At 38.7% G+C, this 144179-nt stretch overlaps 1 protein-coding gene across 1 annotated transcript; it reads right to left on the reverse strand.

The window, feature by feature from the left end:
* Positions 1-3501: 3501 nt before the first annotated feature.
* LOC105074969 (NACHT and WD repeat domain-containing protein 2) lies at positions 3502-92710 on the reverse strand. The gene is made up of 3 exons (XM_010962698.3): positions 91974-92710; positions 27557-27645; positions 3502-8554 (listed from the first exon to the last, which is right to left on the reverse strand). Exons 1-3 carry the CDS (start codon positions 92122-92124, stop codon positions 8399-8401), a joined length of 396 nt encoding a protein of 131 aa, XP_010961000.2. The 5' UTR covers positions 92125-92710; the 3' UTR covers positions 3502-8398.
* Between the last annotated feature and the right edge of the window lie 51469 nt (positions 92711-144179).

Here is a 144179-nt window from a genome sequence, read left to right on the forward strand (position 1 = left end):
GTTCCTAGGATCTCTGGCTGCAAGGCCCTGGAGCTGGTACTGGCCTGCTGGTGAGTGGGATGGGTCCTGCTGTGGCTGGCCGTAAGGCTGCTGTGATTCTGGGGCTGATGGGCATGGCTAGGTTCCAGGGTTTCCCGGGGCTGGTGCCTGCCCAGTGGTGTGAGGCCAGGTCTGCATCCTGGGCCCTCTGGTGAACAGGTCTGTGTCCCAGTGTGGCTGTGGGCTCAGGCATTTTAAAGCAGGTGGGTAGGCTGTGTCCCTGCCCAGCTAGTTGTTTGGCCTGAGGCATCCCAGTTCTGGTGCCTACAGGCTGGTGGGTGGGACTGGGTCCTGAGGGTAATAAGCTAGAGGAAGGATTACAAAATGCACTTGCCAGCACCAGTGAACATGTGGTAGGATAAGTTCCTAAAAATGGCTGCTGCCAGTGTCTGTGTCCCCAGAGTGAGCTTCAGTCACCTTCTGTCACTCCAGGAGGCTCTCTAAGATCAGCACGTGGGTCTAACCCAGGTTTTTTTTTTCAAATTAGTGCTTCTGCCCAGGGTCCTGGAGCACATGAGATTCTGTGTGCACCCTTTAAGAATGGAGTCTCTATTTCCCACAGCTCTCTGGGTCTCCCAAAAGTAAGCCCTACTGTCCTTCAAAAACAAGTGTTCTAGGAGCCCGTCTTCCTGGGGCAGGACCCCTGGGCATGGGAGCCCAATGTGGGGCTCAGACCCGTTGCTTCTTGGGGAGAACTTCTGCAGTGGTAATTAACCTGTTTGTGGGTTGCCCACTCAGGTGTATGGGTCCTGACTATACTGTGCCTACACTCCTCCTACTCATCTCATTGTGGTTCCTTCTTTAGTTGTAGAAGTTCTTTTCTCCTAGATTCTGGTCTTTCTCATCAATAGTTGCTCTGTAAAGAGGTGTAATCTTGATGCGTCCATGAGAGAAGGTGAGGGTCTTCCTGCTCCGCCATCATCTCCACCTATTATGCTTCATTCTTCTTTTCCAGGCTCTTTTTAAAGGAATTATTTTTAGTATTCTATTGTGTCTCTGCCATGAGATTTTTATGTCTTTTTGTAATCCTCTTTAGTGGTTTTCCTATATGTAGGGATGTTACAGTATTCACTCTTGACCTTTTACAGCTTAAACTTTGGACATTTATCACTTCCCAAATAATGTAAGACTACCTTTAAAAGAGGGAACTGCATTTTCCCTTTTGCCCTTTTTATCTTATGTTATAACCTCTACACAGCATTATTACTGTAGCTTAACATAGTCAATATTCTTTCATCTTACCCTTTATAGTGCTCTTAATTCCTTCTTAGGGATTTGAGCTTTTATATGGTCATTTTCACTACGGCAGAAAAAGGCCTTTTAGTTTTTCTTTAAATGTGAGTTAGCTGATGACTAAGTCTTTACTTTTGTCTGAAAATATCATGATTTTGTCTTTACTTTTGCAGGATATTTTTACTACATTTGGCAATGTAGCTTGGTTGTCTTTTTCATTTTAGCTCTTTAAAGATGATATTCCATTGTCCTTTGATTTCCAAAGCTTCTTTATTAAAAATCAGCTAAAAGTCTGTTTTCTGAAGGTAATGATTTTTTTCCTTTCGATTGATTTTTAGTTTTAATTTTGGTTTTCAGCAGTTTATTATAATGTTATCAGGTGTAATATTCTTGCTTATGGTTTACTGAGCTTTTTGAACCCATGTGGGTTGATGCTTTTAAACAGTTTTGGAAAATTCTCACTTGTTATCTCTCTCCCATCCTCTTTTTCTGGGACCCCAGTTACACTTATGTGAGACTGTGCCTCACAGGTCTCTTCTGCTTTATTCTGTTTTTCCTGTTTTGTTTTTTTGTTTTTTTTCAATTTGTGCTTCAATTTGGATATTTTCTATTGATTTCTCTTTGAGTTCACTAATCTAGTCTTACACTGTGTTCAGTCTACTGTTAAGCTCATCAAATAAGTTTTTAATTTTAGATATTGTTCTAAAATATCCATTTCTTTTTTATAGATTTCATTTCTTTGAAATTATCCATCTTATCCCTTTTAACTATCTTTTCCTTTATTTTCATTAACATATTTATAACAGTTATTTAATAGTTTTTGACTGCCAATTCCATCATCTTGGCCATCTGGGAGGCTGACTTCTATTATCTAAATTTTCCTCATTTAGTAATCATTTTCTTGATTCTTCACATGTCTTGTAATTTTCATTGTATTCTTGGCATTTTATGTAACTTTTATTTAGGGGTTCATGTTTCTGTGTTAGACTGATACAGAGTGAGAGGATAGTCATGTCAATCTATTCAGTATTGAAACTGGGTACAACTAGGTTATAATTTTAATCAGTTTTATTTTAATTAAAATGTTTCAATGGCAAGACAATTACTGTTATGTTCTAGTGGACTCTGTCTCCTAGACACAAAGAGGTTGTAGAAGCTTTTCCCTCCCAGCTTTGTATCATTCCATCTTGTCCAGTGTCTCATGATGACAATTGCTGATGCTTTTGAGACTTTATCTATAAAGCCAGCTCAGCAAGAACAACTCTCCTCTTTGGAATTTAACTTTAAACATTTTTGTTTCCAGATCTCTACTAGCTCTTTAAAAATAGGATGTTTATAATTTTTTTTAAGTTATTGCAGTCCTACTCAGAAGTCCTTTGGATTACAGTTTTAAGTGAAATTTTTTCTTACCAATTAAGTTATAAAGAGGTTAACTACTCTCCAGTTCACTTTTTCTCCATAATTCTTCTTACCACACAAAAAATACAGTGGGTTATACCATAAAAATAGCTTATGTATCAATAAAAATTTATTGTAGAAACAGCAGCAATTAACTAAATGGCTCTCTCTTGGCTTCTATCCATGAGATGACTAGCTTTTTTTTTTTTTTTTTCCTTCTCAAGAGTATTTTTAAATGTTTGCCTATTCTAACTTTTTTGGTGATAATCAAGTAATTTATTATTGGAACCCATCTTAGAACTATGATGTCTAGCTGATTTCAACTGGACAAGCTTAATTTTACATATAAGGAATGTTTTCTTTTGATTGTGCAAGAAAAATACATCTAGAAAATATGAGGCATTAGATTGTCCTTTTTTTTTAAAAAAATTAAAGTCTAGATTGCTTAATTTAGATGATTTTTCAGTTCAAATCAATGACTATTTTTCCATTTTAGTACATTTTGATTAGTAAATCTGTATATATAAATTTGATCATTAAATCACACAAAACCTGTACATTTTATTAAAGTAGAAATTAAGATTAAGCACTTGTTTTTTCTTTTCATGTATTTTATTTACTATGCCTAAAATATTTAGTATACCTAAAATGGTAAATCAAAGGTGAAATGTAGATAAAATGTAGATAGAATTTAGTTTCCAAAAACTAAATTGTTATAAAAACACTAACATTTTCTTCAAACTCAATGATTTAAGAACTCTCATTGTATGAATTTCTTAAATAAAGTTATTTAAAGAAAGAAACTAAACTTGAACTATCAAGTGGGCATAATTCACTTTGAAGGAACTTTGGTGACACAGTTAGGTGACGATGAACTGGTCAGTATGCTGTAGATTTAATTCACTACTATCAGTGATGTACAAATATGGAATGATTTGATTTTTACCAATAACATCTGTGGACTTGACTTTGTCTTTTCTGGCTAGTTGAAAAACTTAAACTTGCTGAATAATAGATTTCTCAATCCAATTCCTTATGTTTTCATATTGCTGGTTTAAAATCTAGCCCAACCCAAAATGTATCTCTGAGCTTCCTTCTTTCCACTTTGTATATGCTGGTTTTAAGAGTGGCTGCCAGGAGTGGTTGCCTTCCCTGTGGTAGGCAAGAGTATGGCCTGCTCCTTCTCTGTCCCGAGTCATCTGTGCCACTGCTGGCAGTGTGTGTGTGTATGTTGTGGGGTGGGTGGGAAGGCTGCTTCAGCATCAGATTAAACACTCAGGTAAGAATGATGGCAGGAGTCTCACTCCTTTGGCCTTGGCTGCTCCTCTATCCAATGCCGTGCAATCTGGTAGCCCCAGAGAGGATGGCTACACGGGCTTTGGCTTCCTGAGACTCTTGTTAATTGCTTTGTCAATTCCCAGAAGAGTGGCGCAGATCGGATTCCCTTTGTCCTGATTCTAAGAGATGGGGAACACCCTCTGAATGTGAAGTCATGGAACCTCCTCTTACCTGTCTCCATCATAACTGGTCCTCTTTCTATTGGGCGCCTGGACCTGGCTCTCCTAGGGTAACCTGCCAATCCCTTTCCCTCAGCAAATCTCCACATGTGGATTGAGGGAATGTAGTGAGATACTGTCTTCACCCCCCAGAGCACCCTTACATTGGGGGGCAGCATCCCTAAAGCTATCTCAGCTTTTCAAACTCCAGGTCTTCAAGTCAGTAGAGTACTTGTCTTTATCAACTTCTTCCAGGAGGCAGACCTTTGCTCAAGGTCTGAGTCAAAGCCCAAACTCCACAAGCAATTCTTTTGGAGTACTCCAAATTTGGAGGGATGAGAAGAAACCCCCCTGCCTCCATAAACAAGCACTCGAAGAGGGACGGGATGGGATAGGTAGCATGGACGCAGACTCTGCTCTCTCCCACAGGCAATATTCCTCACCTCCTTCATAAGGATTTTTATGGACTAAGTGGGTGGGACAGGTTGGTGGGAAAAGATGCTGCTAAACTTTTCCACACTTTGTGAGGGCTGAGGCAATTCTCTGCACTTAAAAGGAGAAACATATGGCAACTTTGGACTCAACTGTGAGCTGTCTTCCTGTTAACTGCAGTCCTGTTCAAAATCCCTCCTTGGGAGTAGGTAAAGTTCTTACTAAGTAAATTTCAGCAAATTAATATATACTCTGTACATTTTACATTGTTAAGAATGAACTTAAAACTCTTTAATATTTGACTGTCTGAATCAAGTCTTAACACTTTCTACATTTAGACTCTCATCAACATTTTCAAAGGGAAATTTCCAACATCACATACATGCCCAGTATGAATAAAAACAAACATTTTATTCTCATTTGAAAATAACTGAAATCACAATTTAATAATAACTAATGGTTGTGTGGCCCTGTATAGCTCACAAAGAATTCTCACATACACCGTCACATTTGGTTTCCATAACAAAACTTTGGTATTTATTCAACATTTACTTGTACTTTACTGTTATTTCCCCCTCCCCATCTTATGCATGTGAGAATTAAAGCATGGTGAGCTCAGTGACTTGCCCTGTCAGAACTAGGGCTCTAACTCTGGCTATGAAATAAAAATTCTGGGTTTTCCCCACTGTCTGTGCCTTCCTCTATGTACACGTCTACAAATGCTCTTCTTTCTCAGTAGAGGTGCTGTCTTCTCAGTGTGCTGTCTCCCAAGTTAATCCTCAGAGTGGAACTGGACACCTGTCCAGGCCCCTTACTCTACCCCTCTGTCCAACCAGTGACCAAAAGCATGTGTACAAACAACAATCTGGGATCAGCAGGCAGATCCTGCATGTCTCTAGGACGTGGGGCCATATCCCAAAGGACAACTTTTAGGAAATGAAGTTGAAAAGAACCAAGTACACACAACATTTAAGTCCAAGTTCCCTTTGGGCTTTAATTCCCTGGGTGCTGAAAATGAAAGCTTTGTTTGGTCCTGAATTTATTGGTAACTGACATAAGGGCTAATGTCTGAAGGCTTTGAAGATATACAAACTTTTTTTTTCCATCAGCAATGGCAAATGTTCTTGCCAAAGACTTCAGCACTAGGGGAAGTAATATGCCATGCTTTGCAGCACACGGGGGTCATCATGACTTCTAGAAATATCACAAGGGAGCAGTGGGCAAGGAAACTTGAGCTCCAAAGCGACACATATGCGCCCACTGTTACCATAGTTACAACAGGAAAGGCCATAAGAGATGTACTTTTTCCCATAAGCAGTGAAATAAGCCTTGCATGATTTAGGATCACCAGGGTGAATAATCCTGGCTCTATCCACAGGGATTTAGCGTGGTTGCCTTGAGTGTCAACGTGTAACAGGAAGCAGAAGGAGGGATAAATGATTTGTTTACGCTCTGAAGTTGCTACTGATGTTCTAACAGTTAACCTTTACTTTCAGAACCTGCATGAACTTGCAAAGTCTTTAAATTATTCATTCCTGTACCAGCATATTATAGGAATTAATGGCCATGACTAAGTTTAGCTAGTTTGGGTATGACACTCTACAGGGTGATAGAAGGGGGAGAATGTCTCTCTCATTCCTGAATTTCTGAAGATGGATTAGTTAAAGCTGTGGAGATCATAGTAATAGAGATGCCCCAGGGCACACACATAGCTCTTTATGCCTCTAAACATGATGGAACCCAGTCTATCTTGTCTTCCAATGTTTGAATCTCTTCTAAAGCACCCCTGCCAGAGTGGTTTTATTTTCTAGTTTTATGACAACGTTTTTGGTGACGCACTCATTACAATTTAGACAGCTTGGGGAGAGAATAATAATGATTACAACAAATAACAAGACTTTTTGTGGGTCATTATATGTGAGACACTATAAAAGTGTTCTGTAATTTCATTTCATCCCCAGAAAGATCCCAGGAGGTGGGTAACTATTATCATCATCTCTGTTTTACAGATAAGGAAGCCAAGGCTTAGAACAGTAAAGACATTGCTCTAACATCCCACAGTTATGAAATGTTAGTCAGACCCCGGGATATGTGACCCAAAACCAGAGAGAAAGCTGCATCTTCGAACTGCTTCACCTGGAGCTAAAGTCTGTCTCCTTGTAATTTCCATCCACTGGTCTAGTTCTATCCTCTGAAGACTCATGGAAAAAAAGTCTTAATTCCTCTTCCACCACTAGCTCTTTGGATACCTACATGGCTTTCAGGACTTTATGCATTCTGTTCAGACCACAGGACACTGTTCTTAGATGTCCTGTCGTCAACCCCCTTAAAACGATGCACTCTTCTTGTTTGGGCATTGTATTAGCTTTCCATTGGGTCTCTTCATTGCTGTATCCTCTGTCCTACACCCAGCAGCCAGATCTCTTCAGTCCTCTGCTCAGCACACTCTGGCTTCTCATGTCAAGGTCAAATCAATAGCCAACTGCAAGATGACAAAGCCCCATGATACGGCCTCTGCTCCCACACTCACCTCTCCTCTCACCCACCTGCTTCCAGGTCCCACTTCCTCTCTGTGGAAAGCTCACAGCTGCAATATTCACTCAGCTCTTTCCTGTCTCCCCTCTACAGCCGCCTTATCAGTGAGGCCTTCTCCCATCAGTGCTATTCCCTCTCCTCTGTATCATTTATCACCATCCGACTTACTATTTTACATTTTTCTTTGACTTTTGCCTCCTCTGTCCTCTTAGCCTCACATAAGGATGACACAGTTTCTCTCTGTAATTTCATTTACCTTAGATTCTAAGGTCATAACACACTGGCCCACAACATGACCATGTCACATAGGTCAACCTCCCGCACCCCCAGCACCAAGAGCAGTCCTGGGCCCAGGACAGCATTATCCTAGTAGGTACTGGGTGAATAAATGAATAATTTGGCTACATACTAAAAACATTATAGAGCATTCATATACTTTAAATCCTATGTGGAGTTGACTATATAGATGGACATGCAAATTAATATTAAAAACTCTTTTACTGAAACACTGAACCTAGCTTTTAATCATATGATATATTTTCTTTACTAGTAATTTTAATACTCATCTGTCAGCCTCAGAACATCCTATGTCAAAAGGGGCAAACTTCCCTATCAATGGCTAGTTGCTGTCTGGATTCAAGATAAGGTTCTTTCTTCAGCTAAATTAAGGCAGTGATTTTGTACCATCACCTGCCATAGAGTGACCTACTTCTCTTACTACCACTGTGTTTACACAGAGGAGTGGATGTTCTTTAGAAAATAATGATAAACTAATAATAATGTTCCACTTGAGCATCTCTGGCCGAAAAATCACTGCAAAAACAATTTTTTTCCCCTACCGTGTAACAATTCCTATTGGCTGATCTGACATTGTATATTTGGTTTAACAATGTTTCAGCCACTGTGTTTTTTTAAAATGCCAGAAATTCTAATGTTGAGAAACAGAGCTACTATGATGGAACACTACATTGTAAAAGAGAAGGAAAAATAGAATAATTACTGTAGGGCTGACCCCGTAATCCGTACTGCTGATCACAAGGTGCCGTGGAAACTGTCGTCAACCCCAAGTCATCTCTCTGATTACCATTTCAAATTATTCACTGTTAATTCTCAGTGTTTCTTATGGAAAGCGGAGGGTTTTGTTCTCACACACTGAGGGCAAGGAAACAGTTCGAAAATTTTAAGTAGATATAAAAAGCAAGAATTTTTTCCCCATTTAAAAAGCCCCCTAAGAATCACGAATCAGCAAGAATTCTCATATTCCTCTACAATTTAATAGAAAGCATTAGTGTTTTTATACCCACAACAAAACATGGACCTGCAGAAGTTTTCAAACAGTCCTCAAGCAGCTTCATGCGGGTCTTCTGGAGCTCGGGGCTGTCCCATTCATCTTCATCAATTCCCCAGTACAGATCTATAACCTGGGGACCAAAGGATGAGGCAGTGTTAATTCACCTGGTGGCAAATTCAATTTACCTGTAGGCTTTACTCGTATTCACAATATTAAGTTAACGTGACTTTAACCTTTCTCTTTGCAGTATGTTTCCCCTTAGAGAGGGAAAATGATATTTTAAGATCAGTTTAAAAAGGTATTCTTTTTAATCCCAGGATGGTTTGGGTATGAACGTTATAATCAGAAACAAAAGAAGAAATTATACTGTTGACATGGGCCCAGGGAAAACAAAATATTAAATGTCAGAGGCTTTGCAATGCAGGTGTTCATTACATTGAAACAGTAGCAGGGTTTCAGAAGTTTCAAAGCAGCTGGGATATGATCACTACGTTATCTGAGACAAGTAACAGTGTCTAATGTTACTGTGTGTCTCAATATGAGAAGGGAAAAACGCAATGGGCATTCACATGTACCCTGAGTTACACAGTGACATTTCTTTAAAAAAAATTAAAAAGAGAAACCTGTTATCCCACGGGGACATTTTGCTTATATCTTATCTGTAAGCAGCTTGGCTTTCATCAATACGTAGCTGAAAAACACGTATGGAAAACCATGAAAGGTATGCTTTCCTGAGAAGTGAGGATAATGGGATCCTCTGTCTCCTCACTTCAAAGGCGACGAGCGAAGATTGAGAGAGTCTGTAAAAACTTTTACAAGTACACTCTGAAAAATTTGCTATGGAGAGCAGTTTCATTCCCTTTACTCAACTGCTATCTGCATAAGGTAAATGTTCCTAATTGTAGCTTTGAAGATGTCTTCTTTTCCTTTCCTGTTTCTCACAAGCAGAAAAAAGAACCACCTCCAAACCCCCTTGCTGGCTGTTTGTATGGGTCCTCCACTGCCTGTGCCCTAAGTACTCTGTGTATTTGGCCAATGCCCCGCACAAGAGTGTCTGGACAAGATTTTTGTCTATCTGCATTTTTAGATGGCTGATAGAAATATAACAGCTTCTTTAAAAAAACCATTCCCATGACTCAGTCCATGAATTTCATAACATATGAAACTATCAGGACTGATTTTGAGGTTCGTCCCTTTAGTCTAACTTACAAAGTTTAATCACAATATTAAAAGAGAGGGACATCAGATTATAATTTCACTTTCAAATATGAGAGCCCTTAGCTGGAGTTATTTAAAACTAAATATAAATTAATTAAAATTAAAATTTTAGTTGAAGTGCTCAACAGTGCTCACTGGTTACTGCCTCCCATATTGGAAAGTACAGAAATAGAATACTTCACAATCACAGAAAGTTTAATTGGACAGAACTGTGAATTACTGAGCCTCATATACTGAAATAACTAGAAAAAGACATTTTTGGCCATCTGCCAATAAATTGTCATAATAACAACTGCAATGTGAATGGCAACCCTTAGTTGTGCCATGCACAAACAACCATACACAGAACTTGGTCCCCCTCCTTTTGGCTGACACTATAATATCTGAAGAAAGGTATAGAATGAATGAAAAACAAATGGTAAATATGATAGTTAATATCACAAAAGCTATAAATATATACCTGCTATTCCTCTCACATCTTAAGTGACAAAGTTATATAAAGTAATAATTATGTCTTTGGATTTGTAATTAGATGTTGCATATTTAACAATAGCACAAAAAGGGAGAAAAAGTAATAGAGCTATATGGGAGTATTCTTTCTGTAGCTCACTGGAATTAACAGAATCTACTTATGATGTATACTAACTTAAGATGTAGATGCCTTAAAATAACTACAAAGAAACTAACTCAAAAATATAGTGAAAAAAATCATTATACAAATTAAAATGTTATGACAGAAAATATTTACTTAATATAAAGCAAGAAAGTACAAGAGGAATAGAGAAACATAAAGGACATGAGACAGAGGGAAAAAAAGTAAAATGGCAGATGTAAATCCACTACGTCAATAGTACCATTTAGTGTGAATGGTTTAAATAATCCAAAGGCAGAGATTATCAGACTGGATAAAAACAAGATTCAACTATGTGCTTCTACAGGAGACACATTTTAAAAGGATGGAAAAAGATTTATTATGCAAACAGCAACCATAAGAAAACGCATGTGGCTATACTACCAGACAAAAGAAATTTTAAAACAATATAATTAGAGATGAAGAAGGATATTTTATCATGATAAAAAGGTCAATCTATCAAGAAGATGTAACAATTATAAATGTATATGCTATGAACAATAAAGCCTTAAAATACATGAAGCACAAACTGACAAGAAATTGATAATTCAACTATAATAGTTGGAGACTGAAATATCTCATTCAATAGTGGGAACAACTAGGAAGAAGATGAACAAAAACCTAGAAAACTGTAGTGATACTATAAGCCAACTAGCTCTAACATGTCTATAGGACAATCTACCCAACAACATTCTTCTCAACACATCACAACTTATGGGATGTAGGTAAATAGTTTTTAGAGGGAATTTAGAGCTGTAAAAGCCTATATTAAAAATGAAGAAAGAGTTCAGTAATTTGAGGCAACAGGGAAAGGAGAACAATTCAGAGCAAGCAGAAGGAAGGAAATACTATACTACAATGGAAATTAATGAAACAGAGTATCAATGAAACCAAAAGTTGGTTCTTTGAAGAGATCAACAAAATGAAAAAAAGAAAAAAAGAGTCAATTTCCTAGAATCAAAGGTGAATGAGAGGCCATTATTACTGAATTTACAGAAATAAAAGGATTATTAGAGAATACTATGGCCAACTGTATGCTAATGAGTTAGATTACTTAGATGAAATAAAAAAATTCCTAGAGAGATAAGTTAAATAAATTGACACAAGACAAAATAGAAAATGTGAAGACATTTTTAATAAGTTGAGAGACTAAATCGTAACACAGAAAGAAAAGCCTAGGGCCAGATGGATGCACTGGTGAATTCTACCAAATATTTAAAAAAGAATTAATACCAATTATCTAGTCTTCAAAAATTATAAGAGAATACCTCCCAAATTTATGAGACCAGTGTGATCCTGGTACCAAAGCCAGACAAAAGTATCAAGAAAAATACAAAGTATTATCTCTTATGAAAATAAACATTCTCAACAAAAATACCAAAACCCCTAACACAGCAGCATATTAAAAGGATTATACAACACAGCTGAGAAGGATGAATCCCAGGAAGGCAGTATTGGTTTAGCATCAGAAAATCCAGTAATGGAGGACACTATGTATTAATAAAGGGCAGAAGCCTCATGGGCAATCTCAACAGACATGGAAATAAACATCTGACAAAATCCAACACCCCTTCATGATAAAAAAAAAAAAAAAAACAAAACAAAACACTGAACAAACCAGGAATAGAAATTAACTTTCTCAACTTGAATGAAAGTCATGGATGAAAAAACTACATCTAACACCATACTTAAGACAAAGCTTTCCTCCTAAGATTAGGAGCAAGAGAAAGATATCCACCTTCATCATCTTTATTCAACACCATACTGGAGATTCCAGCCAGGGCAACTTGGCAAGAAAAAGAAATAAAATGCATTGATATAGGAAAGGAAGAAGTAGATCTACCTTTATTCATAGATGACATAATCTTGAATATTGAATACCCTAAAGAAACCACTAAACTGTTGGAACCAATGAGTAGTGCAAGGTTTTAGGATACAAGATCAATATATAAAACCCAATTGTTCTATGTGCTAGCGGTGAGCAACCTAAGATTGTAAAAGTCCATTTTAAAAAGCATCAGAAAGAATAAAAAGCTTAGGGATAAATTTAACAAAGGAAATGCAAAATTTATACTCTGAAAATTACTAAATATCATTGAAAGACATCCCATATAAATGGATTAGGAGACTAAATATTGTTAAGATAGCAATACTCCCCAAATTAATCTACAGATTCAATGCAATCAGTATAAAACTCCCAGCTGGCTTATTTACAGAAAGCTGCTCCTAAAATTCATACGGAAATTCAAGAGATCCAGAATAGCCAAAACAATCTTGTAAAAGGAGAACAAAGTTGGAGGACTCACACTTCCAGGTTTCAAACCTATTATAAAGCTGCAATAATTAAGACAGTGTGATACTGGCATTAAGTATACTCAATGGAATATAACTGAAAACCCTTAAATAAGTTCTCATATTTATGGTCAACTGATTTCAAGAAGGGTGCCAAAATAATTCAATGAAGAATGAACAAATAGTATTGAGGCAACTGGACATCTACATGCAAAAGAACAAAGTTTAATCCTTTACCACATGTCATATATAAAAAGTAGAAATAGATCAAGACATAAATTAAGAGTTAAAACTATAGTTTTATAGAAAACATCTTTGTGACTTTGAATTTGACAATGGTTTCTTAGATATTACAGGAAAGAAAAAGTAACCCCCCCAAAAAAAGATAAATTGGACTTCTTCAAATTAAAAAAGTTTATGCTTCAAAAGACACTGTCAAGTAAGGGAAGAGAGCACCCTCAGAATGGAAGAAAATATTTGCAAATCATATTTGACAATATATTTGTATCTAGGATACATAAGAAACTCCCACAACAAAATAAGACAACCCAATTAAAAATGGACAAAAGAAGTGAGTAACCATTTCTTCACAGAATATATACAGATTGCCAATAGACACATGAAAAGATAGTATCATTAGTCATCAGGGGATTGCAAATCAAAACTACAATGAAATTAACACTTCACACCCACTAGGATGGCTATAATCAAAAAGACCACAAGAAGTGTTCATAAGGATGTGGAGAAACTGGAAACTTCATACACTGCTGGAGAGAATATAAAATAGTATGGCAGTTACTCCATGATCCAGCAATTCTCCTAGGTATACACCCAAGAGAGATGAAAACCTATGTCTAGACAAAAACTTGTACATGAATGTTCATAACAGCATTCATTATTCATAATAGCCCAAAAGTGGAAAGAATACAAGTGTTCATCAAGTGATCAATGGATACATAAAATGTGGTATACAGCCACCCAATGGAGTAGTTTCTGGCAATAAAAAGTAATGAAGTACTGATACATAATATAACATGGCTAAGCCTTGAAAACAGTATCCTAGGTGAAAGAAGCTGGTTACAAAAGACCACCGGCTGTATGATTCCATGTATATGAAATGTCTACATTAGGCAAATCTACAGAGTCAAAAAGTAGATGAATGGTTGGCTAGGGCTGGGAGAGAGCAGAATAGGACAATTAGGGAGTGACAGCCAAAGGGGACAGAATTTCTTTTTTGGGTGATGGAAATGTTCTAAAATTGACTTTGTAATGCTTATACAACTGTGAATACACTAAAAACCACTGAACTGTACACTTTAAATGGGCAAATTTTATGATATGTGAACTGAATTATAACTCAATGACACTTTGCACATCTAGCTTGTACTGTGATTTTCTACAGGTCTTACATCTCCTACTCACAGAATTGAGTGCAAGAACAGAATATGTTTAAGTCAAGCACCTAGTATACTAAGAGCTAAGCACTAAGATCTAACTAAACATATGTGGACCGAATGACCAGGGTAAAAGTCAAAACAAGGCTTTCATTTATATTTTTAAACAGAAGCCTAAGCGTCACATGATCTATTTGCCACCTATGGGAGTCTTTTATAATAGTCCATGCATCTGTCATTTCCTTAAAGTTTGGCCACCACTTGCCTTCATCCAGGCCTTTATAACCCATGTCGCCTTGCTTTAGTAGCTTTGTTTAAATATTCTCTTACTTCCAGCTTTTCTCCCTTATATTGTTCCTTCTCAAATGTCTTTATGAGCGGAAAATGATGAAAAATAAAATCAAGCAACTGTGAAGATAAAGATGAAATAAATAGATGAAACATCTCGCTTATGCAACACAAAACGCCATTACGGGCAAACAGATGCCTCTGTCCACATGATCAATAACTGGCAAGAAGCAGTTGGAACCCAAAGTGCTCAACGAGACAAGATTTATTACGTACTTTAAAAAATTAAGCTTAAGCTTTTGGCCTAATGTCCAGGCACTGCAGACACTGGAATCTAATTTACTATTTATTGGAATACTACCTTGTTGACAGCACATCTTCTGTGCCTTTACTTATTTCATCATTAAGTATAAAAGCTCAGGAAAGTAATTTGATTTGATCTTTTTTCGCTTAAAACCATCCAACTTGTTTAAAAATATTCTTAGGGAAGCAAATTTATCATGCTTATTAAAAGGTGCTGAATTGGTCTGAAAACAAAAAGCCAGCAATTAAATGCCCTAACAAATTTTGCCGCTTGAAATTAGACATAATCATTGAAATACCAAGATTCCTGAACAATCAGTAAAGCAACCTGTAAGAAACAAATAATAACCTTACCCTTTACCAAAACAAAACAAAAAGGTCAAATTTCAGTTCATAATGGCCTTTCCTTTCTTCAGAGTCTTTGAATTTAAATATTTTCCAAAACATTTTCCTTCTCAATTTTCCTATGCCACGTGACACTAACTGAATGCAAAACAAAAATGTAACTGCAGAGACAATATGTCTGATTTTGCTTTCAAACAAACACACTATTGAAACGAAGGCTGTTCAAGTTATTAGGATGGGAGGCTACGCACTCATTCCAATGATTCTGCTGTTGCTCCGGACACTTCCTCTGTAGGAATTACCTCATTTTGTGTTGAAAAAACTCTCATCACTTTATAGTTGGGAGTTTGTTTTTATTAAAATGACATTTCTTTAACCTCCCTGGCCTTTATGTTTGTAAGATATGGCTTTGAAAAGACCTTTAACTCTTTGAAAAAAATCACAATCTATTCTTACATCTGACACCACTGAAAATATTCAGAAGAACACAAAGCAGGCCCAGAAAGCTCTGAACAGGACATTATTGTGCTATGGACATAACTTTCAAGGTCAACACAGAAGTGAAGACAGCACTCATTCAACTGTATTTTAGTAGTTGCGTCCTGTTACCAGAATGCTCATCTCAGGAGAAAGTAAGCAGGGAGGAGTCTTAAACCTCAGCCTAGGTCAGATATTGTCTACCAGTAGTAAGTTAATACTTATAGATCTGTCAATTCTTGCTCTAGTTAGAATGACTGTCCCCAGATGCATGGGGTGCAAGGAAAAAAAAAAAACTCCTTTTGAGGTCCACACCATGCACGGCAACACTTTTACTAGAACAACGGCAAACACTGACGACTTTAGGTCACCAGCAATTTTTCTCTTGGTCCTGACAAATCTGACTAGGCTGTATGGCAGCATGACTAAGATAGACATTTCTGGGAAAATCAGGTCCTAAATCGAGCCCAGGCAGAACTGGCTGGTCCTAGTGTCACACACGATCACCAGAAAGAAAGAGGATCCAACGGTATGAGGTAGGATGAGGCTTCATCCAAAGCCTCAAAAAGACGACTAACAGCTCAGACCTGAAGCCTCTGTGTCCTGGATATTCAGCTGCTGGACAGCCCTAACAGTCACAGTGTGATGGTAAGGAAGAACTAAGCCCTTCACAAAGGCAGGCCTCTGACTATCAAGGCTGAATGAACTTGGGGACGGAGAGAAGGTACCAGGAGTTGTTAGAGGCAGAGAAGCTGCAAGCCAGGAGCCACTGAGCATCTGTGTTGAGTCTGTGCTGGAGTCTGAGCTCGCCGCATAAAGGAACCGGACCCAGGTGCAACTGGATACCAACTTCCTTCGGGGCAGGACACCTGGCCACAAACAAACAGTGCGCCTGAGTGAAAAACCCCAAGCTGGCTCTGTTCCTGTCGGTGGGATTTCAGCAACCACCATATGGGAGGGAGCCTGAGTGTACGTGTGCCTGTATCCCTCGGGGGCTTCCCTAATTAGCCCCTTGCTTCCGTACTTGCTCCTTCTAATCCGTTCACTACACTGCAGGCAGCGGGGTCTTTTTAAGATGCAAATCTGATCGCCATAGCTAAGATTTCCTTTCATTCTTCCAGACACTATACAGAGTAACTTATTTACTCCTTAAACTTAGGACTAGACAGAAATATTATCCCTGTTTTATAGATGAGAAAGTTGAGGCTTAGAGAAGCAACTTGCTTGGAATCACACAGGTAGTAGCAAGTAGTAGAGGCTGTTCACATTATTTCACAGCGCTTCTCGTCACCTTGATGACAGTGCCTAGAAGCTATGACCTAATTTGTGAGATCCTCCACCACCTAGTCCCCGCCCAGCTCTCCAAACTCATCTGATGCCATGTTCTCCCTCATGGGTCAGGTTCTGGCTGTACACATACTCCTCAAATACGTGCGTGTGTAACGTGTGTATGTGTGAGTCTGTATATTTACATGCATACATTACACTTATACTTACATTCCTATACCTATCTCTATCAGTTTTTGTGAATGTATGAAAATAGGCTTTTTGGTACAGTAGTTCAGAGCACAGGCACTGGGACAAACTGCTTTAGTTCAAATTCTGACTCTGCCATTTATTAGCTGTGGGATCTCTTGCAATTATTTACTTCTATATTTCTGAGTGTCCTTATTGAATGAAATGTGGAAGATAGAATTTACCTCCTTGGCTCACAGCAACGACTAAGCACGTTCATGTACACATTGTGCTGAGAGTAAGTGCCTGGCAGGCAGTGAGTACTACATAATGTTAAAGTTCCTTCCCCAAATTTGCTTATAAATGTTCCTTCTGACTGAAATATTCTTTTTAACCTGGCCATCTCCATCGACCCATTCTTCAGCGTTCAGCACAGACACCAGGTCCTCAGCGGCCCTTTCTGACGCCTCTAGGTTTAATGACGCATCCTCACCCCCGCATTATGCACGTCCAGAGCTCCCTGAATTTCCTCCGCAGCAAGCATCACCCTGGCCCCTGTGGATGACTACATTCTCTGTGAGACTAGACTCCATGAGGGCAGGGACTGTTTTCAACACTATGGCATCCACTGCACCCTCAACTCAGCCTGACGCAGAGCAGAGGCTCAATAAATGTCTGTGAATAAATGAATGATGCCCATGGGAGCAAGCACCTTAATCTACCCTGGCGATTTGGGTAGACATCGGTGAGGAAGCAAGACAGAAGCCTGGACCTGAAGGATACATGCATAGGAGACTGTTCTTCAGAGAGGGTAAGAGGCCCTTCTAGACAGAACAGCACTGCAAAGACGCAAGGGACCCGGCCTGCCCACACCGAGCCGATCAGGACCCGGCCTGCCCACACCAAGCCGATCCACTCACAGCATCATCATTTTGGGAGCTGGAAGGAAACAAGATCAGGTTGAAGAACCACTTTGCTTTACAAATAAGAGAACTTAGCTTAAGTTACTTTTTCAGTGGTTTATAACTAAATATTGACAAAGTGGGCCTCTTAAACAAGAGTTCTTTAACTGTGCAGGGACTTGTTAATAAGGTCTCCTCTCCTTCCCATCAGAGACAGAAAATGAGGATGGAAAGAGCTACCCTGTGTTCGGAACTGGAGAAAGGCTTCATGGTGACTGGACTCCACTGGGACACTTAGAGGTGACCTGCAAATGGGGATCTCTCATTCTGTTTATTGAGGGACTAATCTTTTTGGTGATTTCTAGAGTTCGGGTAATCAAACAGCCACAATTTAGCAGAATAAATTGTGCTAAATATTCAGCAAACTCTGGAGTTTCCCACAATGCGACTGCTTTATATAAGATGGCCTATATGCACAAAGGAAAGGAGGACCAGTAATGCTATCTTGGGAAGTCAGGCCCGAGGATCCTTGAAGAGACATTCCACACTGCAGAAATGTTGAGCCAATATTTACAATTCAACAGGAGCAAGGAAGGTCAATGATGATAATAGTCCTTTCCTTCCCTTTTATCTTCTCTATTAATCTTCCTTCCCCCTTTTTATAAACTGGCCCATGGAAGGGAGAAGGATGAGGTAACAGGCTTCTAAGACTTTTACAGAATATCAACTTGGTAAGCCCTGTCCAGGCTTTGATGGACAGAACTGAAATGCGAAGTGAGCCAGACAAATTGAAGCGCTGGCCTGAGCAGAACGATGTGTGATTCAATGAGGGGAGATGCACTTCCCTCTAGAAAGCAGCATACATTTGATTAACAGAAAATGGAGAAGGAGTGATTAGTTGACAATGTGGAGAAAGGACCAAGGGCATCACAACATGGCCTGTCAATTAGAAAGCCAAGGACGGATTTTGGCAACTCAGGAGGCAAAATGCATTCCGAGATTCCTGAGCAGGCAGGCAGTTGGGAGAAAAAAATGTGTACAGAGAAGGAGATTGTGCTCGACAGGACAGAGGGCCGGGGAGGGGAAGCAAGTGAACACAACTGATGGTGAGCCTTCACCGTGAGGCTAAGTAATCATCTTGTTCAGTAAACATTAGTAAGATCAAGCTAATAAAAGACTCGCATAATTTCACTTGGCCTACAACTTTGATGTGCTTAGAAAACGTAGCTTCTTTTATCTTGTCCAAAGCTAGTTTGGGTCTCCAGCCTAAGCCTCTGTCCTCTGGTTATCAGGATAAAGTGAGCTTTCAGTTCTAGTCGGCTGAAATCTTAGTTTGAACTGATGTTTTCGAGGACTTTTTGAAGTGCTTATTCTCTCTTGAATCAAGATGCTGACTCTCTCAAAAGCCTACAGCTCCCCCCTTCCCTTGCTCCTTTTCCTGAGGTAATGTCTGGGTGCCTCCTATCCTGAAGGGGAAAAGTGGATTTCTAGGGCACAGTCCCCGGGTGACACCCGCTGGTTGGGGGCATCATGGCTTGGGCTTGGGGCAGTTGTAACCCATGGACTGGCCTTTCCCTCTCAGCTTGGTCAGAGCCTGGTGTTGCTCTGCAGACAACCCAGGCCACCGTCCCCTGCTGTGGATAAGTTCCAAACCCTGGGCCCATGCTCCATCCAGTTTTCTCACCCCAGGTCTTTTGTGTGGTCACCTCTCCCTGTGGTGGAGACTAACAGTGGCTCTTAACTCAGCATATGGGACACATAGTAACTGAGGGCAGCTTGGGAATTTAAACCTCCTGGTCTCTTGCTGTCCTGGTCATGATGTAGCTGTGCCCAGGTCTATTGGCGGGGGCGGGGGGGGGTGACTGTTGTAAGGTGATCTCTCTTTCCAGAGTCCTAAGTAGAGAGCAGAGGCAAGCTGCCCTCAGTGTTACCGATCCACCTACCTCCCCTTTCTGAAGCAGAGCTCAGAGAAAGGGGATGGCGAGGCAAGTCTAGCAAACTCTGCGCCTCCCTGGTCTCCTTCCACCATTCTCCTAGAGACCACATCGGGTGGGTCGGTCCTGCTCTCATTAACCAGCTGGGACCTCTTCTCTATATGTTAGATCTCCAGGGGCAGAGTCCTAAGTACTGGTTGACATACTAAAGAAGGGATTAAAGGAATTTAGAGAAATCTTCTCTCAGGCTAATAGTGTGAACTCCAAGGATTTTGTCTTGCTACATAATCCTTTCTTGGATGCAAGAGATATTTCTTCACTGTTCTTCCAATTCCCCTTCCATCTGCACCAGACACTAAGGACCCCTCAGACAGACAGATGCCTTGATCCAAAGTCTTTTACTGTATTGAAAGGCAAAAGAAAAATGCACATGAATAATTGAGTGCCTTCCATGTGCCAGGCATGTTGTGTTATCTCACTGAATTCTCCTAACAATCCTGGAAGATGAACACTATCCTATTCATTTCACAGAGGGATCAACTAGGTGTGAAAGAGATCAAGCAATCTGCCCAAAGTCACAGGACTGGTAATTTGCAGACCGAGAATTTGAATCCCAGTCTTTCTAACAGAAAAATGTATGCTGTTTCCAGTATACCCCACACATGACATAATGTGCTGCATTTTATTGAATCTAGTATCACCAGTAGTAGGCTGCTCCAATGTTGCACATTCCACTGAAAGAGAAATGCACTGCCAGCCAGTTGCACTGGGATGCACCTATTTGTTTGTAAGATGAATCCTGATTTCTGAGAAGTAAAAATGTCGGAAAACGTGCATCTCAGAATGAATGAAATCTGGTAAATACTTAAAGAAGATTATTCGAGCAGCTATGTACAGTCTGAACCAGAACACAAAAACACCCAAGGTAAGGACAGATTCAAAAATACTGCCACAGTCACTCAGCTATTAAGAAATGGGAGCCTGAGTAAGGACAGAGACTTGTGAAGTGGAAAGACAAAGTGAATTTCTAAAGAAACACTGTGGCAGGTGAATCAGCGGGAACAGGGCAGTTTGGGTCCAGCTTGTAAAGGGTGACGAATGAACTATGCACCAAGATTTTAAAGTCTGGAGCCTGGGAAATAGTAGCAATTGAGTAACTGGGAAAAGCAAAAAGGATGGGTTCCATTTTAGATTATTTTAACACTCAAAAAACCAGAATTATCTTCATGTAACTATGGAGGGCAAAGAGCTGGAGATGATGATATGAGGATCCTCACACACGGGCACCAGCTTGAGTCAATCACTGGCACTCAGCTCTCATCCCAGTTAGAATGACCTCACTCTGATGCCACCTCCATCTAGAACATCACAGTCCAGCCCAGGAGCCACTGGACACATATGGCTGTCAAGTTCCTGAAACGTAGCCAGTCTGAATGGGGATATGTTGTGAGTGTAAAATACGTACTGGACTTTGAAGACTTAATATAAAAAGAAGATGTAAAATAACTCATTAATAATTTTTGTATTGATTACATGTTGAAATCACATTTTGGATATAAATGGCTTAAATAAAATAGATTCTTAAAGGATTTCTGTTTCTTTTTACTTTTTAAAATGTAGTTAGAAAATTTAATTGCAATTATGGCTTGCATCTATGACTTACATTATACTTCTTTTGCACAGTACTGGTCTAGACTCTCAGCTTCTGGGTCTTACTCATTTAATGAACAAATTCATTTTAATCAACCAATATTTATTATGTATATAATGTGAACCAGGTGCTCTAAAAAAGACTAGTGATATATAGATTATAAATAATATGATTTCTGACCTCTATAAGCTCCTAGTTCCTGGGGAAAGGACATTTTAAAAGTAACTAAACAGAGACAGACTCATAGACATAGAAAACAAACTTATGGTTACCATGGGGGAAAGGGGGTGGGAAGGAATAAATTGGGAATTCAAGATGTGTAGATACTAACTACTATATATAAAATAGATAAACAACAATTTTCCACTGTACAGCACAGGGAACTACATTCAATATCTTGTAATAACCTATAATGGAAAAGAATCAAAAAAGGAATAAATATATATACACGTATATACACACATATATGCATATATATATACAGATATATGTATACATAAAACCAAATAACTATGCTGTACACCTGAAACAATATTGCAAATCAACTATATGCCAATAAAAAACAAGTAATTAAAACAATGTGACAAGTGCAATTAAATGATTAGGAATAAAGCACCACAGAATCTTAAAGAAGGAAGTTCACTATTTCTTAAAGAATAAGTAGAAAATTTTCTAGTCATCAGCACGGGGGACAATTTAAGGGCACCCGACACAGAGGGCCCAGTGGGTGTGAGGACTCAGGGAAGAGGAAGAACCTGCTGGGGACTGAATGTAGATGAGAAAGGCTAAAACAGGCCACCTGCTGGGGAGGGGACAGATAAGACCTCAGGGGTAGACAGGAGTGGAAAGTAGAACCCTGAAAGCCATGCTAAGAAGTGCAGAATTCTGGTAGATAAGAGTCAGATCTGCATTTCAGAAACACCCCTGCAGCAGTGTGGCAGATGCACTAGGTGGTCAAGGTAGGTAGAGGGGTTGATGTTGGGGAGAAGAAGGAAGAGATGAAGGTAAACAGACCAGCAGAGTATCTATTGCAATAGTCAAGATGACAATAATATAGACCTGAACAGACAGGACAGACTGGAGAAATATTTGGGGAGGTGGAATCCACAGGTCTTTGGGATTTACTGGATGTTAAAGGTGAAGGAAAAGGAACAGTAGCTAAGTGTCCAGATGAGTCAAGTACCCCCTGCAGAGGTCCTTGTCCTAATCAGGTTTACTCCTGCCCAGGGTACCAGTGGGAATGGGGTGGGGCAGATTTATAGGAGTTCAGGGCATGGCAGGGGGATATCTGGGAATCAGAAAAGACTTCTTAGAAAGCTAGGCCTTTAGCTGGATTTGGAAGGGCAGGCAGTAGAGGAGAAAGGACATTTCTGAAAAGAGGGGAGAACTGAAATAGATCAGCGAATGAGATTTTGCAGTTAGGAATAAGCAGATGGCAAGACGCGCTCTACAGACAGGCCGAGGATGGCCTGACTGGCACGGAGTATTTATGTTGGGAAAAAATGGCAGATGAAGTAGGAGAGGCAGCAGGGATCACATTAAAGAGGGACCCCTGTAGGCAGCAGGGAGATATTAAAAGATTTTAAGCAAAGGAATTGACAACATGACATTTAAGTAAGGTTACCCTGGTGATGTATAGAAAAACTCAAGTCAGATGATGGTGTCAGCAGTCCTGCTTAACACACTTTATGAAACCCCACTAAATGTCAAACACTCTTCCAGGTCCTGGGGACTTAAAAATAAGTGAGAGCTAGTCTCTCCCTCAAGGACTTGCAACCTGTTGTGCGTAAACAGAGAACAAGGTCAGTTAAGATGCTCTTTGTTTATCGAATTTTTTGAAGCAGTGAGGGTTGGATCAGGGTCTCTGCAGGGCGGATGGAGAGGAAAAGCAAGGACGGATGGCACCTGTGCATGTAATTACAGGCCCTTTCTTTATTGGGTCCTGCACCACCTGCTTTTGCCCAAATCTGTCTTTATTTTTCCCAGTTTATTCCCCTGTTCTTCCTTTCTATCCTCTTCTCTGTAGCCAAGGGCACCTACTGAACACTGGCAAATCAAATAACATTATTTCAACACCTTGTCCTTCTCTGAGCGTGTTTCTTGCTCTGAGTAGGCTTGACCTTCTTTCTATTCAGTGTTTCCACCTCTGAGCAATCAACCACGTGTATTACACACAGAACTAGCTGAAATTCACGTAATCAGAGAGGCTGGTGCCTTTTCATTAAATGTTAGTTTAAATGAAAAAAATAGAGGAAATGCTAGAAAACAGTTTGTCAAACAGGCAAGCAGATAAAAGTCTATGGCCCTGCTTAAAATGTAACTCCAGTCTGTCAATTTAGTTTAATAAAGATTTACCTAAGTGGCCTACCATGTGCCAGGTACTTGACTAATCATTGGGAAAGCGGAATAAGACAGAATCCCAGTCCTGAGAACTGCTAGACCTTACGGACGGGCGAAGAAACAGTTACCTAACCAGCTGTCTCCTTATCTCCACACTCACTCTAGTCCTCACCAACATCATTTTGTACTTGCACTGTCTTCTTGCTTCTGCCATCCCTCCTCTCCCCCAATTCCAGTCCCCTCACAAAGCTTGAGTGAATCTCTTAAACATTAATCATGTCACTCTTTCCCTCTTTACTCAGTACGATTCTAAATCCTTAATCTTAGTTCATAAGGTCCAGTGTGATCTGACTTTGATGTCATCTTCTATAATTATTTCCCTTACTCCCTCAACCCCACTCCCACTTGGCTTGTTTTTCCTAGAATATTCTAAACACGCTCCCCCCAGACCCTACTCCTGGTTGTCAGTGCCTGGAACTCTCCTCCCAAAACTTCTGCATGGCTTGCTCCATCCCTTTCTGCAGGTCTCTGCTCAGAGGCTGTCTAACTGCTGGGTCCATCTCTGACTACCTGGCATTTCCCTCCCTCCCTTAATTCTGCTTTACTTTTCTTAAAAGCATTTACTCAATGAAATGCATCTCTCACACTGGAATTGATCATTTATTATCTGCCTCTCTCAACAATATTGGCAACTCCATAAGAAGAGGGTCTGATTGGTTTGCGCCTGTATTCCCAGCACTTGGAATGCTGACTGGCATGTGGTCGATGGTCAACAAACACTTTTTGAATGAACTGGATGAATGACTGGGAGTTAGACACAGGATGCAGCAAAGAGGAGGTTACATGGCATAACCTGGGAGGGACAGGGGAATCAGAGAAGGTTTCTTTAAGCAAGTAATGTTTGGGCTGACACTTCATTCATTTGTACGCTCACTCAATCATTCAACATATACATATGGAGTTTTACTACATGCCAGGCACTATTCTAGGACCAAGAATGTAGCTGTCATGAAGGCAGATGAGTCCCTGGTCTTGCAGAACTTACAATCTAGTGAAAGAAAGACAAGAAGCAAGCCAATAATCAGTAAACAAGAAAAATCTCCAACACTGACATACGCTATGCAAATAACTAAAACAGGATGATGTAAATGAGCACATCTAGGGAGTAACTTGAGTTTGGGTCCTTAGGGAAGCATCTCTAGGAAGTGACATTTCAGACTTGAAGGACAATAAGAAAGCACCCATGTGATAGGAGAGGGTGAGCATTCCTACAGAAAGAGAACAGCAAGGGCAAGGTCCTTAAATGGGAATGAGCTTGATGTGTTCAAGGAACCAAACAGAGGACACACAGGTGCAAAGTGGGTGAGAAGAGGGGTATGACTTTAGATCAGGTAGCAAGAGTCTCAAGAGTGAGTAGGACCTAGGAAGTGGAGAGCCAGATTGAAAAGCACTGTAGGTGACGAGAACAGCAAAGGCAAGAAAGCACGACATAGACTGGTATATCTGAGTAACTCCAGGAAGTGCATTTGTCCTGGGTCCAATGTATAAGGATGGAATACAGAATACTGTATGGGTAAGTTGGTTTGTCATGAAGCTTCTGGTACATTTTGCTAAGGTTGAGGAAAAAGAACCATCTCTCTAGAAAACATAAACTCAGGGAGGTCTATAATCAACCTACCAAAAAAGACTATACTAAAAATATATTCTTTGATTCAGATACTATATACTTGAGCTTAGAAGGTGGGAAGCAAATGCAACCTAGCATATTTTATTCTCAACAAAACCTCAGGTGTGTAAGCTGTCACCACGCCCGTTTTAGACACTGAACTAAAGGACCGGTGGTGGGTTAAGTCACTCATAGTCAAGAGCTGGGGCTCAGTTCCATGTCATAATTTGTCCAATGTTGTTTCCACTGCTGTCCAGCATCTCAGTGACTGATTCAATATATTTGCCAGGAATGATCTTTGCCATCAATTTAGTCTGTGGACCTGGCCTTCTAAGGTTTTCCTTTGGCTTTATCTGTCTTCTCCTGTGTCTACTTATAATTTGGGAAATACATTTTTCTCCTCAACTAATCCCAATCAATACCATGTTTTATGGAGGCTGTTCCAAAGTTCAACCTTCTTCTACTGACAAAAAGGATGCAAACCCAAACTCAAAGATGGATTAATATGCTTGGACACATTTCTTTATAGTAACTGTGTCCCCAGGGAATGTCTAAGTCCTTGGCATACCAGAATTTTTATAACAGTTGAGACCTTGTTATCAGCAGAACCCGATTCCTCAGAGAAAGTAGTGCTGAGCTCACAACAAGGAATTTAGGTTTACCATTTTTCAAGTAAATGGTGACTATTCAATATGTGTGTCATAATGGCTGGCTGCTGCCTGACACTATGCATTGGGGTTGAAGTCATTCTGAGACTATTATTCTATGTGTCACATTAGAAGGCATTATGAAGTATACCATGATAAACTATATACAGTTGACCCCTGAATAACAAACATGGCTTTGAACTGTGTGGGTCCACTTATGTGCAGATTTTTTTTCAATAAATGCTATAGTATTATATGATCCAGCAATCCCACTTCTGGGTATATATTCAAAGGAATTCATTTAAAATCTCTGAGCCTCTTGTACCCATCTATAAAGCTGAGCTGTTAATAGAATTAAAGGATATGGAATTTAGCTTTTACACAATAAAATTTTTAAAAAATCAATGTAAATAGGCAATGTAGCTAACATTGTCATCCAAGTAGAGTGTTTTATACCTTATACTGTTTGATTTTCCTAACAACCAATATAAAATATATAGAAAGTGCAAATCATGTCCATCAATTTGGATCTTGTTATTATGTTGGTAGCCATGTGGTATATTATAATTAAGCTACAGTTCAGTATTCAGAGATCTAGTTTTGAGCCTGGCTTTGCCATCCACCAACTGGGTGAACCTGGACATGCCCTAAAATCTCTTGATCCACTTTTTCAAATTAGAAATCTGTGGATTTTCAACAGTGTGGAGGGTCAGCACTCCTAGCCCCTGCTTTGTTCAAGGGTCAGCTGTATTCAGGAGGAAACAAAGGGTGAAATGTTCCTCCGTTAACAACGGCACATTTTGCGCACCTACACCACGAACCTCTAGTCCATATTCCTTACTTCACAATGTAAACACGTAGTTGAGTAAGCACTGGAGAGTTCAGATGTCCATTGTAAATGAGGTTGAAAAATTCTGACTAAATAATGCTATCTGTTGCAGGAACCATTTACTTTACAATTTTTTGGATCTCCAAGATACGTTCAATATCTCCTAGTACTTTTCTATTAGGTGGCCAATCACTGGTGTCTACAAATGCCCAGATGTTTATGAATTTTAGCAATGACACGCACAGGTACCATCTCTTGAAAGGCTGAATAATTTTTTTTTTAGTAAATGGCAAATCCCCAAAATGCTCAGGAAAAAGGATCTTCTACAATGTGAATAAAAACTAAAAGGTAGAACAGAAGGCAAGGACTGGCCAGGCTGCTAAAAAGAAATACTTGTGAGAAATTTGGTCCCAATTTTTAGATGCAAAACATTTCTAGAGATCCTAGCTTAAAGGCAGGTGCTCCGAAACCTTCAATTTTTTGAGAATAGTTAAGAGCATCAAAACAACCAAATAAGCATGTTCGAAGAAAAAGACGAGCCAATACCAGGTAGGGGCCAACAAGCAGAGCATAAAAGTGCAGAACATCAAAAATGACTAAATACTTTAATTTCCATTTTACAGTGTTTCTTTTCACCTATGCTTAAAAAATTAAATTGGGGGGGCACTTAAAATTTGTCTTTTATAACAGCCAAGCTGTGACAAGAAACAAACATTATTAAGCTGATATAATTAAAAAATGAAATTAATTGCATAATTACCTGAAATTCTAATCCATAGTTTTCTCTGCAGAATTCTCTCAGTTTAGGATACACATTTTCTCTTAGTGCCTGTCTTTCTGCTCCCGTGTCTGTGGGGTAGAAAAGCAAACAAATAGAAAGCGAGTTACGTCCACATATGTATGTATTTCTGGAAAAAAAGAAAGCTTACAATGAAACATTAACGTAATCAAGTCGGGGTCCTGTATTGTGAAATGATGGGATACTGCCTGCTGGAGGAGACTTGCTCTTCACAGAGAAAGCAGAGCTGAGATCTACCAGGCATGCACAAGAATCCCACAGAATGGATGGGAGCCCCCTGGGGAAGTTCTGTGGATGCTGGCAGAGCAGAGAATTCACTGGTGATTCTTTATGCCTATGTAAGGCCCTCACATGGAGCTCTTAAATAGCCACAACCACACTGTCTTTGGAAGAGGTAGAAGGAAAACTTGTAGGGTTATCAGATGTTTTAACCCCATTAAGTGTAAACATTTCAAAACACACAGAGACAGACTCACTGATTAATCTAGTTACCGATTTCTAAAAAAACCCACCTATCATTCTCTACCATCATCATTTCCTAAAGTATTTACAACTACTGATTTTTGCAAGATTCCACACAGCATCCATGCAATGAGCACAATAGTTAGGCAAGACACATTGTGGGAGCTGACATCCCAAATGAGCAGATTCCACACCCGGTGGATTGGATTGGCCAGCGGTTTAATTAGCCCACACCCTGGACTCAGGGACCTGTTGTATCAGAGAGGGGATAGTTTCACTTGTGCCACAGTGTGTAAAATCTTTGAAATAAAATATTTTTGAAATTATTTGTGTCATTAAAAAATACAAGAAGAAACAGACAACCTGAAACCAGAAGAACCACAGAATATATATGTGTTTAATGCTGACTGTTTTGCTCAGAAAAGGATTCGAAGGCCACCCGCGGTGGATGACGCTCCCTGTCAATTTTGATGCCGTAAGATGCTTATAGCAAAGAGAGTCTGTTCCTCACCCAACTAACTTCAGAGAGAGAGAGATGAGAAACAGAGCTTTGAAAAATTAGGTTAATGTGTTATCTCACGAAAAGTACCAATTGCTAAATGTACCTCAATCCCAGCCAAAACTATGAAACAGCTGCATACCACATTTATAACTAAGGAACCAATTTAAAAGATTGTGCCCGTTATTCTCAAGCAATCTGTCCATGCAAACTCAACCATATGCCACACTGACCTACTCTCCTTTCCTACTGTTTTGGAACCTGTTTTAAGAGGCAAACAACCGATCTTGAGAGTCTAAGATGTAGCTGCAGCCAGACTGAGTGACGGGAACCAGTGTTAACATGGGATCCAAGATTCAATACAAGGTCTTCTGGATCACCCTGTGAGCCAAACAAGTAGGGTCTCTTCCCACGGGAGAGCCAACATGGACCCGAGTCCAAAGGGAAAGCAGGAGGACCCAGCTGAGGAGGACACACCTGAGCACGGCCCACGTGCTGCCGTGGCTCCGATGGAGGCAGCAGATTAAGCTCTTCCATGATTTATCTAATCTTGGGCTCAGATGCCCACCCTCCCACCCCCAACACCCAACCCCATTTTAAGGGCTGAAAACACTAACTTCACAGTAAAGCTGATAATATTCAATCTCTCTAAAAGGCTCCAGATGTTTAAAACCCAAACAAAACATCACTTTACAAATGAAGACATATTGCCAGATGTGGAATTGGGGAATATATTAAACAAGGATTATTGTTGAGATACTCTAAAAAAAATAGAATCAAAATAATACATGAAAAAATTATGAAGTGGTAAGAAGTAGAAATTATTTGCTTCTTAAAAATGTTACTTTAACTCTTATTACTTGGCACTGAGATGGGAATGTGCAATAGTGAGGAGGGCAAGACAGAAACAAAGAATCTATTACTAACATCTACTGAGTACTTGCTGTAGACCAGCAGTGTGCTAAGTATTTCTGTTCATATTTTCTTAGTCACTGCTGTCAATAATCCTAGGAAATAGATAACATGATTAGTCCACTTTTTTATAAGAGAAAACAAATATAAAGGGGTTAAGAGACTTGCCTGAGGTCGTACAACCACTAAGTTGGAAACCTCGGATTTGAATCTAGAGAGCCGAATGCCACGGTCTGCGCTAACCATGGAGAACACGCAGCTGCGCAAAAGAATCAATCCTGGAGAACGATGAACGCAGTAACTTTCCAGAATGGTTAAGGGGTGTTGAAATCCTAATATTTATGAAACAGACAACAAAAATCTGAGTGATCCGTGACAGATTTTCCCTTTCTATAATACACTCTTCAAAAACCAACCCATCAATAAATTCTCTGGCTCCATCTATCTGTAAACAAATCCTGAATTAGTCTACTTCTCTGCACACCTGGTGCAAGCCAGACTCCTCTCTCATCTGGACCCCGTCTTGCTGTTTCCATACTTGCCCCCTTCAATCCATTCTCCACAGAGCAGTCAGACTGATCTTTTAAAAATGTCAATCTGATCACATCACCCTCCGGTTTAAAGCCCTCCAGCAGCTCCTCATGGAACTCAGAATGAAGTCCACACTCCTCACCGTGAATGCTCTCCCCCTCTAAGTTCACTTCTTGCCACTTTCCCTGCTCATGTCACTCCAGCAGCCCCGGCGTTCATCTGGTTCCTGGATTATATTCTCATGTCCTTTGCTCTAGGGATGACTTTTTCCTGGAATGCTTAGTCCTAGGATCATCTCAGGGCATCTCCTGTCATTCAAGTGTCAGCTTTAATGCCACCTCCTCAGAGAGGCCTTCTCTGAGCCCTCCACGGCTGCAGAACCACTCTCCATCACATCACCTTCTTGAACTTCTTGGCACACTACTCATTATGACTGGTGATTTTTATTTGTTTACTATCTGTCTCTTCCACTGCCAAGTGAACTCAATGGAACTCAGAACCTTCTTCTCTTTCACTGCTGCATCCCCAGTGATAAGAGTCAGGTGCAATTACAGAAAAAGTAAAACCCCACACGGGCACCAGTGACAAAAATGAGCTGACACGCAATGCATCTCTGCAATTACTTCCAGAAACAGAAAGCCCTCCTGGGTGTCACTGGGTGGATACAGAACCCAGACTGTGAAATTCTGCAGAATAAGTGATGGGATTTAGAAAGACGGCTTCATGAAGTGAGTGAATGAAACGAAATACTGATTTCTGGTTTCTGTGTTTCTGGCAATGCAATACTAATATATTTTATCAAATTAGGTTGAACCTTTCTAAAAATGTGAGGGAAGTGTATGACAGGCATTCTGTAGTATTACTTATATTACAAAAATGACATATATTTTCCTATATTTGTATTAATATAGGATGATTGACTCTGGAAATGGAAAAGTAATTAAAATTGAATGGATTAATTATGATGGGTGACAGATAGGCTGGCTTAATTATGTAAAAAACCTGATTCAAACTGACAGCAAACCCGGATGGTTGGCAATTAAAAACCAAGAGAATGTCATGGACAGGAGAAATTAAGTCACAGAATGTCACACATAAAAAGGGACCTTTAAAAAAAGTGTAGATCAAAACTAGGTATATCATCATTTATTCTTTATAGTCATTGCATCCATTTGTATCTGCCCAGCTGCTTAATGCTTTGAAAAGATGCATTAATACTTTGGCAGCATTATTAGGTTTTTAAAGAGCTGCTCTTTAAATAATTCCTCTATGATTTCAGAGTTAATGACAGTCTCTGTGCCGTATCTGAATTACCCGCAGGAAGAACATTAGTTGGAGGAGAATTATCAGTCAATATCATTATTCTACTTGAAGAAGGGTTTAGAGTAATTCCAAATTTTTATTAAAAATAAGAGTGCCAAGATGATCATGTTGGATTGGAACCTCTTACTGCCCCCACCTCACCCAAACTTAAGAGTATGGACAGCAGATAAAGTCATTCCCCTCTTGGCAGCTCAGAAAACTTACTTAGGATCCACCTACAAGCATCATTCCAGCCTGGTTTTCCAAGTTTCTGTACGTTTGCTCTTGCCTGGATTCTCCCTCTTTACCTGGCCCTTTAGCCAATGATTCGCCTGGACATCATGTCCAACTTTCGTTGTTGTTTGTTTGATTTCTTGTCTGGCAGCTTCCCAGAGGCTGTCTCCTTTCCATGCCCCCTAAGACCTCTGTGCCCAACCAATCACACTCACCATTCCTTATTTCAATATCACCAAATCCTGTCAATTTTATCATAAACATCCTTTGAATCTGGCTACTCTCTATTTTGGTACTCACCATCTCTCAACCCTTAAAGTCCCAGAGTCTCCTACCTGACTGACCTGTTATCTGTCTCTTTTCATCGCAGTCTGATGCTCCACAGAGCTGCTGGAGATGAATTCTAAGACGAAACAAAAGGGAAAGCTGATCTGATCATTAAAGACCTTGGCTGTCATCCGGTGGCCCAGAGGATAAAGTCCACAATGTTCAACAGGTGTAAATGTTTCTCCTACCTAAATTCTATCTTCTACTGCTCTTTATCATGCACACACCAGAGTGTTTTTCAGATATTACTTGAATCTGAGCCTTGTCTTTAGACATACTGCTTTACATGCTCAGAATTCCCTAAATATTGCACCCCCATTGCTTGGCAGACTCCAACCCTCCTGAATCCCAGGCAAAGGCAGCACAGTTTGTGAACTCTTACTAGTCAGAGACAGGCATGCCCTCTCCAGGTCACTCCACAGCACTCTGCTCACCCTTATATAACATCAAGTATTGTACTTTGTTATCATTATTTGTAGTTTATCTCCTCCATTAGACTTAAGAATTCACGGAAGGCAGGGACTTTCTCATACATCTTTATATCACAGAAATTAGATCAGCCACCAGCACATAGTCAGTACTCAATAAATTAATGAGCAAACAGATGCTATTATAATAAAATTAAACCCAACCAAAGAATTAATGTGTCTTCATAAAGGTAAATCCAAAGTCATTTTTAAGTAACAGTTGACTATGTTGACAGCACTAATGGTGATGTGTGAATCTGGGGTGATGTCACAAAATATTTGATACGGTATGGCACAGTGAGGAGCTGATTTAGCAAATATTCTTCCCCAAAATCAATAGCAAAACTGGATAAAATTGTCAAAATAAGCATTTTAATGTAAATCTACCAAAGACCAAAGGTATAAAACAAATTGGGAGGTGATTATTAATGAAAAACAACTGAACTTTGAGTAAGACTAGTGAAAGTCCATGAGATTCTTGCCTGGGATTTCTCCCATCCCCCCTTAACTACTCCCCCTCCTAGAGTCAGAGAGGTCAGGCTGTGAACATCAGCAACTTCACTGCCAGACAGGACTCACTTGATTTGGAGCTGAGCATGGGAAAACTCTGTGTCTGTCAGCGTTGTCAGTAGCAGTAGTGGTGTCAGAACTAGACAAAGGGGGAAGCCCAGTGGCTCAGCTAGCCCAGCCTGTGGCTTTACCCACATTTCACAAGGAGATCAAGGAAATAAATGGCCATGGAGAACCTTAATCAGCTGTCTGCAAATTCCTGGCTGATGGGAAGTCTACCTACAAACACAGGATAGACTGAAAGCTAGTCACATGCTCCTGGCTATCTTTGAGCCATGTATGTGGACAGTGGAAACATGGGAAGGTCTGTGGCAGTAAAAGCTGGGATAGACTAAAACACTAGCATTTTGTATGTGTTCCCAACCCACACAGATCCACTGGCAGAGAGTGGAAGCCTTACTCCTTTATAGAGATATTTGAGAAGAAATTCTACAAATCACCAAGGAACATTAAGCCATGCAGACAAGTGATGACGACTAAGAAGCCAGGCCGCTACTACTTCATTATCATCATCAACATCAAATAACTGGGCAGAGACCTCAGCAGCCCACACTGTGGCTGACAGATTCCACAGCTTTAGTCCAAGTAAATGAACTAAACAAACCAAAACCACAAATAAATTAATATACAGCACTCAGAGGGTAAAAATCAGAATCTAGATTTGTTATACTATATTATCAAAAATACCCAGTTTTCAACAGAAAATGAGGAAATTACAAAGCAAATGTGACATAATCAGGAGAAATAAGCAGTCAGTCAATAGAAACTGTCCCTGAGTGGTTTTATATGTTGGATTTAGCTGACCAAGACTTCAAAACAGCTATTATAAATATATTCAAAGAACTTAAGGTAAACAGACTTTAAAGAAGAAAGAAAAATGAACAAGGCTCCAGAAACCTGTGGGATAATATCAAGTGTAGTGCAACATATGTCAAGAGAATCCCAGGAGGAAAGGAGAAAGAAAGGAAGGAAAAAAAAAAATGGAAGAAAATTGCCAAATGTGCTAAATTTAAAGAAAAGCATTAATCTGCATATTCAAGAAGTTCAAAGAACCCAAGCAGGATAAAAACTAAGAGGTCTGCATTTATACACACAAACAACTGAAACTAAGGATAAAGAGAAAATCGTGAAAGCAGCAACAGAAAATTGACTCATCTCATATAAGGAACAGCAATATAATTAATGGCTGACTTCTCATCAGAAGGAATGAAAGCCAGAAAGCAATGAAAAGACAGTCCAAGTACTGAAAAAAATGTCAATCAAGGATTCTATAGCCAACAAAACTATATTAAAAAAAAAAAAAGCTCTGAAAGACGTTATTCTAAGTGAAATAAGCCAGACACAGAAAGACATTCACTGTATGACTTCACTTACGTGTAGAATCTCAAACAGTCAAACTCATAGAAACAGTAGAATGGTGGCTGCCAGGGGCTGGGTGTAGGGGAAATGTGATGTTGGTCAGAGAGTACAAAGTTTCAGTTATGCAAGATGAGTAAGTTCTGGAGACATAATTAGAGCAATGTGATCATAGTTAATAATACTGTACTGTATACTTAAATTTGCCAAGATGGTAGATCTTTAAAAAAAGAAAAAAAACACTACCAATGTGAGGTGATAAATATGTTAATTAGCTTGACTGTGGCAATTATTTCACAATGCACATGTAGATCAAAACATCAGGCAGTCTATCTTAACAAATTTTTTTCAATTATATTGGAATAAAACTAGGTGACAATAACTAGGTGATACTGGAATAAGAGAAGGTGACAATAAGGACTTTACTGAATTTAAAAAGATTGAGAGAAACTGTTGTAGCAAAAAGAAAATGACATCAGACGGTAGCAGATGCACGACAAGAATGATATGCACTGGAAAAGGTAAACATGTAAGTATATATAAAACATCCTATAAAAATATCTTTTTTCTTTATTCTTTTATACACTCTTGAAAATAACATAAGACAGTTATAAAGCAATAATTCCAACACTGCACTGTTGGGTTTTAACACACACATGCATGCACAGACACATATGGCAAAAATTACAGAAAGGAGGAAGGAAAAAAATGGAGCTATAATGATACAATATATTCATAGTTTACTAGAATTAAGTTAGTATTCGTGTAAAGTAAAATGTAATAAATTAGGATATATACAGTAATCCCTAAAACACTGAAAAATAACTAAGTAATATAGAAAACAACACAACAAAGGAATTAAAAGGACACACTAAAATATTTAACAAAGAAGAGGGTAAACTGGGAAGAGATGAAGAAAAATGACATAAGATATGTAGAGAACAAATAGCAAAAGAGCAGAAATAGATCCAAGCTATCAACAGTTACTTTAAATAAGAATAGAATAAACACTCAAATGGAAAGGAACACACTGAGACTGGCTAACAAACAATACCCAACTATATTCTGTCTAGAGGTGACACACTTTAGATTTAAAGATACAAATGGGTTGAAAGCAAATGTATAGAAAAATATAACATGCAAAGAGTAAACAAAAGCAGATTAAATATATCAGACAGAATAGGTTTTAAGACAAAAAATATTACTAGAGAAAAAAGAGCCATGATATAACAATTACAAATGTATACACACTCATAAACAGAGCCCCAAAATACATAAAGCAAAAATTGACAGAAGTAAAGAAGAAATAGACATTCCAACAATAGGTGGTAATTTCTATAGTCTGTTGTCAATAACTGATGAAAAAACTAAACAGAAAACCAATAAGGATATAGAACAATACTAACAAACAACTTTACCTAACAGACACTTACAACAAATCCACTCCAAGACAGCAAAACACACAATCTTTTCTAATGATCCAATGATAGCTCATATACTAGACCATAAACAAGTCTTACAAACTTAACATAACTGAAATCATAACAAGTGTGATCTCTAACTATAATAGAACTGTATTAGAAATCAGTAACAAAGAATTTTGGGAAAATCCCTAGATAACTGGAAAATGAACAACATGCTTCTAAATAACTCATGCATAAAAGAACAATGCACAAAGGGAAACATAATGTTTTGTACTGAATGAAATGAAAACTCATGTGAAAAGTTATGAAGTGCAACTAAAGCAGTGGTTAGAAAGAAATCTTTAAACACCTACAGCAGAAATAAAAGGTCTCAAATTGGTAATTTAGGATTCTATCTTAAGAAATTAGAAAAAGATGTAAGAAAGAAGACACACAGATGGTCAACAGACACATTAAAAGATGTTCAACATCACTAATCATCAGGGAAATGCAAATCAAAACCACAATGAAATACCATTTCACATCTGTCAGGATGGCTCTCAAAAAGACAAGAAGTAACTGTTGGCAAGAACATGGAGAAAAGGGAACATTTGTGCACTGCTGGTGGGAATGTAAATTGGTGCAGTCGCTATGGAAAACACTATGGAGATTCCTTAAAAAAAATAGAACTACCATGTGATAAGGGAATTCCATGTGATAATTTATGCAAAAACCCCATTAAATCACTAATTAGAAAATACATGTGAACCCCTATGTACACTGCAGCATCATTTACAATAGCCAAGATATGGAAGCAACCTAAATGGACTATTACTCAGCCTTAAAGAATGAAATCTTGCTATTTATGACAACCATGGGCAGGCCCAGAGGCTATTATGCTAAGTGAAATAAGTCAGAGAAAGACAAATATTGTATGATTTCATCTGTATGTGGAATCTGAAAAACAAATGAACAAACATAACAAAACAGAAACTGAGATAGATTTAGAGAACAAAAAGGTGATTACCAGAGGAGAGGGGGTTTGGGGATGAAGGAAAGAAAGAAATAGGTGAGGGAGATTAAGAGATACAAACTGCAAAATGAATGAGTCACAGGCATGAAATGTACAGTGTGAGGAATATAGTCAATAACTAATATATTTGTGGTGACATGTTGTAACTAGACTTGCTGTGGTGATCATTCATGGCTTAAGACTGAATATTTTCCACCTATGATCAGAAACACTTTTTTTTTTTCAACCGAAGTATAGTCAATTACAGTGTGTCAATTTCTGGTGTACAGCACAATGTCCTAGTCATGCATATACATACATATATTCATTTTCATATTTTTTTTTCAGAAACACTTTATCATGTCTATTCAACATTTTACTGGAGGTTGTAGCCAGTGCAGTGAAGAAAAAATTAAAAAGCCATCTAGATTGAAAAGGAAACAAATTTTATTCTCAGATGACAAGATCTTATATGTAGAAAATCCTGAGAAATTCAGATGAAAAAATATAATAAGGAATAAATGAGTTCAATAAGGTCACTGAATAAACTATACAAATCAATGGTATTTCTTTACATTCACAACAAACAATCCAAAAATGAAGTAGAAAAACTGCATTTATAATAGCATTAAAATAATAAAACGCTGAAAAATAAATTTAACAAAAGCAATTTAAGACATTGTAAACTGTAAGACTTTGCTGAGAGAGAGAGATCTTCATGGCTGGAAGGCTCAAGATTTTTAGAACAGCAATCCTCACCAACTACAGGCTTGAGATTCTCCAAATTGATCTACAGTTCCAACATAGTCCCTATCAAAATCCCACCATATTTTGCAATTATTTTTTCAGTGTCATTATTTAAATGAAGTTTTAAAGTACACCTTGCTCAATCTTGCTTGTTATCTGTTCTGTTAAGTACACTGATGGGTATCAAACAGAGAAGAGAGTGGAAGGACTGAGTGTGCTTCTGGAACCAAACTCACCATGTCTGAATCCCAGCTCCTTCACCTGCTAGCTGTGTGATCTCAGGCAAATTACTAAATCTTAAATTTATTTTTTTCATTTGTCACGTGGAATCAAAATTACTAGGATCAACCTTTTGAGGTTGTTATGATGAGAAAATGGTCTTTAAACAACACCTGGCATATGGTAAATGCTCAATAAATGCTGCAATTATTCTATCAAACAATTTGGGGCAAAGACATATTAAAGTATAGTTTATCATTTACAAGAATTTTCAGTTCTAAGAAATTAATTATAAAGTAGCTACAACAATCATGATCTTGTCCTACACTGTATTCATTAAAATGTTTAAATTTTCTAGATATTATTCAAAGTTTTAGGGAAAATCATAGCTAAAATATAGTTTAAGAAATAATCACCAGTTTATCCAAATATTCTTTAAAGTCTCCAGTAGAAATCCACTCACTGTATTATTGCTACACCTCAGTATGTTTCAGGAAAAAAGAGTCAACTATAAAAAGATAATAATGCTGGGCTTGTTTTTTGGTAACATGGAGGAAAAGAAGCGTGTACAAATATCACACTAAAAACCACCCAAACATATCATATAAATATTTAAAAATGTATCTCTTAAAATGTATCACACAGTTTGAATAACACTAAGCAATGCACAGAAGTCCAAGGCACAGTGAAACACTAATTTTGAAAAATAAAGGATCTCTGAGGCCAGCTTCTGGTTATTTTCCGCTGAAGACTGGTGACCTCTAGTGTTGATTTTGTCTTCTGTGAGTGCAGGGTAGATTGGAGACAAAGCATAGAACCCCAAAGTGATGAGTCTAACAGGAAATCCTTGCAAAGGCCATGACCCCAAAGAGCTAGATCTTCAATGCGAGGGCGAATCAGAAGTAAATGATCAGCAAGAAAACTTGCTGCCACACCATTTGCATTATGCAGAAGAAAAAACCATCTCCTTGACATGTGTAATCATAAGCTTGGCCTCTTGCAGGTTAGCAATGCAAATTTATCTTATTTAAAGCCTGAGAAATCAAGCCTATAATTTATTTAAAAACAGTCCTGTTTTGGTAGTGACCCCTGGTGCTTGAGAAACATACTTTCTAAGAAGGCCTCAATGAATTCCAATAAATTAAAAGTTCTAAAGAATATTAAGAACCCCCCTACCACACACACAAATCAATGAATACACAAGGAAATAAGGCACCATGAGTGAACCCGCTGAAACAAAAAAAACAGCTAAATCAGATCCACACAGAACTATCAAATTACCTGGAATACAAGTACTTAAAGAAATAAAAGTAGGCACTGAATAAAACAATGGAAACAAGAAACCAAAAAAAAAAAAAAAAAAAAAAACCCAATAAAGCAGGCTTAAAATAACCCAGTACTACCTCTAGAAATGAAAAATATTTAAATTAAAATTCAATGGAATAGCTGAATACCTGAAGATTAAGTGAACAGAAAGACACATGTGAATAAATTACCCAGAATGTTGTAGAGAGACAAAGAAACAAAAAATCCAGGAGGTTAGCAGATATAGATAATATATTAAAATCTAAAAGAATGGATGAGAGAGATCAGAAAGAGGCAGTACCTGAATAAATAATGGCTAAATATTTCCCCAGATTGATTGAAAGATTCCAGTTCTCAGATTTAGGAAGGCCTACAAATTCCAGGCATGATAAATATTAAGAATTCCATACAAATACAGAAATTCCAATTCAGAGTGAAAGTGAAGAACACTAAAAACAAGAGAGGATCTTAAAAACAACCAGAGAAAAAAGGACAGATTATCTACAACATAATATTTCCAACTGACATGGTACCACCGACAGAAGCCAAAAGACCGTGGAACATTATCTTCACCATGCTGAGAGAAAAATCAACTGTCAGCCTAGAATTAAGTAAGCAACAAAGTTACATTTCAAAAAAGGGCAAAGGAGGATATTTTTAGAAAAATAAAAAGTGAGTTTCCCATCTTTTTACCTATCAGTTACTTTAATATTTCCAGTTTTATTAAGACATAATTGCCATACAACTGTGACCAGGTTTAAGGTGCACAGCATAATGATTTGACTTATACACATCCTGATTATCATGGTAAGTTTAATGAACATCCACCATCTCCTATTTTAGAAACAAAATTAAAGAAATAGAAAAAAAATGTGTGTGTGATGAGAACTCTTAGGATTTACTCTCTTAAATCTCACATATAAAAATGTTAATTATATTTATCATGTTGTACATTACATCCCTAGTACTTATTTAGCTTATAACTGGAAGTTTGTACATTTTGACTGTCATTATCCACTGGCCCCTTCTGCCTCTGATAACCACAAATCTGATCTCTTTTTCTATAAGTTTGTTCGTTTATTTTTGAAGTATGATGGACCTACAACACTATGTTCGTTCCTGTTATACAATGTAGTGATTTTTTTCCTATACATTTCAAAATGATCACAAGTCTAGTTAAGACATGTCACCATACAAAGATATTACATAGTTACTGACTATATTCCCCACACTGTACATTTCATACCTTTGACTGATTTATTTTGCAACTGGAATTTTGTACCTCTTAATCCCCCTCACCTGTTTCTTTTCTCCCCCCATACATTTCCTCTTTGGCAAATACCCACTTGTGCTCTGTATCTGTATCTCTGTTTCTGTTTTGTTTGTTTCTCAGATGCCACATGTAAGTGGATTCACGCAGTATTTGTCTTTTTCTGACTTATTTCACTTAGCATAATAGCCTCTAGGTCCACCCATGTTGTTGCAAATGGCAAGATTTCATTCTTTTTCATGGCTGAGTAATATTTCATTGTATGTGTGGGTGTGTATATTTACATATATACCACATACCACATCATTACCCATTTACCTGTTGATAGGTGGTTGGATTGCTTCCATATCTTGGCTATTATAAATAATGCTGCAATAAGCACAGGGATGCATGTTTCTTTTCCTAATTAGTGTTTTCATTTCCTTTGTATATATACCCAGGATTGGGATTGCTGGATCATTAGGTTGTTCTATTTAATTTTTTGAGGAAACTCTATAGTGTTTTCCATAATGGCTCCACCAATTTACATTCCCATCAACAGTGCACAAGGGTTCCCTTTTCTTCATGTACTTGTCAATACTTGTTATTTGTTGTCTTTTTGATTTGTTGTCTTGATTATAGTCCTTCTAATAGGTCTGAGGCAATAGCTCATTGTGGTTTTGATTTGCATTTATTTCCCTGATAATTAGTGATGTTGAACATCTTTTCATGTGCCTGTTTTATGCCTTCTCTAGAAAAATGTCTATTCAGATCCTCTTCCCATTTTTAATTGGGTTTTTTTTTTTTTCCTGAGGTTAAGTTGTACTAGTTCTTCGTATGTTTTGGATTTTATCCCCTTATCAGATACATTGTTGGCAAATATCTTCTCCCATTCAGTGGGTAGCTTTTCATTTTGGTAAGTTTCCTCTGCTCTGCAAAGATTTTTAGTTTGAAGTAGTCCCATTTGTTTATTTTTGCTTTTGTTTCACTTGTCTGAGGCAACATATACAAAAAACATTATTAAGACCTATGTCAAAGAGCTTACTGTCTATGTTTTCTTCTAGATGCTTTATGGTCTTACATTTGAGTCTTCTATCTAATTTGAATTTATATTTGTGCATAGTGTGGGAGAGTTTTCCCAACACCATTTATTGAAAAGGCTGCCTTTCCCTGCCTGTATGTTTTTCCTTCCTTCGTTGTAGATTAATTGCCCATATAAACGTTGGTTCATTTCTGGGCTCTCTATTCTGTGTCTTATTTCTTTAGAAGGAAATTCTAAAAGAGACATTTCAGGTGGAATAAAAATTGTCTCAAATATATAGTGTGAGATGCAAGCAGCACTGGTGTGCAAATAAATTGGTAAATACAAAGCTACGCCTAAAAACAAATTAGTTACTACGTCAAACTAAAAAGCTTCTTCACAGCAAAGGAAATCTTCAACGAAAGAAAAAGTGAGAGGATATTTGCAAATCATGTATCCAATAAGGGGTTAATATCCAAAATACATAAGGAACTCATACAGCCCAACAACAAACGAACAATCTGATTAAAAATGGGCAGAGGCTCTGAATCAACATTTTTCCAAAGAAGACACACAGATGGCCAACAGGCACATGAGAAGATGTTCAACATCACTAGTCACCAGGGAAATGCAAATCAAAACCACAATGAGTTATCATCTCACACCTGTCAGACTGGCTTTTATCAAAATGACAAGAAATTACAAGTGTTGGTGAGGATGTGTAGAAAAAAGAATCCTCATGCACTGTTAGTGGGAGTGTAAATTGGTGCAGCTACTATGGAGAACGAGATTAAAGTTCCTCAAAAAAAAAAAATAGAACAGCCACATGACCCAGCAATTCCACTTCTGGGAATATTTCCAAAGAAAACAATAGAATGTTGTACGTATGAAACTAATGATGATGTATGTCAATTATACTTTAACAAAACACTAGTTGCATAAAATAATTTTTAATTTGGGGGATTAAAAAATAGAATTTGAAAAATCTTAGATAAAACTAGCAGGTAAGTCATGAGAATGAAAACTTTAGACTCTAAATTTGAGAGTCTGAGATTTGCAAATGATAACCACTATATATAAAAATATTTAAAAAACAAATTTCTTCTGTATAGCACAGGGAACTATATTCTTTATAATAACTTTTAATGAAAAATATGAAAACTAATATGTATGTATATGCATGACTGGGACATTATGCTGTACACTAGAAACTGACATGCTGTAACTGACCATATTTCAATTAAAAAAAAAAAACTTTAGTGCCTTATGTTTTCTGGAGAATGATAATGTTTTGAGTGTCCTTATTCTTTGTCCACTCTGCTTGTTAAAATTTCTCAGGTAGCCTTTAAACTAGATGTTAATGTTATAACCACCCATTTGTTGAGGAAACTTAAGTACTTCCTTGTGCTTTATTCTAACAAAGTATTTTCTTTTCAGAAATAGTTCATATATATTACAAAGCTATTCATAGTACATGAAGTTACTGCAAAATTGGTAACTTCAGAGTTTTCAATTTCTTTGTAATCTTGAGGACAAAGTTTTTTAAATTAGAATAATTCATCTTTAATTATTCCCTTCCTTTCATGCTAAAGTCTATTTAAAGATCACTCGGTAAGAACTATATGTGGCATCTCAGATCTACTCATTCACATATAATTTAATTTCACCCTCCACTAGAATGACTTCATTCACATACAGTTCTCAACAAGGGCTTGCCACATGAAAATTTATCGGCTGCTAAAGGGTTTCTTTCAAAATAAAAGATGCACAAGGCATAGCCCTGCCCTCAGCATTCACAATAACTTGGGGCCAGACAGCAGTCAGCTAAGAATGGGATTCAATGATGCACAGCAAGTTCTGGAATAGAGGGATAAGCAAAATGCTACTGAAGGAGAGACAGAGGGATGATTAATTGTATCCAATGAGCAGGGAGAGTTTACCAGTGAAGATGACAATTTAATTAGGACTTGAAATATGGACAAGATTTTCTCAGGTAGAAAAGAGGAAATCTCTTCTAGTAGCATCATGAGCAAAATGAGGAAGTCTTAAAAAAGTGCATGTTGTGTTTGAGGAACACTAAGCAGTGCAGTTTGTTGTACAATGAACAGGGGTTGTATTATAACTAGTCTATCAGCTACAAGTCTTTTGAGGTTCCTCTGTGTGTTGGGAATTTGGGGGGTGTAAGCAATTATTTCTCATAATCAAATGGGAAAGAAAAGACTACATACAGAGGAAGGAACATACAGAACAGCAATTCATCATATACGTCAGTCCACAAGAAAAACATTTTCATACAGCATCCAAAATGCAGCTGTTGCTTACTAACGGGGGTCTACCTGCACCTGGCTGACCTGTCTGTGTAGAGTAATCATCAGTCAGCCAGTCCTCCATTTGTCCAGACTCTACCAGGTACCCAACACTCAGCTAGCTATTGGGAAACTAAAGGAAATACCACATGGTCCCCAATGCAAAGGAGCTTGCTTCAGACAGAGTCAAGATTAAGGTACCTGTAGAAAACAGAAAATGATTCCATACTAAATTAAACACATTCTAGACAGAAGACTAATTTTGAGGCCCAAGTTGGGGAAGATTTGGGGGAAGCTATGACTTGAAAATGAGTAGAATTCAGAAAAAGACTAGTACCCTAGTAGTAGTAGAAAAGAGAGCTTTCCTGATGGAGGAAAAGACCTGGAGCTTATTATAGAAAGGGGCAAGGGTCTGTGAACAAAACATCCTAATTGGATAAGGAAACAAGTTACAGTATTGGGATCAAGTTACTGAGAATCTTGAAAACAAGGAAGCAGGCAGGGTGATGATGTGATAAATGTGATCTTATGGAATGGTACACAGGGAAACATTAGATACGGAAGACATGACAAAGAAAGGATTTGCAGATACTAACTACTATATATAAAATAGATAAAATAACAAGGTCCTACTGTATAGCACAGGGAACTATATTCAGTATCTTGTAATGGCCTATAATGAAAAAGAGTATGAAAGGGAATATATATATGTGTAGAAATGAATCATTATGCTGTACACTAGAAATTAACACAACATTGTAAATTGACTATACTTCAATAAAAAAAAAAAAGAAACTGGAATAGGGAGGCTTGCCTGGAAATAGCTGCAGTAATCCATACACGTGGTAAAGAGAGCTTAGACCTTGATTACAGCAGGAAAATAAAGGGTGCAAAGAAGAGACATTTAAAAGGAAACTGAGTGACAGATTATATACAGGAGAAAGAGTTGGCAGAATACAGCTGTCAAGAGGAATCCTGGGGTTTAATACCGGCTTGGTTAAACATAAAATGCATGTCCCAGAGTGAGATCCTAAACATTTAAAAACCTCAGAGAATATCCATACTATCTGCCTCATTGAAATTAAATCAACATACATAAAGTACTTCTCACGTAGTAACATCTCAGTAAAAGCTGGTTCCACCACCACCACCACCATCACACTGGAGTGATTAAAAACTTTTCTGCCTGATAAAATAACTATTTTTCTTTTGTAATTGATAGGCATCTTGTAGGGGAGTCCTCTGAGACAATATAATGTCCTACTGTTTCTCAACCTTTCAGCCACTACTTAATCTATTGAAGATCCTTGCCTCAATAAATTATTACCAGTTGGCAAATAACAATTTTCTATTTCCATCATATTTTACATTTATAATTAAATTTCCATTGTGAGGAAGAGCTCCCTCCTTTCCCATCCATCTGTACTTTCACGCACCCAGCCACCCACCCATCTCTCTACCCATCTACCTACCTCAGTAGGGATGCTTACATTATACAAAGGGAGGAAACAGTTACAAACAAGAAAAAAAAATCAGTCCCTGACTATCACCAAAGTGGGAGTAGATCTGGCTCTCACACATAGGTGATGGTGTTCTCTTGCTCAATGTAAATCATTTCTTACAACACCAATATGAGACACTCTGTGACTGTGCTGGAATGAAGCCAAAACAGAACCACCCTTCTTAGCTGCTCCTTATGGATAATCAGCACAAAATGAGTTCTACAGAGCAGAAAATGAGTACCTGGGGCTTGAGGGTGTAAGGCTTATTTTTATATTTTCTTAAAATTTTTATTTTTATTTTTTTCTAATTGAAGTATAGTCAATTTACAATGTTGGGTTAGTTTCTGGTGTACAACATAGTGATTCATTTATACATACATATATTCCTTTTCCTGTTCTTTTTCATTATAGGCTATTACAAGTTATTGCATATAGTTCCCTGCACTATACAATAAGATCTTGCTATTTATCTACTTTGTATATAGTAGTTAGTATCTGCGAATCCCAAATTCCCATTTTATTCCTCCACCTCCTTTTCTCACCCGGTAACCGTAAGTTTGTTTTCTATGCCTGTGAGTCTGTTTCTGTTTTGTAAGTAAGTTCATTTGTGTCATTTTTAAAAGATTCCACATATAAGTAATATCATATTTTTCTTTCTCTTTATGGCTTACTTAGTATGATAATCTTTAGGTCCATCCATATTGCTGCAAATGGCATTATTTTATTCTTTTTTTTTAACAGCTGAGTAGTATTCCATTGTGTATATACACCACATCTTCTTTATCTAATCATCTGTTGTAAATAGTGCTGTTATGAATGCTGGGGTGCATGTGTCTTTTCAAAATAGAGTTTCCTCCAGATACATGTCCAGGAGTGGGATTGCCTGATCATAGGGTAAGTCTATTTCTAGTTTTTTAAGAAATGGGAGGCTTTTTTTTTTTTTAAAGCAGAGTCCTGAGAATTCTATACTAGATAGTGGTCTTTGGTACCAAGGATTTCTCTGAAATAGCCTAGCGTCAACTGCTTATTAGTGGTATACTAAAGTTAAAACTGTCAAGAGCATAATACTCATTCCCAAACTGTTGTATCTGTACTCTTTCACTGGTGTGTGGAAGCCATGGGAATAGTAGATTGTACATTACACCAACAAAACCGGAAGCTCTCACACCTATCTTACTGCATCAGCTCTGAGGTTCCCCTCCCATTACTTTCCCTCACCTGCCGATGCAGAAAACCTTCCCTCCGTGGGGGTGTGGGGGGGAGGAGAGACCTCCTGTGACCTGTGGAACACTCTTGACTTGCCTTCTGACATTTACTGATAACCCTTTCACTGTGCTTTTGATTAGTTTCAAATGTTCATGGACACGCCTCCTTTGGTTTTCTGGTGTCAGAATCATCTTGTTTTCTTTTAAATGCAGTGTCCCAGCCTTAACATTTGTCAAGTACTAACCGATAACACATGGTCTGCAAGAACTGGTAGGAACAACAATAAATGAAGGTTTCTTCCACGTTAATAAGAAAGCACTTTAAATCCTTAACACCATTAATAAAAGCAAATACTCATTTTTCATATAAATTTCTCTTACTACACGCTATCAACACAATCCTCCAAATAAACATACAATCCACCATCTGGTTATAAAATAAACTAAATGTACAAACGTATAAGAGACATGCACTTTAAAGAGAGTTAATATAAGGTACGATACACAGCTAGAGAGGAAGGTAATTAATCCATTTGGGCAACATATGAAATATGAAAGTGACACACATTTGTATGTCATATTTGATGTTCATTAACAATTGGCAGATTGGAAGATTATATTTAAGTTGACATTTTTATTTCAAAAAAGATTCCTCATAAAGACATCAAACAGATATCAAAAGGGTTCCCATAATGACTGCTTTTAGGGACAAACATGGATTTGCTAGATACTGATAATGAATTAAGTTATCAGCAAATATTCATTGCACCCTTCTCATGTGCAAAGCACCATCCTTAAGGTATGGAAGATAAGAGAAACCTGCCCCATCCCCGCCGTTATGTGGTGTAATAGCTAACACGCAGACAGACACTGATACAAATACCTCTAAATCAAAAGCATGTGGTGTTTAAAAGTTAAAAATAATATGTTTTTATGGTTTCAGAGGGAGAGAGATTGATTTTGACTGATTCCACGTGGAAGTTGAGGAAAAAATATTGACTTGTTCAAACAAACCCGTTTTGTTGGAAGTGTCAGTGCTCACTTTAGCCCCCATGCTAGCCTACTGATGACTCATTGGATACTGACCAGTATCAACTGATCATTTGAAAAAACATTTTCAGAAATAGACTTAATCTGTGTTTAACAGGCATTGACAGTTTAGAGAACGCAGTTTGGATCTTCGTGTTTGACAGGAAACCTCAGTGTCTTAATACCAGTTTGGATAGGAGTTGGGGGCAGGAGGTGAAATATCACTGGCCCCAGTTCTCTGCATGGATCTTTGCAGCATCTGAGAATTTGCACCAACAATGCATTTTCTCAAGGAACCCACCGCATGGGTGGGCCTGAGGGGAGAATACATGTGATAACTTCTCCTTTGAAATATTTCAGAATCATTAAGTCTGGTCTTTACAAAAATACATATACATAAACACATATACACATATTTTAAACCTAATGCTGTGTGATCCTGTTAAGATAATTAACCCAAACTGATCTTCAGTCAGAGGTGCTTCAGTATCTAAGGAGTCAGCAGCTCATATTCAGTTTTCCCATTTTTTCAAGAAATGACAATTCCAGCAAAGAGTTTGACGTGTTACCTATACCAAAGGTATATGATAGATGGTACCTTAATTTTAATGTTATGAGATACGTTTAAATATCTCGATCATTAAGTATTTATGGATGTGTTCATCTGGTCTCATCATTAATATATTTTCTCAAACATTAATACAGTTTCACACAGAAAAAACAGCAAAACAAAGTTTTAGTAGTGTTATCCCTCACTCTAATGCATTTATCAATAATATAATTATCAGTGTGAAATTCTAAATACTACCCATAGCTAAAGGTTGTAAAAGTTTCCTTTTAATCCTTTAAAGGATGTTTTTACTTTACTTTTCCCAAAGTATCCATGTTGAATGTTGTAAAAATACTTTAAGCATTTGCTTTCAAATGAAATATTCAACAATTACTGCCTTCATGGAATATATTCCCTTAAAAAATCCATTATACAAAAAGTAAATATCTGCATGGAGCCCACGACACTGATGTAATTAAAATTAAATTTACAAAAAGGTAATGGAGCTTTTATCAGCAATAGCATGCAATTCAATGCAGCAGCTGAATCTTTTTTTTTTCCCTATATAATCCTATCTGGGATGAACACAATGTTGCATTTAACATAGTTTTAAAAATTTCTCACAGCACTCCTTAGATTGGACTATTAGTTATGCATTTCAATAATTTTATTACAAGGCATTAAATAATGCAAAAAAAATCAAAATGATAAGACGGTGAGAACTCAGCCCACATTTAGTTCTTTTTAAATTGCTGAACTAAGGACTGGGGAAGGCCTGCTCAGGAGTCTGCTCATCCCGGCAGCGCACGCTGGGCTGATCTCAGGCCTTTGGGCAAAGAACCCCTGCGCTCCCTTTCTCTCTCTCAGGGTTCCAGAAGTTGACTAAATCAAGACTTTGTCATATCATTTCTTGACTCTAGGGCTCTTTAACTCTTCTTCTCCCAACTACTTCTTTCTGAAACAACAGTGTAGCCAATTCAAGAGGACACAAACTGAATCCAATTTGAATCAATTTATCTGAGGTGTGAAGAATGAAGAAGACAACGAAATCAGCATGTCAAATACTCTTTTCCTGATCAATGTTGCAAGAATCTTCTGGATTTATCCCATCTCCTTCTCCAGGCTTCACTTTTTAGCACTTTCCTCCTTGCTCTCTATGCCCTATTTCCATTTTCCAACCAGCCGCATGTTACCTCCTGCCATTTCCACATGTCTGTAACCGAACTCCTGGGTACCCCCTTGATCCTGGTTTACTCCTGCTTGTCCTTGAGATACCAGCTGAAGGCAATGTCTTCCAGGAAGCCTTTTCTGACCACCTGCATCCTCCCAGAATGGCCCAAGTTCCACCTGCTTGCTAGACACTCCTGTACCACTCTGCACTTCTGATTTGGAATACTCGGCACACTTAAAGTTACGAAGCCTTGCCTCCAACTCTAAGCTGAAGCCCCTGCGGGCAGGATCCATGTTTGCGTTATTCAGGGCTGTTTCCTTGTAATAAAAAAGAACAAATCTGACTCTGTATTAAATCTGTTCCTTTGGCTTTAACCCTGTGCTCTGTTTCCTGGGCTGGTTCTGCACCTTTTGTAAAAGAATGTTGCCTGTAGCCTGAAATACTCAGGAGAGCCTCTTCTCAAGGCTCTTTTAAGGGTATTAACAGTTTTGCAATCATATAAAGATAAAAAGTTGCATAATAGGAAATGACATTTGTTTTGTTGGAGATTTACAGGGACATCATGACCTGACCCACATGGACAGCTGCAAGAACAAGGGATTCCAACACCAAGAAGTTAATAACAAGCGCACTCTGCCTTTTTTAGTACAAAAGGAGCCTGAGTTCTGACTTGGGGAAGATGGTTCTCTAGGACATTAGTCTGCCATCTTCTTGGTCTGCTGGCTTTCTGAATAAAGTCACTATTCCTTGCCCCAACACTTCATCTCCCAATTTATTGGCCTGTTGTGCGAGCAGAACAAGTTTGGACTTGGTAACATCCCCACTGCCTGGCACATAGGAGAGGCTCAGTAACCATTTTCTGAACAGAGCAAACAAATGCCTGGAAGTTACTGGCTTATGTGTGCATCTCCTATGCTTTGACTTGCGCATGTTTTATTCATCTGAACATCCTCTATGTGTAGCCCGGTACCTGGGACAAAGTAAGCCCTTAGTAAATGCTGGCTGAATTGATTTCTGAAACGGCATGCTTCTCTAATTTTCTAAGGACAGCTTCTTCTTCCCTTAGTACCTGTAACTATGAGAAAGGAATTAGAAGGTGCTTAAATTATTAGGGAGAAGGGCAAGTGAATCATCAGAAGAGAGACAGAAATTACAGCATCAGAAAATTACAAGATGTGAAAATGGATTGCTCATTCAACCTTCAGGCAGGGTACTTATGCATGTGACCAGAGCCAAACAATGCTTTTTTTCTTTTTCTTTTTAAACAGGAAAAAAGCATTTGCTAATAATTGGTTGCTTGAAACTAATCTATGGTGGAGAAAATCAGAACCGTGGTTGCCTCTGGGGGTGGGGATGGAGACTGACTGGGAACGGACTTGAGGGAACTTTCAGGGAACAAAAATGTGCTATATTTAGTTAAAGCTTTATTCCATATTGATGCAGGTATTTGTCAAAACTCATCAAATAATGCACTTAGGATGTGTACATTTCACCACACATAAATTTTACCTCAAAAAGCAAACGAAAGATCTGTCAACAAGTATTGAACTCTAATGATACTCATGACGTATGTTAAGGGTGAAGTGTACTGATGACTGCAATTTACTTTGAAATGCATATAATAAAAAAGTGATGGAGAAATATATAATGAAGCAAATATGTAAAATATTAACTATAGAATCTAGGTGGTAGGTATGATAGTTTACCATATAATTTTCTTAACATTCCTATATGTTTGAAAATTTTCATTAAAAATTTTTGGGGAAAGATGGTTGGTTGGCCTGTTTAGATGCAAGTATATTAGCACCCAAAAGTTAAGTATGGAGTTGCCTCCCGGGAGTCCTCTGGCTATGCAAAGTCAGACATTAAGATCACGGATGAAAGGTTACATAGAGTAATGAAGAATTTCTAAAAATCTCAGGAAATGGGAAAAGTTCTCATTATCTGTGGCTGACTGACTCATTCATTCATTCAATAAACATTTATGGAATTCCTAGTTTATATCAGAAACTGCTTAAGACACACTAAAAATAGATAAAAGTCTGGGTCTTCTTGGAATCTCATATTTTCATTATGATTTCAAGGGGATTCCTCCAAAGCCAGGAGGAAAGGTGATGGTGGAGGGGAGGGGGCTGGCAGGAGACAAAGCGGCAGTTCTTTTCCTATTTCAGGCCCAAAACTATCCTTTGAAGGGAATAACACCATATGCAGACATAAAATAGACCAAGGCATTGGGAACTGGAAAGGACTGGCAATCCATTTAGGATAAGAGCACCTTGAGCTGAGACCACTTTTAGTTCATGGTGGGGAAATAACATGCCTTCCAAAGGAGAAAGAAATCAGAGTCTTTGATTTTCTTAACTCATGTTATAACCTGCTCTTTTAGAATATATCATGTACAGTATATAGAACACCTGTATCTTTCAATCTTTTAAGACGTAACTACACCAGATACAAACTCATGCTCTGCTCCCTTGAGGGAAGGGGGCAAGCACAGTGGTCAGGATTCTCACTGAAGAAATACCTGTTTAAAAAGAATCTGAGGCCTATATCGCAAATCTGGTTAAATCGGGATGGTACATTTTCTGCATGCCTAAAATCTTTCAGAATCAAAAATTTTATAATTAAAGAAAAAAAGCTGATAAACTATAGTGGGAATACCAATGATATCAATTAACCTCAGACTATACAAGGTTTTCTGGAATGCCCTAAGAGGGAAGAGAGGAAAAAATGAAAGAAAAATGAAATTATCAAAATAATAACGTATCTCTTGAGTAAACTTTCTTAATAGATTTATTTACAGAAGTCTTATTTCTTCAAACAAAATAATATTTTGGGGGAAAATGGATGAAATGACCTTATTTACCCAGGAAACATTACTACTATTGCAATTTCTGAAATAAATGAATTAAATCAAATCAAAGTATTAATTTCATAAATAGTAAATTGCTGATTTTTGAAAAATGGTGCTTCTGTGCAAGTAAGTGGTATAAGCATAAACAAGAACCGCTGAGATGACTCATGAAAAAACATAGAAGTTATGTGGAAACTTCCAATTTATAGCATTCAAAGCTAGATTATATTAACTGGGGTGGTAAAATTGGAATAATGGAACCATGTTGGATCTGTCCCCAAATCCATCAATACTTAGGTATTCAGGTTAAGAGATTCATCCTAAAAAGTCACTGGAAACCTCAGAGATTAAAAAGAAAGTAAGGCAAAGCTAAAATTGTGATGTAAACCATATGTGGAATTAACATAAACAAAATATAAAAATAACTAATAATTCATCAGAAATTAATAAACTCTTTTTTTCTAGAGCTCAGTTTTATTTAAATAACTAACAAATGAGTCATCCAGTACAATCATGCCCAATCTTTTATGTTCCTAAAACAACTGGGTTCAGTTAATCCCATGAAAACCAACCACTAATTCAGTTCTATTGTTCAGCATTGTGTAACAAATGCAAATAGGCAGCTCACAGCAATTTCTACTTTTCTACAAACGCTGCTACTGTGCAGATGGACTCTGCCAGCGGAGGCAGAATAGATTTTGATGCCTGAATTCTCTCCCAGAGTATAACCAATAAACCTCCACGGAAATAAGGGGTTGCTGATTAAATTTCTGCACATGCTAGCTTGAAAAATTAATATATAAATTAGGGTGACAATTAGAAACACTATAAATAACATGTTTAATTTGATAGCTTGGCTATTGTGATAAGTTTAACAACTGTTTCTCCCTCTTGCTATATTCATTTTCACCTCAGGGTTAAGTGATACTGGGCCAGAGGGATGCTGGAACAGGAGGCATTTCCAGAAGGCTAATGTGTGAAATTGATTTTCCTTGCACTGGCTTTAATCCTGTTGACATAAAAGATCCACATATGACATTTCACACTAGAAAATATCCTATCTTCTTTATACTGACTTTTTTCTTTCAGTGTCATTAAAACCAAGTTAAGCTTTGTGAGAAGACAAGGACCAAAGATTCATATTCAACTACCATTTACTAAGACCATCCCAGTAACTGCTCAGGTACTGTGACACACACTTTCACTAAACCTCACAATAATCATGTGAAACAGGTGTCATGATCTCAATTTCATACATGAGGAGACTCAAAGTTGATAGGAAACTTGCCCAAGTGCACACAAGAGGTCCTCCTGGTCAAGGCATGGTTTAATCCTGGGCTACACACTTTGTTTCTACTGCCCCACAACACTGATTCTAATTCTTACCCTTTCTACCCTATGTAATTGTCTCTGCACTTGCTCAGTTTGATGTGAACCGAAATGCACTAATATCTAAGTGAGTATCCTATGACACTACTTTCATATTCCAGAATGCAAGGGCCTGTCCACAGTACAGTAACACGGCAGGAAAACAGTTACTGTACTTCTCCAACTCTGACAGTGGGGGAATCCTGACCCAACAAGCACATGTGTCATTTAGATGATATTTCAACACTAGGGTATCCTGGGGATTTCAGCATCACTGCAGTTATAGTCAACAAAATTGCCAAAGTCCCTAAAGCTGTTGCTAGATAAAACACGCCACCACATAAAAATGGTGAACTTACCAATCATACTCGAAAGTAAATTTTTTTTTTTTTACAGATGGCAAAAAAATTTTATTTGAAAATAACCTTTATGTATTAAATGATACTGTGATGCTATATCCTATTGTTCAGTCAACTAAATACAGAGAATTGCTCTCTGTAGATTTCTACTGGCAATAGCTTTAAATGACTCTCCTGCACACATACGGACTAAGGCCAGTTGATGTCATGATTCTAACAAGAAGCTGCTTCAAAGTCTTCACCTATATCTGATGAGTCTTCAAAAATATCAGTGGAATTCTGTCCAGCGTAAGTTTGATAAAGTAATTTTTAAAAATTGCTATCACTTGATGGTGTAAGTAGTGACAGTAAGAGAATACCCTATATTCTGAGCATTAAGGAGGAGAGAATTTTCTGCATATAACATTTTTGATGGAAAAAATCAGTTTACTAAAACATCTGCATAAAACTGTCAAAAGAATGACATGAAGATAAAATATATAGATACATATTAGTATCCTAAACAAAGTAAAAATATATTGTTACTTAAAGATTATTTAGAAAAGACTATCCAGTCCAAGTGAAACCAAAACATATACTTTCTCAAAGAAAATTAAATGTTAGGAAATAACATCCATCATGTGGATATCAATCAATTAATATAATAAATATGAATTTGTGAAAATGCCAAAGTATGTTTTTCATTTGATTCTTGGGTACTTATAAAAATTATAAATCAGAATGGTCTTATTTATCTCTTTCATATTACTATAAACATATTATTATATTGTACATTACCAGAAGGTCTTAGAGATTAGCCAATTAAATAATATTTCAAAAAGTAGGAGAAACTTTTAGGATAATTATTTACAAATCTGTTTTAGCAACCTTATTTTTTTTCTAATGATTTCAGAGATTTGGAAAAATAACCGAATGTTGCTGAATTACAGAGAACACGTATCAGAGATCGTTTAAAAAAGAACCCTAAAAATAAAAAGTCTAATTCCCTAGTACATAGTGTGCTATAAAGTTGGCCAGGAAGGGAGACCCATGACTAAACTCAAGTTCTGCCAATAATGACTGTTGCTTGACTAGCTTTCTGTTCCTTACTAGTAAAATGACTGTATTATGAGTGGGAGGTGGTATGTGAAGGATTGTTAAGTTATATGGTATCTGAGATGGTTTCCAGGATCACACACAGTTTCAAGATTTTTTTTCTTAAATCAGTCTTGCCTATCATTAGATATGAGGGGAAAAAAAAGTCTTACTGTGGAGTTGGCTGAGAGAGGCACCTCACTGGTAAAACAATAACTGAGAGTGTCATCTCTGAAGACAAACAAGCTCCTAGCATCTCCGCCCATAAGCCTCTCTGATACCCACAACCACAGGTCTCTAGTCTTTGAAGGGATACAAGGAGAGTGCCTGGCTGCAAAGACCCAGATATGCAGCCTTGGTTCTGGAGGACAGCCAACCACAAGGGCTGTCACAGCATCCTGAGCACCACATACTCACTGGTGTTGGGCAGAGAGAGGTATGTGCACCTCATCCACAATCTACCCTTCTAATCAAACTGTCTTCACTCCCCACTTTTATATAATTCATTCTAAGAGGACGTTTCCTGTAAATGAGCTGTAGCAACAGTGCCATCAGATGCATGGGGCCACTCTGGCTGAAGGAGAACCTGGAGGTCTGGGCCTTATAAAGAAGTCCAATGGGCACTGGTAGAGTCCCCCCAAAACAGGGTGTGAGGTCCTGAGGCTGGTGGTACACTCTGGGATATGGATTAGAGGGGCTATATAGGTTTAGATGAACTCAATGCTAGTGACCTTCCAGAGAATGTTGACAGGATATTTTTTAAAGGAATTTAAATATTTGATGTGATCTTTCGATTTCATAGAAGGTGTACAGTAAGCTGATCAAGGGCCAGCCTCTTAGTTTAAATGAGAAAACTTAAGCCCCAAGAGCTTTGGGGGTTATCCCCAGAATCTTCATCTCCTAACCCTACTCAAGAGCATGTAGAAGGATGGATCCTAAATATCCTTCCTAGAGATGACAGTTTTCTTGATCACTTTATACTCCTCAGATACCACTGAGGTATCAACAAAAATCTTGGTCAAATTATCTGACTCCCCCCATTTCCATTGATTCTCACAAATAACATCTAAGTTCCAATTCTTTAGGAATACTTCAAAAATTCTAAGACTGATACATTGTTGGGTCCTATCCTATTAAGTATCAAATCACTCTCGTACACCAGGTTTTTAAAAAGATATAATACCTCTCAACTCAGGAAGATAAGGATTTCAAAAAGCTATGGCAACAATAAAATTCTACATTTGTAATTGATTAAAACATTGACCACTGTGATTATAATACAGAACTAAAACTTAATGACTTCCAGGGTCATTAAGAACTCTTACATGACATACAAGCACACAGAATTAAACAATTAAGCAAACACATTAAAGAGATCGTAAGTGCTATCTTTTAGAAATTATTTTGTCTGTCAAAAAAGCTGATTCATAGAGAATTTTCCCTAAAGTCATATGAACCTAATATTCCTCCTTGGTTGGATAAAACAGATTTTTCTATATTAAAATATCACTGGCTTCTTCTGGCTGGGCCGAGGAGTGGCTGCGTACGTTGAAGGACACAGGCTACAGAGTTGGTGTCTTTTGAAAGACTGAAAGCATGGCAGGTCCAGAAACTGATGCCCAATTTCATTTCACTGGCATCAAAAAATATTTCAACTCTTACACTCTCACAGGGAGAGTGAACTGTGTTCCGGCTGCGTACGGAAGCGTTGCTTTGATAGTCTTAAGTTTCCATGCCTGAAGAAGCTAATGTCAGCTCATCATGTGATACTCAATTTGTATAATAAATTATGAATCTAGAAAAAAATATTACCAATATAAATTCTGCTAATTTACACATTTTGGGTGGGGGAGGGCTTTTTCACTGACTGCAGAAGGCTGGATTTGAGGCAAGTTCAGTAGGTGATTCTATAATGACTGCAGCACAGCAACTGGCTTGGAGCTTCTGAATCAGGCAGATAAGAGGATGTGAGTTCTGCCTCCTCCACACACCAACTGTGTGACACTGGGCAAGTTACTAAGCCACTCTGAGCTTAGGTTTCCTCATCAGCAAAACAGGAGTAATAGTAGTGTCTTCCTAATAATCTGAAAATAACTTAGTAATCATGCAAGGTTCTGGGTAAGCATTAATTAAAGGGTACCTATTATAATTACATCATTGACATTTGTCAATTAATTTCTCACAACAACCCTAACAGGAGGAGCTACGATACAATTATGAAAACGGGAGACTTGAGAGGTCGTTTCTCCAAGGACACTCATGGTGCAACTTTACCCACAATATCACTAAGTGTCATATAAGCAGAATTCAGGAAAGGAGAAGCCAATGCCTCAGAACCTAAAAACAGAGAGATGTTACGCGAGCATGACTAGTATAATTGCTGGAGCCAAATACAAATCCAACAAGTGGTGAGTATGAATGATGGAGCTGCCCCCGAATATTTCTAAAATTCAAACTGTGTAAGGATTTAGACTGATTAGAAGGTCAATGGGTCTGATTTAAAGAATTACTGACGCTTAACAGAGAGAGAGCTTTTCTATTTTTACAGCCCAAACTGCATTCACTTGTGCAAGAACCAGCGTCTGCATAGACTAAAGTTCTTAACATGCTTTCCTAAGCACCTAAATTACTTCGAGGCAGGAGATAAAGCAGGTTTAGGAGAGAAAAACCATTGTTATCTGCAATTTTTTTCCTACTTTGGAAATAAAATATGGTTATAATGTAGTCAGTTTATAAACAATATATATATTTTCTAATCTGAGCAGTATGTTACATATGCTATACTGAAAGTCTTGAGATTTTTTTTCATTTTAATAGCTTTCCATTAAAAGAACTGTGGCTTCTATAAAAAATATGCTGGCAATTTTAAACTGAGAGACTATTAACATGCTATTGAAGACTAAAGGTCTATGCATAACTGCTCTAAAGTATTGTCTGAGATAAGCAACGTTACACCCATTGTATTGAAGAGAATTTCCAGAGACAGTGTACATGAGGAAAATACAGGTCTTTCTATTTCTCCCTACAGAATTATCAATGTTCCAGAAAATTTACCAAGCTATGTCTAGTCAGATAACTCTGATTTAGAATGTTACTGTATTTGTGTAAAGGAGTTTGTATAAAGGAGACAGCTTAAGTTAGTTATGATTCTTATATTCATAAATTAGCTTAAAACAAAAATATTTTATACAAATCATGATTAAAATATTAGATAATAGGACAGAGTAAAAATATAGTATAATGTAAGTTTTTATATTGATCTTACTAGTCTATAACTTCTATTCTAAAACAGTGATGACTCTGACTGTATCATCATGTATGACTGATGTGTGAAGGTACCCAGTAAAATCAAGAGACTTAAGAGAATCATTACTGCATGCTTTTAACCTGTTTATAGGACAGGTGGTTTGAAAAGATTAAATAAACATTACTTATTTAGTCCTGGAAGGTCCTGTTTAGTTACAAGAGTAAAAGTGGTTAACAGAATGCTGGGACACAGTAAGGCAGACCTCGTTTTACTGTCCTTTGCTTCACAGATACAGCGAGTTTTTATAAATTGAAGGTCTGTGGCAAACCTACTTTGATCAAATCTATCGACAGCATTTTTTCAACATTTGCAGATAATGTCTCTGTGTCACATTTTGGTAATTCTCACAATATTTTAAACTTCTTCATTACTGTTATATTTGTTAGGTGATCTGTGATTGGTGATCTTTGACGTGACTATTGTAATTGTTTTGGGGAGCCACACGTCTCGCCCATATGACAATATACTTGATAAATGTGTCTGTTCTGACTGCTCTGTCAACTGGCCATTCCCTCCTCTCTCCCCCTTTCCTTGGGCCTCACTATTCCCTGAGACACAAAAATATTGAAATCAGGCCAATTAATAACTTTACAATGGCCTCTAAGTGTTCAAGTGAAAGGCAGAGTCACACTTCAAATCCAAAGGTAGATGTGATTAAGCTTAGTGAGGAAGGCATGTGGAAAGCTGAGACAGGCCAAAAGTTAGGTACCTTGCACCAGCTAACAAGTTATAATTGCAAAAGAAGAGTTCTTGAAGGACATCTAAAGTGCTACTCCAATCAACATACAAATGATAAGAAAGCAAACGGGCCCGGCCACTATTAATATGGAGAAAGTTTTAGCGGCCTGGAAAGAAGATGAAACCAGCCACAGCATTTCCTTAGGCCAAAGCCTAATCCAGAGCCAAGACCCTAACTCTCTTCAATTCAGTGAAGGCTGAGAGAGGTGAGGAAGCTGCAGAAGAAAAGTTTGCAGCCAGCAGAGGTTGGTTCATAAGGTTTTGGGAAAGAAGCTGTCTCCCTAACATCAAAGTGCAAGGTGAAGCTGCAAGTGCTGATGTAGAAGCTGCAGCAAGGTATGCAGAAGATCTAACTCAGGTCTTTAATGAAGGAGTCTTCACTAAACAACAGATTTTCAACGTAGATGAAACATCCTCACATTGGAGGAAGATGCCGTCTAGGACTTCCATAGCTAGAGAGAAGTCAATGCCTGGCTTCCAAGCTTCAAAGAACAGGCTGACTCTCTTGTTAGGGACTAACACAGATGGTGACTTTAAGTTAAAGCCAATACTCATTTGTTACTCTCAAAATCCTAGGGCCCTTAAGAATTAGGCTCAATCTACTCTGTGCTCTATAAATAAAACAACAAAGCCTGAATCAGAGCACATCTGTTTACAATATCATTTATTGAATATTTTCAGCCCATTATTGGGACCTTCTGCTCAGAAAAAAAAATATTCCTTTCAAAATATTCCTGCTCATTGATAAGGTAACCTGTTCACCCAAGAGCTATAATGGACATGTACAACAAGATTAATGTTTTCACATCTGCTAACACAACATCCATTCTGCAGCTCGTGGATCCATGAGTAATTTTGATTTGCAAGACTTATTATTTAGGGAATACATTTTATAAGGCTATAGCTGCCATAGATAGTGATTCCTCTAAAGGAGAACATTTGGTAAGTATAAAAATAATCCCCAAATTTGTATGGAAACACAAAAGACCCAAACAGCCAACACAGTCTTAAGAAAGAATTAAACTGGACTTATGCTCCCTGATTTCAAACAATAATACAAAGCTACAGTAATCAAAACTTTATGGTAGTTGGCAAAAAATCAGACACATAAATCAATGGAACAGAACAGAGGGCCTAGAAATGAACTTATATGGGCAATTAATCTACAACAAAGGAGGGAAGAATACACAATGGGGAAAAGACAGCCTTTTCAATAAATGCTGTTGGGAAAACCACCTCTGGACAGATACATGCAAAAGAATCAAACTAGACTACTCTCTAACACTATGCACAAAAATAAATTCAAAATGGATTAAAGACTTAAATGTAAGACTTAAAACCATAAAACTTCTAGAAGGAAACATAGGTAGTAAGCTCTTTGGCATTGGTCTTAGCAAGGGAAACAGAAGCAAAAATAAACAAAAGTGACCTAATCAAACTAGAAAGGTTCTGCATAGAAAAGGAAACTATCAATAAAATGTAAATGCAACCTACTGAATGGGAGAAGAAATTTTCAAACTATTTGTCTGAGGAGGGGTTAATATCCAAAATATACAAGTAACTCTTACAATTCAACATAAAAAAACCCCACCTGATCAAAAAATCAGCAGAAGATCTGAACAGATATTTTTCTGCAGAAGACATACAGATGGCCAACAGGCACATGAAAAGATGCTCAGCATCACTAAATATTAGGGAAACGCAGATCAAAACCACAATGAGATACCACTTCACATCTGTTAGAAAGACTATTATCAAAGAGATGACAAGTAACAAATACTGGCAAGGATGTGGAGGAAAAGGAACCCTCATGCTCTGTTGGTGGGAATGTAAATTGGTGCAGCCACTATGAGCAACACTATAGACAATCCTCAAAAAATGAAAAATAGAACTACCATATGACTGAGCAATTCCATTTCTGGATATTTATCAAAAGAAAATAAAAACACTAATTATAAAAGATATATGCACCCCTATGTTCACTGCAGCATTATTTACAATAGGCAAGATATGGGAGCAACCCAAGTACCCACCAATAGATGAATGGATAAAGAAAACGTGGTATGTATATATATACAATGGCATATGACTCAGCCATAAAAAAGAATGAAATCTTGCCATCTGCAACAACATGGATGGGCCTAGAGGCTATTATGCTAAGTGAAATAAGTCAAACAGAGAAAGACAAATGCTGCATGATTCTACTTACAAATGGCACCTGAGAAACAAACAAATGAACAAACGTAACAACATAGAAACAGAGTCATAAATACAGAGAACAAAGAGATATGTGCCATAAGGGAGGGATGTAGGGGGAGGAAAGAAATAGGTGAGGAGAATTAAGAAGTATAAACTTCCAGCTGCAAAATAAATGACACAAAGGTATGAAACGTACGGTGAGGGGAATACAGTCAACAACTGTAATATCTTTGTGTGGTGACATAGTGTAACCAGACTTACCATGGTGATCAGTTTGAAATGCATAGAAGTAGCAAATCACTATGTTGTGTAACAGGAACTAACACAGTTTGGTAGGTCAATTACACTTCAAAAACTGAGAAAAAAAGATCAGATTTGTGGTTACCAGAGACAGGGTGGGGGGATGGGGAATTGGATTTAAAGGCAGTGAAAGGTAGAAACTTCTAGTTATTAGGTAAATAAGTACTAGGGATGTACTGTACAACATAATAAATATAATTAACATTGCTGTATGTTACATACGAAAGTTGTTGAGAGTAAATCCTAAACATTCTCATCACAGGAAAAAAATTTTTCCCTACTTCTTTAATTTTGTATGTATGTCTATGAGATGATGCATTTTCACGAAACTTATTATGATAATTATTTCCTGAGGTGATCAGTATGCTGAACACCTTCAACTTATAGTTCTGTATGTCATGTCTCAATAAAAATGGAAGGAAAAAAAGAACAAATAATCACCAAAGGAGTATATTTTGTAAGGCTACAGCTGCCATAGATAGTGATTTTCTCTCATGGATCTGGGCAAAGCCAATTGAAAACATTCTAGAGATTCTTCACCGTAATGCTACCGGGAGGAGGGAAATAAGAATTATCTTGGTTCTTAGTCACCCGAAAAAAAAGAAGTTTTAACAGGAGACAGAAAGAATGATATAAGCAAGATTTTTATTAGTAAAGTAAAAAGGTAGTAAAAGATAATACACTCCTGAGAATTGGGAGCGGGCCAATCCGAGAGAGGAAAAATGGCGCGGCTCCTTTGTTTTTCCATCTCATATCCTGGCTTAGGGGCGCTTTTGTGATTGATTGATTGATTACGGGCTCAGATTCCCTGTGCTCTGGCTGACTGACAGCTCAGGTTCCTTGTGCTCAGACACGCCCATCTGCTTTGGGGCAGGTTCTTACCCATGAAGCACAGAGAAACCCGAGGGAGAGGGCTCAGACTGTAATGTTAATTACACTATAATGAGCACTGGGTCAGGTTACACTGGGTCCTTCTCTCTTATGCGCAGCTGCAGCATTTTGATTTTAGCTGGCTTCTTTGGCTGGTCTTCATTTAGAGAAAGTAAAAGTTTCTGGAGTCCCTTATCCTGAGTGCAGACGTACTGTTATTTTCTGGGTTGTTTCTTTCCCCTGCCTCTCCCCCTGTCCAGTGTTCATTTCTATCTAACTGCCTAACAATTCTACATACCATTAAGAACATTCAAGATTCATGGGAAGAGGTCAAAATATCAACATTAACAGGAATTTGGAAGAACTTGATTTCAATCCTCATGGATGACTTTGAGGGGTCCAGGACTTCAGCAGAGGAAGGAACTGCAGGTGTGGTGGAAATAATGAGAAGCAGAATTACAAGTGGAGCTTGAAGATGTGACTGAATTCCTGCAATCTTGTGATGAAAATTTAACGCATCAGGAGCTGCTTCTTATGGAAGAGCAAAGAAAGTGGTTTCTACAGATGGAAACTAACTCCTGGTGAAGATGCTGTGAAGCCTGCTGAAGTGACAACTGCGGAGCCAACTGGTGCCTGCTGAGGCCTGTGACCCCCACCCCCAACTTCCAGCCCTTAGGCATCTGCCTGCTCTTCTTTGGAAGATAAAGTCCTGACGTGTGTTTGCCTTGGCAGAATTAACAGCCCTGGGGAATTGCTAGCCTCACTGTAGCTCAGGCTGACTTGTCACAGCCCACGTCCTCTCCTTATCGGAGTCATAAGTTCCACTGCCTTCCTTGTGTCAGCTCATGTCTCCATCTTCCTGGAGTCATAAACCCACTGTTCTCCCATGTACCAAAGCCCTTCACCTTATTTACAGCCAGTCAGAAATCTGTTCCCCATCCCATTGTGTCCACAGCCCCTTCCTCAGTAAAAGACTCTGCACGTTCACCTCAGCACTCACCCAGGCACCTCTCATCTGTGTGGCCCACTGTTGCCTGTAGCAGCATATCTATTAAACTTTTCCTTTGTTCTTAAACTTCTCCTTGCCTCTGGGAAATTCCTTTGTCACTCGACACTGGCCCACTGTGTTTCCCCCACAACAACAGAGGATTTGGAATACTACACATCACCTTAGTTGATAAAGCAGTGGCAGGGTTTGAGAGGACTGACTCCAATTTTTGTAAGTTTTATCGTGGGTAAAATGCTATCAAAACAGCACTGCGGGCGACAAAGAACTTGTTCGTGAAAGGAAGAGTTGATCGATGCAGCAAACCTCATCGCTGTCTTATTTGATGAAACTGCCACAGCCACCCCAGCCTTCAGCATCCATCACCCTGTTCAGTGAGCAGCCACCAACATCAAGGCAAGACTCTCCACCAGCAAAAAGATTAAGACTTGCTGAAGGTTCGAATTATGGTGAGCATTTTTCAGCCATAAAGTATTTTTTTCACAAAGTATTTTTTAATTAAGGTACGTACATGGCTTTTTTAGACATAATGCTACTGCATACTTAACAGACAATAGTATTTTGTAAACATAACTTTTATATGCACCTGGGAAACTAAAAAATTCCTGATTGGCTTTATTGAGATATTCCCTTTATTGTGGTGGGCTGCAAAGGAACCCACAGCATCTCCAAGGTATGCCTCTAGGTCCTCCTTAAACGACAGCTATTGTCATTAATAACCTTTCCCTCCTCTGCCCTTCCTCCTTTTGTTACCTTTCAGGGTTGGGAAGTGGCCGGGAGGGCAATATAATGGGACAGTACTTAGCTTAGATTGGACCTCCATTACTTACTTACTGTTGACCTTGGGCATTTAACTCTTTGTGCCTCAGTTTTTTCACATGGGAAAAGAGGATGATAAAAGAATGGGTCCTCTAGGGTTCATGAGAGGAAGAATGAATTTATACATATAAAGTGCTTAAGAGGAGCAGTGAGTCCCAGTCCCCCTCCTCCCAGTGGGTCTGTTCTAATCTCCCTTGATAGGTCCATCCAGACACTGTTTACAGATGCTTTTCTTTCCTCACATCCTTGAGGGTTGGAACTGAGTCCCTTTTTTAAACCAACTTAAAACATAAAATATATATTATGTTTTTAAAGAACATGTCTGGCACATAGTAGCTTCTTAAAAAACATAGAATTCTACTAACTAAACTGGTCCCAGATATACTTGGTGTGGTTCAAAGAAGAGGGGAACCACAGACTGTTCATGGGGGAAACCCTTTGGGTGGCTCATCTGAGATAGGAGGGAGGTCCTTCATTAAAAAGTTTGGATTAGAGTCCTGTATTGATGCTTTTCTCTTTGGTGTTTCTATTTAATTTTGTTGTGGTTGTTTTTAACCAGGTCTCCCCACTGGACTATAAGTTGTGTAAGAGCAGCGTTCTACAACAGCACATGGATCAGCTGTCTTCCTTTTGCCCCTCCAGGTCCACTCCTCATCCTTCTCTACCTCCTCTCTCCCCCAGCCTGAGGATGATCTGTACAAACTGCATCAATGGGTCCCCTGGAAGTCTACCAGCCTCCTGTGATGTGTAGACATTGGGAGCCACAGCATGAGGCCAGAGGCAGAAAGGAAAGAGAAATCAGGGTCTTTATTCCCCAGGTTCCTGCTCTGTAGGATCCCCTCAAGAGGGCCTTCTCTCTAGGACTTGTAAATGTACTTTCTTCTGAGTCCTTTGGACCTGGGGTAATAACAGCTCTGTTCTTATTGGTCCCAGTGCGCTGTAATTTCTCTCCACTTTTCCCACACCTTTGCTGAAACTGAAAGTCCGTTTCTTAAACCCTCTAGAAATAAGCGAGTTTGAGTGTGCCATCTGTTACCTGCTGGATCCCTGACTGATGCAGTACTGTGATGCGCAAGGGGAGAACCATAAAACCACCACGCAGCCAGAGAGCAACTACTTCTCCTCTTTTATGTCCAGTTGGGACCCATCTGTTTTTCCCTCACTGCTCCTAAATGACTCCTCTATAAATCTCTCCATGAACTCTGAAATGATAAAGCCTTCTCTATTCACTCTTTTCCTTCAGGGAATTCTTTCAAAAGAAAAAAAAAATCTCTGCCATAACTTAGGGATAATTTTCTGTTTCTTGTTTTTCTTTTTGGTTTTGTTTTTGTGCTTTTTAGAGGCATCATTTCCCTTGATTTTATTCTGCTGACCATGCTGAAAATTGGCTACAGGTTATAAAAGAATTTGAATACAAAGCAGTAAATTCTACAAAAGAGATTTTGCTGTAACTGAAGTTTTTTTTTTCTTTTTTCAGTGAATAAGACTTCAAAATAGACATACAAACATGCCATTAACAAGAAGTATGAAGTAAAATAATTTTTGAGTTGCTACAGATATAATAGAAACGCTTCTACTTTTCACTGTGTATTTCTTGCAATCTCGTCCAGATGTTAAAGCAACTTTAAAATACATTTGGGAATAAGCAACTGATTTACTTGAATGAACTTCTGTGTCTACACAGTGTTTCTGAAGACTCATTATGGAATTACGAAAGTATACAGCAAATTACTATGTTAATTTTTTTCTTTTGCAGATTTAGTCTTACTGTTACACAACAGCTTATTGTTGTTTGTAAATCAGTATTTCCATTTGGTGAAAAGGATTTTCCACCAAAGGCTTTGTCCTATTTTTGTTTATTTTGGCTTCCAAAGGGACTGATATTCAAGAAGAAAGTAAACAATAAAAATATGGAGCTAGAAATCTGTAAAACAAAGTGATCATAAAGCTCCTAGCCACAAATAGACCTAAAACCCATAAAAGCTTAGCAGTGAATTCTACATCTTCTCTATTTAAAAATATGGTTTGATATTAACCGTGTGCATTTCTCCATCTTATTATCATCTTCCTTTGCATTCTGTCTTCTTTTTTTGTGGCCATTATTTTGGATGTTATACAAAATGACCAAATGCAATGGGGATACAAAACCTACGCTAAGTCAGTTTTAGTCTGTCTTGTCCTAATGCTTTTCTACAGAATTGACAATAACAAGATCTTTTTCAGGGGGCTCAATAAGCTGCATGTAACAAAACTGATGGATTGTGTGCCCTGCTCTTTTCAGGGAGGGGGCTGTAAAGACAAATGCCCATAATAGGATGGGTAAAGATGGTAGTAAAGTCAGAAAATGAAAAAAATGTTTACCTTGCAGGTGTGCATGTTTTGGGAAATAGCCTATTTTCTCTTGTCATGGCTGGGTCCACTTAACTACACTGAAATGGTCAAAGAAGTGGGGGCTCATTTCCATGAAGGTTCAGGGGATAGCTGAATGATCAAAACCCTCAGAAAGGCAGCAGTGCATTTTAGGATTCAGGTAAGTGCTGCTTTGCTGCTTTCCCAACTGATATAACCACGTTTCATCAATTTCTAGTTGCATCATTGAAGAAATGCCACTTACAATTATTGGCGTCCCACAATTGCTGTTGGCCAGCAAGGCTGACATGGAGGTTCTGCTAGGGCAGGGCAGGGCAGGCCATGGGATTGGCATTTATCTGCTGCAGGTAAAGGGCCTGACTTGATCTGGACTGGTGGGCAATGCCCATTCCCAATGCTATGTTTGGTAGAAATAATGATCTCAACAGCGGGCAAGTGGGAAGGGCCAAATAGTTCTACTAGCCTGAGGATACAGTCATGGTTGAGGAAAGCATAATTATGGCTGAGATTACATGCACATGCAAAGAACACCAGAGAGAATCCAAGCTATTCACACTCCTAACCAAACTTAAGGCTATGCAAATACACATAAAAGACCTCAAAGGGCCCAAATAAAGGTCAGAGCACAATTTTAAATAACCTAAGGTTTAAATGTGTTACCCACCCCATTCAGGGATTCATAAATTGTGAACAGAAGACTCACTGACAAAGTGGTTGAGCACAACCTGTCATGATCAACCAATACAGACATATGGGATGACTCTTAGAATACCAGGGCTGAAAACTAAAACAAACAAAAAAATACCAATGTCTTTGTCTACATACAAACTGAGCAGAGATGTCAGTGGAAGAATACTACAGGGAAGACAGAGTTCATGGAATTAGCTCAGGCAAATTAACAAAGAGTGAAACAAACAAACAGCAACAATAATAATCTTCAGGAAAATACCAGAATCCAGAGTTGCTACATTATCGAGTTTTCAACAAAAAATTATGGGACATGCAAAGAAACAGGAAAGTGTGACACATACTTATGGAAAAACAGTCATCAGAAACCATCTCTAATGTTCCCTGCTCATAGAGCAGACAAAGGCTCCAGAGAAGCTAGTATAAACATGTTCAAAGAAGTAAAGGAAACTATTTAATGAATTACAGGAAAGTATGACAACAATGAATAAACAAATAGGGTTCATCAGGGAGGAGAGAGAAATTATAAAAAAAAAAAAGAATTCTAGAGTTGAAAAGTTTAATAACTGAAATAAAAATTCACTAGAAAGGAATAACAGCTTTGAAACGGCAGAAGAATCAGTGCCACTGAAGGTTGATCAATAGAAATAACCCAATCTGAAGAGTTGAGAATAAAGATAAATAAACAGACCCTTACAGACCTGTGGGACATCAAGTATACAAACACATGTAGGAGTCCCAGAAGAAAAGGAGAGAACAGGCAAAGGCAGGAAGATTCTTGAAGAAATAATAGTTGAAATTTCCCAAATTTGATGAAGAATATTAATTTAAACATCCAAGAAGCTCAACAACATGCAAGTAAAATAAATACAAAGAGGTTCATACCTGGACACATGACAATAAAAGTGTAGAAAGCCAAAGACAGAAAATTTTGAGCACAGAGGAAAACAAGTAGTTCCATATAGCAGAGAATCAATAAATATACTGGTTGACTTCACCAGAAAAACAGAAACAATGGAGGCCAGAAGACAGTGGAATGACAAAATCAAAACGCTGAAAGGCATTTTCAGAACCCTGTAAACCAAGAATTCAATATGCAGAAAACTACCCTTCAAAAATGAAAGTGAAATTTATAGATAAAGATGGAAAGCATTTATTGCTAGTAGTCCTGGCCTTATAAAAAACACCAAAGAGTCCATCAGGCTAAAAGGAACTGGCTCTAGACAGTGACTTGAATCTACTAGGGAAATGGAAAGCACCAGATATGTGTGTGAATATAAAATATGTTTTCTATAGAAACATTTCTCATTTCCCAAGTTCTTTAAAAGACATAAGTTATATAAAGCAATAATCATAGACTATTTTATTGGATTTATTACTTACAGAGATATAGCTGTATATGACAATGTTAACACAAAGAGGGAGGGAGTGGAGTCAATTTGAAACACATTTCTATATTTTACTGAAATTAAGTTAGTGTTAATTTCTGAAGGAGACTGAAAAATGTTCTAATACCTAAATCAACCACTATAAAAATAATTTTTAAAATATAGCTTAGGGTGGGCATTATGGGTGAAGGTGATTAAAAGGTACAGAATTTTAGGGATTTAATGTATAGCATGGTGACTCTAGCTAATAATACTGTATTGTATATTTGAAAGTTTCTAAGAGAATAAATCTTAAAAGTTCTCATCACAAGAAAAAAAATCTGTATGGTGACGGATGTTGACTAGATTTATTGTGGTGATCTTTTCACAGTATATACAAATACTGACTTATGCTGTGGACATGAAATATAATATTATATGTTAATTATATATATCTCAATAAAATAAATATAGTTTAAAAATCAATAGTGGAATTAAGATGGTTTACAAAAATATTTACTTAGCACAAAAGAAGGCAGTCAAGGAGGAGCAGAGGAAAAAAAAAGACAGAAAGCACACAGGAAAATAGTAAAATAGAAATCTGGTAGTGAAATTGAGAACATTCACTTTCTGCCTAAGATTGGGAAAAATAAAAATATCTGCTTTCGTTCAACAACTTATTCTGGAGCACAATAAGCTAGTGCAATAAGGCAAGAAATAGAAATAAAATGTAACAACCCAAAAGGCAGAAGTCTAACTTTTATTTCCAAAAGACATGGCTGTCTATTTAGAAAATGCTATGGAATTTACACAAGAATTATTCAAACTCACACAACTGAACTTAGTAAAATCACAGGATATATAAATATGAAATGTCAATTGTATTTCTGCATACTAGCAGCAAATAGTTAAAAAACTGTATAAAGTAATTCCACTTAAAATAGCATATAAAATTTAAAATACTTAGGAAATAATTGAACAAAAGATGTGTAAGACTTCGTCACTGCAAACTACTATACACTGTTGAGATATCCATGTTCATGGATTGGGAGCCTCAGTATTGTCTGGATGTCAATTATGTCCATATTCATCCTCACAGTCCACAGAATTCCAATCAAAATCCCAGCAGGCTGTTTTATAGAAATGGATTTTACATGGAAAATCCAATAGAAAGATCTGAAATAGCCAAAAGAACCTTCAAAAAGAAAAAGCACAGAAGGAGGACTTAGACCACTCAACTCCAAGGCTGACTTGTAAAGCTACAGCAATCAGGGCAATGCGGTACTGAAGGAAGGACTGACCAAGTCACCAGTGAAACAAAACGCAGTCCAGAAACAGATCCACACATACAGTTAACTGACTGTCAACAATGCTGTCGCAGTAATGAGGGAAAAGAAAATCTTTTAAATAAGTGGCACAAGGTCACCTAAATAATGATTTAAAAATGAATCCCAACCCCTGTCTCATACCATGTATAAAAATCATCTCAAACTGCATCATGTACCTAAACTTAAAAGCTAAAATTACATAGTTTCTGGAAGAAAACATAAGAGAATAATTGCTGTCTTGTGATAGGAAAAGATATCTTTGGATACAAAAAGCACTAAATATTAAAAAAAATTGATAAGTAGACTTCACCAAAATTAAAAACTTCTGCTCATCAAAACACATAGTTTAGGGAAATAAAAGGGACATGCTACAGACTATGAAAAAATGTTTGTAGTATGTATATTTGACAAAGGACTTGTATCCAGAATATAAAATTCTACCAATAAGTATCAAAAAGACAACCCAATGAAAGAAATCAATTAAAGACTTAAACACCACACAAAAAAGATATATGAACATCCAATATGCACATGAAAGATGCTCAGTATCAATTTTACTAAGAGAGATGCAACTGAAGCCCTAGTGAGATACTAATTCTCATGCACCAGGAGACAGCTGCAACCAAAAGAGGTAAAGCATCTAAATTACTCATCGATTACTGATGGGAGTGTGAAATGGTGCAACCGTTTTCAGAAACTGATAGTTTATAGGGTTAAATATCCATCCAGCTTTTGAGCCAGCAGTTCCATTCCTAGGTATTTAATCAGCAATGAAGAAAAAAAAATATACACAAAACATTCTCAGCAGCATAATTCTTAAGAGCAAAAAACTGGACACAACCTAAATGTCCACCAAAAGGATCATGTATAAACAGTTTGTGGTTTGCTTATAAAACAGAATACTACTCAACAATACAAAAGTATGAACTACTGATACAAACCCAACAGTGATGAATCTCCAAAATCTTAATGCTGAATGATAGAACCCAGATCAAGTACCTATGCTATGATTCTACTGGAATGAAGTTAAAAACAAAACAAAACAAAACTAATCTATGGTGATGGAAATCAGAAGAATGATGCTTACGTAGGGTGGAGACTGACTCGTGGGGGCACATGGGTAGTTTTGGGGGTGATGGGATGTGCTATAGCTTTGTAACAGTGTGAATACACAAGTGAATACATTGTCAAAACTCAAATTGGACTTAAGATCTCTGTTTCATTATATACAAATTTGATTTCAGAAAAAGATTATCACTAATAAGATTGTGGATAAACCTTCCACTTTTTACTTTAATATTCTAGACATCAACTTTGCACAGCTCATATTCTCCCTAATTAAAAAGTACAACCAACCATCGAGAGCAGCATGAACACAGACAAGCATCTGGCGGTCCTGAATCAAACCAAATTATGACTGGCGTCCCCACTGTCAATCTGTTCAATTTTTACTCTAAAAATCTTATCTGTGATTATAATACAATTATGTGATCTTTGTTCTAGTCAAAGACACGGGCTACTTAATTCCTCTAAAACTATCGATACACACATCTATGTCATACTAGTAAAAGTAAATCTCATAGTGGCAAAGGAATTCTTTAGAGCCTAGGATTAAAAATCACTGCTGCGGGAAACATGGAATTCATTCTAACAGAACTTACTTGGCTAAAAACAGATTTTTCTTTGATCAATTAACGGAGTAAAGCCTGGTGGTTTATTTCCACTTGTCAGATAAGCTTTAGCCACACTTAAATAATTACAGATGTCAATAGGCTATGCTAGGTGTTTGGGAGACTCCTGGCCCAGATGCTCACTCACCTCTTATGCTTGATTTGCTCCATCTGCCTTATGGCTCCTCTACCTGTCTCCAGTTTCCCTCACCTCTTCAACCCCCCATGCACAAGGCTGCCAGAGTAATTTTCTTAAAAACTGACTTCCTCATGCCAGTGGTCTGCTTTTTTGCCTAAGTTTTATTACATGGCCTTTAAAAAACCCGTAATAATAATCACAGGACACATCACTAATGACAATTAGTGATCTTACTGTATAAAAGTACCTTACTGCAATCTACATTTGTAACTGTTTTATCAACATTCAAGCTATATATTATAATACTGTACATTCATTCACTGGGTGCCTCTCTGGCAAGGCAATACCCAAGGTGCTCAGAAGTGATAGATGACTGTAACAGTCCTAGTTCTTTATTAGTTAACAATGAATTGGGAAACAAGGCATAGAGATTAAAGTAAAGCAATAATGTAAAAGATCTATGACTTAAAAAATTAGTATTTAATCAGTAATTCCCCTTGGAAGTCATTCAGGATGGCTTTTTATAGGAGGCAGACCTTAAAACTAAAACAAAGGCTTCATTTGTTGGGGATACGTGAGGGTAGGGTTCAGAAAGAGATCAGCTGGCTGGTGGGATAATGCCAAATTGTTGAAAGGTTGGCAAATCAGGCTCCTGAGTTCAGTCTTTATCCCACAGGTGGTAAGGGGTGGTTTAGATGTTTCTGTGTTGAAGAGGAGCACATGGATAATTTTCGAGTACAAAGCTATCTTCTTTGCACAGAAGACTCCTATAGGAAATAAGACAGGCCACAGGAGCAGGTAAGGGTAGAAGCAGATTAAGAAGAGTAACAGTGTTTGAGGAATCAGGACTGGGTCAGGCAGGCAGAGGTCCCAGACCACCGGGGTCAAGCGGCTTCCACAATTCTCATTGCATCTCATTATTATTTTCTATTTCTGTGTTCCTTGGGGGGCACAGCCCCATTTATCATTGACTGTTGTCATTTGTATCAGTTCTTGTTTTAGTTATGCTGTAAGATTAATTCCTGGCACATGGTCAGGACTCAAAGCTGTGTTTTAAACAACACACTAAGACCAGAGTGAGAGGTCAGAGGGAGAGGAGGAAATGTGACCATGAAAGCCAAATCAGAAGAGACATGACAGTGGGAGCAGAGGTCAGAGAGAGAGATGTAGATGATGCTATGCTACTGGCTTTGAAGATGCAAGAAGGAGCCATGACCCAAGAAATACAGGCAGACTCTAAAAGCTGGGAAAATCACGGAAACAGATTCTCCCTGAGAACTTCCAAAAGAATGCAGGCCTGTCAGTGCCTCGACTTCAGCTCAGTGAAACTGAATTCTGACTTCTGATCTCCATGACTATAACACAGTCAATTTGTGTTCTTTTAAGCCACTAAATGTGTGGTAAGTTCATTATAGAAGCAATACGAAACTAATACAAATGTTTTGCATTTGTTAGATGCTTCCTAACTTTTCAGACATCAGTGCCACTGGCTATTTTGTAAGTTCCTGGGTGTAGAGCCCATGTCTCAGACTTTTGTGTGACTTTACAGAGAGTGTGCAGAGTAGCGTCAGTTAAATTTTGCCAGTTTAAGCAACTACTAGTTTACTGCAGGTCACTGTATTAGAAAGATAGTTGCCCCTTGAACAGTATGAGAGATTAATCCGCGTGCAACAGTCTGCCCTCCACGTCTGGAGTCCCTCCACATCCACAGATTTAACCAGTCACAGACTGGGTGGTACTGTAGCATTTACTATTGAAAAATACTCGTGTATAAGTGGATCCATGGAGTTCAAACCTACATTGTTTACGGGTCAACTGTATATCACTTTATATATGGATTTTGAGGTTTCAACCCCCACCCCCTTTTTTTTTAAAAAGAATTATTTAGCATAGTCACTACTATCAAATCGCCCTTCTTTTCCTTCCCCCTCCCCACTTGTTTTGGAGGGATAGAAAATTTACAATCAAGTCATGGAATGATCTGGACTTGGGCTTGAGATAGCTTGTTTTGATCGGATTTTAATATTGGTGAAATCTGTGTCAATTTAAGTATTTCACGGCTGGCCAAATGTATTTTGAGGTTCATTCAATCCTATAGATTCTGCAGTAAACACCCTCTAGCATATTTTGGTAGCATAGCTATTAATGGCAGAAAAGTTATTCCCAAAACAAATGCTCTAAATTTTACTTTTATCTTACAAATGTCATTTTGATTAGAAAATGGTATTAAATGACCAAGATATTTTAAAACATATACTACATACATCTAAAAATGGTCTTTTATAGAACTTACATAGGAAATTAAATATTTACACATGTATGCAGAATATGATAGCATTAATGAAAAAAAGGCTACATCTTGTACTTATTTCTGCTTCTGATTCTACTTCTTACAGAATAAAGCCTCATTTTTATATCTTTGAACCTTTGAGAATGTCTTGCTACAGGATTACAGGCATTTGTTTTATCTTCTTTTTTGGAGCAGTGATTTTCAGAGTGCTATAACCTGAGCAGCTTTCAAATAGAGACTGAAATATAGAGACACTTTCAGATATAAATATATTCAACTTCCTTGGGCAAAAATCTCCAGAACACCAAGTTTACAGGCTGGACAACAAAATGACCTATTTAGGAAAAAGGTTAGCTAGTTATAAAAAGCAAAATGATAAAATAACTCCAGGATGAGGGGGGATACAGGAACATCATTTTACCTAAGGGGGAGAAACTAGCCAAATCATACTCACCAGATGTAAAGCAAGATCTTCTGAAATGTCATTGACAGGTGAGGCTTATGCCAGCTATTTAACCTTCTGCAAGCCACGCACATTCTCCGTGCCTTCTTATTATATTGGAAGGTACTGATAAAAAATAATCACCTGTCATATCTGAATTTGGTCAGGCACTGAATTAAGCTGACAGTTATCTTCGAATTGGGGGTGGACAGACAAGACTGAAGAAGTTTGAGTCCAAAATCTCCTTTGGTTTGAATGGCTTGGTTAGTCCCATATGAAATGAATGGAATGGGTATTAACCATACTTTGGAATTTCCATCTCGTAACCATCAGATACAACCTTAGTGCTTTCTTTAATTGCTATCTTGTTTCAGGGATGCTGAGAAAGTGTTATTCATTTGTTTACAAAAACTCAGTAAATAGTCAGGAATAAAGGTAGTCATCATTTGATTCCGATGACCATCCAAAACCCTATTGCTAAAATCATTTCTTCTACTTCCTCCTCTTAAAAAAAATCATTAAGGGCCTCTTACATTCTACCAGTCTCTTGTTCTTAAATAATTTCCAGACACTGTTAAAATTTATAGGGAACTTGAATGTTTTGTCTCCACATAGCTTGGGATACTCATTTGATTTCTCCTCCCTCCCCCAGCTACTTCTTCCCTGAAACAAATGTCTCCTCTCCTCATTTCCTCCCCCTGCTCCTTCTTCCTCTACTTTTTCTCCTCCTCTTCCCCACCTTCCACAGTCTATCATTCTATTTCCATTTTGAATATCAGAACAAGTAGCTTTAATGTGTCTATTATACTAGGCACAGAGCTAAGTGCTTTTCATATCTTACCTCATTAATTCTCACAGGAATCTTACAAGTCAAATATATTATTAGCCCCATTTAAAAGATGAGAAAACCAAGGCTCACAGAAGACACACTTCTACAAGGTGATGAAATCCAAATACCAGACCTGGCAGTTTCCAGTTCCAGAGCCAAAAGCTACACAATTCTCTCTTATTGTTAACATCTTGAAAGATTATGTAACCCACACTCCCTCAGCTTCCAAATCAGACTGGGGGAGGAAGGGAGGTGGTGGACACTCCAGTCCTGCACTCAGTGTTCGTGAGTGAGCGGATGCATGCATGAAAGAAACAGTAATAGTCAGTGTGAGCCTCTGGATTACCCTGGGGACCTGCTATGAAACACGTGGCTGACGCATTCTTGTATGCTATTACCAGTATAGGTCCTAATATATACAGAGCGCTCTGGGATCTCCGTAGCTGTGAAAGCTGTACCATGGGTCCCCACTGTCCCCGATGGGGGTCATATCAGCTGCTGCTGCTGGGCTGTAAGATGCCCCAGTTGAATTCACTTAAGCCTCAGATATTGATCCCAATCAATCCCATTGCTGCTGCTGCCCTCAACTGAGACGGACATGGCAGTGCTGGTGGCCCTTGCCCCATCACCTTTATAAGGGGCTCCAGGATTGCTGCCTCAGTTTTCCCTCTTAAAGAATCTGTAACAGATTTCCTAGGAGCTTTGGTTAAGGGATGCGGAAGGGCATCACCTGGAGCTATACCAAGAAGCAGCCAATGCCACTTTCCAGCACCCAGAGACCAAGGCTGACCCCGCCCTCTGCCACCTCAGAGAGGACTTCCTGTCTACTCAGGTCACATACGTGTATGTGGCCTTTTCCTCTTGTATATGGGTATGATTCGTAAAGTCTGGGGCAATTTGCCACTTGCTTCCTCTGAAGATCCAACTAGTATGTCTCTCATCCCTTTCCATTCTAGTTCCCAGAGACCTGGGCAGCCAGGAGATACAGGTCATGCTCCACACCTTTCTACTTTACTAGGACACTGAAGAACTGCTGAATTTAGAACAAAACAGAACACCAGTCAGACTCGTTATAACAAACTTACACATACATCCGAGTGAATACTGACACACCTTCTTTTCCAACAATGTTGGAAATACTTTTGGAATCTTCTCTTAGCATTGCTTTTAAAAATAGGTGGAATCAATGAATGAGTACTATCCAAATAAATGGTGATGATCCTTCTCTTTTGTGAGTAAAGTTGGTTTATGAAACTAAGCCTAGAAATTATGGGGAGATAACATGCTGGCCGTACGTGGTCTTGCCTCCATATATTTCCTGACCTCATTTTCTATCAAGGCTGATGCTCAGCAGAGACACACAGATGCATGCAGCTTACTGATTGCTAATAGACAGTATTTGTTCTGGTTGGTTGGTGCCTGTATACAGGAATGTTAAATTTTATGAAAATTGCCCTATCTCCATCTATGTGCCACACTGACCACAATGTTGCTCCTTGGGCACCTAAGGCATGCTGTGCCTCAGGACCTTTGCATGTGCTTCTTGGCAGAAATGCTTGCGTTCCATGTACCTACGTGGCTCCCTGCCCCAAACTGCTCATGTCTCTGTTCAAACATTATCTTGTCAGACAGACCTTCTCTGACCATTCATCACCGGGAAAGAGCAACTCTGCCCATTGCTCTCCTTACCTTGCTTCATTTTTCTTCACAGTACATATCACCCCACAAAGTTTACAAAGAGATTTAAAAATTTTAATTTATCTTTTTATTTTTGACATGATGGTTCCTCCATTAGAGCATGAAAGCCCTGACCGTAGGGGAAATGTGTATGTTAAATAAACACAGTTAGTTACCATAGTTAAATTCTATATCCTCCAGGCTTAGAACAGTGTCTTGCATGTAGAAAGCCCTCAATAAATAGTTGTTCAATGACTGTTGGGAGTTTCTGGTTAAAAATAGGGGATGACTATAAAGAAAGAAGGCATGCCTATCCTCCTGGCTTGTAAACTTATTTCTGATAATTCTACAAAAGCACTTTTAAAATGTTGAGAATAACCATGGCCTCTTAAGATGTCAACCTTGACAGACAGTTAGAAATAAACATTCTGGTTTAATATAAACAAACAGAATATAAATGTTTTCCAACTGTATCATCATGTCACATATCTTTCCCTCTCCTAATTGAGTGGGCAACAAAGATACCATTGGCAGATGAGTTTTGTTTTTTTTAAATGACTGCCAGCTAGTTGAGCCAGGCTTGATGTCACTTCTTTAACTAGTTGTCAGCATCTTCTAGGTACAGAGATAACGGAGCTAATAAATAACAACAACAATAATAAACCTAGTTAACATTTAATGAGGGCTTATTATGTGCCAGCCATGTGATAAGCATTTCACAAGCTTTCTCTCATTTAAGCCTCATAAAAATCCTATGATATTTTTCATTTTAGAGGTAATTTCTCTAATTGTGGATTTGCTTAAGTAACTTGCTTTAAGGCACCGAGCCAGAAAATGGCACGGCAAGGTCTCAAACCCAAGTGTTTCCAACTCCAGATTCTGAATCTTTAGCTTCTATTACTGCCTAGTCCTGTGAATCATGTGTCAAATGTACACACATGATAAATTCCTTCTCACAATTCAGGGGAGAGATCCAACCCCATCTCTCCAGGAGTTTATATTCAGTCACCTTACCCAAAAGCCCAGTGATCTTGTCAACCTAAAAGTCTCATTCATAGGCCTAAAGAGGAGGTCTTTTATGCTTATTTCATATTACTTATATTTTCCACTTTTAATAGTGAACAGTGGGGAAGGGTTTCTAAATCCTGGCGATGTTTCCCATTGACTTGGTTGTCCTCCAGTACTTTCCACATTCTAATCATCAAGAGTACACATTTACGTAGCATACTGCAGTTTCAGAAGTGCTTTTCCATCCATTATCATAACACACTTCCGAGTCAAGGAGGACAGGTTATATTGTCACTATTTTTCAGATGATAGAGTGATACTCCCCACTTCCTCTCCTTAAAAAGAAATAAAACAAAATGGAACTCCTGGGAGTTTCAAAGAAATGGAATAATGTAATATTGAAGTTGGAAGAGGTCCCAGAAGTCCTGTTTTTCATCCACCTCATTCTATAGATGAGGAAGAGAGTCCCAGAGAGAACTGCCCAAGGTCAAGGAGCTACTGTCCAAACCAAAAGCAGAAGCTAAGACGTTTCAGTCCATTTTGTGCTCCCTTACCACCTCATGAACACGAAGGTTATACTGTGTGCACACACAAGGCTATTAGCAAACAAGCAGAAAGCTCTCCAGCGAAAACGCTCAAATCTCTCCAACTCCCAAATGGCTGTTACACAAGCCTGACTGTGCATGATTTAAATGGAATACAAAATGAAACTTGCCATAAAAATAATGTTACAGAAAGTGGCAAGGTTCCTCACTGGTCCCCAAAATCATCATGCAGCCAGACCCTAATGTTAGCAGTGTCTGATTTCCCATTGTTTTTTGCGAGAATTGCATGGGAATTTACAATTGCACTGCTATTGTCTGGTTTCACCTCATCCTTCAGTCCCTGTTTTCCTGGGAGGAAGGCGCCCTTCTCCACCAACTTTCCCCTCCCTGGGGTGACTACAGCAAAAACCAGGAACTGCATTCATGGAATGTATTTTACTGGAAGTTCTGGTCTGGAGGATAGGGACTCCATGGCTGGGTTCTACAACCATCTCTTTGGGGCTCTAGCTGGCCTCACCTAGAGTAGGGGAGCCATACTGGCATGGGAGTTTGGGTACACTGACACAGAGGGTTAGCTCTGCTGGGGGCGGGAGCAGGAGGTGACAGGACTGGAACAAACACTGGAGGGATGGATCCTGTGAACCAAAGAGAGTCCTGGCAGCAGCAGGTCCTGCAGAACACCTGGGAAGGCCAGGTCAGGAGGTAGACTGCCCCCATCTCCTCTCCACTTTCATTCCTATTAAGACATCTGAACTCAACAGATGTTTCTTATGCACTTATTCTGAGCACTAAATGTTACTTTATCTTAACGGAGCGTAATGACTTCACACTGGCTTACAGTCAGTTTAAGACTCGCATCTGGAAGAGTTTTAAGAAAAGAATAATGATTTGTTTCTACATTGGGCTCATTGTTTATATACGACAGAATTTCACACTCAGAACTTGGTAAGATGTATCATATGGGTGTTTTTGGTTCTGACAGAGAGGAAGATTGACATTCTCGAACCTACCCCTGATTAAACAGCTGGTAAAAACTACTGAATCTAGGATTCTAGTATTGTGATTCTTGGATGCTGTGGTATCAAATGAAACTCGTGTCCTGGAAACCTGTACTGCCTTCCTCCAGGCACGGGTGGGTACTGGCAGAGAGGAAATTTACATGTGCATTTCAAGGTCTGCACAGTGTAAAATGGGAACCTTCCCTTTCGCTTATACACCCACTGGAGCAGCCCCCAGAGCCAAGGGTGTGCTTTGATCCCATGATTTCAGCAAAAGTGAAAACCTTTTTACCTCTTTGACACAGTTGAGATATTGTACAAAGTTTCCAAAAAGAAAAAGGTAAGAAACAACAAAAAGAAAATGGGCCAATAAGTACTGAATCCAAAGGAAGAGCTTCAAATATTTTTTAACAATCTCATTAGCATTTGGCTAAGCCCTTAATTTCTGTTCTTTAGGTAATCCCGGAGGCACACGCAGGATGGCAGGCTCCTAGCCTCCCTCTGCCCTGCTGAGGCTCAGCTTTCTGGCTCCCCTGCCTCAAAGGGACCAGACTGCCTCAGTCTCTAGCCCTTTTCAAGGAGCACCAAACTCAAAGTTAAAAAACAAAAACTGCTTCTGTTCCACAATTCTTCTCTCTCAGTTCCACCCTACTCCCAGATTTATGGGTCAGAATCAACGAACAGGTGAATTAACCCTTTCCAGATTCTAGTTATCATCCACCTACAGCCCTTCTCTCCTCCACATCAAACACTGACAGGAACGCCTGTATTACTTCCCCAATAGAACACGCGCTTACAACCCCCACTGCAGGCACACAATAAGTGATCACCTTACACAACGGTTGGGTCATTCATTCTACCACTGGAGCCACTTGAAACGAAACAGTTTTCAACTGTATGTGAGATCTGATCTGTATTGAAATCCTTCCTAGAGAGAGATGGCTGCTCATTTTTATAAGAGTGCGCCTTCCCACATAAATGTGGGCACCACATGCTCTCTGGAACATCGGTGGCAGGAAAACCGCATCAAGGTCTAAAAGATTACCAGGAGTTGAAAGAATGACCTATGAACCTTCATGTAGATTTAAAGCAACATTAAAGGGATTCTTTATGTGTGAAAGAAATGATTTTTAGTATAAGATTTTAGCACATCTTACATTAAAAGGAGGAAGTGGTAACTTTTTATTCTCTCTGAATGTCATTTTCTTGAAATCTGCTTCCTACCTATGGCTTCAAAAGAGGCATTTTTTGGTTTGTTTGTTTTGGTTTGGTTTTTGGGCCATTTTTTTTAACATAAATTTGAAGTAGTGTCTGCTCTATTATTTAAAGATGGAACTATTAATACCTCATAACTTGGGCTGAATTCATATTTACGTGTTAAGCCAACATTTAAAAAAAAATACACTGTTTAAATGTGGTTACCTCTAGCTAAAAAGTATGTATGACTATGTAGCTGGCATAATTGGGGAATAATGACCCATTTCATGCCACAATTTACAAAAAAGTTATTCAAGTAATTCTCATTCCCTTGTAACCTTCTATCTCTTATTTTCTACCTGAAGGCTTTTAGCAAATTCTGATCTAGAATTTTTAAGTTCTCGCTATCTTTCAGGCATTGTTTTAGGTTATTTCTCAAGATAGCCCTGTGAGGTAGTTATTATTATGCCCAACTTTCAGAAGCTTGAGGGGCACTGAAACTTCAGGAAATTAAATGATTTACCCAAAATTATAACAAATCTTGACACAAACCCAGATCTACCCCCCGAATCCTTCCACCTAACCAGTCCATGCTATGGCACATTTGTTTTATTTTACTACCTTTATTTATCTATTGTGGCAGGCAAGCCACATCAAGGCCTTAAAGGCATAACAAATAAAAATCATTGGCTTAAAACCACCACCACCATTCATTTTTCCTCCTGGATCTGTGATCCAGGCAGGGTGTGCTGGGGAAGGAGTGTCCACTCCCTACGGCACTGGTCAGCTAGGAGGGCTCTGCTGGGGGCGGAGATCTCCTTTCAGGGAAGCTCCCCTTCCTTGCTGGCAAGGTGGTGCTGCTTCTCTTCCAGGGGTCTCTCAGTAGGGTGGCTGGGTTCCAAAGAACAAGTGATTCAAAAGACAGAAAAGGAAGAGTCCAATTTCTAAAAGCCCAAGCCCAGAACCCAGTGCTGGGCCATTTCTTCTGTATCCTATTGGCCAAAAACAGAGTTTAAATTCAAGGTGCATCAATTCCACCTGTTAGTGGGTGGTGTGCCAAAAAAACCTGGGGGCCATGTGCCAAAAGTCTCACACTTTAAGATTTCTAGTTCAGCAGTGATTTCATTAAATCATGAAATTCCTATTTTATGATGCTCTTACCCCCACGAGTTTGCAGATTAATACCTACAAATGGTAGCTTCTCAGAGGTGTGAAGGTCTGATCTTTTTACATTTTCCCCACGTATTCCTTTTATTGTTATTAGAATTGATTCTTTACATAGATTATTTGGGCTTCTGAATAGAGTGAGCCTGGGCTTAAGAGGGAACTTTTATTTTCCTGTCTTCTTTTCGGTGTTCTCAGTAGAAAGACTGGTTGTCAGCACCCGCAGCTGGACCAGTTTCCCCGCTGGCCACTCCACTATTGTAGAGAGGTCTATTTCTTAGATTTGATACATCTTGATCGTTCTCTTTTAACTAATTTTGACCAGCTCATCCCTGACTGGATATCAGATACGACAGTTTGATTCCAATTAGTCCAACTGGCCTTTGCACATAAACATCCCTCTCACAGTCAGTGTTTGTATTGTTGGTAGCTGTGTTGGTCCTGCCTCTGAGATGGATGAGTCTGAAAAATAAAGGCAGTGGAAGATAGCTCGTATTTTCCTAGTAACTCTTCACACCAGCCAGTTAGGACTTTGGTTGTATACAACGCCTATAATAAATACTGCAGCTGATGCGTAGAATAAAGTCTGAAGGAGATATATTCAGTGGCGAGAATCTCTCTGAATGACACTACACATAATAGATTAGATTAAGCATTATGAAGGATACCCTTTCAAGTTTTGTGATTTCATTTCTGAGTTCGATTCCATCATCACTCTTGGAATAAGACATCTGATATTTGAGCTTTGCTGTCTGTTTTGAGTGTACCCATGTCAAAGTCTTTGAAGTATTTTAGATTAAAAATGAGCTTTCAAGGAAGTATATCATTGAAAGTGGGTATCATTCCCTTTGAATTGCATCCAAAGCTGCAGTTTTTTATTCTTTCATTAACTTAGTATCACACAAATTCTTCTAATTATACAATAGCCAACAAGCTTTAATTTGTCGAATGAATTCTCTTTAATTATAGCAAAAATATGATGGAAGCTAACACTCTGAAGAAGTGATACAAAGGTATCTAAGTTGACATCACCACATTTCCTTTCAGACTGTACCTAACTCAGCACCTATGTATTCTTGTGAACCATCTGCTACAAGTTTTGCTTTTATTTAAATCACGACCCTTAAAAGAGTCTGAGTTGAAAAGAACTGTCAGCTTACTTTCTCAAACCCAATTACTTTGTAGATGAGTTCTGTTATTCTGTAGAAATTTCACCATTTGCCATTTTAAAAGTGAGTTTGTACTTTTTAGTTGTCTATCTCTGCGTATCAATGTACCCCAAAACTTAGTGGTTTAAAACAAATTATTTCTCAAGAGATAAGCTGACATCTCCCAAGGCCATGCTAAGCGCTATAAAAATGTTCTGATAGGGATGTTTGCATATAGTTGCTGCTCTTTCTAAATGGTATGTAACGCCCTACAGCTCACTGTCTTCTCTTCTTTGTGTTAAGATATCTCACTATGATACAATACGGGCCATGTCAAACTAGAGATCTAATTTGAATGAGTAATTAAAGGCTTCCACTGTGTCCAAATGTTAAAACTGAATTAAGTGAATATTCGCGTTCAGGGAGAAGCCCTTCTTCCCCTCCCTGGAAGTTCCCTCTCGAGCATAAGATTCCTGGACTCCCTATTTACCAGAACTTGGATAGGAAGTTAAAGGGTGACTTATTTGACGGGAAAATGTGGGAAGAGTAAGCCAGGCAAGCTCAGACCGCCTGCTCAGCCCCTTCCCCTGGGGAACCGCCCCTGTCTGTCTGTGGAGAGCGTGGTTCTGCTCCCTGCCCCAGGCCCTGCGTTTTATAGAGTGACCCCTCGGGGGCCCACCGCTGCCAGCGTGTGGGAGGAAGACTGACTAATTCTGGTGTTGAGTGTTTAGAAGCACAAAAGCATTCTCTCTTATTATCCTTAGCAACAAAAAAGGTGCTACTTTGATTTCCTATCTGCAAACTCTTTGGTCTATTTTCCTCAGCTCTAGAACTTGGGAGGTTCTAGAAGGGTGCAATTTACAGAGTTGTTGTCAAGTCTCAACTCATCATCATCACAACAATAACTCTTAATCAGTAACGCTTGTTGAGCACTTGCTCTGTGTCAGGTATTACTCACTTTTCAGGTATTATCTCATTTAATGTAATTATGACAAAGGCAAGTCAAGGAAACTGCACAACATAACTGGGGGGTTGGGCTATTTCCCCTCCCTTTGACTCCAGGCTCACCTTAACAGTTCACACAGACAACATCCTGGGACCTCTGTGCCTGAAGAGGCCTGGCAGCTTCCATTTCCTTTCTCTGGGGAAGCCAGTCCCCGGTAACGAATCCTGAATGATGAGAAAAAAAGCTGGAGAGCATGAGCTCTCATGGAGGAGCAGGCAGAGCCAGACGCACAAGTGAGAACTGGTAAATGGCTGCTGGTTTAAGTCACTGAGTTTTGGGTGAGTTGATAAACAGCAACAGATAACTGAAACATAATATACAAACTTGCAGACACCCTTTAAAATGGCAAATGGCATCACTGCTGTGGTATAACGAGAATTTTAAAAGATCCACAGGAGATTTATTAAACAATAAATCTATCTGTATACAGTGTACCTCTTATATGGTCCAAGTCATGCTTTCTTTTAAACGTCATTCTAAATGAGCCACTTTCAAGGGACAAACGATAACATCATCTCAAGACATCAGCCCCACTTTTATTCAAAAGGATAAAAGCTCTTTGTTGAATAGTAAAGATTATCACTCTATTCCCTGTAGACAGCTCACCATCACTCTGCCTCGTATTCAATTACCACGTAGAACAGTTCCTATGCCCTGGCTCTACTCCTTCCTCTGGGGAGCCCTCCTAACCCCTCATTCCTCCTCAATTGTCTTTCTATTGCTCTGCTCACATTTTACCTTGGGGCCCAGGGTCCAAATGCAATCTCGTTCTACCAGAGGGACACACCTGCACGAGATCTGGAGGGCAAGGGGGGCCAGGGAGGTCCTTCCACGGGTTCAGCAGATGTGCATGCCTGTGGAAGCTAGCCAGCTACCCAGTACCCAGCAGCAGCTGTGATCCTGGAAGTGACTTCTACAGTTTCCTGCTGACAGCTTTGGCAATGTGACCTAAATGCCCAGTTGTGCTCATGACCTTCACTCCTCTGATCTTTACAATGACTTGGGGGGAATATTTAGTTCCCTGAAGCATCTGGAATGGTTTTTGTTGTTACTACTGAGCTCTGATGCCTCTGCAGATAGCATTCCTTGAGGGCAGGAAAGGCCTTATTTATTTCTGCATATCCATACCTGCACGGTGTCTGGATCACAGTGGAAAGTAATAATAAAGATAATAAGGATAGTAACAGCAAACAATGTTTAGTAAGTGTCCAGCAATGTTCTAAGTGCTTTACATCTACTAGTTTATTTAATCTACTCAGCAATCCTGTGAGGTAGGTACTACAATCTTAGAGATTATGAAACTGAACAAAGAAATAAAGCAACGTACTTAAGGAATCACTGTATTAAATAGTGACCTGGAGAAGTCAAACCTAGCTACTCTGGCTTTCAAGTCTATACTTGGATGTAATACTCTGCTGCTTAAATAATGTTTGTGGAAGGACTTGAAGATTCATCCACTAAAATTTTAGAACTCATTTATTATAAATGCACATAGGGCATTTATCGTAAAATGGCAGTTCCTATATTTTCCTTTAAGACTCTTAACTTTGACAAATGTTCTTGGAGTATCAAAAGAGCCTATATGTGTTGCTATGCTTCACTCTTTTTCCCCCAATGACTCCTAAAAACAATGAAAAACCAAGGAGCTTGGAAATTAGCACATAGGTTTCTTATGAATTTCTTGATGCACATCTGTCTCTTGTCTGCGGGCACAAGCTAAAGCAAATGGCCACTGGCTGCAGCAACTGTGGCTTCTACCAATTGGAGAATAAGCTTTCTTACCAAGACGCCAAAGGAATGGAGAAGAGAGTCAGGGAAGATACAAAGACAAGTAAAGTGCAAAATCTAAGTGGGAATGGACTCAGCATCTGATCATTAATATTGTGGACGAAAGTGCACAACCCTCAAAGATGACTAGTGCATAAATCTGTATGTTCTTGGGGGGATGTACCCCCAAAAGGCATTAGAGTATCTTTTTCTCCACTCTAGATGTCTCTTGACACCCTGAGGGAGATGCACCAGCAGCCCGGGCCAGGGCCGGCACTTATTCCTCAGGGGAGAAGCATCTTAATCTGATGGATGCACTTGGAAAGAAAATCTGCCCAGCTCCTTCTTTCTCTTTTATAAGTAAACCTGTCATTCTTCTCTGCTCCTCCATGTCTTAAAGGGGTCAACTCTGTTCACTGGATGGAGGGGCAGTCTGTGCTTTGCCCATTGCTGGTAGTGTCTGGAGGGTAAGTCTGTGCAATTTTGAGGTTCAGTACCAGGAAACCCACTAGCCTAAAGTTAAAAGCCACATTCCCCAATAAAGATCTATAGCCCTTATCTGCAATTACAAAATCCCTTAAGTGTTGAAGACAATTTTTTCCCCCCAATTCATCTGGCATCAAAATCTGAAGTGACCTGAGTCACTGGCGGCAAAACCTGACCTTGACGGACAAGAAGCTCTGGTCCTTATTACCCCACTTAGAGCTCTGTGTCCAACACAGTGGCCAATGGCTGTATGACCCTATTTAAGTCAACTGTTATGAAATGATATTAAAAATTCAGATTCTTAATCATACTAGTCACATTTCAAAAGCTCTACACCTTAACTAGTAACTAACTAGTAACTGGTGCTTTCATGGAGGACAACGCAGATAAAGACCCTCCAGCACTGGAGAAAGTTCCACTGCACAACACTGACCTAGTCGTGTTTTCTTAGGAACATATTCATACCTGATTATAGGATATTAATAATAACAATATGCACCATTTTCCCCCAAATCTAAAAAATTGTGGAATTGCGAAATTACATCTGGCTCAAAGGGTCAAAGACAAGGGAATACTGGCCTGCTTCAGCTTTTATTAGTAATAAAGGCAATACTATGGTCTTTCTTCTGCTTTATATTTTACATGTTATGGACTGAAGGATTGTGCCCCCACCCCTAAATTCATAAGTTGAAGCCCTAACCCTCAATGTGATAGTATTTGAGGGGTGAAAATTTCTCCTTTGGGAGACAATTAGGTTTAGATGGGGTCACAAAGGTGGGACCCCACAATGGGATTACTGTCCTTATAAGATGAGACACAAGAATCCTCTCTACACGTGAGGACATGGCTTTGGAGGCCAAGATTGGGGTGATACAGCCACAAGCCCATGGACAAATAAACTGGTGAGAAACCAGGAAGAGGCAGAGGAAGGTTTTTCCCCAGAGCCGATAGTGGGGGCACAGCCCTGATGACACCTTGATTTCAGGTCCTGGACTCCACCATCATAAGACTCTAGAGTTCTGTTGTTGGAAGCCCATCTGTGGTAACTGGTCATGGCCACCCTAGGAAATTAAGACAGATTTTGGTACCAAGAGGTGGGGTGCTCCTGCAACAAACATCTAAAAATGCAGAAACAGCTTTGGAACTAGGTGATGGGTCGAGGCTGGAAGAGTTTTGAGGTGCATGCTAGAAATAGCCAAGAATGCCATGAAGGGACGGTTAAAGGTGACTCTGGTGACAGCTCAGGAAGAAAAGAAGAGGGCTGGAGAGAAAGCCCCTCAGAGAGCATATAAATAATCGTGATCAGAATATGGATGGCAAAGGCCATCTGGCAATATCTCAGAAATGAAGAAGAGGTCATTAGACAATGGAGAAAAAGTAATTATTATAAAGTGACAAAGAACTTGGCTGAACTGTGCTCTGGTATTTTGTGGAAGGTAGAACTTAGAACCAGTGAACTCGGTTATTTAGCTGAGGAAATTTCTAAGTATGTACTGTGAGAGTGGCTGGGTTTCTCCTGACAGTTTATAGCAAAATGAGAGAGAGATGAATTGAAGTAATAATTGTTAAGCAAAAAGGAATCAGAACTCGATGATCTTGAAAACCTTCAACCTATCCATATTGCAAAAAATGTGGAGGTCTGTTCTGAAAAGAATGTTAAGGGTGTGGTCACATAGCTGTTCAGTAAGGAAATGAGTATGGGTGTGAGTGGACCACAGACCACCCAGCAGAAACATGGCTGGTGTGAGCTGGGGTTAGGTGGAGACAGGATGACAGGAAGGCAGGCTGGCTGACTTCTTAGGACCTCTAGGACTGGACCACAGGGCTACTGCCTGTGAACACACATTATTTTTCCAGACCAAGGAAGAACAGCCCCACAGGAGATGCAGAGATCATCAGGATTGCCTTTTTGGCTTCAAAGTTTGAGGAGAGAGTTACCTGGGCTTCAACAGGGGAGATGGCTTCTGCTTAAAGGCTTCTGCTTCAAAGGAAAAAAGATTATTCTAGAGCCTTAAGACCCAATGGTATTTTCCTTGCTAGGTTTTAGACTTGCTTAGAACCCTTTATCCCTTTCTTCCTTCCAATTTCTTCTTTTTGGGATGAGAAAGGTTATCCTGTGCCTGTCCCTTCATTGTATTTTGGAATCACATGACAGATTCGCAGCTGGAGGGGAATTCTGCCTCAGGATGAATCCTACCTGGAGTCTCATCTATTATTTAGATGAGACTTTGGGCTTTAGACTTTAGAACAAAGTCTAAAGTCTAGAACAAGATGACTTTTACAACTGTTGGGATGGAATGTGTGTATTTGGCACGCAAGAAGGATGTGAATTTTGGGGGGTCAGGGGCAAAATGTCATGGATTCCATGTTTGTCTCCCCCCAACCCCCAGTTCATATGGTGAAGCCCTACCCCTCAATGGGAACGTATTTGGAGGTGGGGCCTTTGGGAGGTAATCAGGTTTAGATGGGATCATGAAAGTGAGGTCCCCAGTGTGAGATTAATGCCCCTATAAGACAAAGAGGACAGACCAGAGTGCTCTTCCTCTCTGCCACATGAGGAGACAGTGGGGAGATGGCCATGTGAAAACCAGGAAGAGGGCCCTGACCAGGAACTGAGTTTGCCCGTGCCTTGACCTTGGACTTTCCAGCCTCCAAAACTGTTAGAAATATCTGTTGTTGAAGCCACTCAGTCTATGGTATTTATTACAGCAGCCTGAGCTAAGACGGTGGCTTACTCTCAACTGGTTTAGAATTGAAGCAGAGGAATATTACTTTACGGGCCCTTTGGAATTCAGTGATAGGGAGAGAACTGTGCAGGCTCCTCTCCTCTGCATATTCATGGACAATTCAATTCAGGCTAATCACAGTGGAGGGTTTTATATGTGCTTTAGAACCACTGTTCCAAGGAGGTGTAAGTGCCATTCTGGCAGAGACCGTGGCTAAATGACTAGAGAACTTCCAAGGATTAATAAAGATGCCACAGACAGGATTGTTCCTTGAGTGGGAGGTGGGACTAGTTGGAGTCCAAGGCCTATCCACGTCAGAGCATCTGGGACAATTACTGCCCCCACACCCCATGATGGTTCCTCTGTCTCTTTCAGACAGTGGGGACTGGTCAGAGCTATACGTTTTCATAGGAATGTGGCCATCAGAGTTGAGAACACCCTGAAATTTCCTTGAATGTTTCTACAGCTACCTTTTCGTGGGGGTGAAGTGGGTCAGGGCATCCATGTTCCCTTCCTTCTGCTCAGCTTCTGCTGGCCATCAAGTTTCAAGACTAAGGCCAGCACTGTCTACTATATCCGGCTGATTTTCTCGGCCACGTGGCATAAGACATTTAGAGAAATCTAGCATGAACCTAGGCTGGGCCAAAGAGTACCAAGAGAGATGGTTCAAGTCACCCGGAAGGCTCCAGCTGGTTTCATTCTGCTATATGAGTTCAGGCAACTAGCTTACCCTGGTGCAGCCTCAGTCTTCTCACTTGTAAAATAGGGAGAACATCCTCTGTTCACCATCCTCACAGGGTTTGAGGATGAAAATCAAATTTAAAATACTAAACGAGCTAGTCTCTGTGAAAATAATTTTTCCATTCTAAAGACATGTATTATCTTAATTACTGGCAGGGAAAGTCCATACAAGCCTTATAAGGGAATCTAAGGAGATCCTTGCTGGATTCGTAAAAGTACTGTGATGAGTTCAACACAGAGTGCCTTTTACTTAGAGCATGAATTAGATTTCACTTGTAAAGGAAAGCATGAGATAACGTTCTTCGTCTTAATTTGACAGTGGAGAGGCTCTTGAGTATTGGCCAACAGTCTAGTATTGGATCACACCAAAACACAGCCACTTGCTCCCTGAACCGTATCCATAAAGATTTTACCGTAAAGTACTGCCTCTGACGGAGCATTTACGAAGATTCCAAAGCTTCATGTTCAGGCCCTAAAAAAATACCCATCTCAGTCTTTTCTATTTAATATACTCTTGGCTCTCCAGTTGGGATAAAATCTGAAGCCCTGCCCCTATTGCAATTTCTCAGGTAAGAGTCACAATCTGGTCCTTTAAGATCAATGTACAAGCTGCCCAGCTCAGTGACTAAAAGGCGTGATCTGCTCCTCCCTCTTGTTTGCTTTCCTCAGATTAATATATGGTAAGGTTTTTATGTCAAGAAACTGGAGAAACTATAGAATCACATGTACAGGCTTAAGAAAAACAGCATTAATCTTGAATATTAACTCAATATTAAGCTGACTTGATATAAACTATCATTGATTTTTATCTTAGAAATTACAATTTTAAAGAGTAATTACTAATGGTAACAGAATTTTCAGTCAGTTATTTTAAAAGCAACATGTTTAAAGAGAAATGTAGTAATTTACCTGGTTTTACATCTACACCTTTGAACACTTCGTAGAAGGGTTTTTTTTAGCTCAGGAAAATTAAAAATTTTAAGACTGAATATTTTCTAACAATTCCCTCAAATACTTTAAAAAGACTTTATTTTAACAATATTTTTAAAAACAATACTGAAAACTTAAGTGGTAGATTTCCTTAGGTCCTCAAACAGGCTGCATAACTCCATGATTTTCATTATCCAGATTTAAGTAAAAAATCCTGTAAAACATTTCCGATAAAAAGGTTTTTAAAGAGTGTACTGCGGCTTCCAAAAAGTCTCCTTAATTATTAAGTTCTGTGAAAGTGAGTTGTAAACTGATTAAAGCCTTCCCTCAAAAGTATGTAGTTCTAATATTAATCACTGTGGGTTATCTATTTGATTCTTCCCCCAATCCCCTCGTCATAATGTGAACTTTACCTGAAATTTCTGCCAGCAGAAATAGTTACTGAAAAGCTACTTTTTAGAAAGTTATTTTTTGTTGGTCCTCTGAATGCTTTTCACAAGCAACCAGGGCCTTGGGTTTTCAAATGATTCTATCCAATGGCTAAGTGTTAACTTTCTTTTTTCCTTTTACTTCTTTTTCAGACCCAAGGCTTGTTAAGGTGCAGCAAGTTAGTTTCAGATCTCACATATCTATTTCAGTTTCCAATAAACTCATCTTGGGGCCAAATATCTATTTTTCTAGAAAAGAGCAATTCCCTACAGTTTTATCCAGCCTAAGTCAAATGCATCCCACTTCTTCACTTAGTAGGAATGAAAGTTAACATTCAGAACTGAGAACTGAGAAGCCGCGATGAGCAAGAAATTGACCACCCAGCGATCAGCCGCTGGGGTTTGTGAATACAATACCTCAACAAGTTTTCATTTAGCGCCTACCAGGTGCCCAGCCTTAAGCAGAAACACGACTGAGAAGGCCAAGTTCCAGACAGGGTGATCTAGCCCAAGGCTCAACTGTAGAGATGAGCTCATCCTAAACACTCCACTGCGAAACCAGCACCGGGCTGAGCGCCAGCCAGTCCCGGGACCCCACAGAGCGTTTCCCCTCCATCTCTGCGGGTCTTAGGTTCACAAGGGTCCTCTCGGCCTCCTCAAGGCAAAAGATACGACTCGCACAATCGCAAGAGGCGAGCGTCAGGGAAACCCTTGCTCACTTCGCCTCTGCCTGAACAAGAGGCAAAAGAGGGAGCCCCCCCGTTCAGGAATCTGCCTAGGCTGAGAGCGAGAGGATCTACTACTTGCGTTTACGATAACCTCGGAAAAGAAACCACTAAAGGAAAGGAAAACGGGGTGGGGGTGGAGGGTGGCAGGATGGAGCTTCCAGAAGCGTCTGCAAATGCCTCGGACGTTTTTTAGCCCAACCGGGGTAAGTAATCCACAGGGCGAGAAATGGGTCTAAGTCAGCAGGCAGAAGAGATGAGCGAGAGGAGAAGAAAAGTGACTCAAATCAAATCCCCACGCGCTCAGGCAGCCTCGGTATTAGCTAGAGAAAGGGAGCGCAGGGAACGCGTACCCGGCTGTGCCGTGGTATTCTCTCCGGCTCCCCCCGCGTAGACGGATAGAAGGACAGACGGACAAGCCCAAGCAAAGGACTTACCTTCAGGGTTGGCGCTGATGAAGACCCGGACGCTGCGGCCGGCGGGCACGAGGTGAGAAGGCAGGGCGGTTAGGTTCCCGGAGAAAGCCGCCCGCCGGAGCGCAGAGTCCCGGGGACAGGGCAGTTTGATGCCCGCACCGGCCGGCCACATCGCCCTCAGGGAGAAATAACTGCCGCCTCCTGCTCCTCGGGTTCCTGCCCGCGGCTCCGCGGAAGGGCTAGGTCGATCCCCGCAGGCGGCGCGGCTTAGAGCCGCTCTGAGCCACAGGCGCCGCGGGCGAGCTCCGTGGCGCACACCGCCGGCCAGCGGAGAGCGGCCATACGGACCACCGGGCCGCTGTCGCCGCCGCTCCCTGCCCTTTTGGTCTTTTGCCTTCGCTCTCGGCCGGAGCTCAGCGCTGCAGCTAGCGGGAGCGGGAGGTCAGCGTGGTGGCTGCTACGCGTGCGGCGCCCCTTTGCGCCGGGAAGCGCCCGCGTCGGTCGCCGAGGCCGCGGCCATCTCCCCGCCCGCGCTCTCGCCCGCGCCCGCCGCGGGAGGAGGGGGCTGTCAACGCGGCCGGGACGGAGTGGGCAAGGAGAGCAGACTAAACTTTATCTAGGAAAGGCGTCCGGAGTTTATCACAAGCTGCCTCCTGCGGGGCGCAGGAATACCCCCCAACTTAAAGAGCGGCTGGGGCACTGGGGACTCGGGCGAGGGCTGTGAGGGCGAGCCCGGGCTCTCCTGTCCGTCCCCTCGACGGAGGACAAGAAAGAAATTAGCCTGAGACTTCTGCTACTCTTCCAACTCTAAAGGTCAAACAAGCCCTGAACATTTTCGAAAATGCACGCGTGCCAGCATCTGCGCGGTTTTGTCTAAGTGCTGGGAATTCGGCCTCAAAGTTAGACGCATGCACGGAGCTCGGACCCCCAGGGACTGAGCATCAAAACTCGGGACCGTCTTGGAGGGAGTATTACTGTCGCCGTTTCTCTTGGCGCAGGTAGCCGCGTCCTGCCGCTCTGCTCGCTCCCTACGCGCAGCAGAGCGGGGGTTTTTTATAGCGAAGCAGCGCCGCTCACGTGCTCTTCGCCGCGTGGCCACGGAACCTTTCCAAAAAACCGATATCCGCGGGGAGCCCTCCTGAGGTCTCTAAGGCTCCGGGGGGGTGGGGGGAGGTCCTTTCTGCTCCCTCCCCGCGCATTCCCAGGCCATTCCTCCAGTCCGGAGGCTCCAGGGCCAGCCGGACGGGAGGATGCCGGGAACCCCGCGCGGCCTGGCTCATGCCTGAGCACCGCAGGCCCGTGCGGGCTCTGGGGAGCGCCGCCGGCTCAACGTCTTGCAAAGTGCAGGTGGCCACGGATTGGGGGTAGGTGCGAGAGATCAGAGTTAGCGTTGACTAGCTTTTCCAAGTCCTTGGAAAGCGTGAGTCGGCTCCACCTGAAGTTGATCCAGCGTGGCCAGAGCCGACGCGGAGCTGCTACCTGGGGTCTGGGCGTGAGGTGGATACAGCAAGAGGTCTGGTCCACATCTGGGGTGACATGAAATGCAGGACTGAGCCACAGAATTTCCATCTCCGGGCTACACTCCACTGCACCTACCGAAATACTGCAAATCCCTGGGCACGAAAGAAGACCTCCTAGAATGAGTTGGTGCTGTGGAGTGGGGGAAGGGAGGAGGGCGTGCTTGGAGCCTCACCTGGAGTTTGGTTGAGCTTTAGGGCAAGAATGCCTTTTAGAGAGGAAGAACAGCTTTTCCAAATCCTTAAAATTGAGGAAGGGGCGGGTGGGCACGGTGTGAGAGGAGCTCGGCTGCAAGTTTTATCCTCTCACCGGGGGCATCTGCTCTAGGAAGCTCCTGGCCTGCTCCTGGCCTGCACTTCTTCTGGGCCCTGCTGGTGGCAGTGAAGTCATACACACTGCTGTTTATTTTGATACCCCCACGGCATCTCCAACACACTTTCTGGCATAACCTTTTTGGAGAATTGGGTCTCTAGGTTTTTAAGGCTGCCTCTCCGCTACTGAGAACAAGGGGGCAGACAGCAATTCTTACTTTGTAATAATTTGATGCTACCAATAAAGAAGGCTGGAACACGCCCCATGTATTTGTTTAACTGATTCCATTTAGCAAATCCTTTCTCTCTCCAGCCTCATTACTCCCAGGTGGGAATGCTCTCCAGCAGGAAGAACTCTCTGGAAGCTCTCCTGATGTCCCAGGAGGTATGGACTGAGCTCTCTGGAAGAGGTTATGAATATACAGTATCTATTACAGTATCATCCTTCATGAATATACAGTGTTTCTTACTGGAGAAAGGAGCCAGGACGACTTTATGCCTGATCTCAATGTTGTTTATAAGACTGATGAGGAGTTGCCAGATTGTAAAGGTCTTGCGTGCCTGCCTTTCTTTCTCTCCGCTGCTCCCCTACCCCTTCTTATTTGGTGGTTTCTCTCTTAAAAATCGAATTAGTGTTTGTGTCTTCTGACCTTTGCTTCAGACCTCAAAGTGTTTCATTTTCTTAGGATGACTTTGGGATTTTTGGCAGCCTCTCTAACCTAATTAGCTGTTCTAGACAGGCCGAAGTTTAGCATCTGCCAGTGTCACTGCAGACCAAGGATGCAGAGGAGAGAGGATTTCACATTATCTGTGGGGCTGTGATTCAAAAGGCTCCCAGCACAGCCAGCCTTGCATCAGGTAGAGCAGGCTGCTGTCTCTGGGTTTTCAGGAAGATTTCTACCCAAGGATACCAGATCAGTGACCCCCCCCCCCCCACACACACACACTTGTATCTTTTTCCATCCCATCTCTTGCTAATATCTAATAGCCCCAAACCAGAGATTCATTCATTAGCAGGCTGACGGCATAAGGGAACAGTCACCCATGGTGCTAACACTGTTATGAATTAGCTAGATGTATTTCGCATCCTGGGGAACTGTTGGCTACACGAGTGGAGGGTTGGGGAGGGAGAGAGACTGAAAAGGGAAGGAAGGGGGCAGGCATGCAAGTGGAAGGCAGGCCATGACTTATGGCGTGGAGACTGCTTTGTCTTTATACCTGTTTAAACATCTTATAAACATGTTTTTATTACTCTCATTTTACACTTGAGAAAACTAAGGCTCAAAAAACAGAAATGACTTGTCCAAGGTCATATAACTGGTTAATGCTAGAGCTGAGATCCAGGTATTTGGGCGCCTGTCTCAGTAATCTTTGTAACGTACCACCTCTGTTTTCTAATTTTGCTCAGGTCTGGCCCTGGCTAACATCTTTAGTAACAAAAAAAAAAAAAAAAAGAAAAGAAAAGGTTGTTCAGCCCTGTGTTCACAGGTGTGGAAGGCTGGTTATCATATTTCCAAATAGGAAAGCAGGTCTGTGTTCACAAGATCACACAAGGCTAGACTCTTCCAACTTGTAGGATTTTGATCTAATGACAAAGACTTCCAAACTCCTTGTTTTCTTTGGGCCCTGTTCTTTCCTCACAGGACCACAGGTAAACCCATATCATCTCTGAAGTTGGCTGGAGCATCTAGAAAATCATCTAGAAATAGGAAGATAAAAGTACATGAAAAATGGGCTTGGTCCCAAGCTTGTGATCAAGAAGTTTTCCCTTCTCCACCATCTCACTCACCCCAATTAGCTGGCTAGAGGACCATAAAGAAGTGCCCTATCTTTATAAAACAGTGATACCAGTTCTTGATTAAACAGTGCTGCTCCAGGGTAAAACTACTGCTAGATCCATCTACTCATAGAGCTAGAAGGAAACTTGTGGTAATGGAATCCAGCTCCCATGGGTATATAGATAATACCCCCTTCCACAAAGTAATTTTATAAAGCAGGAAGAAAGAACACTAATGTCTAATAGTATCAATATACTGAACAACTGCAAGCTAGACACTGTGGAAGTCTTTTAATAGGCATCTCATTTAATCCCACTGTTTCTGGGCTCTGGGCCCAACACCTCTTGTCTCCCCACTTGATGTCCCTTCTTGGACACTGCTGTCCCTTGCATACCTTTGTGATGTGTGTGCAGGTTACCTGATCCAAAGTCCATGGTATGCAAATAGACCTCACCTACTTCCCTGATTTTTTCCCCAGCTGCATGGCTGTGTCACATGTCCAGTTTGTCCTGCTTGGATGACAGGGGTGGTGATCATAAAGCACACAACCAGAGTCCCTGTGACTAACTCTGACCCAGTAGAAGGAAGATCTATTACCCAGTATTTGCCTACTAATACACTCATATTTCTCTACATCAAATCTTCTGGCCTGGGTGCTTCTGGACCAGCGTTCTGCATTTGTCCTGTTGTGGACAGAAGTGGAAATAGAGCCCCTAGTGTCATAAAGATGACCAAATTAACACACCAGGCTACTCTTATCTCAGGAAATGTAGCCAATGAAGCCATCCGTGTATTTTTGTTTCCCAAACTTGAAGAAAAATTTAGACTTAATGTTACATGAATGTTCACATTGGCTCCCTGATTTGGGAGATAAATATTTGAATCTTTCTGCAGATGTAAGAAATGGATTATACAGGGTCACTCAAACAAGGAGTCCAGTTTCCAAAGTTCCAGCTCAGGATCTAATTCAGACCATCAAGAACCCACTTACTTGTTTACAAAATGGAAATTTTCAGTTGATGTGAGAATTTGTCAGCATAACAATTTGCCAACAGAGACGGTTGATTCAGAGGTGTCTGCAGCACAACAGAATTCACAGCAGCTCGGTTTTAAATAAAGTTACACCTTTCTGAAATTGCTGTCTGATGTTTTCATGACTCAGAAATTCTAACTTTATATCCACCCCCTTCCAAATCTGTTTAATATATTTTTTGATCAGTGTGCCTCTTACAACCTTCTAAACACTTACATTGTTATGAGAGCACAACACATACCGTACCAAGTAGAAGAAAGTAAGGTAAATTTCTTAATAAAAATCTGTAGATTATTTTATATTTATAAATTAAGTGTTTTATTCTTGTTTTATGATTGCCAAGCTTTTTCCCCCTCCTGACGTTAATCGCAAATACAGTCCCTTTAGTCACCCTCTTCTCTCCTGTTCCATCATCCGATACTTATTTGGAGAATTACTTTTTACGAAGCACTTTTGTACCTGTCAACTTACTTTGATTCTAACCCTGTGAGGTAGGTTCTGGATTTATTATACTCACCCCACCCCTACCATTTTTTTCTAATTTGAAAAAGTGGACCAAGAAGTTTTAGGACATGTCCAGGTTCACTCTATTGGTAGATGGCAAAGCCAGGCTCAAAACTAGATCTCTGAATACTGAACTGTAGCTTAATTATAATATACCACATGGCTACCAACATAATAACAAGATCCAAATTGATGGACATGATTTGCACTTTCTATATATTTTATATTGGTTGTTAGGAAAATCAAACAGTATAAGGTATAAAACACTCTACTTGGATGACAATGTTACCTACATTGCCTATTTACATTGATTTTTTAAAAATTTTATTGTGTAAAAGCTAAATTCCATTTCCTTTAATTCTGTTAACAGCTCAGCTTTATAGATGGGTACAAGAGGCTCAGAGAGTTTAAATGAATTCCTTTGAATATATACCCAGAAGTGGGATTGCTGGATCATATAATAGTTCTATTTCTAATTTTTTGAGGACCTTCCATACTGTCTTCATACATAAAAGCTGTACCAATATACCTTCCTACCAACAGTGTGCAAGGATTCTCTTTTCTCTCCATCCTTGCCCAAACTTGTTTTTTGTTTTTTAAATAATAACCTTCCTAGTAGGTATGAGGTGATATCTCACTGTACTTTTGATTTGCATTTCTCTGATGATTAATGCTGTTAAGCATCTTCTCATATGACCATTTTTTGGCCATGTGTATATCTTCTTTGGAGAAATATCAATTTAGTTCCTTTACCCATGTTTTAATTGGGTTATTTGTTTTTGTTTTGTTTTTGCTATTAAGATGTATGAGTTTCTTATATAATGTGGATATTAGTCCTTTATAAGATATATGGTTTATAGATACTTTCCCTGATTCTGTCAGTTTGTTGATGGTTTCCTTTGCTGTGCAGCTTTTTAGTTTGATGTAATCTCCCTTATTTATTTTTGCTTTTGTTGCTTGTGCTTTGGGTGTCATAGCTTAAAAAAAAAAATCATTGCCAAGACCAATAGATGAAACAATCCTAAAATTCACATAGAAGCACTAAAGACTCCAAAGAGCCAGAGCAATTTTGAGCAAGGAGACAAAGCTGGAGATATCACATTTCCTTATTTCAAATGATTTTATTAAGCCATAGTAATCGGTACAGTATAGCACTGGCATAAAAACAGACACATCAATCAATGGAAGAGAATAGAGAGCTCAGAAATAAACCTATCCATACACAGTCAAATAATCCTCAACAAGGGTGCCAAGAATACAAAATGAGGAAAGGATAGTCTCTTCAATATGTGTTGTTAGGTAAATTAGATGTCCATGTGCAGAAGAATGAAAATTTCCCCTTATCTTACACCATGAACAAGAACTGACCCAAGATGGATTAAAGACTTAAACATAAGACCTGAAGTTGCAAAACTCCTGGAAGAAAACATAGAGGAAAAAATGATCTTTAAAAATAATTTGAACACTCTTAGCTAGGTTATAAGACACTCAGGGGAGTAAAACTAAATAGGAAGTGGTAAGTCAAAATAGAATTTTGCCACCTTTTCTGAATAATTGTGTTAATTAGAATATGACAATAAAATTTACTGACCATAATCCAACATGTGTTCCAATTCAATTCAAAGTTTAACTACCCTTTGAAATCAAGTGCTTGATTTATATATGATTTAGATGGAAAATTAAGAAATCAACCATCTGTCCTACATAGGGTTTTTGGTAGGAAGTAACAGAAATGGTGCTGATTGGCTTAAGCATATAAGCAATTTTCCGGGACATAATTGGATAGTAGTTGTTGGGAGTGATGAAGAATCAGGCTTGGAAAATGGGAGGGGACCAGAATAGTTCAGCTCATTGGATCCACAACCTAAAGTATCACAAGAACAGACACTAGGACAGCATTGACTCTGCAGCTACCGAAGCCTAAACACTGCAGTGCACCCCTGCCACCACCAGTACCATTCACTGGGTATCACCACTGGCACCACTGCCACTGGGCACTAGACATTGCCAGCATTATTGCCCTGTAATCTTCACTCTGGTTTCTGAGGCCAGGAAGCCAGGGACGGTGGCTGTCCTGCATCTAGACTCAGGCAGTACAGAGTTTTCTAAATACTAGAAGGTGTTTCAGAGGTCAGATGGTCTAAACCTTTACACATCTCCCCCCAGCAAGGGTACGGTACATTTCCTCTGCTCTTGGATGGCCCAGAACATTTGGATTCTGTGGACAAGAGATGAATGCTTTCTGCACTCCTAGTAATAAAATTAGAATAATGATACTCCATCTGTTTAAGACTCATATACCTGACATTGGATTTTACTCCACATGGCAGTCTAGCTGAGACAAGAAAATCTAGGTAAGCAATGAGCTAGAGCAACATGAAAAAGGCAAGAGAAGTACATTGATTCCTGGGCCTGTGGCAAACCAGAAAAGCAGATCACAGAATTTCAAAAGCAGTCTTGCAATTTAAAAGTGGAAGACACATACTTTTCCTGATATTGGGGTTCCAAGATCAAAATAGAGCCAGGAACAAGGCTTATAATAGATTCATGCTAGTAGCTAGTTAATATCCTTCAGCTTGGAGCTGGGGACTCTAGGAACCTGGGTAGATGGAAGGCAGATACTATCAAATGTAAACACAGGAGGGATCTGGGAATGGGCAGCATTAATTACTTCTTAGCTCTGACACTTGCTATTTCCTCTCTAAGCTTTTGCAGTAGCCTCCTAACTGATCTTTCTATCTTCATGCTCAATTTACCAGTACAGGTTTTCACAAATATCTAGTTCCTTAACTTGTATTTCCTATCTTTTCTCCACTCTTCATTGCAGATTTACTCTGACAAAGTCAAGGTATATAACTCAGTATTGTAGTTTTTCATACTGAATGGCTTCACCTCCATCCTTCAAGGCTTATCCTTTCCAGGTCATTCTTACAAAAGCCTTCCCTGATTTTGCCAACTAAATGGACTCCATCTCTATTTTGTTCCTTCTAATATTTGCATTATTGATATAAAGGCAAGGTTATGTTCCAATAACAATCAACCTCAAAATCTCATGGATTCTTTTCTTCAGTATCATACCAGAGATTCTAGACAGGAAAATAGGAAAATAAAATAAATAAAAGGCATTAAATTGGAAAGGAAGAAGTAAAACTGTTTATATTTGCAGGCAATGTGATCTCTTATGTAGAAAATCCCAAGAAATCCACTAAAAAAAAAAAACACTAGAATAAATGAATTCAGCAAGGTCACAGAGTACAAGTTTGATATAAAAATCAATTGCATTTCTATACACTAGCAATGAATAAAACAAGAAAGAAATTTAAAAAAAAACAATTTCATTCACAATAGCACCCAAAAGATTAAAAGCTTATTAAGAATAAACTTAGCAAAAGAAGTGCAAGACCAAAACATGGCATTGTAGAAAAAAATTAAAGATCTAAATAAATGAAGATATCCTATGTTCATGGATCAGAGGATTCAATATTAAAATGGTAATATGCTCCAAATTTATCTACAGATTTAATGCAACCTCCATGAAATTCTAGCTAGTCCAGTTTCTTCTTTCCTCCCTTCCTTGCTTCCTTCCTGCCTGTCTGCCTGCCTGCCTGCCTGCCTGCTTTCCTTCCTATCCCTCCCACCCTCCCTCCCTACAGAAATTGACAAACTGACTCTAAAATTCATGGAAATGCAAAACCTACACCGGTCAAATCAATCCTTAAAAAAGAATGACAAGGTTGAAGGACTTACACTATCAGATTTTAAAACCTATTACAAAGCTATAGTAAATAACACAGTGTGGTACTGGCATAGAATAAACTAATGTAGAATAGTATTAAAAGACCAGAAATAAATCATTATGTTTATGGTCAAATGCTTTTTGACAAAGGTTCCAAGACAATTCAATAGGAGAAATCTTTTCAACACATAGTTCTGGGATAACTGGATAGCAACATGCAAAAGAATGAATTTAGACCCCTACTCACACTACACATAAAAATGTGCTTAAAATGGATCCTAGATCTAAATGTAAGTGCTAAAACTATCAAATTCTTATAAGAAGTTATAGGAGTAAATCTTTGTGATCTTGGTTTAGACAATATCTTCTTAGATAAATCACCCAAAACACAAGTGATAAAAGAAAAAAAATCAAAACATTGAACTTGATCAAAATTAAAAAATTTTGTCTTGCAAACATGCCAACAGGAAAGAGAAAAGCCAACCCACAGAATGGGAAACAATATTTGCAAATTAAGTATTTGATAAGGGTCTTGTGTATAGTTTATATAATAAACTCTTTTAATTCAATAGTAAGACATTTACCAATTATAAAATGATAAAAGAATTTAGTAGACATTTCTCAAGAAAAGATTTACAAATGATAAATAAGTACATGAAAGGATGCACAACATTATTACTCATTAGGGAAATGCAAATCAAAATGACAGTAAGATACCATTGCATACCCACTTGAATGACTATACTAAAATAGCCAGACAATAACAATTTTTGGTAAGGATGTGAAAAATTGGAAGCTTTAAGCACTGCTGATGTGAATATAAAATGATACAGTCACTTTGGAAATCAGTTTGGCAGTTCTCCAAATTGTTAAACATAATTACATATGATCCAGTGATTCCACTCCTAGAGAAATTCCAAGAGAAACAAGAATATTTATTGACACAAACTTGTATGCAAATGTTTGTAACAGCATTATTCATAAATGCCAAAAAGTGGAAACAATCCAAATGTCCATCATGTGATGAACAGATAAACAAAATGTGATACATACATACGATGTATTCAGCAATAAAAAGGAATACATTACTGAAAGATGCTACACCATGGATGAATCTTGCTTAGTGAAAGAAAACAGTCACAAAAGACCACATATTATACAAGTCAATTTATGTGAAATGCTCAGAATGGCTAAATTTATAGAGACAGAAGTAGATTAGTGATTGCCTAGAGCTGGGAAGATGAAGGAGAAATGGAGAGTGATGCTGATGGGTATGAGATTTTTTGTTGATGAAATCTTCTAATGATGTTGTTCTGATGAAACTTTTCAAAAATTAGATTATGGTGATGGTTCTACAACTTTGTAAATGTACTAAAAACTACTGAATTGTGTACTTTAAACAGGAGAATTTTGTGGTATATAAATTATATCTCCATTAAACTATTTAAACATCACAGAGGTTAAATACAGCAAAAGTTTCTCACTCATGCTACATATTCAGTGAAGATTGGAAGAGGGGCTTTGCTCATAGTGGATGCTTTAAGACCCTGACTGATGGAAGCTCCACTTTCTCATATACTTGTATGATCACTAAGGTAGGACACAAGGAATGTGGTGAGTTGCCTACTGGCCCTTAAAATTTCCACCTGGAAGTTACATAGATAACTTCTACTCATGTTTTACTAGCCAGAAAAAGTCACATGATCACACCCAACTGTAGGGAGGGTGAATAATTTTAACTCAGCCATAAACCTGGGAGAAAAGAACTGGAATATTTGTGGAGCATTAGTCCTTTCTTCTTTCCTAGGTTTTAATTCCTGAGAACAGTGACTCCATATTGCCTCATTGCAATAGAAAAGCAAATTTCCTTCCATTTTTGTTTTTCTTTTTGAATAAGATGGAACAATTTACATGAGTAAGATTAAAAAGAAAACGCACACACACACGCACACACACATACACACACGCACACACACCAGTCTAGAATAGTGCTTTCTTCACAATAAATGTTTCATAATTATGAGCCTGTTGAATAAATGAACATGAAAGGATTAAGCAATGGTGCAGAGCCGTGAATGATAAAGAATGCGGATTAAGGATGAGCACACCAGCAGTTCAGAAAGGAGGAGCTCAAGGTGAGTGGAGGTGGCGGTGGCACAGTAATAGGAGTTCCCCACCTGTATCTCTGGTATCAGTGCAGATGGATCACTAAGAACTGCTGCAGTGACCCAGATGGACCGTGGTATCTGTGTCACAGTTTGTTTTCTTCCCAGACACGGCCTGGGCAGAGCCCTGTGAGCTTAATGAGGGCAGAAAAGAATCGGATCCGGAATCACTTAACCTTTCTGAATTTCCGTTTGCAAATCAAGATTGTCAAACGTAGCTGTGGAACACGGTAAAGCTCTGTGATAAAAGGTGCTATTAGGGTTGTGTGCAAACATCTACTAAGGAGCAGAACAGAACTTCATGGATATGGAGTCCCTGAAAATGTCAAAGCTTCAGTAGTCAGTCTGGGGTTAAACCTGTATCCTGATGAATTCAGAGTTTTTACAGACATGTTTTAATGAAGACCCCCTTCTTTCCAGAAATTCATTAGGCAGCACAGTTGTACGTACACTTGAGTCATTTTTACATCATGAAGACATTATTAAATTAAAAGGAGTGCTGAGAGTGCTTTCAAGGTATTGCTAATTCTTTCAATATATTAGACTTTCAAGCAAAAATTTACAGCTGTGTTAACTGGAAGCAATCAAAATCTCTACTTCTTTCATATTCTTATTAGCCATATCTCTTGATTAATTTCAGTTGTTAAGGAAACGACCTTTTCCCTCAAGAAAGCTTTTTACATGCCTATTGTCAGTGTTGGTTGTTATAGTGACAAAATTAACCTGATCATGGCCACACTCCACTACCTGGTCTACAGACAACTCTAAACACAGAGAGAACAGTTAACCTATTCCTAGAAAATAGTCTCTATTTTTAAAATCTTCCTTTTTAAAAAATTTCTGTTCAAAATATTTCTTTCCTTCTCCTTTCTGAAGGGAACAGTAAGGATTTCAATTAAAAAGTCAGGGGGAAAAAACCAATAGCAAAAACAAAAACACTTACCACTAAAGCAACTGTAAGTCTTAGTTTAATCTATTGTAAAATGAGAAAAAAAAAAAAAAAACCTAAGAGATACAGGAGCAGATTTCAATTTTTGAAAACCCTTGTAATTATGGAAAGAATAGGGAATATGAATCATTTGGAAACAGGAACAGTGTAGAAGCTATAAATTAAAATCTATACAGCCAACCTTAATAGTTAGCTTTTTGGAAAGACATAGAATGTCTACTAGGCGTGAAAAGCAAAACCATTTTCTTACTGTAGCCATTTCTTTGAGCTTTTTCTTTGGAATTACATAGCACTTAGCATAAAGGAGGTTCTTAATAAATGCTTCTAGAATGAATTGCCAATACCTGGCAAATGATCTTGGAATATATTCAAAATAGCAGACAAGCTGTTGAATCTAGCAAAGGCACACATACCTGTATTAACATTAGGAAAGCCATATGTGGCATAGAATATTTTTAGTATTTCCCTAAGAGAACCACACTACTGTTAATTCTGAAAAAGGAAAATATCATCACAGCCTAGAGTTGCAAAGACAATCATGAATAACACCACAGAAATACCCATAAAGGACTTCTGATGTAAACTGATAAATACTTCAACATTTATCTCTTCCCTATTTACCTTTTCCATCAGAGGAGAAGTGGCAAAATTGGTCATGAGACACTTTGCACCTTGTAGATAAACACAGTTTATTTCAGCAAGAATTTATTGAGCACCTATCACCTTCCTTGTTCTGCAAAGTGAATACATGTCACCATAGAATATAGGCTACTGATGAAGAATCTTGAGGAAAGACAGACAGAGGGAGGAAAGAATGACATTAAAATTTTAGTTCTAAAAAAAATGAAGGAGCAACAACTGATGTTTACTTTATGCATCGTTATTTTCTAATTCCCTTCCTCCATCTGGCTCAAGACATGAGAATTATAGTAAGTGAAGAAAGCTCTCCATCTGCTAAAAATGTAGAATGCAGCACTTAATCTTGTGGGCAGTCACACAGAGCACCAAGAAGTTTCTCACCATTGAAATGATAAAAGCAGGATTCTATCTTTAGCCAAGTGTAGCTGATACAGATTTTGGAGCTAGCTCTACTGTATGAATAGTTAGGTCTGCAAATATTTGCAAATAGACCAAGCGTCTAGTGCTCTTCTTTGTTTTCCAGTGAGATGAAACACATGATGCAACTGGTATAATGCTCACAAATTAGGAAGACAACTTGTCATACGATATAAGTAAATAGGTAGGCATTTGTTGTATGTACCTCTCGTCTTTGGTCCCTTGCTCTCCCATTCTGTGACCTCCTTTCACATGGATGCAGTGGTAGCTCTGGCTGCCATGTTCATATAACGTTAAGTCTGTTACAGGGTGGACTTCTCAGAGTTCCTTCTCTGGGAATTTGGGTGGCTGGACCTGTAACTGGTAAATCCAGGACAGATCATCAGTGGTCATACTTCTTCCATGTGCACAAGAGAAGCAGTGGAAGCTACTGTAGATGAAGTCAGAGTAGGTCAAGGACTACAGAGAGCACCAGAAGTAGAAAAAGAGCTAAAAAGCAAGAGAGAAGAGTGAGAGTGAGAGAGAAAGACTTGCAACGGACACATAGCCAAGAGGCAAGAGGCAGAAAATGGGTCCAGATGGAGCTTGAATCTGTAAGTCACAGTTACTCCTGAGATCAGCCTGCATCCCAGCCTTTTGAAGCCATGAGAAAGAAACCCTTCTTTGTAGTGAAGTCCTCCTTGTTTGTCTAAATACCTCAAGTGGTTTCTGTTGTTTGCCGTCTTGTCAATGTTATATGTCCAAGCAACGATGTGGTTGTTTCTGAGCATTTATTTCCCCTTCTCTCTCTCTCACTTGATCCAGGAGGGACTTTCTCCCTATAATAGCTCACATCAAAGTAGAAACAGTGATTCAAACAAGTCCTTTACCCTATGGCAGACAAGAAGCTTGCCTGAAGGTCCCTTTCTGTTCAGTTAGATATTACTGTCCCTGGGGGAAGGGAGAGAGAAGGCAGAAACTCATCTAGCAATCAATGGGAGAGGAAGGATGGGTTGGAGAGGAAAGGGTGAAAACTTTCATTTAGGAGGACCAAGAGCAGAGTGGAAGAACTCAAAGGTTGAACACATCCTACCTGTTAACTCATCCCTGCCATTTACTGGACCTGGACCCTGTTAAGTACTTTGATTAGACAGTAGGAAATTTGGACTTCTTTACGGGGTTGGGTTAACACAACCGCAACCCACACTAACCACAGTTTATAACTTCATGGCTATTTCACCATCAGCAGAGTGAAATGCAAGTGATTGTCTAGATATTTCAGGTAATTAAAAGGAAAGTCATTAAGACTGAAAACTATTACCCAACTTATCACAACGTTCAGGTCAAGGTCTATGACACAGGGATTTTCAGTGGATACCTGTCTGAGGACATCCATCTATTTGAGGACATGTTCATCTGCAGGTGTACATAAAGTGAAGTCAGTTCAGCTAAATGTGAAAAGGAAACAGTTAAAGTAGGACCTTACTTGAAAGGAAGAAGATGGTATTCTTCTTTTGAAGCTATAGCTGAGAAAGCTCAGATAGCTCGGACATCACCGGGATAATTCAAGCCCGGATGGGCCCCTCTTCCATGCGGATTACCCTGGCTCTCAGGACTCCGCAGTAACAGGAATCATTAACAAGCATGTGGATGTTTTAGCTAATCCTGCTGTCTTTGTGTCTCTAAGAAACAGATCTTTGACGAACGACATGGTTTGTATGCCTGACTCTGTCTGCTCCTTCTTCTCTGCTGTGCTCATCTAAGAAGAAATGACAGCTGAGGTTAGGCCCTGGCCACACAGCAAGTCAACTGACTCTTGTTTTCAACCTCATATCCATAGCCACCTTTGTCATATCTTTGCCCATCTGACTTCTGGCCTGCCTGACATCTCCAATCTTTCTTCCCCACTCTCCTACTCAATTTCTTTCAAATTTCACAGCCCTGTACATTCTGATCATGCGCTCAACTCCCAGGCTACTGATACCCTGCCTACACTAGCCATGAAGGATGCCATCTGCTTCAGGGGAAGTGGGAGTTCCCATCTGCTCAAACGCATGACTGGGAACTCAGTTAAGGTGCAAGGAAGTGGGGCAAAGGGAAGTCTGGAATAAGAAGAGTGTGGAAGGAACTGAGTCAGCAGCTCAGGAATTTGGCACAGTTCTAGGAACTGGGGATACTGAGATAAATATGAACATCATTTTTTAGTAGTGCAAACAGAAAATAGACAGTTTGATGAATAGATAAATAAGGTAACCTAGGTATTGATAAGAAATATGATTTTTAAAAGAGGGTATAGTATAAAGAGTTTGGAAGGAGTGTCCAATTTAAATAGGATATTCAGGAAAGTCTCTCTGAGGAAGTGGCATTTGAGCTGAGACCCGAATGATGAGAAGGATCCACCCAGGCAGGCATTTAGTGGAAGAACATTACAGGTAGGGACAAACCACAGGGCAGGGCTGAGTCAAAACAAGCTGGCCTGTTATTGAATCAGTGGGGCTGAGCAACAGTTAATGAGGGAAAGCGTGGTCTTAGATGCCTTAAAGGGCATCTAGGCAGAGACCAGTTCCAATAGGATCTTGCGGGCTGTCGGAAAGTGATCAGGCAGCTTTTGGAGTGTGTTAAGCCTAGAAAATAGCATCATGAGATTTATGTTGTTAAAGTCCAAGTGGGCATAGAAATGAGCTGCTGGAAGGCCATCTGAGGGACTCCAGCTGGGCGGACGGCTTGGGCTAGAAATGTCGAGTAACTTGCTCAAAGATGCTCAGCTGGTAAGTCAAGAACAAGGAGCCAGGGTTTAGAGGGAAGAGAGGAGTTGAACAGCAACTCACCATTCTCTCCTGAGCCTCTTGTTCTCCCTGACCTAGACTGTTGGCTGATATTCTAGCTCTGCTGTGAAACCAAGGGCGTAGACGTTAGTCGTTCTTTTTGTCAGCCTGGTACCTTTGAACATACCTACTTTGGGGAGTTCTCTACTTTAAGGATCTCTACAGAAGATATCAGAAACTAATTTTTCCAGCTTTGTGTGTGTGTGTGTGCAATTATGGCATAAGCATGGGATCTAAATGCTGCCAACCGGAGATGAATATATAAGTCATAGATTTGAAAGGTAGTGATGAGAAGCAGGCACTGAGAAGAACCTGTTGTGGTGAATGCTGCCCAGAGACCTGTGGCTTCCAGAGACAGCAGAGGAGGAGGCTCTGAAGTTGCTTAAGTTGGTTGGTTCTTTTGACTGACTACTTAGGAATCATGGCTGATACCTCCATCTTCTGATGGGATGAAACTACGGGGTTGAAAAAGTCAAAGGAGACAAAACTAAAAATAATAGTCTCAGAAGACTCTCTCCCATCCCAGCTTGCCTGCAGATTCTGCAAACTGCCCTAATTCCTACTACAGAATGGAACACAAGAGCTGCTTAACAATGACTAATGGACTAAGAAAAGGTGAAATGAAGTTTGTCAGTAGGCTACAAACTGGGCAGATAACCTGCCTGTTACTGAAAGTGATTTCTCACCATTAGGGCAAAGTGAAGAGCAGTAACTATAGTTTTGGGCTCTTTCACAGAAATCATTTTGCAAATAGTAGTGTTCACTCAGTACTTGGCTTCTCACCAATGTTACCAAAGAATGTGCAGTTTCTCACTCATCAGCAATATTTGTAGGCACTTTTCCCACTACAACTGGAAATCACAAAGAAAAATAAGTGAAGAAAACCCTACCAACTACTCCTCATGAGGAATTCTAGTGAATAATAAGAGCTTGAAATACACCACCAGCTCCGAATCCCCAGTGCCCAGGATAGTTGCTTATGATAAATTACAAGAAAATAAAAAAAGAAAAAATTGAGAAAGACTTTCAATAAGATTTAAGAATATGCTCTTTAATATTATTTTAATTATTCAGTATTTCTTAAGAGATTTCTCTCAAGAGAAAATTGAAAAGGTATAATAAATCTGAATCTAAAACACAGATTATACCTTTTTAATGAGTTGCTTTCTCCTTGGGTCCAAGTTCACTCTGATAATTAGCTAAGACCTCAGAACATGATTTCCCTTAGGCCACAAGAGGAAAAAGGAAACACATTTGCCTCACTGCTCACCATTGACCAAAGTCTTCCTCTTGGTGCCATTTTTAAAGTAGTATACACTATAGTAAAGTTGACTATGTGTAAAGTCTTTCAGGAACTGGTGTCTATCAACGAGAACTATTTCTTTTACATATCTGGCTTACTAACCTGACTGTGAAAAGAACTGAAGTCTCATCTTTTTTTGTTTTTAATTTGAAAATGTAAGCTCTTTTTTCCCCCCATTTGTATTGTTTTTTTTTAACATTTTTTTATTGAGTTATAGTCAGTTTACAATGTTGTGTCAATTTCCAACGTAGAGCACAATTTTTCAGTTATAGATGAACATATTGTCGCATTCTTTTTCACCATGAGCTACCACCAGATCTTGTATATATTTCCCTGTGCTATACAGTATAATCTTGTTTATCTATTCTACATATGTCTGTCAGTATCTACAAATTTCAAACTCCTAGTCTGTCCCTTCCACCCCCTTCCCCCCTGGTAAACACAAGTTTGTATTCTATGTCTATGGGTCTGTTTCTGTTTTGTATTTATGTTCTTTTTTTTAACTCCACATATAAGTGATCTCATATGGTATTTTTCTTTCTCTTTCTGGCTTAGAATGACATTCTCCAGGGACATCCATGTTGCTGCAAATGGCATTATGTTGTCATTTTTCATGGCTGAATAGTATTCCATTGTATAAATATACCACATCTTCTTTATTCAGTCATCTGTCGATGTACATTTAGGCTGTTTCCATGTCTTCACTCTCCTTATTCCTCCACCTCAATTATCAGCAGTGCAGTGGGCACTGGCCTTACTGACTCAGATTCCACTAGGAGCAAATCTATGATATCATCTCTTTAGAAGGATCAGGGCAGGGAGAGAGAAGGTGCTTTATGTGTGTGTGAATAGCTTAATGTTGAGTCCTCTATGAACATGTCTCCAAGGTATACTTTCCTTCCATTTATGACATGCTTCCCCATGAGAGAATTTGTTTATTAATTGATTGTTAATTAATTGATCATAGGGGTTGCTACAAGTTGTGTTTCCCCCAAGTTCAGATGTTGAAACCTAACCCCTAATGTGATGATATTAGAGGTGGGGGTCTTTGGGATGTGATTAGGTCATGAGGGTGGAGCTCTCATGAATGGGATTAGTGCCCTAATAAAAGAGGGCTCAGAGAGCTCCCTTGTCCCTTCTGCCACCTGAAGACACAGCAAGAAGATGGCCATCTATGAACCAAGAGGACTCACCCCAGACATTGAATCTGTTAGTGCTTTGATCTTGAACTTCTTAGCTTCCAGAATGTGAGAAATGAATTTCTATTGATTATAAGTCACCCAGTCTATCATATTTTTGTTGTAGCAGATACTACAGAGGTAAATCAAGTGCGTTGGAAGTTGGCCCCGTGGATTAGCCAAGATTTATGAAAACAGTGCCTTTGAGCAAAGACTTGAAAGATGAGAAGGGTTTCAAAGGAAGGAGATGGTCATTCTTCAAAGAACAAAGGCAAGGAAGCAGAAATATTAGTGGACTGTTGGAGGATCTTTACAGATATATGGAGTTTTTATACAGAGCAAGATGTGGAGAAGGCACAGAAAACAAATCCCAGAAGCTCTGTGTTTTTTCTGGTCTCCCCACTGCCTGGCCCAGAGTAGTATTCTGTAACTACTTGTCCAATGAGCCACGCTTTGGGTAGGGGTTTGAGCTTTATTGTGAGGGCAAAGAGGAGTCATTGAAAGTTATAAAAAACAATTTGGGAACTTTATTTAACATGAACAATATTCTAAGTGTTATTTTTTTTACTTCTCAAACTTTATCTTCACCTTCACTACCTCCCTTAACCCACCTTTTCAAATACTGCTATTACTTCAGAATTTGTCTTCTGCTTTGCAGTGATGTTTGACTTCACACCTTTTATGCCCTTAGAATTGTGCGCTGCCGCTTACTTTGGTGATATGCTGCTCTTCCAAAATATTCTTTATTAGAAGACTGTAAACTCTTTGAAGATGAATTCTGGAGAAACTCTTGAGGGTATCTTTACACAGTAAAGGAACTGTAATGTTTTTGACAAATGTCTGGGCTCACTTATGGTGACAACCTTGGGCCAGACACTTTCAGCTCAGAAAGATAGGATAGCAGGAAGTAGAACATAATTTCTCTTTCTGATCTAGTCAATCAGAAAAGACCCACAAAGATAAGAATACCCAATGTGGCTTGGAGGGCTGATGAGACGGTATAACCAAGAGTGCTACAAATTTTAGTTGAAGTCTAGATAGGTTTTGACGGCAGTTAAACTTCATAAATGCAATTTACACATGGGACCATTTTCGCCCTAATCTTCGCATCACTTCTGCAAGTAGATCTTCTTTCCAGACTGATGGCAGCTCTGTGTCAAACCAATCAGCAGAGATGTGAATTGAGTTACATGCTACAGTGATTTATTTCATTAACATTTGGTTTAGGTATCAAATGCTAAAATCATTTCTCAAGTTACTGTGGCCAGAATTTCCTATCTCAAGTTATATTGTTGGCAAAAACTTGAATATATAACTCTTATAGTGCAATTTACAGCAATAGTCATTGATTTTACTTTGTCATATGAAACAAGATTAGAAACTAATTAAAATCTGAGAGTGTTAAAAATAGGACTTATATGGAATTAATTTACTAAGCACTGTCACATATAGTCTTTTCTTTGTATCTTGTAATTACTCTGGTTGATGATATCAGTTTTACAGGTGAAGAAATAGGCTCAGAGAGGTTATCCATCATAACCCAGCTTATTTTTATTTGGGGCAGAATCAGGACTCATTCCCAGATCCATGTACGTTATTTCCCACACTTGTCAATCTGTGTTTCATTTCTCCAGTGGGAAATTCTTTGTTAGGGCAATGTAACAAGCTAATTACAGAACAAATAGATTTTGGCTTCTCTGCCTTGTGAAAGAACAATACTGTACACAGGGGGAAAAAAATCATAGAAGATGAAATGTGAAAGGAAGGGTGAATGAAAGAAGGAAAAAAGGAAGAAAACAACTTCCAAAACAGATGGTGCCTTTTAAACAACAGGTGATTGTTTATTCTCTCCCACTTGACTTTGCTGTATGACCCAGTGGGTGGGGGCTGACCTCCCTCAAGCCAGTCTCGTGATGCATGTATCAACTAAATTGATTAGCTGATGCTTTTCATCCACAGGCCAATATGTTGAAAACCATAAGTGTTGTCTGCTTTTACTATGTCATTTTGTAGAGGTGAGACATGGTGATGGATGAAACTAAAAGTTAATTAGAGTGGTTCTAGAACCATGCTTCTACTAAGCATACAGCCCCAGAATGACTCCCTGAGACCTTCAGGCAGACTGTTGGCAGGACGTCTGGGAGAATATTTCAAGTGGTGTGTTGTTCAGACTCATGCCTCTCCAATGCCCTTTCAGCCTTTAGCTTACACAAATATAGCCATTTTTACAGATACACCAAAAAAGAAACATTTTTTTTCCTGAATAAAAGAAGAGAAATGGAACTAAATATCAGGCATATGATAACAATAATACTGCTTGTTTTGGGATGTTGGATGCCAGGCAGCCTGGATACCAATCCCTACTCTGCCTAACCCTAACTCACTAGTCTGCCTCTAACTAATTAGCTCAACTTTTCTAATTTTGCTTTCTCAATTGAAAAACGGGGTAACACTCCTTCATTAAACTCAAAGTATAATAGAGCAGGGTTTGCAAGGATGATCAGGCATCCCAGAACATCTCCCCTCCTTGCTCCGTGAGACTTCACACTAAGCCAGAACAGGAACATGGATGGAATGATACAAAGGATTAGGAAAAAATCCATACTGGGAGCGTGGGTCAGCAAGGACCTCTGGCCTCTTGAATAATAATTATCTGAGCTTACACCTCCACATTTATACAATGAAGACATGGGACTGGGTGGCCCTTAACAGTTATTCCAGCTCTAAAACAATATTAGACTTTATGGTGTTATCATTACATTGGATTTGTGTGCACTGATAATATTCTAGAAATCTTTGAAAGGGTGATCCAGCATGATAGGTTTTGCAAACAAATGTAGGAATATAAAAATGTCTCTACACACACACACACACAGAGGAATCGGTCTTTTTCATGTATATAAGTAATAAAAACTTAAATGTCAGCCTTCTTGCATCAAACATTTATTGCTTAGAAAATTCAGTGTCCATGACTCAGAAATTATTAGCTAAGAGTTTATGTTTGTGTAGCTATTTTTCAAAGCACTTATTTTAATTTAGTGTCTATTTACATCTTCAGTATTGTAGGCCTATGATACATAGATACACAGCACCAGTATTATATGCTTCTTCTCAAGACAATTGAAGATGAAATTGCCCATGACAAGATAACATGTTCATTACAGAGTTTTCTCCTATTTATCAGAGAGAAGGCATTCTATTTTTGGTAGTGAGCATCATTCCCTTCCCCCTTGCCAGAACACAATGACAAGAAAATGATTAATGAGTATGCTCCACATTACTGTCAGCAGCAATCCAGTCAAGGCATGGAGGAAGCCTAAATAATTGAAGGGAAAAGGTAACGGTGGTAACATTAGTTAGAACAGGTCAGAGAAGTTTTATTCCTGGGCTTTCTGCCCAGTTTCAAGGATCGTTTACACATTTCAGAGTGTGGTTTGTTTTGCTAATTGGTAAGCAACTCTTACGGCTCAGAATCACAGCCCAGGGCTCCCAGTAAGTTTAGAAAGAGAGGTTGGACAGAACTGCATGTTCTCCTCATTACTGAAACCTTTCCTGACAACAGTTGCAGTAGAAGTTTTGCCTAATGGGTGATAAATGACTGCACTTCAGACGGGCGCCCTATCTCATTCATCACTGGCTCCAGAGTGGAGGGCTACTGGAATCAGAATCAAAACAATTGAATAAGTCTAGACTTTGGATTTGCTTGGGGTTTCTTCACATTGTTTGATTCATTGATTGATTTCTTTATAACAGATAAGAAGATACTGTGTGGCTAATGAATGGGGACAGTGGTGAAGAGATAATGTGAGAAAAGCCCTTTGATGGAAGCACTTTAACAGAACCTATCTATGCCATTGTACGAAACAAAACCAAATTGATTCAAAGGAGTGGGGACAGATTGACCTATGAAAAGGCAGCCTGAGAGGAAAGGATGGTGTTGTAATGACTGACCCTGGGAGGTGGGAACTGGACAACCTGAGATGAAGGACCTTCTTCACAGAAGCCTGCGTGCAAGCCTGCTTTGGGTCTTGCTAGGTACTTGCACCTGTGGATAACACCCTTGTCTTCACCAGTACTTGACTATGAAAGAGATGGCTTATACCCGTTCATACAGACTCACACACACACATGCACACACATGAACACTAAAAGTATAAGTGGCTGTTGTGGGGATATAAAAGTGGTTGATGCTGCATTAAAACAAGATGAAACCAAATGATGCCATTTAAAGCAAAACAAATGCAGCCTTGGACCAAACTATATGTTACTGGCCAAATATCAAGGGAATATGATACCATAAAGTTCAGCAAAATTACAGATGCTTTTTTGAAACATGTTTAAATAGTAGCCTTCAGTCTGATAGAACCTTTTAAGGAGGAATTATTAAGGGAATTTTGTTCCTTTTGTAATCTAAAAATTTATATTCAGTGCTTAATAATTTTAGGGAAAAACAGTCATCCTATTTATAATAAATAAAAATAGAAACTATGCAAGAGGTTAGAACTTTAGGCTATTTCATAAAACTCAAATCTAATGTAAAGTTTAATTGCACCAGAGATATAAAAATGAAAGAACTTCTGTGAGATAACAGATTTTAAAAACTTGCTTTAAAGTTGTGATTAAGAGAGCTTGGCAATTTCATTTCAAAATCTAGGACTCATTTTACAATGTGAGAATCAATTGCTATGTTTGGGAAACGTATATACCTTAGGCCTACTTATGTCTTTATGTTTTATATCATATGTTACAATATTAAAAAAAATCAAACCAACATAAAAGTAGCAACTTATAAAATGTTACACATTTTGTGTGGCTTAGTAAAAGTTTGCTTTTATTTTTCTTCCAATGTCAAGAAATTTTACAGTCTTGATTCAGTTTAAATACATAAAGGGTGGTATTTATAAATATAAGGTATAAATGAGAGACAATTAACTTAAACTATTGCCTTCCCATTTTTGTCTGTTATAAGTTATGTTTCAAGTTAAAACATTTTTAGATGTTCTCTCCTCACTTGCTTCCTGCAGATATGGCTGAAAACCATTTCTAATACTTTTTAAAACATGTCATTCATCACTACAACAAAACCATCCAGCATCTCCCCGAATGGAGGGCAACTCTCTACCTAGCCCATGGGTCAGAAATACCCTCCAAGAATAGGACTTTGTAAACATGCTTAACCTTTCTGTTCTGAGGATTATTTAACTTCAACCTACCCAGAAAATACTGAAGCATGCAAAGTTACTTTTATTCAAGGCAAATTTGGGGCATTATTTTAAATATTTTGAATGTAGGTAATGATAAACATTTTCAAAGGCTGATTTCCTGTCTCTTCTTATATTATCCCATCTTAAAAGACAGGCTAATTTTACTAACACTTGCTAGTTTATTTTCCCTTATATTTTAAGGGAGTTATATAATGGTTTTAGGGTGAAAAATTATGTTACCATCTCTTACATGTTTTTAACTTCTTATCCAAATGCTGAGATTTCTTTTGCTTTTATAATTCGTATTCATCCATTACACAATGCAGCTAATTTCCTGCTGTCATTCAACTGTTCTATGGCATTTTCTTTTTAAATTATTGACATTACCTTTCTGCAATTTGCTTTGGCCTGATTTGTATACAGCCATCAATGGAAAACAAAAGTCGAAATGGATACAGGGATGGGTTATAGTAACATTCCATATATCTACACATGGATTACCAAAATGGGAGGAGAAATGGACAAACCTTTAATTTCCTTCTTCTCAAATGCTGACATATTATTCTGAGCCACAGCATATATTGAAGTTCTTTCCAGCAAATATGTTTAGCAGGAGAAGAACTGAGTTACTGAGCAGCAATTTTAAATTACTGGGGCAAGGAAACAAGAAAAAGTATGGCTTTACATATATTATGAGAATTTTCAATGCTTCCTATGGCTGATTGTCTAGGCTTTTTATTTTTTGGATTTAAGAGACCTCTGTTAATAAGGGATTACTGTAGAAACCGTGTAGGCAGCTAAGTGTCAATTTAGTTAAAAGATACCTTCCTAAAGAAGGAAAGAAAATCCTTACACCTTTTGATTAATTTTTCACAGACACAAAGTTCCCCAACAAAATTTTCTTTCCGTTAAACAAAGCAAGATTCATGCTCAGGAGACAAACTAGATTAAACGGTTGCCCTTGGATGCAGAGGTCATCTATATTTCATCCCCAGAATAATTCATGGGCAGTGTTTTTGTTTTCAGTAAGGTCCAGACCCAAGCCTCAAACTGGAAGAACTAAAGTGTCAAGCCAAGATGCCAGTTAGAAAGGTCACTTCTTGGAGATGTGTGTTCTTGCTTTTAGGAATCTGTACAATACTCTCCAAAGGTGCTTCCTTTTTAAAATGGATAGAGTATTTGACAATGAGGTTCAAAAGCTTTGGAAAGTTCTCCAGTAGGTCTAAAAGCTGGGGGAAGGACAGCAGACTCCACACCTGGATGACATTGCATTAGATTCTAAGACTTGCAGAGCTCAAGAGCTCTGGGAACTAAGCTTCCTCCACCTATTTTGAGATAGAACAATATTTGAAATATTTGTAAAGATGATGAGTTTCTTTCATCCCTTGATACCCATACTAGTAGATCTGATGACACTTAATTTTAGTAATACTCTAAAGGTATAAAATGATTTTTGACAGGCGAGAATCTAGAAGAGGAAATGCCAATAACTCAATCTTTCAGATGCTGAAGTTGAGGCGCAAATATTAACCACAATTTCAAAGTTAACGCAATAGTGTAGGATAATAACCCAGGATTCCTGACTCTGAGACTCATAGCTACCTAACCAGGACACCTAAAGTCATGTTTCTGTCAATCTTTAACTTCTATCTCTCTTTTTCTCTCTCTCCCTACCCCACAGCCCCTCCACCTCAAAAGAGACAGTTTTGCGTAACACCTGAGCGCATGGTCCCAGGGATTAGAATGCCTGGCTCTTCCATTCTCTAGCTGCGTGACTGAAGGCATAGTCTTTGCTATCCTGTTTCTGGGGTTCCTTATCTATAAGATAGGGTTAATAGTAATACCTACGTCAAATGGTTGTTGTGAAGACTTAATAGGTAATTATAGGTAAAATGTCTGGCACAGAGTCAAGCCCTCAATACATGTTAGATCCTAGAGTCTATCCCCATAGCTTCCTCTGTGAAGAATTCCTTGCTTTCCCTCTTTCTGACTTTTTATTCACAGTTGCCATCAACTCTTTCACCTGTTTGACCCCTCATCTCAGTCTTGGTTAGGTACCCCTCTCTGGACCTCCTCTGCGTGACTTTATTATAACTCCTGGTCTGTAATTGTTTATTGGTCTGCTGATGAACAGGGAACTTTGGACAGGGAAGTTACAGCATGTTGATAATGAGATCACCTGGAGCTGTTGGAAGGGATGAGAACAGAGGCAAGGCAAGAAGGCTGGTAAGGAGGCAACTGCAGCTGTCCAGATGAAGGAAGTGCAAGCAGATGGCTGTGGGGACAGAGAAGAGGGCAGAGCAAGAGGGGCTAAGGTGGTTATTCATCACCCACTAAGAAGCAGAACCCATTGAATCTGACTGTGAAGGATGTGAAGGAGGAAGGACTCAAGAATGATGTCTGGGTTTGTGAGGTAGACAGTTGGGTCTGGAGATACAAATGTGGAGGTCAAAGCTGTACTGGGAGTACCTGAAGTAATGGGTATAGGTAAGACGGAGTACCTGAAGTAATGGGTATATGTAAGACGGAGTACCTGAAGTAATGGGTATAGGTAAGACGGAGTACCTGAAGTAATGGGTATATGTAAGACGGAGTACCTGAAGTAATGGGTATAGGTAAGATGGCTTAGGGAGCACTAATATGCTCAGGAAAAAGAGAGGAAGGCCAAGGCAGATCTCTGACAAGTAACAACATTTAAGGGTTGGGCAGAGCAAGAAGAGCATAAAGAAATTTGGGAGAAAAGTTATAAATACAAGTTATAAGGATCATGTAACAACCCCTTAAAATGAGTATGATATGTTTATGAATTAAAAACAGGATCTATGTTTATATGTACTCTGAATATAGTTATGTAAAACATGAATATTATAAAACCTGAAAGAGCTTATGCTAAACTGTTGAGAATGATTGTCTTAGTGTGGTTGGGTTAAGCATGGTATTTCTTCCTCTGTTTCTCACTATTGTTTTCTTGTTAGACTGCTTCTATAATTCAACTGATATAATCATTGAATATTTATTGGGTTTTAATTTATTTTTCTCTTTTTCAGCTAAATGAAATCATATTGTTCGGTCTTTGATGAGATATGCTTTTTATCATAAAAACTGTCTTGATGAAAATTATCTGCAAGTCAAGTAAAATAATTTTGATGTTAATATTTGTTATCAAATGACAGATTTCACTAATGGCTCTTTAAAAAAGTGACCCATGGCTTAAAGACTTAAATATAGGACAACATAGGCAAAACATTATCTCACATACATCTCAAAAATGTTCTTCTAGGGCAGTCTACCCAGGCATTAGAAATAAAAGCTAAAATAAATGAATAGGACCTAGTTAAACTTATAAGCTTTTGCACAGCAAAGGAAACCATAAGTAAAACAAAACAGCAACCTAAAGAAAAAAAAAATTCAAATCCAAAAATGGGCAGAAGACCTAAACAAGCAATTCTCCAATGAAGACATATAAATGGCCAATAGGCACATGAAAAAATGCTCAATATCACTAATTATCAGAGAAATGAAAGTGAAAACTACAATGAGATATCACCTCACACCAGTCAGAATGGCCATCATGCAAAAGTCCACAAACGATAAATGCTGGAGAGGGTGTGGATAAAAGGGAACCCTTCTATACTGCTGGTGGGAATGTAGTTTAGTGCATCCACTGTGGAAAACAGTATGGAGATTACTCAAAAAACTAAAGATAAACTTACTATATGATTCAGCAATCCCATTCCTGGGCATATATCCAGAGGGAACTCTAATTCAAAAAGATACGTGCACCTCAATGTTTATAGCAGCACTATGTACAAGAGCCAAGACATGGAAGCAACCTTAATGTCCATCAACAGATGATTGGATAAAGAAGTTGTGGTGTATTTATATGATGGAATACCTACTCAGCAATAAAAAAGAATAAGATAATGCCATTTGCAGCAACATGAATGTCCCTAGAGAATGTCATTCTAAGTGAAGTAAGCTGGAAAGAGAAAGAAAAATACCATATGATATCACTTATATGTAGAATCTAAAAAGAAAAAAGAGGACACTATGAACTCATCTACAAAACAGAAACAGACTCACAGACATAGTAAACAATTTTATGGTTACCAGGGGGAAGGGGGTAGGAAGGGATAAATGCAAAGGTTAACCAGTATAAATAAAAATAGGTAAAAAACAAATTCCTTCGGTATAGCACAGGGAACTGTATTCAATATCTTGTAATAACCTTTAATGAAAAAGAATATGAAAACAAATATATGTATATATATATGCATGACTGGGACATTATGCTATACACCAGAAACTGACAAATGTAACTGACTAAACTTCAACAAAAAAAATTTTTTTAAAGTGACCCATTATTGACAACAGTTGATGGTGATGTTGATGACCATTATGATTACAATGATAATACAGTAAACTTAGGTGAAAGTTTAAAATTTTCAAAGACCCTTTTTTTTCTGTTACCTCATTTGATCCTTAATATAATTCTCTGAGATCAGCAAAACCAGTATCATCATGTAAAGCGGTTTTATTATTTACTGACCATGTGTGGCTTCAGTCTCTGGAGATATCACTTTCTTTGTCTAAAAATGAAGATAACAGTATGTCCTTCAGCATTTTGTATATGTAAGGTTAATACCTGGTATTGAATCTATAGATAATCATCATTCAATATACATTGACTCCACTTCTTCAGATGAGAGTTTGACCCTAAAGGGGTCACTGATCACGTTGAATATGCACTGTGTTGCAACAGGCTCACAAATGAATAAGTATCACTCATCTGGGGGTTTATGGGTCAGAATTCCTGAGCCACCACCTTGCATCCTCAGGGCTCCCCTTGGGAGATCCATGAAGTGAATTCAGATGATCTTGTTATTGAGAAAGAAGCTTTTACACAGTTTGCAGAAATGTCAGCCCAAAGCGCTGGAAGATCCACTGTCAATGTTACATATGTTCACTGCTTCCATCATCCCTCACCCCTGACACAATCTCCTTAAACCTGCGGCACTGGCTGTCACTCATTTATACTAGCATAATATGATATCCAATGTAGCACACCATTTTGCTTTTGATATTTTGGAATCATAGAACAGTATTTCATCGCCCTCCTCAAAGAGCTCTATGGCTCCTGGGTGCTCTGGCTCCTGAACTTATGTGGAAACTAAAAGTCTAGGCCAGTATTTTTAGGATGTACTATATATATATTGTTTTGGGGGGATAATTAGGTTTTTCTTTATTTTAATGGAAGTACTGGAGAATTGAACTTAGGACCTCATGCATGCTGAACATGCACTCTACCACTGAGCTATCCCCTCCCCTCCATAAAATATATTTCAGTAAAGATAAAAATTTTCAAGGTGTCAGAAGTACTTCCAATTTCTTTCAAATACCAAATCCTAAATGAAGACATGGGAATACTTCTTGCTTGAAATATATGTGTCAGGAGCTTTTTAATAATTACAAAAAGCAACATAAATGGATGCATCTTGGAAACTAGAAAGCCTATATGCGTAAAGCATTATTGCACCTTTTTGCTGATGTGTTCTATTATTTTGTTCTTTAGCTTCTGTATTTATGTGTTTCATCTCCTTAATAGAACTATAAATCCATCAAAGTAGGGATTAGAGCTGCCACCCACTGGGAACCCTCATGGTGCCAAGCAGTTTTATGTGTAAGTATAAGCACCTGGAGAGCTAAGACTTGGTTTCATATCTTGGCTTCACTACCTTTTTGAATGTGTGACCAAGAACAAGTTACTCAATGACGTTATTTCTCTAAGTCTCAGTTTTCTTATCTATAAAATGGGTATAATACTATCTATCTCAGGATTTCTCTACAGATTAAATGTGGTAAGTAAGGTACCTGTCAGATGGGAGTTACTTAGTAACTGTTAGATTTCTTCTCCTGCTTACTTTCTGAAACTTGTTGGAAAAGAACACCTACAACTTCTATTTATTTGGGCTTACTGCACCTGAATACACTGTGCTGCATATTCACTCTTTTCAAATGATGATAACATCTCACCGATACTGCACTGCTGAATTGCTGCTGTTACTTTGAGCCTGTGCTTAATGACTCACAGGAGACTTTACCCTACGGTTTCACAGAAATCAAAGAGCTTCTTCTCTTCCAGGTCTAAAATCAGAGAAATGTGTCCTTTTGTGATTAATAACATGTGGTTATTAGCAAACCCATACCCCAACCTGAGGTCTTGTTTTTAGGTGTTATAGGTGAGCACTCCTGGGCTCTTTACAAATTCCATTAGTCATTGGTTAATTCCTTCATTGATAATGCTAAATTACCCCACATATGAGGCATCTGTTCAGAATAAGAATAAGATTCTGACAGGGTCTGGACAATTGACCAGCTCTCCATGTCTAGACAGAGGCTGTCAGGGAGCATTAACAGACAGTGAGCCAAACCTTCCCTAAAATCTAATTTACCAAATGTTATTTCTACATGATGTAATTTAGCAGTCAGTTTTCCTTCATTGGTGTGACATCTCTCTGTTGGGGTCTCTGACTCCATCTCTTTCTCTTCTAAAATACCTGGAATCTGACTTGCTGACTTTGGACTATTTAACCTAATTCTTGGGTTGGCATAGTGTTGACCGAAAAGCCCACTCCTTCCCAATGTTCCCTTCACCTAAGTTTGAAATTCCTGACATTCAAGTCACATCTTTACATCAGCATTTATGATGCACTGTTTCTGTTCTCTTAGAATACTATTATGGTGCTGGTGGTGGTACATGTGTGGGTGGAGAGAGTCCTGTTTGACATTTTGAGACTGAGACTCACAGTTGACAATATGAGTTTGACAAAAGACTTAAAAAAGCATTTCAATTATTTTCTGCGCTCCAGCCAGTGTTCTTTGAATATTACCGGAATACAAAATCCACTAGAACACAGGTTTCACAGGGGCAGAAATTTGTGTATTTTGTTCACCTGTGCATAACAGGGCCTGTCACATGTTAGATATGTGATGAATAAAAGTTCTAAAAGTAGAAGAAAACAGTGAGATTTCTTTAACAGGCAGTTTATTCCATTTTCATTTATCCTTGTCCTGCTTCACTTTTCTTTATGTAAAAATAGAATTTTAAAAGGTGTATAAGGAAGAGGAGACTGCAAGTTTGTACCTCTCAATCCCCTTCACCTAATGTGCCCACCTTTCCACCATCCCCTTTCTGGTAACCATCCATTTGTTCTTTGTATCTGAGTCTGTTTTCATTTTGTTTTGTTTATTTGTTTATTTTTTTTAGATTCCACATACACGTGAGGTCATACGGTATTTATCTTTCTCTGTCTGACTTATATATCATGTAGTATAATACCCTGAAGACACAGCCATACTGTCACAAATGGTAAGATTTCAGTTTTTATGGCAGAGTAATATTCCATTATATATACAAACACCACATCTTCTTTCTTTCTTTATCTATTGATGGGTGCTTGAGTTGCTTCCATACCTTGGTTATTGGAAATAATGCTGCAGTGAACATTGGGGTGCATATATCTTTTCAGATTAGTGTTTCTGTTTTCTTTGGGTAAAAACCCAGAAGTAGAATTGCTGAATTGTATAGTGGTTCTATTTTTAAGTTTGTAAGGAACCTCCATACTATTTTTCATAGTGGCTGCACCAAGTTACAATCCTACCAGCAGTGCATGAGGATTCTCTTCTTCCACATTCTTCCACATTCTCGCCAACACTTTTTAAAATAAACCACAGGGAAGTAATATACAGCATACGGAATATGCTCAATGATACTGTAATAATTTTGTGTGGGGCAGGTGGCTATTAGGCTCTTATCATGGTGATCATTTCATAATGTGTGTAAAAGTCAAATCATTATGTGTTTCATCTGAAACTAACATGACATTTACATCAACTAATTTCAATTAAAAAAAGAAGTGGAGAGGGCATTGGACCACTTCTTTGTGCTCATGGCTTGAAGCTTGTTCCCTCCTCTACAGATGGTGTGGTAAGTTGAAAGAGCACACAGGGCTTCATAGGAAGAGCTGCTTTTTATGAAATGCTAAGAGGAAGTCTGTGCAGCTGCAGCATTTTGGGGTAGCCTGTGGGAAGTTCTTACCCCTATGCTGAATGTAAACTAATCTATGAACTGATGATGAATCCCCAGTTGCAGTGGTCTTTCCCTAACAGTAACTTTCACAAATATCAATCCCACATTTGTAAATGAATGTCCTACCTGCCTCTGAGCTGAAAGTGGATCACTTCAAAGTATTGCATGGAGAAAAGATGAGCTTCCAGCAAACTGAAGAGTTTCTTCTAAAAGTCTCTTAGTAAGAAATGTCTTTGAGACATAGCTTCAACATCCATGTAAAGAAAGAAATAATAATCCTGCTCAGTGAACATTAGCTGAATGAATGAAATATTTATTGTATTAATGAGAAAACATGAGTGTATTAGTGACTCAAGATATATGTTTCTGTACTGGGAGGTGGACTGCAGGGTGTAGTGAGGGCTCATTAGTCTGAGACGGAAGATGTGGGCTCAGTCTTGGGGATGTTACTCATTCTGTGTGTGTGGCACTTCTGGCTTCCATCCAATCATCTATTACTCAAAGCTCTAATTTCCCTTTGGGGAATTCAAAGTTCCCTTGTTCTCAGACACGTGATTTGGGTCGATTAACCCCAGTCAGCACTAAGGATATTCCCATGTGGGTGTTTGGAAGACTAGATGAGTTAGTATATGCAAAGCACTTAAACAATGTCTGCTGGCACTTCATAAGTGTGGTTGTTGTTACATAGACCTACATTTCCTTTGTTTATGAATTACTTCTATAGGATTTTGCAACAATACAAATCATTAGAATAAATGACATTCTGCTTCTGTATCTTAAACTCCACAGCTTCTTTTCTCATTTATGAACTCATTCAACCAACTAGCCAATCAGTTTTTACGATGCAGCTGGTACATGCACTACATTAGTTACAGAAGAGTACAAAGGCAAAGAGAACATGGTTTATGTTTCCATGGAGCTCACTAGATACTTACTCAGAACTTCCTTCACCTAAGGGGCCTGAAGCCAAGACAGTCACACTTGGTGCTAATGAATAAAATGTATATAGTTGCAGTGGGAAAAAGGCCCATTTTTATCTACTCATGATTTAATTGGATTAACTAGAAGATTTGATAAGTCCTATTTTGCAGGAGTCCTCTCCACCCTGGGAGAATCCCAGTGTCTAGTATACAGGGTGGTATGACGTATGGATTCAGTTGCTTGAGGGATCCTTTTAAATTGAGGTACATAAAACCCACTATATCTCACTGTTTTCAACAGTATCACAGGATCTCACAAAAGCTTTCTTTGGCCCCTGTAGAAAATTCTGTAATTTTTAATTATATTTTATGGGATCATATTCAAAAGAAATAGCATATTTGGCTTGCCTAATCATAGCTGCAGGGTTGAGAAGGTAGACTTTTAAACTCAGTATGTCTTACAAATGAAGGTTGAATCTTTTATTACACTCCAGTTATCGCTTTTATTTCCCCATTGTGTAATTTATTGGGGAAAAATTCTATCATGACAGGTATATGTAATTGTCTCATGATATTGCTACAATATTTTTTAAAATGTATAAAGTGAGGGTTAATGAAACATATGAAGTTTGGAGAATCTTCAGACTCTGCAGTTCTGGGAATAAATACTATGGGCATTTCTTTCCTCTATTTGGAAGCATCTCTGTCCCAATCCTTTTTTTCCGGCAAGCTTCCACTCAGTCCTTCAGTACCCACTTCAGATATCATCCTCTCTGCACTCCTTACTCTGAGTATTTCCTCCTCAGAGGTAAATTATACTTTGTAAGTATCACTGTCATTGTTTCATCCTATTGCACTGTAGATACTTATCTGATCAGCCTAGATTTGTTTCCAGGTCATGAGTTCCTGGAAGGTAAGGCTGATGCCTCAGTTATCATAATCATAGATAGTAAGTTGCTTATTCCAGAGTATGGTTTCAGTAAATATCTGTGGAATGAGTGAACAGGTATCCTCATTCCATGACCTGATCAGGCTTTGGGATTACATGGAAATTAGACGGTGTATGTCTGAAGGCTCAGAAGCATTAATGAATCAGCTTATAAAGACTTGAATTAATGATTTGGTGGGTGGGCTCAATCCTCCTGCTAATATTTTTGGGAACATCTATGATTCTGTGATACTGTCCCCAAGTCTAGGGCAACAGATGCATACTGAGCTATAAAAATTAAAGATATGCATGTATTTTGCTGTAACACAAATTTTATTACTATATAAAATGTTATCCTTACACTGTATTTGAAATTTGGGTTTGTGAGCTATTAGCTCTTGAAAAATAATTTGAATGTATGCATTCCCATGCTTACTACAGCATTATTCACAACAGCTAAGATAGGGAAACAATGTTAAGTGTCCATCAGTGGATGAATGGATAAAGAAGATGTGGTGTATATATACAATGAAATATTATTCACCCATGAGAAAGAAGGAAATCTGACATTTGGGACAACATGGATGGACGTTATGTGCATTATGCTGAGATGGCAGACAGAGAAAGATAAATACTGTATGATCTCACCTACATGTGGAATCTAAAAAAGTCAAACTCAAAGAAACAGTAGAATGGTGGTTACCAGGGGCCAGGAGTCAGGGAACTGGGGAGATATTGCTTAAGGGTAAAAACTTGCAGATAGTAGATAAACAGGTTATGGAGATCTAATACACAACATAGTGATCTAGTCAACAATATTGTATTATAAACTTCAAAGTTGCTAAGAGACAAGATCTTAATTGTTTTCACCACCAAAACAAGTTAGAATTATGCGATGTAGAAGAGGTGTTAGTTAATGCCATGGTGGAAATTATACTGCAATACATAAATGTATCAAATCAACACATTGCACACCTTAAATTTACCCAATGTTGTGTGTCAGTTATATTTCAATAAAGAAAGGAAAAAAGAGAATGGATGTGATAGTCATTATGCAATGCATAAAAAGTCAAAACAAAAATCTGCATTTAGTTACTACTTGAGAAGGCCTGATCTTTTTCATAATCACATAGTAACAGAGACTGTAGACTGGGTACCTCCCAAACCTCCTTTCCTTTATCTTCCTCTTCTTTAGAGAATACAGAGCTGAAACATCTTCTCAGATCTCCCTGCAGCTAGTGTTGGCCATAGCATGCATTTCTAGCCAAATGAGACAAAGGCAAAAATATCCAAGGAGGCCTTCCTTTCCCACAGTAAAAGACAAGACCTACATCTTCCTCCTTGCAACATGAACATGATGCCTGTAGGAGCAAAAGCCGTATGATACCACAAGGAGTAATGACACAACCAGAGATGACAGTGTAGGAAGATGGAAGAAGACTGAGTCATGGAAGATACCACTGAGCCATCCCACCAGTCCTGCATTGCCTTCTTGGGTCTTCCTATGATGTGAGCTTAAAAGATTCCTTACTTGTTTAAGCCATTGCAGTGGAATTTTCTGTTCCTCTCAGCCAAAGGCAAACAGATTGGATACACGTTGCAGTAGGACAGGCTGGTGTGTGCTCCAGTAAATGAACAACCTGGAACTCTCAACGGCTACACACAGAAGGACTTAATTTGTCGCTGTGCTTGCCGTTGCAGGTATGCCTGCTGTGGTTTAGGTGACTCCCTAAAGGGTGGTTTCCCCGGTGTCAGCTCAGCATTCCAGCTCTCATGGCAATTTTATGTCATCACGTGCCCCCTCAACACTGCAGAAGGGGAAAGAAGCAGAGTTGGAGATTCGATCAAGTCCAGTTAAATACTCTGGCAGAAGTGACACACTTCATATCTACACACATTTCTTTGGCCTAACCAAATCACCTGGCCAGGACTAACCTCAAGCATGTAGAGAAGAACGATATCCTTACACATCAGGAAAGAGGAACCTGGAAACATTGGGAAACATCACTAATGTTTTCCCCACACACCTCATAGATCTTAATTGTCAGTTGGAAACTACAGAAGTAATTATTGAAAAAAAATCACAGGGCAAAGACGTTAGGATAGTTTGATAAAATAAGTGTGTTAAAAGCAAAATCTTCCAGTGCTAGTAGATACTACTATCCTCTTATCTTTTCTACATGGTATTGATTCAGAGTGGAGTTTTGCTAGTAATTGGCATGGAAGGCAGGTGTAATGCTCACAAGAGGTACACAACACAGTAGAACTTGGAGACATTCTCACTTACTTGCTGGTGATTTTCCACGGTTCTCTTATTTTTCTCCTCCAAACGCTGAATCTGCTGTGAGTATAAAGATGAAATAGGAAGAAATGCTGCTGATCTGTAATTGCTCAGAACACTTTCCAGCTGCCCTCTCAGCAGGTCCTTCTGTGTCACTTGTTTTCTCACCATTGTAACTCCAGTAAAGTGATTTTTAAAAGTCTCTGGGAGTTTGGTAAACAGAATTGAGTTGACCCGTGACTCAGAACACCAAGCTTTCACGGGGAGTCAGTGCAGGAGTTGTCAGCACACCAGAGGGTAGTTAGCTCAAATTGTGGAAGTTATCAGCCAATAAAACTGCCTTTCTATAAGTAGTGCTTGAGTGGGTTATCGTGGACATACAGTAAGAGTAACAAGAAAATGAGGAAGTGTGTGGGGGAAAAAACTCCTATCACAGGGTTAGGTCTGCTGCTGGGTGTGATGTTCTGTGCCGTGGTGATCTTTGAAGTCAGACACGTGAGGTTTCTATTTCAGCCTTGATGCTTTCTAGTTGGGTATCTTAATGACCTCCTCTCCTTAAATCTCAGTTTCCTCATCCGTGCAATGGAGTGACACCTCCTATCTCACAAGATTTCTGGGAGGATAGACAATTGTAAAAATTTAAGATTTATTTGCTTTATTGTTTTATTGCTTTTTCCTGTCCCGTGTGGGTTTATTTTTATCAGTAGAGGGAAAATAATTGAGCGTAAGTTGGTGTAGATTTTTCAGGATCAGAGTAATTCTTTTAAAGTTCTTCTCTAAAAGTTCTTCTTTTAAAATTTTATATTTCATTGAAAGGTTTCAGACTTAAAAGAAAAAATTCAGTTCCTTTCTTCTTAGAAGTCTTTAGAAAATTATGTGATAAAAGTTAACATTTAAATTCATTTTTGGGGGCTTCAAATACGTAGTCACAATGCAGGGGAAAAATATTTCTGTTTAACTCTGGACTTGCTCTTTCTGTTGGAGGTGAGACTTACTGGTGTCAGGGAAGAGCTGTGATTTTAAGCCAGACAGACATCAGGGAGATGCAGGTAAGAAACTGAGAAATTGTTGGTTGGGCAGGATGGATTCCAGCAGGGATGACATCTTGAAAGCCTCAGATGGAGATTGTGATGGGTTCTGACCACATCCAAATGCAGTAGCACATAGTGGCTCAGGCAGATGAGGTTCAGAATATGGCCTTGAAGAGGGGAAGTGTGCAGAAATAAAGAAGAGTTGGAGGGTGATACAGGATGGCAATAATGATCATAACTGCAGCTAATAAATACTGAACCACAGCATGATAATGTGCTAATGATAATAAAAATGGCTAGCATTTATTTGGGACTGACTATGGGTTGGGTGATATGCCAAGTGCTTTATAATAGCCATCTCATTCAATCTTCAAAATAACCCTATGTGACAGTGTCTATCATTATCCTCACTTTATAGACAAGGAAACTGCAGCTTCTTCATTTCAAGTATCTTCCCCAAGGGAGTAAATGGTCAAGTCACAGTTGGAACTCAGCTCTGCTTGATTATGAGTTGTGTTTCTTATCCCTTGCTTTGCCAGACTGTCTCCATTTTGGTGAGGTTGCAAGAGCCCTTTGGCTTCTCAAAAGAGCTGCTGAGATCAGACATGAGATAGCAAAGGAATAAAGGTGGAGCAGTTAAGAGAGGGCATTGTAATTAGAGTTTGACTGCATTATGTGAGGAAGGTGGAATTGCCATGTGACTGTCTCTGGTTTAACCCATCATTATGGAGCCATCCCAGCTCTTTCCTGGTCCTGTCTTCTTTGGCTCCTATTTGGCCACTCTGGTGGATCTTGAATGCTTTCACCACTCTCAAAATAATGAGTGGAGAATCTGCTCTCTTAGTTGCCTAAAAATGTGATTTTAAAAGTGATAAATGCTGAGATCAGCATTGAGTTGCCAATCTTTGGGAAATGTTAAAGCTGGATCCTTCCTTTCTTCCTGGAGTACAGAGTGCTGAGAGAAAATATGTGTAATGCCTGAAAGCTGGTACCCACTCGATTCAATGCCAGAGCAACCTCATAGAAAATAGACAGAATTTCAGCAACCATAAGTAATTTCAAAGCCATCCAAGTCATTTATATGTATTCTTGTATTTCTCAAGCATCAAGATTCTTAGAATGCCCATTCAGTGCTAAGAATCTCCAATTTCCTGTCCCATTCCCTGCCTTCATGTACAGCGGCTGGTCCCCTACCTCTTACTTCAAACTCCCCCAGTAACTTCTCTTCTAGCCTAAGTCTGCATACTCTCATCTTTCCCCTCTGCATCACAGAGCTTCTTCTCTCATGGAGGGGGACCCAAAGAGAGTGAGAAGGTCAAGGTCAAATCCTCATTAGTGGGCTGCAGAAGAGGAAGCCTGGAAAACCCTTATATTAATGACTTGTCCCCTAACACAAGTACTGTTGTTGACTGTCAACTCCTGAAACAGGGAGAGAGAGTGTGTAGGGCAGCTGCTTTCACATACGGCATAGAAAGCACTGTGGTGGCTTTAGTAGACCAGTTTGCCATCTTTGACATGCAGGCCCGCAGTTTCTGATTATCCAGAGAATCATGAAAGGCTATTAGTTTAAATTTAATTTTGCACTGGAGAATGCTCCTAATGTAGGCAGGCTTACTGAGGAAGCTCTCAATCATGCTCAGATATTCACTGCGGGACATGTGAAGTCCCTAGAAGTAATTCATACTCAGTGGTCCAGAAAGAAGGACCCCCAGGAGGAAAAATAAAAGTATCTTTCTCTCATACAAACAAAGTGTATTATTGCTTCAAGCCAAGCACCTACAGTTCATAATTGTATCTCATTAACATTAACCCTAGCGTCACTGCAGCACTGCTCAGTGCAGAAGGCAGACGTTTATTAACTTGAGGCCATATGGAAAGCTTGATAGATTTTACTACTGTGCCCAAGAGAGTACTTTAAAAAATATAATTGGTGCTTAGCAACTTGAATGCATATTTTGATCGCAAGCAATACTTTCCTACTCAGGTTTAGTGCATCATTTACTGAATGAAGCCACAGTGCAAGAGTTATGAATCAGCTAAACATTTTAAGGTAAGAACTTGTAGATAATTCCAGAGCTATGCATAAAATTTTAAAAAGGGGTGTGATAACTGTATTTTTGGAAGATGGTACTTGTAAGAATCAAGGTTTATACTATTAGAGTGGAAAATAAGAAAAATAAGGTTGACTTAATTTAGTTTCCCATCAATATAAATAAGGGATACACATAAGTTGACCTAGTTTAGTGGTCCCATAAAATAGCAGGATTTATATGTGGGCTGAGAAGACTGTGATCATATATATGCTTGGTTTTATAGAATAAGCTGCAGCAATAATAACGGTAAAAAAGGGGACCATAAATGACTAAAACACCTCAATATCTGCAAACCTCACCGGGACCAACAATCCAACAGTTTCCCCATAAAACTTTTTATCTGCATGCCTCATATGTAGGTAAAACAGAGAGATTTGTATTTCTTGTTTGAGGCACCAACTGAAAATTTATGTCCACTTCCATTAGTCCCCATTTTCCTTTAGCAATAGAACCTCTCAGACTTTGACTGGGCACACTGCTGTTAACCAGGTAATGACTAAATTCCTAAAGCTCTTTTGTGATTAGATAGTCTGACTAAGTTCTAAATGGGATTTGAGAAGCTGTGACTGTGCAATTTCTACCAAATACCCTGTAAATGAAGACGCATGCTTGTGCTTCGCCTCTCTGGCTTGCTGGATGCAGACATGAGGATGGGAGTGGAGTGGCCACTTTGGAAGCAGGGATGCAGACTGCATGTTGAGAATGGTGGAGCTACTCTCCCCTAGGTCTTGTCCACCATTCCTGGGCTATTGCATGAGAAAGAGACACTTAGATCTTGTTGAACCTATGTGCTTTGTATTCTCTTTGTTATAAGAGCTTAGATTGTGCCATGATTAATATAGAATTCTAATATTTGTGCCCATTCTTTGGGAGAGGGTTGCCAATGAGTAATCAAGTCCTCTCACAAAGGCCATTGGAAGGAGAAGGACCCTCAAGTCAGTGCGCTGTGCCTTCTAAATGGTGATGTGAATAAAGCACATCAGAATCAAAGGGAAGATGTCATTCATTCTGTGTAAGATGTTCAGGAAAGCCTTACAGAAAAAAGTGACATTTGCATTGAGATTTGAATGATAAGTTGGCATTTGCCAGTTGGGGAATATCTGAACTAACACATGGAAGGATGTGGGAAAAATGTAGACATTCTGATAAGATTGTAAAAGTAATTCTATGAGGCTGTATTTTCAAGACCACTGTAAGCCTTGTTAAGGAGTTTGGGCTTCATTCCATAAGCACTGGAGAAGTGTCAGACAATTTGAAATTATGGAATTGAATGGATCCAATCTGTGTTTGGAAAAAATATTCTGGCAGCACTGAAGGAGAAAGATAGGAAAGTGGAAGCAGGGCACCAAAATTTCCAGGGTCCTGCCATTCACCTAATTTTTGCCAAGGATCCTTTCTGTCTGTCTGTCTGTCTGTCTGTCTGTCTGTCGATTGATCTATCGATCTATCTATCTATCTATCTATCTATCTATCTATCTATCTACTTACATAACTTACACTAAGTATATTTCAAAATTTGCCTTACTGTATTATATTTTTAGCATGTAAAAGAAACATACCTTATTTTTTTTAAAGTTTGTATATGTACCTCTTTAAACTCTCCTGTGTACCTCCATGGTACACATAGCAAACCCAGGACAAATATTCAGCTGGTACACATTGGTGTACCTTTTACTTTGCTAAGATATTGAAATAACATCCTTCCAGCTTCTTAAATTGCTTTCCTGAGCTCCTGAGTGTCACCAGCTCCCATAGCTCTGGCTGTCTAGGAACACAGGACCTTCTGATCTAGCCACCAGGGTGTCTGCAGGGCTTTGTCCTGTACTGCAGCTGACTTCTGCTCTGATTGGTCAAGCCTAGGCAAAATTAGTTTTTAAATATTTTGAATAGCAACTCTGGAAGCACATGTACAGATCACAGAGGACTTTTGCTATAAAAGCAGCAGGAGGAAAGGGGAGAAAGGAACAAATTTGGAACAAGTTTTGAACATAAAATGTAGAGGACTTGGTGACTGATTAAATGTGAGAGTGAAGAAGAGGAAGTGTTAAAAACTCTGGGATTTTAGTTTGTGTGAATGGACAGCTGGTGATGCCATTAACTTGAAAATTGATACAGGGTGCATAAACTTGAAGAGGGGACATAATGAGTGTGGTTTTAGACATGCGGAGATTGAGATGCCATTACAACACCCATGTGGAGATAGTTCAGAACTGGTTGGATACATTGGTGTGCTGGTAAATATTTAACAACTGACTCTGAAACCATAAAGAAAAAAGCTCTTTTGGGGGGGTAGAATTTGTTCATTTCCCTGGTGTAAATACTCCCCCAATGTCGTGTCCAATTTTAAGCTACCAGTGTGATGTCACTAATGCCAAGTTGGGAAGAGATGGGCAGTCTGCTCTCACTAGCACACTCCAGCTGTCCCACGTTGGATATAAAGCTTTGGATCTCAGCATGAGGTCTGAATAAGGTATACAGATTTCGCAGTCAATATACTGTGTGTGTTTTGAGTTTTGCTTTTGACCAGCATTTGGTAAGTTAAAAAAAAATGCTGGTGGGCTGTTGAAAAATATGTATATTCTGCAGATGTTGGCTTGTTAGATCAGGTTTGTCAGATCAATTCAGTATTTAATTCTTTTATATCCTTATTGAATTCTTTGTCTCCTTGTTATATTAGTTCCTGAGAGAGGTTTATTTAAAACATCCTACTATTATCATGTGTTTGTTTTAGTTTTGTATATATCTGAAGCCATCTTAAGTGGTTAGAAAGTATAATTCAGGTGAATTGGATTTTTGATTATTGTGACATGTCCCTTTTAATCTCTAGAAATACTTTTTATCTTAAGGTCTATTTTATCTGCTATTGATACGAGTACTCCAGCTTTCTTTCACATGGGATATCTTTGCCCTTTCTATGTCCTTTCATCCTTTCTGTATCCTTAAGTTTTAGATATTTCTTTCATAAATAGTACTTTTAAAAAATTAAGTGTGATAGTCTTTGTCTTTTAATTGGAACATTTATCCCACTTGCTTTTGTGTCAGACAGGATCCAATCAGGAGACAGAAAATACATGGTAGTTTTAATGGTGATGATTTAATATCAAACATTATGAACTATTTACAGGAGATTAGCTACAAAGAAGGACTAAAGGAAAATTCCAAAGAATATCCTAGGGCTGAGGGGGAGAATCCAAGGAAGGACACACTTGGACCCTCTCCTCGGCCCCATGCAAGGCTAGGATTCAGATCTTGTTGAAGAGGATATGGCTGCAGACCAGCATGGCTGGTGGTAAAAGTCTTTGGATTACTTTGTGCCAAAGATGGTCCACATTTGATGGGCCCATATTAGTCTGCAGGGATATGCAGACTGAGACTTGCAGGAAGAAAATCATTAGCAAATACAAATAAACTCATTCATTTAACAAACAAAGAGAAAATATGCAAAACTCCTATAGTCTTCATTTCTGTAATCATTTACAAGGTTGTAGTTGATACTTGGGTTCTTCCTTCCACTACCCATTACATTTGTTTCCCCTCCTTTCAGCCAGAACCTCAGTTGGTTGGGGTTCTTTCCCTGGTGGAGTGACTCAAACTTTCATTCCTAAAGAATTCAAACTCACAACTGCCCTACCTTATTTGGGTGCTGTAGTTTTCCATTAATTTTTACTACTGGGCACAGAAATATTATGAGATTCCCTGGAAATCCCTGGCTTCCAGATACACGTTTCCTTGCCTTTATTGTATAGAAATGACTTGATTTCCCCTTGGAAATTAGAATCAGTCACTCTAGGAGTGGAATTACTAGCTTTTGTGCCTGTTGGGTCAGTGGCATAAAGAGCACCAATGGCCAGGTGGTAGTCTCATCTTTCAGTTAATTCTGTGACTCCAAGGATGGTAGTTACGGTGGTAACATTGGCAGGGAAGGCAAATCCATGTCCAGAATATATGTCTATTCCAGTGAGAATGAATCTCTGTCCCTTCCATGACAGAAGCAGTGCAATGTAACAATCTGCTAACAGTTTACTGGCTGGTGCCTCCAGGGAATGCTGCCATATTGTGGACTCAGTGTTGAACTCACTTTTTTGGCAGATCAGGCACTCAGCAGTAGCTTTAGCAAGGTGAGCTTCAGGAAGAGGAAGTCCATTTTGTTGAGCCCAGGCATAACCTCCATCCCTGCCACTATGGCCACTTCGTTCATGGGCCCAAAGAGAAAGCATTGTGTCTTGGGAAAAAAGCTGACTGACATCTACAGACCACATGATTCTGTCCACTTGGTTAAGAGCCTACTCTGCAGTGGAAACCCATTGGTGGGTATTCACAAAGGGTACACATATCTTCACAGTCTGTCCATTTTAAGGGGTCCATCTACATAACCCTTTCCCAGAATTCTTTGGGACCAATTTTCCAATCTTGTTTTTCCAAGTCCCTGAACAGAAAAACCCATAATTTCCCACAGCTCTCTGTGTTTGTAATGACTTCCTTTCCCTGCCTTTGCAGGGCTGGGGCTGCTAATGGAAACCCAACAACCTGTCGTTCATCCTCATTTCCCACTGGTTTCACTCTATCCTTCCCACTGGTTTCACTCTATCCTTCCCATACCTTTATAAATTGTAGCTTCACTGACCACACCTCAGTCATGCCACTTAAATGAGCCATGTGTTTCTTTCTGGCCCCTTACTGACATAAACCCAAAGTGCTGAGCTCCTCTGTCTGGATTTCCATCATCCCATGGTAGTACTCATTTATCTGTTAGTGTGCCAATGATTTCAAGCTGAACTTTAATATATTTTGTCCAGTTTTTCTAGTTATCCTTATCAGAGGGGTAACTAATACACCATTACTTAATATACTATTATTGGAAGCAAAATTCCCCTCACTCTTGCTTTTAAGTTTTACCATACATGATTTTGTCTCTAAACAATCGATTCTTAATTTTGTATATTTTGCATATATCACTGAACAATACTGCATATAGGCTTCTGTGATGTGCTTTTCTCATTCAACATTATATCTTCAGATTCCTCTATTTTGATTTCCAGAGCTATAGCTCATTTGTTGCACTGTCTGACTAATCCAAAATACACCTCTCTAGCCTCCTATTGTTTATCACTCTTCATCTTCATTTTTCCTAGTTTCTTGGTCTCAGTGTCATTTTGACTCTATATTTTTTATCTTCCATCTTTCACTGAGCTCTCGTTTGGTATGTATGACAACTGATTTGGAATAGTCTACATAGCTGTGCCTTTGGTACCTCTTTAAGACTTGTTATCTTTGTCTCATGTATTACTCGGGTAGGATGTCCCACCCCATCCCACATCTCCTGGCACTTTCCCCTGAGAACCTGAGTTCTGGGTTCTTTTTCTTTCATGTATTTAAGTCAATACCAACTTTATCTCTATCTTGATGGTCAAAAACTTATTTAGCCAAGAAAAGACTTAAGGATGCACTGCAATTGCTTACTTATAAAACATAACATATTATAAAAGAGGAAGACACACTGGCTTGGAACTAAGCTACCTTGATATTAGAAAGTTCATATATATAAAACAGGTTAAAAAGGGATTGATGATACTTTTAGAAAAGAATTTATCATGTGATAAATTTAAAATAGCAAACTTCTTCAATGCATTTAATATATAACTTGATTTATAAAAAATCAATTTACACTGCTGCCTAGAAGTAAATCTAGTAAGTAAAGCAAGGTACATCTGAAATTACATTTGGAAATACAATCACTCTTTCTATAGCATGCCTTTTATTTAATACACAAAACTCTTTTCCCCCTTGAGGGACCAATAAGATAAATTTTAAGACTGTTTAGACTATCAGCATCTTTTACTGAGAAGCAAAGATGTACAGAGCTAAGAGAATTCAGAAAAAGCACAATTAAAACATAACTTTAAATAATCTCCAAAAATGGCAGGTGTCAAATCTTTGGAAAGGTTTATGCTGTCATGGGTGTTGAGAGTTCAAACTCTTGAATGGAGAGATGGATAATACTCTGACTGTTCTGTGTTAGTCCTGAGCTTTTCCTTTTCATATCTCACCTTCAAATGGCACAAGGAATGTATCCTAAACCGTCAGTAGCATAGCATCTCCTCTAAACTTGGTTGCCCGCTGAGAGTTGCTTGTGAGTCTATGATATAAAACTGATTTAAAATTAGATTTAAAAAGGAATATGTATTTAATCTGAATAAATAATGAATTAAAAACATGGAATATCCAACTTAATAACAAAAAAAAAAAACCCAATCCAAAAATGGGCAGAAGACCTAACAAGCAATTCTCCAATGAAGATGTACAAGTGGCCAATAAGCACATGAAAAAATGCTCAATATCACTAGTTATCAGAGAAATGCAAATCAAAACTATAATGAGGTATCACCTCACACCAGTCAGAATGGCCATCATTCAAAAGTCCATGGATGATAAACACTGGAGGGTGTGGAGAAAAGGGAACCCTCTCACACTGCTGGTGGGAATATAGTTTGGTGCAGCCATTATGGAAAACAGTATGGAGATTCCTCAAAAAACTAAAAATAGACTTACCATATGATCCAGCAATCCCATTTCTGGGTATATATCTGGAGGGAACTCTAATTTGAAAAGATACACGCACCTCAATGTTCACAGCAGCATTATATACAATAACCAAGACATGGAAGCAACCTAAATGTCCATCGACAGATGATTGAATAAAGAAGCTGTGGTATATTGATACAATGGAAGACTACTTAGCCATAAAAAAGAATAAAATAATGCCACTTGCAGCAACATGGATGGACCTGGAGAATGTCATTCTAAGTGAGGTAAGCCAGAAAGAGAAAGAAAAATACCATATGATATCACTGACGTGTGGAATCTAAGAAAAAAAAAAAAAAAGAAAAAAGAAAGGACACTGTGAACTCATCTACAAAACAGAAACAGACTCAGACATAGTAAACTATCTTATCATTATCAGGGAAAGGGAGTGGGAAGGGATAAATTTGTGAGTTTGAGATTTACAAATGTTAGCCACTATATATAAAAATAGGTTAAAAAATTTCTTCTGTATAGTATAGGGAACTATGCTCAATATCTTGTAATAATCTTTAATGAAAAAATATGAAAATGAATATACGTATGTGTATGCGTGACTGGGACACTGTACTGTACACAGAAACTGACACGTTGTAACTGACTGTACTTCAATTTAAAAAAAAGTATACTGTGATACAGCAAAAAAAAAAAGGAGTATCTAATCAATAAATTCTCCCCAATCTCTGTAGCTTCTTATCATAATCATTCAATGAATTCTTATATTATAGATAAGTTTGCAAAATTGAAGGGAAATATATTCTTGAAACAGAAGTTATATAATATTAAAAACACTTTCAACCCCACGTTGTTCTAAGGTATATTGGAAGTTGAGATGGAGTGGGGAGGGAAGTTAAAGTAGGCTAAAATCCTTTATTTTTATAGTAAGTAGTAAAAAATGCTATTTAATTCTTGATGGTGTTAATCTTGGAATATTGGCTAAAGAAAGTTTGAAAATACCTTGATGGTAAAGATCTGTAAGCAAAAAATAACTACAATTTGTAACTTTCAAATAGAGTAGGAAAAAATCCTATAGAAATAAAAGAATAGCAAGAAAGCATAGAAAATAAAACCATAAAACAAGATATCATAAGACCTGATATTTAAATTATGAAAATAATGGGAATGTATTGAAATTCTGTTAAATGACCAAGATTCTCAACCTTTCTACATGTAAAAAAGATGGTCACCCATATTTTTTTTCCTATTTTTTAGCCTGATTTCAGGATAGGGAGAGAGAGACTTTCCATTCATAAATATATTGGAAAAATTGATTTACAAAGTCAACACATTTGATTATTTATATAAAATTATCCTGTACTTCATATTTCATGACAACCTATATTAAAGACAATTTACAACCTGACTTATCTGTAACAAATATAAATACTACAATTCCTAATATATAAAATTTGAACAAATCAATGATTAAAATGCAAAAATCCTAAAAAATAGGCAAAAAGACATGACTAGAATACTAATGGTGAATAACTATAAGAAAATGTTTAATTCCAAAATAGAAGCAGACTCACAGATATAGAGAACAAACTAGTGGTTACCAATGGGGTAAAGGAAGAGGGGTGCAATATATGGGTAGGGGAGTAAGAGGTACAAATTATAAGGTATAAACTAAGCCACAAGATATATAGCACAACACAGGGAATATAGCCAATATTTCATCATAACTATAAATGAAATATAACCTTAAAAATGTGAATCACTATATTGTACACCTATTGTATAGTAACCATACTTCAATAAAAAAGAAAATATTTAATTATTAATCATTGCAATACACATGTAAACAAGTTATAAATTTTCATTTATCAAATGGTAAAGAATTAAAAAAAAGATGTTTTTTCAATCCCTAATGAGCGTTTGCAGAGATTCATGTTTGTTGAAGCATTAACTGGTACATATATTTTTGAAAAGAAATTTGTCCATATGTATCCAGAAGAGGAAAGTTTTCTTCGACTCAGTGATTTCACTTCTAGAAATCTATCTATCTAATCTAAAGAAATAAGCAGAGATACAAACAAAGGTCAATATATATGCTACAATTAAGACATTCATTTTAGCATAAATTAAAATAATAGGAAAACTTGAAAATCTTAATTTTTTCAACTAGGAGAATATTAATATAAATTATGGAATATCATATAAAGAAATATGATTAAGCCATTAAAATTAATGTTTCCAAGTAATATTTCCCTGCAATGAAAAAATCGGAGACTGATATTTCTGCAGGGTTTCTTCTAGTATCTCTGGATATTTGTGTTTTGTTTCCTTTAATATATTTTCCAAAATTTCTTCAATGATCATATATTATTTTCCCAATATCAACTTTTTTTAATGTAAATAATTAATGTGCAGTAGCTTCTGTGAGGGCCCTTGTTTCTGTTTACTCAAGTGACAACCCCAGAAAGTTAGTGGACAACCTTCCCATTCAACCTCATCCAGGCGGGAATGTTAAGTAGGTCATTATCTGACTGATTTTTCTATTCTTCTACTCACTGATGTCAGAAGTAACTGAGGCAGAGGCATAATCAGGGATGGTGAAAAGTCAAACTGGTTCAACCCTTTTTTGATTTTATCTTTCGACATTCCTCTCTTCAGCCGTGTAGATATCAAAGTTTTGAAATGCTGTGCTATGCTGGTCATTTAAGGTTGATTCTGATTGCCATAATGATCAGAATCATAGAGTAGTCTGAGTTATGAGTCTTCAAGGTATTTTTGAGGTTACACATTAATATCAAAGCTTGAATTATTTTGATGATATGAGTCAGAGGACTCATCAGAGAATCATCAGAGGCAGAGCCTCTGGGGTGGGGAGAGCACCTCCAGCCATCATCATGTTTTGCTGGGACCACTAATCTTGTGACATTATTGCAATATCTTGTCAGATTACTCTGAAAAGGAAGTTTTATCAAAAAATATATCAAACTTCAGGTTGACTGCATTCAGTTGAAATAAAAAAGACTTTGTTTAAAGTATTTTTTTTTCTTCAGCATCAGTTTCTGTTGATTAGGTGATGCCAAATGACCAGTTTGACGGACTATTTCCCAAATTTCAGTCATGTGATTTTATTATGGGAAAATTAGCCTTCAATGAGTAGGCGACTTAGATAAAAAAAAAATTCTTTCTTTTTTTCTTTTCCCTCCCTTTCCCCATTCCTCTTTCCCTTCATTCATGTCTTCTTAACTTCCTTATCTTTTGGATTTGGGTTTAAGAAGGGCTGTCCCACTGCTTGGAAAAAATTATACTCATTCTCCCAGGAAAAAAGCTTCACTGCTTCTTTGCCTCTCAACCCTATAAGAAGAGCAAGAGCTTCTCATTCTCTGCTCCTACAGGACTTTGGAAATAATGCTGGCATATGTCTCATGTTGTATCAGAGCTGAGTTAATATCTTTTTCACCAGACATGAGCAGAGTGGTCATACTCAGTTTACGTCCCCAGAGCTCAACCCAGCGTCTGGCACAAAGCTGGGCCTTCATAATTGGTGAAGGAGTTCTGTTTCTTATGGTGATGTCATGCTTTTGAAAATATTTAGACCCCCCTTGTTATATCACTTGTGGGAAAACTTTGAGAAGTGGAAGAAGAAAAGTATCCAAGACCTTTACATTCTATTTCCTCTAGATGTTTGAATATAATTTGGAAATAGCCAATGTCCCTTAGAAAAGAAAACCAACAATGATTAAGTTGAACAAAACAAGTCTTAAGGTTTAAAAGCATGTGGGAGCTGCTTTGTTAGATTTATTCCCCACTTTTATCAATAAGGTTTAAAAAACAATGTGAGTTCTTTGGTGAACCTTAAATTATAGCTGAACTTCTGATACAGATCTATTTTTGCAGAAATTTTTTTCCTTACTTGGGCATCACATTTCCCTTAGGGAGAGTAAAGGGCATCAATGTAGTTTTTTCTTCCCTCTAAGAATGGGAACAAACAAAGACAAAAATATTCTGACAGATATTTATTACTTGCCTGTAAAGGACATGCATTGCTGGGAAATTATATACATATAATTGGCTATGATTTTAAAAAGTTTTGTACTTGCATATTTCCATAAAGTTCTATAACTTAAAAATAACTAAAATAGAACGCTTTTGGAAAAACCTAGGTATTATTGTTTATTAGCTAAAAGGATTTTGAGATAGGGCTAGATTATGAGGAAAAGAGTTGGAGGCTGTTGAATAAGCCTACAAAACTCATCTTAGCCTGGCAACCTGCTGACAGCCTGGCAATTGGTTGGCACAGACATTTAAAGAGTCTGCTTTAGGGAGGAGAGACCATAAGAAGCTGCAGTAAGTTTATCGATACAAAGCACTGTGGCCATTCTCCCTCAATAAGCTGCTCGGTGAAGAATGCTATTTTGATGAAGAAGCTGGGGAGTGTTGTATAAACGGCAATTTCCTAAAGGGTGAGGTTATTTCATACATCTATCGTTTGTGCTGTAAAGCAGATCCCCTTATTTGATTAGGTGTGTTGTAGAGCTGCATAAGAATCACATTCTGCTACTGTAGGGCTCAAAGAGCAGAAACAGGGTATAGAGGGAGACCACAATATTCTGCAGACACTGGGGTAGAGGTCAGATTCCTTCCACAGGAACAATGAGAGAAGATCAACTGTAGAATCTGCAGAGACAATGAAGTGACTTGAAGTCAAATAGCTATTAGTACTTGCATGGGAGGGAGTGGCACAGAGAAGGGACCTTGAGAGGGAGCAAAACTCCAGCCTGGGCTCTTCTATATACATAACGAAGGGATGCTCAACTAATCAGATCATTTCAAAAGATAATGAGAGGACATTTACCTAGGAAGCCCCTGTATTTGAGGCAAATGATTTTTCATTTCCTCTAAATTTCCAGGTAAATACTTCATTTCCCACTTTGTAATATATGTGCATGTAATTTTTTTCTTTTTATAATGTTTATCAAAATTACAGCAAGATGACGATTTTGTGGTTGAATGCTCACCCTCTCCCTATAAAACTGAAGTGAATTAGTTGAGGGACTGGCAGACTGTTTGTTCCAAGTATCCTGGGTTGCTGTAATTTTGCGAGTTTTGAGAGAATAATCTTGCCTTAAAAGATCTAGAAACTTGACCAATTTATCCAGAGTTGATATGACCAAAGAGATATTTACTAATGTCATTCCCAATCAAATGACCATTTATTCAAATTATTGACAAATGATTATAAAGTGCACTGGTTTAGGTGGTGGGATATAGCAATGGACACACCAGACAAAATGTTTGTCTTTGTGGGTCTCATCTTTATTCACTCTTTGATACACTAAATATCTATGGGAAACAACAAGACAATAGAGATGACTCAAGATCTTGAGTTAGAATACTTGCAAACTGATCTCAGTTTCCTATAAAATGGAATATTTTGTTTGTTTTATTTTTGAATAATGATCAGTAGAGGATATTGGTCCACAGCTAAAGCTCAGGATTCAGTCTGTCAATATTCAAATCTCAATTCACTTCTTAATAGCTGTGTGATTTTTGTAAGTTATTCAACCTTTCTGTACCTAAGTTCCTGGTTGTAAAACGGGGATAATTTAAATTTATTTATGTGAGGGCTTACAACAGGGCTCAATAAGTGTTAACAGATGTTATGACAACTGATCTGCCCATATATGGGTGTATAAGGATCACGTGGGATTGAATGTGAATCTTCAGAGAAACAGCAAAGCACTAAATACAAGTTATTCATTTTACTCATTTATTTACACATATTTAATGAGTGCCATGCACTGTGTTATAAGCTGTGGAGGGAGGGGAAATGAGTGCAAGTTGGCTCTTACATTCAAGGAACTCACAGACTAATGGAGGATAAAAGGCACATTGTTGAAAAATTTTTGTACACTATTATGGTTCAAGAAATGTTTCTTAATGTTACTGTTCAAAAAACAGGAGAAGATATATTTTAATTATATAAGTTAAATAGACATGGAATCTGGAATCTATCTTATTATGCAGACATTTAGCTGATCCCCTAGGCTTTCAAGGTACTGGTTGACAAGGAAGAAATCTAAACATACATCAATTATGTCACGTACAAGATCTGGTTATATAAAGAGAATTAATTTTAAGACCCAATGTATTATATAAAGAGAAATAGCTAAGGATTTTTAAAAAACATTCTTCTGAACTGTGTTGAGACTGGCTATAGAATTTGTGAGGACATCTGTGGATTTAGCAGTGAAAATCTAGGGAGGACAAAAGTGGGCAGTGGGGGTGGGAAAAGAGGTAATTATTATTTTGGATAAGAGGAAACAGGGGCAAGAGAGGAGGATTATCTGGTAGGTACCAATAATAGAAAAAGAAAGAGGAGTAGGATTGGTTTTGGGTGGGGAGATAAAGGATTCTATTTACCACATGTGGATTTTGCTTATATGCATTTGGGGTGTTGACAATACATCAACCAGGACTGAAGTATAAAACATTTGCCAGTTTTGAGACACAAATTTGAGTGTTTTCCTTCTATGATAAGTTGTTTGCAATGAAATTGCCAAGGCTGAAGATAATGAAAAAATAGAAGGCAAAAATGTAAAGTGTTTTCTATTTTTAAAGAGGCTTTGTCTCCATTATGATCAGAAAGCTAATCATTAATTAGTGATACTATGTGACTGCCAAGTGATCAGAATGTTCTTGTCAGCTCATCAATTTATTCTGTCTCTAAAATCAACAGGAAACATAGATATTAACTTCGATAGTGATACCGGAAATATATAATGAGAGAAAACAGAGTAAGATGGTTTTAAGAA

The sequence above is a fragment of the Camelus bactrianus genome, chromosome 2 (genome assembly GCF_048773025.1).
Source record: "Camelus bactrianus isolate YW-2024 breed Bactrian camel chromosome 2, ASM4877302v1, whole genome shotgun sequence".
Classification (NCBI taxonomy): domain Eukaryota; kingdom Metazoa; phylum Chordata; class Mammalia; order Artiodactyla; family Camelidae; genus Camelus; species Camelus bactrianus.

Excerpts from the sequence above, each read along its gene's own strand:
- LOC105074969 (XM_010962698.3), bottom strand. The coding sequence starts at position 92,124 with ATGTGGCCGGCCGGTGCGGGCATCAAACTGCCCTGTCCCCGGGACTCT. Across the intron at positions 27,646-91,973 it reads CATCAGCGCCAACCCTGAAG|ACACGGGAGCAGAAAGACAG; the intron begins GTAAGTCCTTTG and ends TCTACCCCACAG. Across the intron at positions 8,555-27,556 it reads ACTATGGATTAGAATTTCAG|GTTATAGATCTGTACTGGGG; the intron begins GTAATTATGCAA and ends TTTGGTCCCCAG.